Source organism: Panthera uncia, chromosome D2, assembly GCF_023721935.1.
Source record: "Panthera uncia isolate 11264 chromosome D2, Puncia_PCG_1.0, whole genome shotgun sequence".
NCBI classification, from domain to species: Eukaryota; Metazoa; Chordata; class Mammalia; order Carnivora; family Felidae; genus Panthera; species Panthera uncia.
In genome coordinates this window covers 50,971,533-51,115,711 of record NC_064818.1, presented here as the reverse complement: position 1 = coordinate 51,115,711, position 144,179 = coordinate 50,971,533, and the positions used below count along the sequence as shown (strand labels likewise).

At 40.2% G+C, this 144,179-nt stretch overlaps 3 protein-coding genes and 3 long non-coding RNA genes across 7 annotated transcripts in view; 3 read left to right on the top strand and 3 right to left on the bottom strand.

Annotated features, from left to right (window-relative positions):
- EXOC6 (exocyst complex component 6) overlaps positions 1-24,617 on the bottom strand; it is a 302,754-nt gene extending 278,137 nt beyond the window's left edge. The window contains exon 1 of the mRNA XM_049646393.1: positions 24,476-24,617. Coding sequence (XP_049502350.1) covers positions 24,476-24,534 — 59 coding nt within the window. The 5' untranslated portion in view covers positions 24,535-24,617. The remainder of the gene's footprint in view (positions 1-24,475) is intronic.
- Positions 16,618-21,499, top strand: LOC125933389 (uncharacterized). The gene is made up of 2 exons (XR_007460942.1): positions 16,618-16,805; positions 16,909-21,499. It is a non-coding gene; the product is annotated as an uncharacterized LOC125933389 (long non-coding RNA).
- A 21,252-nt stretch (positions 24,618-45,869) lies between the features above and the next one.
- On the top strand, positions 45,870-54,571 carry LOC125933390 (uncharacterized). Its single transcript, XR_007460943.1, has 2 exons — positions 45,870-51,559; positions 52,382-54,571. It is a non-coding gene; the product is annotated as an uncharacterized LOC125933390 (long non-coding RNA).
- A 12,809-nt stretch (positions 54,572-67,380) lies between these two features.
- Positions 67,381-77,938, bottom strand: HHEX (hematopoietically expressed homeobox). The gene is made up of 4 exons (XM_049646403.1): positions 77,505-77,938; positions 75,177-75,355; positions 74,918-74,968; positions 67,381-73,117 (listed from the first exon to the last, which is right to left on the bottom strand). Exons 1-4 carry the CDS (start codon positions 77,866-77,868, stop codon positions 72,899-72,901), a joined length of 813 nt encoding a protein of 270 aa, XP_049502360.1. The 5' UTR covers positions 77,869-77,938; the 3' UTR covers positions 67,381-72,898.
- Positions 77,939-89,363: 11,425 nt separating this feature from the next.
- LOC125933388 (uncharacterized) lies at positions 89,364-119,056 on the top strand. The gene is made up of 3 exons (XR_007460941.1): positions 89,364-89,498; positions 89,611-89,698; positions 118,598-119,056. It is a non-coding gene; the product is annotated as an uncharacterized LOC125933388 (long non-coding RNA).
- KIF11 (kinesin family member 11) lies at positions 97,856-143,189 on the bottom strand. 2 transcript variants are annotated; one of them, XM_049646380.1, is made up of 22 exons: positions 142,845-143,189; positions 136,474-136,606; positions 136,129-136,226; positions 135,951-136,029; positions 134,183-134,368; positions 133,943-134,067; positions 130,467-130,557; positions 129,040-129,282; positions 127,062-127,157; positions 125,364-125,452; positions 121,430-121,517; positions 119,608-119,796; positions 118,516-118,723; positions 117,365-117,537; positions 114,941-115,066; positions 114,278-114,436; positions 111,758-111,864; positions 107,248-107,527; positions 103,595-103,817; positions 102,625-102,776; positions 101,202-101,318; positions 97,856-99,279 (listed from the first exon to the last, which is right to left on the bottom strand). In XM_049646380.1, the coding sequence occupies exons 1-22, from the start codon at positions 142,919-142,921 to the stop codon at positions 99,148-99,150; spliced, it is 3,171 nt and encodes a 1,056-aa protein (XP_049502337.1). In that variant the 5' UTR covers positions 142,922-143,189; the 3' UTR covers positions 97,856-99,147. The 2 variants fall into 2 exon arrangements, with proteins under 2 accessions (XP_049502337.1, XP_049502339.1); XM_049646382.1 differs by lacking the exon at positions 142,845-143,189 and having other exon boundaries at positions 135,989-136,029; positions 136,474-137,021.
- Positions 143,190-144,179: the final 990 nt, after the last annotated feature.

Here is a 144,179-nt window from a genome sequence, read left to right as displayed (position 1 = left end):
CTTCCCCTCCTTATTTTTTTAATGTTTTTTTTTTGTTTGTTTCTGAGAAAAAGAGACAGACGGACAGACAAAGCACTAGCAGGGGAGGGTCAGAGAAAGAGAGGGAGACACAAAATCCAAAGCAGGCGCCAGGCCCCAAGCTGTCAGCACAGAGCCCGACATGGTGCTCGAACCCACAAGCTGTGAGATCATAACCTGAGCTGAAATCAGACACCCAACCAACTGAGCCACCCAGAAGCCCTTCCTTCTTCTTCTTTTAAGTGGATCTGCACTATGTTTACAAAAAAAGCAATCAGTATTCTAAAAAGTAAAAGTGAACAGGAATAGAGTTGGGTCAACGCACAGAATCTTTGCCAGGATGCACCATAGATACGACTTTAACAACCCTTATTTAGCAACATAAATGCTTTGTGAAGGGAAAACACCAGTTGTAAAGAAAATGGCATGCAAGCAGTAGCAGTAAAGAGGATAATGGACAAGGCACTGAGAGGGCGACCTGGAAAGGTTGCACAGGTTTTGGTTTGTGAGTCACAAGACCTTAGTTCTTGTTCTGGTTCAAGCACTTATGCTTCGTGTGACCTTGGATAATCTCATTGTCGCCTTGGATACGTCACTGAGCCTTTCTGAGCACCAAGTCCGATACTGCAATATATTCCCATTTATTTCTTTTAAGTATATTTGTTTATTTTTGAGAGAGAGAGAGAGAGATCATGTGCCCACAAGTAGGGGAGGGGCAGAGAGAGAGAGGGAAAGAGAGAATCCCAAGCAGGCTCCACACTGTCAGCGCAGTGCTGACACAGGGTTCAATTTCATGAATGGTGAGATCATGACCTGAGCCAAAATCAACAGTCAGACCCCTAACCAACTGAGTTAGTTACCTAAGTGCCCCCACAACATATTCCTATTTCTCATGAAAAAGTAGGCATATGTGTTTTTAGGTAAAATATCATGATATTTAAATTCAGGGAATGCATCCAAAATATTCTCAACACTTATAGGCTAAACAGAGCATATCTGAAGTCATATTCATCCTTGGGGGCTTACCACATGGTGACCAACATCATTCACATACTCCATCAGTGGACAAAGTTGGACCTAATGGAAGCTTTCCAGTAGTCTGCTGGAGCCAGCTCCTACAGACTAACAAGAGCCAGTTATATGATTCAATGACATCACGTTGGTGGCTAAGGTCACATACTGACACCATGGGAATCAGAAAATGCTACAGATAAGCCCCCTGCCTCCCATCATAACTAAAGCATTTACTATAATACTACTGTAGCTACCTGTCCCAGCTGATCCTAGGGTTACTGTATTGTATGTCAGAGCCAGAAGAGATCTAAGATATCCTGCAGGAAATGAAAAGCTAATCAATCTGGCTAAGGCAAAAAGGCAGAAATTTAATTGAAAGAAGGATTGAACTACCAAACCTTAGGGAAACCAGAAATGTGGCCCTCTGATTAGGACAAGAAAAGACATAGGACTGTTTGCCACCCAGAATCCCTCTCTCTCCATCACTAGTGTTGGCCTCTCCCTGGGTGTTAGCTTTTTTTCTCTCTTTCAGCTTTTCCTCTGTGGCAAGATCAAGGCTAGGGGTAGCAAAGAGAAGCACTTGCTCTGGAAGAGCACAGATCTGCCACTGGTACCTTCTTCTTCTGGGCTGAGGGAGTCCCACACCAGCAGCTTAGGTAGGAAACATAGGCTTGGTTTCAGCCCTCGCTGGTTTCCACCTGGGTGCCTGGGCATAGTGCACAAATTGCACAACTATACACAATGGCCTCATATGAACACATTCTCCAAAAGTGGAACTTTTCAATAAGCTTTAGCTAAGATGTTGATGTAATGATGTTTAGAGTGTGATGAAAATACAATAGGGAAGGAAGCGTTAGTTTGTTCAAAACAGAGCTGACACGGCGCCTGGGTGGCTCAGTCGGTTAAGTGTCAGACTTCAGCTCAGGTCATGATCTCACAGTTCGTGGGTTCAAGCCCCATGTCAGGCTCTGTGCTGATAGCTCAGAGCCCAGAGACTGTGTCAGATTCTGTGTCTCCAGCTCTCTCTGCCCCTCGCCCTCTCTCTCTCTCAAAAATAAATAAACATTAAAAATTTTAAGTAATAAAAAAATAGAGCTGATAGTTACACTTGGAAATCCAAGAGAAGGAGGCTCCCCTCGCCCTCCACCATTTTATAAAACTTTGTATTTGAGGATAATTTTAGATCTAAGAAAAATTACAAAGTCAGAGTTCCCACCCCAAGAAATGAAATGACGAGAGGAACTGCTTTTGTAACCTTATTGAAACTTCCAAAAGTATAAACATACAATTCCACTTTCTATTTAGTCCATTAGGAAAAAAAATAAAGGGAGGGGGTGTGAAGGCTGGGTTTAAAGTGCAGAATCTTGTGCTAAATTTATTCAAAATTTGTTTTGAAATAGTCACCAAGTGGTTACTTCCCCATACTTATCTCCATATAGTATCTTATATTGAAAATAAAGCCAAAGGAAGGAAAAGACTATTAGTAATTATGACAAGGGCAGTTCGTTCATTACCTTCATTCATTTGACAAGATGTCCACAATTTTTGATATGCCTCAAGCATATTAAGATAGAGGGCATAGAGTGATGTGGAAGATAAGCACCATCCTTACTCTAACGGAGCTTCTAGTTTAATGGAGACAGGCAAATACAAAGGTCTAGGGTACACAGGAAAGGAACACAAATTTGTGACATAGAATGACTGGGTAGGACCTGAGACAAACCAAAAAAATGTACTAAATAAAGTTCTTCAAGTTTAATTTTAAGAAAAGCAAAAAATATCTATGTGGGCCATGGAATACATCTGTAGGTACATTAGGCTCACACACCATTTGAAACATTAAATGAATTGCAAAAATAATTATGTAAGTGGAAGTAAAGACTATCTTTTTAAGTCTATGATGCCGTGAGGAAGTGCAGTAATGGCTTCTGACCAATTCCTGAAGAAATTACATTTTCTCAGAGATGTAAAAGATTAGTAGAAGTTAGGCAGTAAGGATTGGGGAAAGAAGATTTAAGATAAATGTAACAGTAGAGGAGATAGGATATTTGAAGTTTTGATACGATTGAAGGCCAGAGAATAAGGGGAAAAAGTCAAGAGATGAGCTGAAGAAGTTTCAGGGGCCAGATAATGACAGATTGCATAGGCTGTATTGAGAATTTCCAACTTTACTCTAAAACTAATCAATATTCATTAAAGGATTATAAACAAGGGAGTGATGTGTTCTTGCATGTATAGTTACAAGACTACTCTGGTTGGAATGTCTGGTTGGAATTGATTGGAGAGAGAGGTCAAGATTGGATGTGGTTGGAACAGTCAGGATGCTAATGCAGCAGTTCAGGTGAGATGTGCTGGACTTGAACCAAGGGGTTAATGGTCAAAATGGAGAGATTTTTTTTTTAATGTTTATTTATTTCTGAGACAGAGAGAGACAGAGCATGAGCGGGAGAGGGGCAGAGAGAGAGGGAGACACAGAATCCAAAGCAGACTCCACGCTCTGAGCTGTCAGCACAGAGCCCGATGTGGGGCTCAAACCCACAAATTGTGAGATCATGACCTGAGCTGAAGTCGGTCACTCAACCGACTGAGCCACCCAGGCGCCCTGGAGAGATTTTTTTTTTTTTTAATGCTTATTTATTTATTTTTGAGAGACAGAGAGATATATAGCCAGCAGAGGAGGGGCAGAGAGAGAGGGAGACAGAATCCCAAGCAGTCACCCCACCATCAGTGCAGAGCCCCACATGGGGCTCAAACTCACAAACTGTGAGACCATGACCTGAGCCGAAACCCAGAGTTGGATGCTCAACCAACTGAGTCACCCAGGCACCCCAAAATGGAGAGACATTTTATCATTTGGGATTAGGAATAGCTGGGACAGAAAACTCCAAATTACAGTGGCTTGGACAGACAGATGTTTATGTCCGTCTCATATAACTGAAGTCTACACATAGTCAACCTAGAATTAGATTGGTGGCTCCACAATTTCCAAAGGACCAGATTCCCTCTATCTTGTTTCTCAACATGTGACTTCCACTGCCTAGTCCAAGATGGCTGCTCTGACTCCAATCATACTGTTTGCATTCCAGCCTACATGAATGAGAAAGGAAAAAAAAAAAGGTATGTCCCCTCCCCTTAAGAGCATTTTTAGAAATGAAGCATGACACTTTTAGTTACAATTCATTGGAAAGAACTCACATGGGTTGCAAGGAGTGTTGGGAAATAAAATGGTTACTCTAGAGACTACAGATCCAGCTGAAAATCAAGAGTTCTATGACCCAGGATGAAAGGAACAACAAACATTTGGGAATAGACAACATCTTCTGAAATAGAAGTAGACGAAGTTGAGATATGTTTTAGAGATAAAATTAACAGGATTTAATGATCAATTTAACCGGGGGGGGGGGGGGTGAGAAAAAGAGAAGAAACAAACCTGATTTCCATTATTCTGTCATAATCAACTGGATAAGTGGTATTGCTTTTCTGGAAATGGAGAAATGAAAAAAGTAACAGATTTGAGACAAGGAATAAGAATTAACTGCTGGGAACACGTCCATCTAGCTGGCAAAATTATAAGGGAAACAACTTATCAGTGTTCTTGTATACCCTTTCAGGGATGTTGTATGCCCATAGATGTTCTATGCCATACAGGCATGTGTGTGTACATCTGTGACCTGGGTGTGTACACACACATGTGCACAACACACACTTTTTTTTTTTTTACAAAAATGATAGTTTTCGGGGCGCCTGGGTGGCGCAGTCGGTTAAGCGTCCGACTTCAGCCAGGTCACGATCTCGCGGTCCGTGAGTTCGAGCCCCGCGTCAGGCTCTGGGCTGATGGCTCGGAGCCTGGAGCCTGTTTCCGATTCTGTGTCTCCCTCTCTCTCTGCCCCTCCCCCGTTCATGCTCTGTCTCTCTCTGTCCCAAAAATAAATAAAAAACGTTGGGAAAAAAAAAAAAATTAAAAAAAAAAAAATGATAGTTTTCAATTATACCATTACACACCTTGAATTTTTCACTATGTGTGCCAACAACATAGATTTATCATATTTTTGGCATTTGTCTTTCAAATCATGCAAGAAATTAAAAGTAGAGTTACAAATTAAAATGCAATAATATTGGCTTTTTATTTGCTTGTGTAATTACATTTACCCAAGATTTTTATTTCTTTGTATGGCCGAAAGTTGGACCTGAGAACTCCCTTTAACATTTCTTGTAGGGCAGGTCTATTCTTTTTTTTTTTTTTTTATGTTTATTTATTTTTTATTTATTTATTTATTTATTTTAACATTTATTATTTTTGAGACAGAGAGAGACAGAGCATGAACGGGGGAGGGTCAGAGAGAGAGAGACACAGAATCCGAAACAGGCTCCAGGCTCCAAGCTGTCAGCACAGAGCCCGTCGCCGGCTCAACTCACAAACTGCGAGATCATGACCTGAGCCGAAGTTGGACACTCAACCGACTGAGCCACTCAGGCGCCCCAGGGCAGGTCTATTCTTAACAAACTCCCTCCGCTTTTATTTATCTGGTAATGTCTTAATTTCTCCTTCATTCTTGAAGGATAGTTTAGCCAGATATAGACTCTTGATTTTCCCCAGCACTTTAAATATTGCCTACTGCCTAAGAAATTGGCTGTTAGTGTTATTAAGAATCCCTTGAAGGGGCGCCTGGGTGGCTCAGTCGGTTAAGCGTCTGACTTCGGCTCAGGTCATGATCTCACGCTCCGTGAGTTCGAGCCCCGTGTCGGGCTCTGTGCTGACAGCTCAGAGCCTGGAGCCTGTTTCAGATTCTGTGTCTCCCTCTCTCTGACCCTCCCCTGTTCATGCTCTGTCTCTCTCTGTCTCAAAAAAAAAATAAATAAACGTTAAAAAAAAAAAAATTAAAAAAAAAAAAAGAATCCCTTGAACATAATGAGTTTCTTTTACTGTTTTCCGAGATTCTGTCTTTGTTTCAGCAGTTTAATTATAATGTGTCTCAGTATGAATTTCTTTGAGTTTACCATACTTGGAGTTTGTTGAGCTTCCTGGACATATAGAGTCATCAAACTGGAAAGTGTTTGGTCGCTATTACTTTAAGTAATCTCTCTGCCCCTTTCTCTGTCTTCTCCTTCTGGGACTCCCAAAACATATATGTTGGTTGGCTTGATTGTACCACAGGTACCTTGGGTTCTGTTTACTTTTCTTTTTTTTTGTTCTTTCTGCTTCTCAGTATATATAATTTCAATTGTCCTATCATTAAGTTCATTTATTTGTTTCTTCTCTCTGCTCAATCTGCTACTGAATACCTCCAGTGAATTTTTTATTTCAGTTACTGTACTTTTCAACTCCAGAATTTCTATTTGGCTCCTCTTTATAGCTTGTATTTCTTTATTGATATTTTCATTGTATTCATACATTATTTTTCTGATTTCTTTTAGCTCTTTGAGCATATTTAAGACTGTTAATTTTGGGATGCCTGGGTGGCTCAGTCGGTTAAGCGTCCAACTTCAGTTCAGGTCATGGTCTCATGGTTCATGAGTTTGAGCCCCGCATCAGGCTCTCCATTGACAGCTCAGAGCCTGGAGACTGCTTCAGATTCTGTGTCTCCCTCTTTCTCTGTCCCTCCCCTACTCATGCTATCTCTCTCTCTTTCTCAAAAATAAATAAACATTAAATTTTTTAAAAATCCTTTGTCTAATAATTCTAATATCTGGTCTTCTGTCAATTTATTTTTATCTCTTAAGTAGACCATACTTTGCTGTATCTTTGTATAATTTTGTGATTTTTTTCATAGAACATTGTACATTTGAATATTATAATATGATAATTCCGGAAATCAGATTTTCCTCCTTCTCCAGTGTTTACTGTTCTGGATTGTTGAGGACCACTGCTGTCCATTTGTCTGTGATTTTTCCAAACTATTTTTGTAGAGACTGTATTCTTTATTGTATATGGTCACTGAAGTCTCTGTTCCTTACCTGCATTCAGCTAGTCCTTCAAAATAGATTTCCTTGGAGTGCCTGGGTAACTCAGTCAGTTAAGCCTCCAACTTAGGTTCAGGTCCTCATCTCATGATTTGTGGGTTCAAGCCCCACACTGACAGCTCAGAGCCTGGAGCCTGCTTCAGATTCTGTGCCTCCCTCTCTCTCTGCCCCTCCCTCCCAAATAAACATTAAAAATTTTTTTAAAAAGAAAGAAAGAAAGATTTCCTTGATGCCAAGAGTTTAAAAACCAAACAAACAAAAAATAACAATCTCTCACATTCTTTGCAGATTGGCTATGTTGGGGCATTCTTTAATGCTTAGGCAGGCTACTTACAACACTGCCTTAGCCTTCACCTGCTACTTGCAACAAACCTAAAGATCATCCAGAGTTGAAAGCTAGGGTCTTCCTGGGTCTTTTCTGAGGATGTGTCTTGTCTCGGGCACGTGCGTGGCTTTCTAAATTCCCCAGTATGTACACAGGCTTTTCTGAATAACCTAAGTTTCAAAAAAAAATCTCTCCCAGCTTACCTCCCAAGTCTTAGGCAGTCTATTGTATGTCTCAACTTTAATCTTTTTGCCCCAAGAAGCTGCAGGGTGGTTGTTGTTGTTTTGATTTGTTTGTTTGTTTTTAATACCTTACAATGTCTGTGCTATGTCCACCATTTTTCTGTCCTGAGTAATCTCTGAGTTAGATGAAACACAGACATACCTTGTGTTAATTAGTCCTTCGGGTAGCCTTCAGAGTAGAGCAGACAAACACAATGACTTGCTAATAAGGTGTGCTCTGCTCTCTCTAGAACCAAGGCCAAGGTTCCACACTGGGAACTCAAGTTGCTATCTTCAAGACTGTCACTTTACTAGGGAGGTGTGAGGCAAGGGCAAGGGCAAGGGCAAGGAAAAATGCCACAGAGATTTCCTATCCCTTTTAGGTTCTTTTTCTTGATTCAACGTTTGCTTCATTGCTCTAAATTTTTTACTATTTTCCAGAGTTCTGACAAAGTTGGTTTTACCAGTTTCTGATATTTTTTTATATTTCTGTGGAGGGATGGGTGTTTGGAGTTGCCTACACCATGCCAATGATATCACCTTTTGGTAAGCTTTTTAATTCTGAGATAATTTCAGACTTAAATAAAAAAAGTTGCAAAAGTAGTAAAAAAAAAAAAAAAAAAAAGAATTCCTACACTGTTCCTATAGCTTTCCCAAATGTTAACATCTTTTATGACAAAAAAAAAAAAAAAAAAATCAAAACCATGAAATTAGTATTGATACAATACTATTAGCAAGTAGGGGGTGCCTGGATGGCTCAGTAGGTTAAGGCTCTGACTCTCAATTTCTGCTCAGGTCATGATCTCACAGTTCACGGGACTGAGCCCCACATCAGGCTCCAAGCTGATAGCACGGAGCCTGCTTAGGATTCTCTCTCTCCTTCTCTCTCTCTCTCTCTCTCTCTCTCTCTCTCTCTGTGCCCCTCCCCTGCTCATGCACAGGGTGTGTGCTTGCTCTTTCTCTCAAAATAAATAAATAAACAAACATTAATTTATTTAATAAATTATTCAAAAGTATTCAAATGCTTCCAATTATCTTACTAATGATCTTTTTTTGGGTCCAGGATGGAATCCAGATCATTCATTTCATGTAGTTTTCATGTCTCCTAAATTTCCCCAATTTGGAAGAATTCCTATCTTTCTTTGTCTTTCATGACCTTGATATTTTTGAAGGGCACCATCTAGTCATTTAAAGAATGTCTCTCAATCATATTTCCTAGTGGTTAAATTCAGGTGTATATTTTTTAAAAGAATACCACATAAGTAATACCGTACCCTTCTTGTTGCATCCTATCAGGAAGCATATGATGTTTATATTGCAGAGATAGTTTAGAGAGTTCTCAGCCTGTTTCCCCTAATGTCAACATCTTACATAAACATGGCATCTTCATTAAAACTACAAAATTAACATTGGTTATGAACAGTACTATTAACTATAGACATTACTTGGATCATCAGTTTTTCCACTGTCCTTTTTCCGTTACAGGACCCAATTCAGAACCTCACATTGCATTTAGAGGTAGCTCCTTTTTTATGTGATTACTCTCCCACTAACTCATAGCACAGAAGTCTCACCCCTTCCCTCTCTACATTAGAACCTCAATTCACTGATAATATGGTTACCAATGGCTACCAAGTTTCACTTCTCACATCTCCCCACCACAAGAGAGGAACTGCCCATATTGTCTGTGGTTCACATTAAAAAATCCTAAAGAAGGATTTTGATTGGACTGACTTGTGACAAATGGCTTCTACTAGAAAAATCAGATATGGCTGAGAAAGGAGTGTCTCATAATATAACATGGCTACTGAGGGCCTACGCTAAGGGAGTAAAGCTATTCCGGGAGAAGGGAAATCATTGTAAACTGGGCAGTGACCTCAGTTGATAGAAACCGATTAGCCCATTCACCTCATTTCACAGATGAAGAAACTGAAATCTGAAGAAATAAGTAACTTTCCAATGGCCCAGAGCTAGTCCTTAGCAAAATGAAGGCTAAACCTAGGCCTCCTAATTCCCAGTCCTAGACATTTGCCTCTATGTCCCTAGAACTACCATGATTGTGGAACTAATCCCAGGAATTAAAGAATCTGAAATTAGAAGCAACCTCAAAGTTTATCTAGCTTGTACTGATGTATGAATTTCCCAGTGTAACCAAGCTAACTTCAGAGTAATGGAAGCTATTCCTGTTTATTTTCCTCTAATATTGGGATTTCAAAATAAATTCACATTCAGCAGTTAGGATGCAAACTGTTGGGTGAGGCAGGAGAGGGGAGGAGAAGGATACCCTCAGCAGGTTTGTTAAACAACCTAGACTAAAATCATATAATACAACACCACACAGAATGTAAAAGAGAATAAAGAGATCTGCATGTGTGTTGACACAGGGAGCTGTTTCACAAGTCCTAAGTGGAAAACCAAATTCAAGTAAAAGGTGTGACTAGTGTAAATGTATTTATGTGGGAGACGCCACACTGTTAACAGTCTTTATCAATAGTAGGTGGGATTACAGAATATTTTTTATTTTCTTCATTATACTTTCCTATCATTTGAATTATTAAACAAGTATGAACTGAAGATATTATACTGAGTGAAAGAAGTCAGACACAAAAGATCACAGCTATATGAATCCATTTGTATGAAATGTCCAGAATAAGCAAGTCCATAGAGACAGAAAGCAGATTAGTGACTGTCAGGGGCTGGTGTGAGGGAGGAAACGCAAATAAATTGCTTACCTTTGTTATGTCAGTTCATCTATAAAATAAAAAGAGTTGAAGCGGCTGGGTCTCTAAAATCTACTGAGGCTCTACCATTATGATTCTAGACACATTCAACTTTTATTCATTCTCTTGTAATTCAGGCTGACTGCATAAGCTATTTTTCTGACATCATATCACTGACTACTATTAAGAGGGAAGAAGAGGAGGGGCGCCTGGATGGCTCATCAGTTAAGTGTCCAACTCCTGATATCAGCTCAGGTCCTGATCTTGCAGTCATGAGATTGAGCCTCATGTCAGGCTCTCCACACTGAGCATGGAGTCTGCTTGGGATTCTCTCTTCCTCTCCCCTGCTCACTCTCTCTCTCGAAATAAATAAATAAACATTAAAAAAAAAAAAAGAGGAAAGAAGAGGTAAACCACTACTTTCAAAGATCACAAATGTATAGATTCATCTAAGTCCAATAATGAATGTCAAATGATTACAGAAAGGAGCAAGAAAGTCAGACGAGTAAAAGGTAATGGTCATAGGTAACATGTATTGAGTATCTTCCATGGGCCAGGCACTGTGCTAAATGCCTTATGAATTTTATTCATAGTTTCACAGGCAGTCCTTAGAAGAAAACTGAAATTCCAAAAGGGTAAGTAACTTTCCCAAGGATACACAACTAGTAACAGGCAAAGTGGTGTTGAAACTCAGGCCTATTAATACTCCAAAGTCCGTGTTCCTTCCACTTACTCATGCTGTTTTCCAAAAAGAAAAAGGACTCAAGGAAAATGAGCTGGTGCCAAAGGCAAGGAAATGCAAAAGCAAACAGGAAAGAAAAGACAAAGAAAAATGAAAAGGAAATGATCAGTAAAAATCCAGGATTATCCCGATGCTTGAGAGTGGATCCTCTGTAGGCCAATATTCATGCTGATCCTCTGGGACACCTTCTGTATAATTATGATAAACTTTTCTTTTACCATAATCAGCTAAAAAAAAAAAAAAAAACTTCAGTAAGTTTAAAGATTCTTGTAACTATATTTCCATGAAGGAAAGTCTAAAAATCACTGGATTGAATATTATTGATTGGATATTATTTTGTCCTTTCCTTTTAACAAAGAAAGAGCTAAAGAGAAAAAGAAGTAGCTTCCAAAATAGATAAAGGAGGGGTAAATAAAAATAATCAGAATCAGTTGAAAGAATATGTAATATTTGGAGGAAAAATATTTAAAGTAAACAAATGTACAAATAACTAAGATAAAGAATCAAAGAGTTAGGTAAAATTACTATCAAGTAATTTTAAAGAAGTGAGGGAGAAGTAGAGACCAACTGTGGTTTTCCCAGCATGAGAAGCTGCTTGATAAAGGGCATTTAAAATCTGCGGAACAAGGGGCAAAGCATGTCCCAGACTTTGATTTGCAAAGGACACCAGACCACTTGCTGGTAAAAGTCATTTAGCAAAAATCAGGGAACAGCCAGTGGACAAACTGGCTGATGAGTCTGCAGGGAATGATTATTTCATTATGGAACCAAAGAAGGAAATGGAAAAGAGAAGGTGGTCAACCCTCCAAGAATGGCAGATTTGACCACCAGCCAGAGGAAAAATACTTCAGAAATAAGGTACTTTCTCTGAGTGAACCAGTTTTCAAATTAAACTTATCAGGTAAGGAAGGAAGTCCTCAAATAAAGGAAAGAGAAAGAACAAATAGCATGCATAAAACCAGAGTCAGAAAAGACCACTACATGTGATTTCATTTCTTGAGGCAGCCCAATCAACGAACTACCAGGTCTGAAATCTAAACCAAAGGACTGCTCATCAAGCTGGCTGCCTTTAGGGCTACGCCTGGAGCCTTGCCATCCATATTGGAAAGGAAGAAGTAAAATTATCTGTATCCACAAACAACATGATCACATATGTAGAAAAGACTGAGGAATCTACAAAAAAATCTAGTAAAACTAATAGCAAAGTCACAGGACACAAAGTCAACATACAAAAATCAATTATGTTTCTAAACATTTTTTTTGTTTTGTTTTTTAATTTGAGAAAGAGAGAGAGTGCAGGGGAGGGCAAAGAGAGAGGGAGAGAGAGAATCTTAAGCAGGTTTCACACTCAGCACAGCGCCCAACATGGGGCTTGATCCAGTGGCCCTGGGATCATGACTTGAGCTGAAATCAAGAGTCGACGCTCAATCAACTAAGCCACCCAGGCACCCCCAATTATATTTTTATATACAAGCAACAAAAAACTGGAAATGAAATTTTTTTAGGTCTATGTACAACAGCATGCAAAAACATAAAATGGGGATACATTTAAATAACAGCTGTGTAGGATTCTCTAAGGTTAAAAGTGAAAGTGAATACTTTTAGCCTAATAAGCACTCAGCTATCACAGTAACTATTGTGATGCAGGGAACAGGATTAAGAGGGAAGAAGAGGGGACTGACTTTTGTTTGAATTTTCATTTTGGGGTTGTCAAGTTGAGAAATTAGAACAGATCAAGGCAGAAGGATAAAGATGAGCTAAGTGATTCTGGAACTCAGCCTTCCATGTCCATAACCTCAGTTTAATAAAAATCAAGAGTTTTGGTATCCAGAACATACCACTGAGACTCTGGGAGTAGAAAAGGTGAACCTGAGGACGTATCTTAGTCCGATTAAAATATAATTTTCTTGGGGCACCTGAGTGGCTCAGTCAGTTGAGGTCCGACTTAGGCTCAGGTCATGATCTCCTGGTTCATGAGTTTGAACCCTGCATCAGGCTCGCTGCTGTCAGCATAGAGTCCACTTCGGATCCTCTGTCACCCTGTCCTTTTGCCTCTCCCCTGCTCATGTGCACACGCATGCTCTCTCTCTCTCTAAAAACTGAATAAGCATTTTTTTAAGTTTATTTGTTTACTTTGAGAGAGAGGAGGAGAACACAAGGAGGGAAGGGGCAGAGAAAGAAGGAGAGACAGAATCCCAAGCAGGTTCTGCTGTCAGCACGCAGCCCAATGTAGGGCTCGAACCCACAAACTGTATGATCATGACCTGAACCGAAATCAAGAGTCAGATGCTTAACCAACTGAGCCACTCAGGTGCCCCAAAGATTTATTTTTAAAAGAAGGTAATTTTCATCTCACAAAGATGTAATTAAGATCAGATTTCTCTTTCCTCTGAGACCACTGACTTACAAGAAATAAGTAAAGCAAAAATAAGCTATAACTACTACTTCCCATTGTCTCTCTGCCCAGTAGGGAGAAGAGGGAGGTCCCTACTCCAAAAGTAGTGAAGGAGGTTGTAGCTTCCCATCCCTTCAGTCAGAACTCAGCACCCATTTAAAAGGGTAGGTATTGTTATAGCCACCTGTGGGCCCCTCATCCCCTCTGGAGAGGTCCAGAAATTCTGCCAGAAGATCGCAACTGGCCTAACAGTGGCTTCACAGACCAGGTAAAGTCCAACCACCTCTTGCTGCCCAGAGGAGAAAGCCATGTGCTATTCTGCTTTGGGGGTTTAAGCAGGATATTATGACTTACTGAGAGTGGCCAGATATTAAGGAGCTGGTCTGCCCATGCTCAAGTCATACACTGATCCTTTAAAGATTCACCATTCAAAGCCAAAGATAATCTTGTATTTCAGGTATTGAGCATTCACGTATTTAGGTATTCAGAATTTGTGCCTACATTCAAATTGTTGCACTATAATCAAATTGCATCTGCCTGATTCAACTAATTCAGGAGATGGCATGGAGACTAATCTCATTAAAAATGGCAGATGTTGGGGCACTGGGGGGCTCAGTCATTAAGCGTCTGACTTCCAGTCAGGTCATGATCTCACAGGTGGTGAATTCGAGCCCATTGGGCTCTGCGCTGCTGGTGCAGAACCTGCTTGGGATTCTCTGTTCCCCTCTCTGCCCTTCCTCCACTTGCATGCACACACTTTCTCTCTCTCTCAAAATAAATAAATATATTCTTTTTAATGGCAGATGCATGGGTATCATAGCCTGAAAAGGGGCATGTGACTCAATCCCGGCCAGTCGGACCTGGGTAGGGGCAGATATCTGCAGGCAAGCTAGTTGGAAGTTTTCCTTAATGATCAAAAACGAAGCTTGAGAATTGGGGATAGGTGAGCCTTTTTTGGACCTGTGGAGATAGCTGTCTACAATGTGATGACCGGAACTATGGCAGCCATTTCGAAACCACAAAAGCACAAGCTGAGTAAAACATAGCAGCAGAAGTATCTGCGCCCAAGACTGCTAAGCCACTGCCCAACTCGGGAATACCTTATCTTTAGATATCATATTCTAGAATAATAAACAATAAATACAAGTAAGCATTCTGAAAACATCCTAACTGCTGCACAGATCAATAAGAAAAAGACAACTCATCGGGGCACCTGGGTGGCTCAGTCGGTTGAGCATCTGACTTCCGCTCAGGTCATGATCTCACGGTTCGTGGGTTCGAGCCCCACCATCGGGCTCTGTGCTGACAGCTCAGAGCCTGGAGCCTGTTTCAGATTCTGTGTCTCCCTCTCTCTCTGCCCCTCCCCGACTCGCGCTCTGTCTCCGTCTCAAAAATAAACAAACATTAAAAAAAGAAAAAGACAACTCAACAGAAAATTGGATAAAGGATACAAACAGAAAACTCTCATAAGAGGAAATATGGATAGTCAAAAAAACATTCTAAAAGATGTTCAACATTGCTAATAATAAAAGCAACACCAATGAACAAGTTTTTTGCCCAGTAGACTTACAAAATTTAGTAATACTAGAGTTGGTAAGTATTTGAGGAAACAGGCCTTCTCAGATTTCTTAGCAGATCGCAAACTGGTCCACTGATACACAATTTAACATAGTTTATGAAACTTTGAAATGTGCATCCCCTTCAACCCAACAATTCTACAGAAATACTCACACATGCACACAAAGATGTTTGTACGAGGATGTTCAGTATTGCACTGCTTGTTAAGCCAAAGAAAAAAATCTTAAATAGTGCAAGGTCCATGAGGAATCGAGTAAATATAGTCCACTCTACTGTGGAATAGCCACAGTCATACAAAATAATGAAGTAAATCTGTCTATGCTGGCATTTCAATCTATTCAAGATATACTGTTAAGGAAAACACACAAATTACAGAAGAGTAGGTATGCATCCCATTCTCATTTTTTGTGTGTGAAGTAAAAAATGCTTTTATATGCACTGAAATAAATCTGAGACAGTATATAACAAAGAATTATCACTAGGAGGTTAATATGAAGCCCTTCAATTTTAAATTTGACATATTTCTGTGTTTAGGAGCTTGTGGGGGGGGGGGGGGGTGTGTGTGCACGCACGTGTGTATGCATGTATTGCTTTTGCAATTAGAAAAAAAATGTATTTTAATATAATCAACCAAAAGAAAGACCTGGTTTTCCACTAGCATTCACTACTGTTCCAAGAGAGTTGTAGGCAAATGTCTCAAGTCTTCCCAGAGCCCAAGATGCTAGATTCCAGCCTGGGAATCTGTCTCTTGTGCAGAGCTTGAGGGTGACATGAGACTGGCCCTCCGGTCACGAAGGGGAGCTCCAAGAGACAGCATCCAAGGACAAAAGCTAAAGAGATAGCCAAAGAGCTCACCCCATGGGGCCAGGCAGAGAGGCAAAATCCACTGGATGAGAACCTCTGACACCAAGCCAAAGCCAGCTGGCACTGAATGGAAGGTGTTTGTGGCTCTGAAGTGATCTGAACAGCTGAGGTGGAGTGTGGCTCACAGGGCATCTGCCACCTCAGAAGCCGGAAGGGAGGAAACCATCAAGGTAGGGAGCCATCAGTGAATAACCAGAGTATAAAGAAGCAATAAAGCATTATGCTTGTTTCAATTTCCTATTTAGAATGGTTTCAGACTTTCAAAAAGGAAAAGAAAAAACATTTACCTTCTTAAATTATAAAGTTTTTTAGGTGTAATTTAATTTCTTTCCAGTCATAGGTCTGTGAAAATTTGCATACTGCCATGATGCAAATAATTTTTTTTTTTTTTCAGAGCACCTCATTATACTCCACTGGCTTGGAAGGATTTTATAAAATCAAGCCTATCCCTCTTCCTTTGACATATAATTTTGGTAAATGATCACCATAGCAGACAGTTGCTGCAAGATGGTACCCCCAACTCCCAAAACATTCGTCTGGGAGGAAGAAGTTCCCTTCCCCATTTCTATCCCCCGAAAGCTGTTCGTCTGAGCCCTCTAGGGCAGGCAGCCATCGCCCAGTGCAGCAGAGCAGGGTGAGAAGTCCTTTTTAGGCAAGATATTAAAAGGAGTTGGCTGAGCAGATCTAAAACCCTTGGTCAACAGGGCGGGGCCAGCCCCGGGGCAGAAGTATTACTTCACAGTTGCATCGGCTTCCTGTGGCTGCCAATAGAGGCGGCATCTGGCAGCCAGCCCACCGCAGAGAAGAGGGAACTCCGCAGAGAAGAAACTAGCAACGAGGCCCCAAAGGTGGAAGTGCAGCCTGAGAAACTTGAGCCGGCCCGGGACTGTGCCGGCCTTGCCACTCACTCTGCAGGGTGTGGCGTGCAGGACCCCTCCGGCTTCACAAGACCGATCTGCCTCCTGTGGTGAGCTCATTCCATATGCACTTTTCACACACCATTTCATCCCTATCATTTATTCCATATCATAAGGCTATTAGGCAGGTGCTGTAATTTTTCCATTTTTCAGACAGAGAAACGGAAGCCCAAAGAGGTGAAATAACTTGCCCCAGGACGCACAAGCAGGAAACAGAGGAGCCAGGATTCAAACCCCCTGTGTGGCCATCCCTGGAGCCCAGACTCTGACCGCAGCCACTTCAGCTTTCAAGTGAAAATCAAGATGATGAGGTAAAGGTTAGTGCTGCCTCCAACTGACACTGGGGATTGGAGCAATCTTGTCTCCTCCCTTGTAGGTAATATTTTGGGTTTCCTTCCTTGCACACAGCCAGGCAAATGACTGCAATTCTAAAAAGAGATAAATATAAAAACAAGAAGTGAAACACTACAGACACCTGAAACCCGACCATTTCTGCAAGCTCGAGCTAGCAGAGTCGCCTCGCAACAGAAATAGTTCTGTCCTGTTTAGATAGGCTTTGTTTTGCTACATGGCTGCATATGCAGTGAAGTGATATCAAGTCCTGAGGGTCCACTCCTTTGATGAGTTAAACACACAAAGGCCTACATTTTGATGTAATCTGATAGCATGTAGTTAAGTCCTAGACAAAGTGCAACTGTGAGGAAGTGATAAACCCAACTTCCTGCACAAAGCCGCCTGAGATAACACTTTCCATGGACTGGAGAAAAAAAGAGAGAGAGAGAGAGAGAGAGAGAGAGACATGATTGCTACAGAATTTTAAAAGAACTATTCCATTCTTAATAAATAAACCCTTCTCCATGGGGCTCCAGCAACAGCTAAATAAAACGGACTGCAGTCAGGTGACTATGTAGTATTTCCACATATGACTTAATTCTCACTTTTATTCATAGACAGTGTCAATCACTGGAGATTCACTTGATTTTTTTCTCTTAAGAGTACTCTAGTTCAAACTCGAAATCTCAGGTATCTTCTTGGCCAGAACATCCCTGCAGTTGACCAAGAACTCGAATTGAGGGAATTGAGTTTGCATTAACTGGCTTAATGGTGTTCCCACTGAGTCATTAAAGAGGTTGAATCAGTCTGAATAAACACACATTGGAAGAGTTGTCAGATTATGGAAGGACCAATAACTATTTCCACAATGCCAAAACAAGGTCAGTCATGGTTTCACTAAGGGTTCTCAAGAATCATGTCCTATCTAAACAACCAATAAGGGCTGACTGTGCTGGGAATTTTCTGTGAATACATTTACTCCTTTACTAATATAGCAAATATTGTAGAGATTTTTAGCTCACAATATTCCCCAAAGAGCACCTACTATGTGCTAGGAAATACAATAGCAAACACAGAAAGAAACAGCCCCTTCCCTCAAAGACTAGTTAGGAAGATGAATAGTAAAGTAAACATAGAAATATGTGTAAATCACAAATTTTATTGAGTGCTTTGACGAGAAAGGACAGGGTGGCCTGATTTTGGTTTTGGATGAGGTGATCACTTCCCTGATGATGTGATATTTAGGCCTGAATCATTCAAGCAGACCAAGAGGGAGGGAAGACAGTTTCGGCAGAGAAAACAGGCCATATCAAGGCCTTGAGTTGGCAAACAGCATGGTGCCTTCAGAAGCTAAAGGAAGGCCATGTGTCCAGAATAAATTAAATAAGGAGAGAGAGAGAGTCTGATATAATCCTGGAAAGCACAGAGGAGCCAGATCAGGCAAGGGCCTTGCAGGCCATGTAAAGAAGTTTGGCTTTATCGTGAGCATACTGGGGATTATTCCAGAAAACACTGCTGAACCTCTAATAGTGTTTTGTTTGTACATTGTTTACTAGGCAAGGCTCTCAGAGAAATGAAGCAGCCCTAACATTCTTTGGGGAATATTGTGAGATAAAAATCTCTACAAGTAATCTGGAGCATTAAAGGTATTCCCCTCAGTTCAGCCAGTTCAGCCAAGCCACAAACTGGGAGGGGGGAAAAATCAGAATGATAAAAAAATTTAACGAACCATGTCATTTTATTATTTTGATATGATTATAGAGTCACATGGTTGTACATATACACTCGCCATATGGACAAATCCTCTTGTTTCACAAAAGAAACTAAGGCCCAGAAATAGACTTTGGAGATGCCTTTGCTGCAGTCATTGGGATGGGAAAGTGAATGTCCTGCTGCTGAGAATATCACAATGGATCTGAAAAACTGGGCTTCCAACATGTAAAACCAGCTTCAAGTTTTCTTTCATTAGGGCTTCTTAATGTGTTGGTTTTATTCCACAATCAAGTGATGCTTTAAATCTTTCAGGCACAGGTTAATAAAAGTCATTTTTTCCTCTTGTGTCTATTTCCAAGCCCTGACCCATGTTTCTGAGAACCTACTCTGCGTAAACCCCACTGGCTACCTGGCCCTCAACTGATGGGTTTTGAAGCACGGAGTATGATTAGAGATTTGCTTTTGATTCTGAGGCTCGTGACAAGGGATCCTGGCCCTGAAGCTAGGGAATTTGCTGGTTTGAGATTGAATCAAGTTCTTAAAAAAAAGGATTGACACTTCAGGGCCAACCAGACATTGCCTTTGCTATTCTGATGACTTTCGACTTGGGGCTGAGTGGATTCCTGCTATGTAGTAGCATTTTGACCTCAGTACAGTTTCATTTAGTTGACCTCAGAGAAAATCCTCTACCTCTCTGGGCCTCTACTTCTCTTCAGATGATGCCTAAGACACTTACATGTCCAACATTCTATATGTTGGCAAGACAAATAAAAAAAGTTTAGAATCTTGACAGAAAATGTCCTTAGCACCTCACTTCCTATAATAGAATGGAAGGAAGGAAGGAAGGAAGGAAGGAAGGAAGGAAGGAAGGAAGGACAGAAGAAGACTGGGGTTGGAGGAGAGAGAAGGAGGGAGGGAGAGAAGGTAAAAAGGAAGGAAAAGAAGGAAGAAGTCATTAGTGAACAAAACTAAGGAAGGAAAAAAGGCAAAAGCTGTGCTTTCCATACCACTCTGCAACCTTAACAGAAATAGATTGGGCTTGAGTTGTGAATAAGTTATTGTTTATTTAGCCATCAAAACACAGCCCAGTGGAGTATACTTAAGCATCCTTTGCAGATTAAGATTCTGGATACCTATGCGTCAGCAACTTCTGTTTAAGAAAACAAATGAAGTTTCAGGAAAAAAATTGTTAGAGAAGAGTTATGCTTTTTTTTTTTTTGAAATATTTCAGGGTTGCCTGGGTGGCTCAGCCTGTTAAGGACCAGACTTCAGTTCAGGTCATGATCTCACAGTTTGTGAGTTCCAGCCCCGCATATGGCTCTCTGCTATCAGTGCGGAGCCCGCTTTGAATCCTCTGTCTCCCTCTCTCTCTGCTCCTCCCTTGCTCTCTCTCTCTCTCAAATAAACAAATATTTTTCTTAAAAAGAAAAATAAATAAATTTGAAATGCCTTATATTGCAAAGATTTTGTAAATCATTGACATCTACGGAAATCACTTAGCCCAGAGGCTAGCACTTAGTAAGTACTCAGTAAATGTTATTTAATGCTATAATTCATACTACAGAGAACCAGAAAACTTGAAATCCAGACCTCTGAACGGATAGCTATGTGATTTAAGCAGGTGTCTCTGCCTCTCTAAGTCTGTTTTCCAAATCTGAAAGAAGAATGGATTGGATTCAATTGAATGAGGTGGCATACAGAGCTTCTCCAGCTGCTATTCTCCAAGTCCATTTCAATTGTGTTAGGGCCCCCATGTTTGAATTGAACATTAATATTTTAATGAAAATAATTTCTTTCTCACACCGTATTGTAAAGCACCTGCATAACTTTGCAGAGCATTTCTCTTTCCTTCCCTAAGCAGATTCTGGAGCACTAAAATTAAAGAGAAGTAAAGGGGATTAACATTTCCCTAAAAGGACCAATTGGAAGGGCAACTTCAGGGCACTAGTTAAAATGTCAGTCCCCTTAATAAATGTCCAGTTAGGGAGTCTGGTCCTAGTACTGCATTGTAGTATTTAGAGGACTGTGAGAGTGGGGTCAAGCTCTGTTGGCTCTTAACTCCATCACAACATCTGCTCAAGACTCAGGACTTCCTAAAACTGGATTTTAAACACCCCTAAGAGACTGCCATTTCCCTGAGGGTTTCTCTTCAAGTAAAAATGTTTTTGCCTCCCAAATTGAGTCAACACATCTGTTCCTACCTATCTTAAAAGCTTCATCAATTCAATAATTGTCCAAAAGGAAGAGGGAAAAAAAAAAGCTATTGTGTGATGAAAACTTTTGGCAAATCTTATGAAAACACATTCTTAAAACATCTCTCATTTCTGAGAAACAAAGTAAAATGTATGAATTGTGTTTTGTTTCATGACGAACAAAATGATTCATTGCTACAATGAGGTATTTTGACCATATCTACATAAAACAAGTATGAACATTCAATTGAAAAAATAAAAATAACTCAATTAGAAAAATAAACTTTGAGTACCTCCTCTCTAAACGGCACTGAACTTGGCCTCAAAAAACTAGGCAGGTTGTCATGCTCAAGTTTAAGTTATTTAGGTGTTAGCTGTAGCTTCTATGCACTGAGAAGTTTCTTTACAGCTACTTCTCTGTGCTAACACAGTAGCCTCCAGCCACATGTGGCTACTGAGTGCTTGAAATGTGGCTGGTTAAATTGAGATGTTTTATAAGAGTAAAATACACACTAGATTTAGAAGATTTAGGGCAAAAAGAGAATGTAAAATGTCTCATTAATAATTTTACATCAATTATATATTAAAATGACACTATTTTGAATATGTTGGGTTAAAAATATTTTATTCACTTAGGGGCCCCTTGGTAACTCAGTGGGTTAAGCATCTGACTTTGACTCAGGTTATGATCTCACAGTTTGTGTGTTCGAGCCCCACGTCAGGCTCTGTGCTGGTGGTGCAGAGCCTGCTGGGATTCTCTCTCTCTCTCTCTCTCTCTCTCTCTCTCTCTGCCCTTTCCCACTTTCATTCTCTCTTGCTCTCAAAATAAATAAACTTAATAAAATATATGTACATATATACATATATGTATAATTGTGTGTGTGTATGTATATATATATATGTATGTGTATATGTGTGTGTATATATATACACATATGTATATGTATGTGTATATGTGTGTATATGTGTATATATATATATATATATATATATATACACATATACACACACAATTCACTTAAATTCATCTGTTTCTTTTCACCTTTTTAACATACCTATTAGAAAAATCTAAAATCTCAGGCGCCTGGGTGGCTCAGTCAGTTAAACGTCCAACTCTTGATTTCAGCTGACATCATGATCTCTCGGTTCATGAGTTCAAATCCCACATCCCTCCGTGCTGACAGCACAGAGCGTGCTTGGGATTCTCTTTCTCTCCTTCTCTCTCTCTCTCTCTCTCTCTGCTGCTCCCCAGCTCACACGCACGCGGGCACTCCCTCTCAAAATAAATAAATGAACTTTAAAAATATGAAAACAATTCTTAAAGTATATAATGAAAAAATACTCACCCTCACTTATAATTAAAGAAATATAATTAAGACAAAGTAAGGCAAGTATTTAAAAGTTTCATAATACCTACTGTTGATGTTGATGAAGGGAAACAGCATTTTCATATGCTATTTGTGGGAGTATTAATTGGTACAAGCTCTTTAAAGGGCAACTCAGCAATAGCTATCAAAATTTACAGTGTACGTACCCTTTTTTCCATTTCAGGAATTTTACCCTCGGTTATACTGATACATTGATGCAAATCTTGTGATAGCAAAAGACTGCAAATGATCTAAAGGTCCATAAATAGGAAACTGGCTAAATGTTTTGGTATATTCATACACTGGAATACTCTATTGCCAGTAAAAAATGATGATGGTCTCGATATTATTATTAGTAGTATTAAGAATTATAATATTAAGAAATATTAAATGTAAAAGCACAGTGCAGGAATTTGTTATTTACTCAGAATTATTTGAGATTATATTTTCTGCCAACAAAATGGAAGTCTAAAATAATCATTAAATTGAATTATAGAAAAAAGTTATATTTTTTCTTCATCAGCTGAACTGGGGAGACTAAACATTTATACTTACTACATTTGTGTTTACAGAGGTCCTTCTGGAATCAGGACAGATTGAAGAGGACTAGGACTAGAAGATATCTTATGTAAGGGCAGGGCACATGATAGACACTCAGTAAAGGCTTGTTGTCATTATTAGTCATAGTAACTCAAGCTAAAAGAGATGCAAACTATACAAAGCTAGTGATGGCAGAAAAAAAAAAGAGGAGAGAACCACGTGATAGCTAGAGAAAAAGTAGAGCTGGTGACTCATAGTGGGTAGGAGCTAGTAAACTGGAGCAAGCCTTCAGGATAATATCCAAAGTGGCGGGAGGAGCCAGGTGGATGAAGGAGCCCATCTCTGAGTCAAGACGTTTAGGAGAATGTGCAGCTTTGAGGAAAAGATAAATTCACTTTGGGACTTATAAATTTAGACAGCCTTGTGAATCTCCAAATATATCCGCTGGGTAACTGGATCCATCTCTCCAGGATTCAGTGGGAGAGGATTAAGTTAGAGTATCTATCTTCTATGATGAAAATGGAAATAAGAGATGAAGATGAAACAGAGATGAGAGATGGGTTAAAGATGAAAGATGGTGATGGAGAGGAGAGAGGAGAGCTAGGGATGAAGAAGAAGGATGGTGATGAAGATGAATGTGAAAGGAGAGATGAGAGATGGAGACCAAGATGAGAGGCAGAGATGGAGATGAGAGTTGGAGATGGAGATGAGAGCTGGAGATGGAGATGAGAGCTGGAGATGGAGATGAGAGTTGGAGATGGAGATGAGAGTTGGAGGTGGAGATGAGAGTTGGAGGTGGAGATGAGAGATGGAGATGAGAGATGGAGATGAGAGATGAGAGACGGAGATGGAGATGAGAGATGGAGGTGAAGATGAGAGACGAGAGATGGAGGTGGAGACGAGAGATGGAGAAGTAGGAGGCTGGGGAAGGGAAAAGGGAAGATAGAGATATTGGAGATGGACATAGAAATGAGGAGACAGAGACAGAGAAAGACAGAGAATCCCAGCAGCTCATATGTTGTGTGAATGGCCAGGCAACTTCTCAAAATGGCCCAACCACTTGTTGGCGGGACACCGCAGACTACATTTAACTTGAGTGAAGCCTCAAATGGCCATTCCATAGTGTGGGTGCTTGCCTTAGTGGCACTATTTCTCAGGGCTAGTAAATTCAAGTTTGGAAGAGAGAATAATCATTCTTTTCACAAATCTTTACTAAGCACCCCCCCCCCAGACACTGTACTAGGTGCTGAAGTTAATAGTGGTTGTAGTGATTGCAAATTATATCTACAAATTGTTTTACAATTATCTCCTCAAATGATAAAGCTATGAATGTGGGCCTCTTCCCTTGAATGTGGGACAAATTTAGTGACTTGATTTTAACAAACAAAATGTTACACTATGACTTCTGAGACTAGGTCATAAAAAGCAATGTGGCTTCCTCCTTGATCTCTCTTGGATCACTCATTCTTGGGAAAACCAGCTACCAAGACATGAGGACACTGGAGCGGCCCTATGGAAAGGTCCATGTGGTGAGGAACTGAAGCCTTCCACCATCAGCCATGTAAGGGAACCAACCTGGAAGGGGATCCTCCAGTTTCAGTAAAGCCTTTAGATGACTGCAACCGCAGAAACATTTTGACTGCAACTTCATAAGAGATCCCAAGCCACAGCCACCTAGTCAAGCTGCTCCCAAATTCCTGATCACAGAATCTGTAAGATAATAAATACCTATTGTTGCTTTAAGCCAGGAAGTTCTGGGGTAATTTGTTACCTAGCAATAGAAAAAGTGGTAGACAAGACAAACATGGTCCCTTCCCTCATTCTGGGAGCTGGTAATAACCTATTATTGCACAAATGTAGAAGCAACGTGAGTCAAATCATGCCAGCAAACCTGTACAAATGTTATAATGTTCCATCAACATGGAGTGTGAAAAGGAGATTTGTTATATTGTTATATTAGTGTGACCAGGATATCAATTTGGAGTCTGCTTTGTCACCCAAAGGGACAGCGTGTCTTCATGACATGATCATTGTAGAGATGGTGGCAAATGATGGTGGGCTCTAGGGCTGTTAGATCTAGTGGATTCAGGTCAGAGAAAGTGCAATGGCAAACCAACCCCCATGCAAACCATGGTAAATGGAGAGCAGAGGCCAAGAGCCTCACCGAGAAAACTAGTCTACATCACCCCAGCCTCCTACTAGGTCTTCCTGCCTCTAGTATCGATACTTTCCAGTGCACCTCACATGGGAAACCAGAAGATTCTTCTTCAATCGCTGCTTCATTACGTAGCCTTCTCCTCTACACACACACAAATCTTAGCTAGGTTCCCACTCCTACAGGTAAAGTATCTCAGCATGGCATTTACGGCTCTCCTCAGTCTGGCTCCAGCTCACCTTTTCATGATTCCCCTATTTATACCCCATCTTTAGATAAACTGAAAATCCTGAAGTTCTCCCAATGTGTCTTCATTTTCAGGCTTCAAACCTTTTGTCAAGTCATTCTCTCAACCTGGAAGCCCATTCCACCCCTCATCCACCTCACTGTATGCTAGCTATCCAACAAAGATGTTCTTAAATGCTTCTCCATGAAATAGTCTCTGATCCCTTTAGCTCATAGAGTATTTCCCTCTTCTGGATGCATCATTAATGGAATTGGTAGGATATAAGTCCTTTTCTGTCTACACTATAATCACACACATATATATTACACACATATGTGTGTAGCTCATCACCTCTACCAAGCTTCTTATAAGCTTCATCTTTGTATCAACTTGGTCCTAAGCTTCCTCTTTTTACCCTCTCCTCTCTCCTTAAATGATCCATGACATATAACTTCATCCATCATCTATATACTAGATATCTCCAGCCCTGACCTCTTGTCTGTGTTACAGACCTCTACTTATACCTGCTACGTAACATACTCTCATGGGTGTCTCAAGGCTCTTCACAGTCATCATGATCAGTGGAAACTCATAGTGCCCCCACCCAACTCAGGACTCCTCCATGTTTCCTTTCTCAGTAAATGCCATCCAACACCCAACCAGCCATCCAATTCTGCAAGCCAGAATCTAGGGGTCCTCTTTGAACTCTCCCAACTGTCAACCTCTGTGTCTAATCCATCACTAGGTCTTATTGATCTTACCTTCTAAATAGTTTTCAAATCCCAAACTTTCCTCCATCTCCACTGACACCCCCTGAATCCAAGCTATCATCAGTCCTCACCTTGTCCACCATCTTCTATCTAGTATCCTAACCAGCCTCCCCACATCAACTCTAGCCTCACAACTCCAATCCATTCTAGGTCATATGAATAGAATGGCATTTGGGTTTTAAAACTCAAATCTGTCCAGGTCATTGCTAAAGGTTTAAAGCCTTCAATGACTTTCCATTGTTCTTAAGACAAACATCCAAATCCTTAATATAAACTAACCACTGGACCCTCCATCATCTGGCCCATTTACCTCTCCAGCCTAATTTTGTGTTCAGTATTTCAGTCACAGGGGACTACTTTCAGTTCCTCAAAAGTGCTCCGCTCTCTACAGCCTTTACACATGCTGTTTCTTCTCATTCCATCTACCACTTTTGCCTAATAAAACTCCTGTTCATCCTTCTTTTTTATTATTATTTTTTTTTTATTTTAGAAAGAGAAAAAGAGCACACAGGCGGGGGAGGGGGCAGAGAAAAAGAGAGAGAGAATCTTTAAGCAGGCTCCACACTCAGCTCAGTGCAGAGCTGGACTCAGGGCTCAGCCACACAACCATGAGATCAAGACCTGAGACGAAATCGAGTCGGACGTTCAACCACCTGAGCCACCCAGGTGCCCCTCCTGTTCATCCTTCTAATCTTAGCTCAGACCTCAGCTCCTCAGAGAAACCTCCCCAGCCAGATCTGGTCCCTCATTTACATGTTCTCATTGTTCCCTGTATTTCCTTTATTGTATTTATATTGCTTATAATTACATATTTTTTTTTATTATTTGAGGGCAGAAATCATACTTGTTTTATTCTTTTACATTTTATCTCCAGTACATAAAGAGTATAGGAGCTACTCAACCAAATTTGCTTTAAAAACATTAAAGGAAGACATGAAGCAAGGAAGTAAAAAATTCAAGTAATCACTGACAAAATCTAGATAGACCAAAGTTCATCAAAATATGTCTATGGACATATGTATTTCATTGCCAATATCTTGAATATACATTAAGTTTTCTTGAAACCTAAATTTTCATATTTTTCTCTATTTTATATTTGTATCAATTAGCATTTTACATGGCTGAAAATAACTGACCGCAGTTAAACAAACAGAGTTTTCATTTTTCTCTCCTAATAGAAGGTTTGAAGTAGGGCTAAAACAACTGGCAAAAGTCGTCAGCAAGGGTGCCTGAGTAGCTCAGTCGGTTAAGCATCCAACTTTGGCTAGGTCATGATCTCACGGTTGGTGGGTTTGAGCCCGACAGCTCAGAGCCTGGAACCACCTTTGGATTCTGTGTCTCCCTGTCTCTCTGCCCATCTCCCGCTTGCTCTCTCTTTCTCTCTCTCTCTCTTTCTCTCTCAAAAATAAAAAATAAAAATAAAACGAAGTCAGCAAAATCACAGGCTCTTCTAACTTCTTTCTCTGCCACTCTTAGAGCCCAACTTTCTTCCTCAGCATTAAAAGCTAGGCTGTTGCCCCTCCAATATGCTATTCATACTCCAGGCAGAAAAAGGGGAAAGATAAAGGGCAAAATGTGTGTGTCAACTGGACTCATCTCTCTTTATCAAGAAAACAAAAAATGGCTTTCCTGGAAGCCCCACACAGGAAACTTTTACCTATATCTCAACCCCAGACTGGGGTTGTGGCCACTCTACCTACAAATGAGTTGGGGAAGGTATATGTTCTTAAACAGACATACTGTCTGACACACAACTGTAAGTATAATAATGAGGAATAAGGGGATACTGGAGATAGGAAGGCCACCCAAGAGTGTCTGTCACACTCTGCCACAAACAATCAGACTAACTGGATTCCAAGGCTTGGACTCAATCTCAGAAGCCTAGACGAAAGTGATCTTTTTCAAGTTGAAATTTTGAGAAAAGAAATTCAGGCTCTGCATATATGCTGCTAAGCTTGTATGGATGAAAAATGAAAAATTCTATCAAATACGTAGTTGTTTTATCTATGTAATACTAAATCTATCTGCTTAACCGAACACCTGGAATAATCTTTCCTCCTTAAAATGCTATTCTTACCACTGTATATTCTTTTTTTGAGAGAGACACAGCATGCACAAGTGGGAGAGGGAGAAAGAGAATTGCCCTTGTATGTTCTTAATTAAAAAATTAACTTTGAAGAAGTTAAGTCACTATCAAAACTTAAGCCTGCAATTAAAGCCTGCTGCCATTATGCAGTTTCATTCACACCTTTCATGCGGATATTTAGGTTCTGAGGGAGCAAATGAGACTCTCCACATATCCATTAAATGAAAAGTGTAGAATAAGCATGTAGCCAATTCAGCTGTAGTTAAGACCTAAGAAATCAGAAGGCTAAGTAAGAAGAATGAAGAATGCAAGGGATTTACAGGGGCACCTGGGCGGCTCAGTTGGCGAAGCATCCAACTCTTGATCTCGGCTCAGGTCATGGTCTCATGGTTCATGAGACTGAGCTCTGCATCAGGCTCTGCGCTGACAGTGTGGAGCCTGCTTGGGATTCTCTCTCTCCCTCTCTCTTTGCCCCTCCCCCACTTGCATGTGCACAGTCTCTCTCAAAATAAATAAATAAATTTTAAAAAGAAAGAATGCAAGGGATTGATAGAGTTATTGAGCCCATTCTAGACAGAGTTTAGAATGAGAAAAGCAGAGTGATCTGTGGGGAGAGGTTTCCTCAACAGGGAAATGATGTTTGGTAACTCAGACGCAAGGACAGATGAAGTATGGAACATAAGCAACAAGAATATAACAAACAGGATATGCTTACTATGTGAAGGAATCTCTTTTTCAGTTAGTATCACTGCCTTTAATTAGTTCAATTCAACAAACATTTATTGACCATCACCTACGTGCCAGAAATTCTGGGAAAGGCTGGTATTCTTCCTTGCCCTGTTGGGCAAGAAAAAAAATATTATTGCTAGATGGAATTTTGGAGGGCAGATATTTCTAATTTCCCACTTTAAAGATAAGAATATTGGGACACCTGGGTGGCTCAGTCAGTCGAGTGTCAGACTCAACTGTGGCTCAGGTCATGATCTCACTGGTTAGGAGATCAAGCCCTGAGTTGGGCCCGAAGTGACAGCATGGAGCCTGCTTGGGATTCTTTCTCCTTCTCTCTCCATCCCGTCCTTACTTGCATGTGTACATGCACATGCTCTCTCTCTCAAAATAAATAGATAAATAAGGTTTTTTTAAATAATCAAAAATAAATTAAATTAAATTAAATAACCAAATAGGGGCTCCTGGATGGTTCAGTCAGTTGAGTGTCCAACTTTGGCTCAGGTCATGATCTCATGGTTCATGAGTTCAAGCCCCATATGGGGCTCGCTGCTGTCAGCACATAGCCTGCTTTGGATCCTCTGTCCCCCTCTCTCTCTGCCCTTCCCCTGCTCATGCTCTCTCTCAAAAATAAATAAACATTAAAAATAAGATAAAATAAAATAAGATAAAATAAAATAAATAAAATAAAATAAAATAAAATAAAATAAAATAAAATAAAACAAATATAAGAATACTAAAGTCCAGGGGCAGCTGGGTGCCTCACCCTACTTCAGCTCATGCTGTCGAAGATCGTTGGTTCAAGCCGTGCATCAGGCTCTGTGCTTTCTGCACAGAGCCCACTTCGGATCCTCTGTCTCCCTCTCTCTCTGCAACTCCCTCACTAGCTCTCTCTCTCTCTCTCAAAAATAAATAAACATTAAATAAAAGAATATGAGGGTCCAGAAAAATTAAATGACTCCCTATCATCACCATTTAGTCAACAGAAAGCCACGGCTAAATCTAGGGTCTTCAGAGTCTCACCCAAACAAAATCCTTAAGACCTAGAGAGAGGTAATCTTCATGTCAGGACAACTTCTCACTTTCAAAGACAATGGGGTTTTGTTGTTGCTACTGTTTTATTTCTTTCTTACAAATAATTTACCACTTTCAAAGGCATGCCATTCAAAACTTCTCCCTCATTCTCAAAGTTGCCAGGCTATTTTTCTTCATCGTCATCAAGCATATTCAGCAAGCTTGGGTGAACCTACCCAATGCTGACCACACTTCTCTCCCCCCTTCCTTCTCTCCCACACCATTTCCTCTGTCTTCCCTCCCTACCCTTCAGCACCTCCATGCACACCCGTTACGTTGATCTACACTTGTTAATTAGTGGTTTCAAGATGCTCTGATGTTATATCAGAGGCTATGTCTCCCAACTACTTTTGAGAGCTCCAGAAAAACAAACTCAAGGTTTGGAATGAGAAGAACCTGGATTACAACTGGAGCTCTGCCATTTACTGTGTAGCCTTTGGTAAACTGTTTAACATCATTAAGCCTCAGGCTCTTTGTGTGTTTAATGAGGAAAACCATACCTAATTCATAAGGATGATGCAAGTATTTCATGAGATAATGCCCCACAAGCACTGAATCGTATGAAGCTACACACTGGTATAAAATCAGGGCTCAATACATGTTATCACTTTTTTATTTGTTCCCACCCTCCCCTCTCTCCAAGGAATGCCTAACCTGTGTCATTGGTCAGACTTAGGTTCAAATCTTAGCTCTCTCACTGACCAGCTATACAACAGTGAGTGATTCTCATGACCTCTCTGAGCCTCCTAGAACAAAGTCTGGCTTGGTGGGCCATATCCAATATTTTCTGACTGAATAAGCTACAGATTCCTTATAAATAACACAGAGATAATAAGCCTCACCTCACATGATTGTTGGATGAGCTAAATGAGATCATGTAAAGCAAAGTATCTGCCATGTTCCCTTCTTCAGCTTAATTGATGAACTGATTACCTTGGAAGGGGATGGATTCATTGGATGCTAGATCAAGAGTCTTTAATTCACGTGATCTATTATTATTTACCTATATTTCTTTATTTGTTTCCCTCAATAGTTCTTGGGGGAGGGTATGGTAAGGACACATAATACCTCTCTTCATCTGAATTATAGGTCAACTGAGAAATAAGACAAAGGACAATCAGATAAGGTTCAAAGTATCCCCTCTATGAAGCCGATATGGAAACTGGATTTATGTGAAGCAAGAGGCCCCCTTGCACCGAACCTGTTAGGCTGCCTTACCTACTCAGGAGCACTGGACCACCATGGGCCTCCCCACCCTCACCCCAGAGTGGAGACCTGCTCCTGGAGGAGTAGATCAAAGTGTATAGTCTCTACAGGCAGACTGCAACCCAAAGAAAGAATGAGAGAAAGAAGATATGCCCTCGCAGGCTCCTTTCCTCTCCCATTCAAGTAACTCACTCCATCTCCCCAGGGGAGCAGTGAAAATGGGGCAGAGGCCAAGAGTAATTGGGGAAAATCTCTTGTCCTGGAAAATAAAAAGTCAGCAAGAAGCATTCCAGGCATCTGCCACCTAACAAACTCTATATGCAAAATGGGTTGCATAGGCCTCCTCAGTCCCTCTGCCCTACCGCAAGAATTCGAGGGTACCTGGAATAGAGGTGAAGCGCCCAGCCTGGAGGCAGGCTGCCTAGTTTTGAATCCAGGCTCTGTCACTTACTAGTTCTGTTTCCTCTAGCAAGTTATGTACTCTTCCTGGGCCTCCATCTGGTCATCTATAAAGTGCAGGAATTGACAGGATGGCTGTGAGGATTAGATGAAAGGTCTATGAAGCGCCCCAAACACGAAGGGATAAGAGCAAAACAAGTGAAGTTATTATTACTGGTGAGTTTCTTATAAAAGCTGTAGGCTCCTTAGAGTAAAAGGTGAAATAAAATACCATGCCACTCAAGAATTGCAAGCCAACTATCGAATAGATCTCCCACAAACCCAAAGCAAAAAATAATTACAGTCAACTCCCGATCATACTTGTGATCTTAGGACCATGAAAACCATCTCCCAGTGACATTACCTCCTGCCCCAACTTCCCTCTTCATTCTGTTAAACCAAAGTCTCTTTGATCCCTTCCAAATTGAATTACACACAACTTTCTTGTCTTAGTCCTTTTAAATTACAGTCCTCCCTTATGGACATCTGTGAGGAGACTGTCAAAGAGAAAAATCCTATGAGATTTTGTATATTCTTAGGTCAGAGTTCTGGCTGAGGTTGGCAGAGATAAAAGGTGTTGGTTTGGGGTTTGTGACGTAAGTGTGAGTCGTAGTTGCACTAAAAAAGAGTGGTCAGTTGGCTGCACTAGCCAAGAAGGATTCCTGGGAATCAGTCATACACGAGGAGGGCAGTGGGTATTCAAGGAAGGAAAGCTGAGAAAGATTCTAAATTGGAAGAGACTGGAAATATTTTACAGAAGTCTGAAATTTGTGTGGTGGGTGCTCTGGTCAGGACAAAGACCACAAAGCTGACTGAATAGATCTCTTCTCCTAAAACAGAAAAGCATACAATGGTGGTTATATGTGTAGTTTTGGAGTCAAATAGACCAGGGTTTAAGCCCCATTTTTACCCACTTCTTTGTTACATGACCTTGAGTAACTAACTCAAATATCAGTGTCCCTATGTATAAAACTGAGATAATAGCACCCACCTTAGGAGACTATGAAGAGAATTAAACAAAAGCAATGTGTATAAAATTCTCAGTACAGGGCCCTGCACATATCTGTGTCCACTAAAGTTGTTAATACTATCATACACAATAGAAAAAAACAGGTAAGGGGCTAATATCCAAAATATATAAAGAACTCCTACAACTCAATAACAAAGAGACAATCAATTTAAAAATAAGCAGGGGAACTAAATAAGCTTTTTTCCCAAAGAAGACATCCAAATGCCCAATAACTGCTTGAAAAATGCTCACCATCACTAATATTCAGGGAAATGTAAATCAAAACCAGCATGAGAGATCACGTCACGCCTGTTAGAAAGGTTATCATCAAGGAGACAAGAGATAACAAGTGTTGGCGAGGATGTGGAGAAAAGGAAGCCTTGTGCATGGTTTGTGGGAACGTAACTTGGTAACAGCCACTGTGGAAAACAGGATGGAGGTTCCTCAAAAAATTAAAAATAGAACTACTATGTGATCTAGCAATTCCAATTCTGGGTGTATAGCCAAAGGAAACAAAAATGGTATTGAAGAGTTACACGCAGTGCTATTCACAATAGCCAACGTATGGAAATAGCCCAAGTATCTGCCAGAAGATGAATGGATAAAGAAGATGTGGTGCCTATACACACTGGAATATTATTCAGCCATGAGAAAGAAGGAACTCCTGCCATTTGTGACAATATGGCTGCACCTTGAGGACACTGTGAGGTAAGTCAGAAATACTGTATGGTATCACATGTCTGTGGAATTTAAACGAGCCACGCTCATGAAAACAGAGTATACAGTGGTTGTGACGAGTGCCTGAGGGATGGGGAAATAGTTAAGATGTTGTTTAAGGGTACAAACCTGCAGCTAGTAAATTAGTCCTGGAGATCTAATGTACAGTATGGTGATTATAGAGAACAGTACTGTATTAGAAGTATCACACTTGCTAAGAGACTAGATCTTTTTTAAAAGTTTGTTTATTTTTTTGTTTATTTATTTATTTTGAGAGAGAGAGAGAGAGAGTGTGTGTGTGTGTATGTGTGTGTATGCAAGTGAGCAAGGAAGGGGCAGAGAGAGAGACAGGATCCCAAGCAGGCTTCCCATTGTCAGCACGGAGCCCCACATGGCCTGATCCCAGGAACCGTGAGATCATGACCTGAGCTGAAATCAAGAGTCAGGTGCTTAACCGACTGAGTCACCCAGGTGCCCTCCTAAGAGATTGGATCTTAATTATTCTCACCACAAAAAAAATAATAATTATATGATATCATAGAGGTTTTAGCTAACACTACAATGGCAAATATATTGCAATATATAAATATATCAGATTAACATGTATATCTTAAATTTATACAATGTTACATACATATCAATTAAATCTCAAGTTTTTAAATGGAAAACCTCTGGGTTAATTCATAGACAGTTTTGTAATTATTATTTTCTTCCTCATTATGATGAGATTATCCACTTAACTTTAGAAATTAAATATAAGAGGGGAGTCTGGGTGGCTCAGTCAGTTAAGCATCTGACTTCAGCTCAGGTCATGATCTTATGGTTTGTGGGTTCAAGCCTCACATTGGGCTCTGTGCTAACAGCCCAGAGCCTGGAGCCTGCTTCAGATTCTATGTCTCCCTCTCTCTCTGCCCCACCCCCACTTGCACTCTGTCTCTCTCTGTCTCAAAAATGAATAAACATTTAAAAAATTAAAAAGAAAGGAAGGAAGGAAGGAAGGAAGGAAGGAAGGAAGGAAGGAAGGAAGTGTAAGAAATGAACCAAGGGGCTCCTGGGTGGCTCAGTCAGTTGAGTCTTGATTTCAGGCCAGGTCATGATGCCAGGGTGTGAGATCGAGCCCTGCATCCATCTCCATGCTGAGCATGAACCCTGCTTAAGATTCTCTCTCTCTCCTTCTGCCCCTCTCCTTTGCTCAAGCGCTGTCTCTTGCTCTAAAATTAAAAATTAAAAGAAAAAGAAATGAACCAATAATTGAAACTATTACCAATTCTTTCCATTATTTCCAGTTACATGCTGGCAGGAAGCTTCTTGTTTTCTTTTTTGCAAGTAATCTCTACCTCTGACATGAGGCTCAAACTCAGGACCCTGAGATCCAGAATCACATGCTCTACTGACTGAGCCAGCCAGGCATCCCTGGCAGGAAGTTTCTTAAATCACAATATATACCCTATAAATCTTATGCTTTTAACCACTATGCATTTTTCCTATATTGAATCAATACTTGCATTCTTACTGCCATCAAAACTTCAACGCCTTTGGGTGATAATCGTATGTCAATGGAGGTTCATCAATTCTAACAAATGGACCACTCAGGTGGGGGATGTTGATACTGAGGGAAACCATGCATGTGTGGGGGCAGAAGGTATACATATGGGAAGTCTCTGTACCTTCAGTTCAATTTTGCTGTGAACCTAAAACTGCTCTAAGAAGTAATGTCTATTCAAAAACAAAAAAAAAGGGGCACCTGGGTAGCTCAGTCGGTTAAGTGATGACTCTTGATTTCAGCTCAGGTCATGATCTCACAGTTGGTGGGTTCGAGCCCTGAGCCAGTCCGGCTCTGTTCTGATAGCATAGAGCCTGCCTGGGATTCTTTCCCTCTCTCTCTCTGCCCCTCCTTGGCTCACAAGTGTGTGCTTGCTCTCTCTCTCACTCTCTGTCTCTAAATAAATATTTTTTAAAAATAAAAACAAGAACAAAAACCTGAAGTTGTTTCAAATTCCATCAAGTGAGTCAATGGGAGACATGCCCAGGACAAATCTCCTGAAATCTCTTAAAACTTCAATTTGGCACAACAGTTTTAACTCTCCCTTCCCATTCTTTTCTCAGCTCTACCAACAGGGCCACCTTGGGCTTATGTGATGCCTCTGTGGGTCTGCAGTGGGAAGGATGGGAGAAGAAGAAGGCACCCTTCTTTAGGGATGTATAGCCTCAGGCCAGAGTCTCATCTTGGCAAGTGGGGCTCGGGCTGGATTCAGCTCCAACTGGCCTCCTCAATCAAGTGTCTTTGTGCAGGACACTAACTGCATAACAGTACACAGCAGCCCTATTTAGCCATTGGAATAATTTTGAATTCTGTATCTTATCCTTCCTCTGCCCAATCAGAAATGAAAGCAGTATTTCTTCGGGTAGTCATGAGCAGAGGAAAAGAAAAAAGTAAATGAGGGTCCCGCAGAAAAGACTGAACAGTGCCATTAACTCTTGAGAACCCTTAGCATTAAGATGCTTCATCTTAACGTTGGAGGACCTGGACTTGACTCTGCTCCACAAAAGCAAAGGAAGGACAGTATTTTTTTTTCTCACTATTATTTTCCCAGCCCTCAAAACAGTGCTTGGTAAATAAAAAAGGATTCAATAGGGGCGCCTGGGTGGCGCAGTCGGTTAAGCGTCCGACTTCAGCCAGGTCACGATCTCGCGGTCCGTGAGTTCGAGCCCCGCGTCAGGCTCTGGGCTGATGGCTCTGGGCTGATGGCTCTGGGCTGATGGCTCGGAGCCTGGAGCCTGTTTCCGATTCTGTGTCTCCCTCTCTCTCTGCCCCTCCCCCGTTCATGCTCTGTCTCTCTCTGTCCCAAAAATAAATAAAAAACGTTGAAAAAAAAAATTAAAAAAAATAAAAAAATAAAAAAAAGGATTCAATAAATATTTATTGGCTGAGTTGATGTTTTTATAGGGATACGATAAAGCCAACTGCTGTGCTCCTTTCATAGACATGAGAATAATTCCCTTACAGCTTAGGCACAATAAAAATGCTTCAAACATTTTAAAAGTCTGTAGGAATCAAGAAGGAAGGCAGGTGGGACAGACATATACTTGATGAAGCCTGCAGCAAGCAGTTTACTAGTTGAGAATCTGGGCTTTGGAGTCAGAGACTGGATTCTAACCCCAGCTTTTCCATCCATTGAGTTGGGGACACTGCACAAAGTGATCTTAACTGTCTCAGTTTCCTCATCTCTAAAATGGGGATAATAATGCTCAGTTAGCAGGATTGTTAAGAGGATTAAATAATACTACACATTAGAAACATCTAATACAGTTACCAGCACATAGTAAACACTCAGTAAATGACAGCTATCATTAATGTTTCTGCATCTTCAGAAGGCTACGAAAAAAGTAAAGTAAAAAAGGGTAAAACTGTGCAAACATGGCAAAACCTTGACAGCTGGTGAATCTAGGTGATGCGTAAAGGGGTTCGATGCATTGGTGCTACTTTTATGTACATTTGAGATTTTCTACAAATTTCTTAAAGTTAAAAAGCAGAAAATACACAAAGACACAATTGCCTCCCACTACCAAATATTCAGTCAAGACAGCATTTATTCCCTCAGTAAATCAAACACCATGTGCAGGATATCCCATGCCACCTGTATGGGATGCTGGAGTCCCTGCCCTCAGAGAGCTTAGAGTCTAGTTGGAGACAGACATTAAGCACGTAGTCACATAAATAAATACATAACCACAAGTTAAGAAAATGCTTCACAGGAAATGATGGGGCTGTGGAGAGGTTATAGACGGACGAAGTTGACAGAAGGAAGTCAGGAAGGCCCCTCTGAGGAAGTTATATGTAAACAAAGACCTGAGTTGCTTAGCTGGATAAAGGAAGGAGTTAGCACTCAGGTGGTGATGCCACCATGGGCATACGTCCCAAGGAGGAAAGGCCAGTGTGGCTGGAGCACAACGCAAGGAAAAATGTGGTTTGAGGTGGGGACTAGACAGCTGGACAGGGCTTTGGAGGCCCTGTTGGAGCTTTGGGTCTTGGTCCTCTGTGTATTAGGAAACCTCAAAAGGGACTGACAGAGAGCCGTCCAGTCACTCAGTAGCACTTGCTGCCTCTGGGGACGGGAACTCGGAGATTAGATAAGAGACACTGAAGAGAGGGGCGCCTGGGTGGCTCAGTCGGTTGAGCTTCTGACTTCACCTCAGGTCATGATCTCATGGTCTGTGAGTTCGAGCCCCGCGTTGGGCTCTGTGCTGACAGCTCGGAGCCTGGAGCCTGTTTCGGATTCTGTGTCTCCCTCTCTCTGACCCTCCCCTGTTCATGCTCTGTCTCTCTCTGCCTCAAAAATAAATAAACGTTAAAAAAAAATTTTTTTTTAAAAAAAGAGAGACATTGAATAGAAACAATGTCCACTATATATGCTCTTCTGTACTGTTGATGGTTTTCTATTAAAAATAAATCAAGCCATCAACTTAAGAGGAAAAATATCCCCCGCCCTCAAAGGAGAAAGTATCTAAATCACACATGAACACACACAACATTAGGTTACACAGCAACAGAGGCGAAGACAGGCCACAGGCCGACAACAGATTTCAGCCCACACAAAAGCTTTCCCAATGATTGTTTGATTTCAGCTTTCCGCGCATTTTCCAGCGGTGCAGCCCTTCAGAAGCCCCAGGCAGGGTGGTTCCCAGACAGAACCCTGTAGTTTTGAGAGCCCTTTAAGGCTGTGGCTCACAGAGCACTACCCAGGAGAGAGTACCAGGAGAGCGTATTCAGGCAGGCACAGCATGGTTGACTGGCTCCTGGGTGGTTTTCAAAAGCCCTTGAGAGTCCTTGCTCCAGGCTCAGGGAGGGCGTTTAGAGCAAAGTAGAGATGATACTTATGGTCAGTGGTCAAAGAGGGGCCTCCTGGTGCCCTGTCTATAGGAACTGACATGCCGCTCTTTGCAAAACGTAAGAGCTTGTTAAAGCAGTCAGACAGCAGCTGATACACAGTTCATTTTGTGAACGCTGGCCTTCACCGTGGCCTCTCCTTTCCTCCCTCCTTCTCATCCTGTCCAACCAATCATCTGATTACAGTTCTCTTGAAGATAGTCTTTGTGACCTGCAAGAGTATGGTTCACAATTTACAAACAGTGGATTTTGCTACGCAGTGGCATTGCCAGTTATATTTTTCTTTCTTGTTTTTAATTTTTCTCCAATAAACATGCTTACTTTTATAGTACACAAGGGCATGTGGAAACCTCCTCTGATGTTTGCATTTAACTTTGCCACCAAGTCACTGGAAACTACTGCTACCTCCTGGTGCTTTTGTATTAGAAATACAAAGTGAACAAAAACAGGGTTTTTAGGACAGGTCCAGGGATAGGTCCTGCCAAGGCTCTGGGCTGATGTCCATACTTTTTTTTCCCCTCCCACATTCCTCAAGGATCAAAGGTTCAACGTATTTCTCGATTCCCCAGCCCTACATTCCCCACACCCACCCTATTCTCCTAACACCTGCAAGCTGGGGCACCCTCTTGAACCATATTCTTCACTTCAGCTGCCTTTATAAATGAACTTTCTAAACTTAGGAAAGCAATACTCCACACCGCTAAGCAGAGGCAGTTTCACTAAGACAGATGGAAACAAAGAAATGGGACCACACTCACTTGAAGATTTGCATAGGCCCAGACACTGAAAGCTGGGGCCTCTAGAATTCAACCAAGTTGTTCTGACGACTCCTGAAAAGTCACCTCTCCTCTTGGTCCACAGCCCCATTCAGTGATCCTCTACCCATTTAGGACGGAAGCTGAATGAATAAGGGCTAAGTGCCCACCCCAGGGTCAGATTGCCTGGGTTCAAATCCACATGCTACCAGTTCAGCTCTGGAGACCGGAACAAATCACTTCACTAAACTTCTATTTCCTCATCTGTAAAATGTGGGTGACATCTGAATTAAATACGATAATGGGTGTGATGCCGAGCAAGCATTGAATAGATGTGAGCTTTTTTCTTTCACTATATTCGCTGTGTTGTACTTTTCATCTCCATGACTGATTTATTTTATAACTGGAAGGTTGTATCTCTTAACATCCTTTATCCATTTCACCCATGTCTCCAGTCACCTCCCCTCTGGCAACCACCAGTTAGTATTTAAGAGTCTGTTTGGTTCTTTTGTTTGTTTATTCATTTGTTTTGTTTTTTAGATTTCACATATAAATGAAATCCTATAGTATTTTTCTTTCTCGGGTTGATTTATTTCATTTATTCATTTATTATCCTCTAAGTCCATCCATGTTGTTACAAACGGCAAGATCTCATTGTTTACTACTAATATTCCATCGTATACGTATGCCACATCCTCTTTACCCATTCATCCGTGGATGGACGCTTGGGTTGCTTCCATATCATGGCTATTATGAATTATGCTGCATAAATATAGAGGTGCATATATCTTTTCAAATTAGTGTTTTCATTTTCTTTGAGTAAATACACAGTAGCGAAATTACTGGATCACATGTTATTGCTATTTTTATTTTTTTGAGGAAACTCCATACTATTCTCCACAGTGGTTGTACCAGTTTGCACTCCCACTGACAGTGCACAAGGGGCTCCCTTTTCTCCACATCCTCGCCAATACTTATTATTTCTTGGGGCGTCTGGGGGACTCAGTCGGTTGAGCATTCGACTTTGGCTCAGGTCATGATTTGCGGTTTGTGAGTCTGAGCCCCGCATCAGGCTTTGTGCTGACACCTCAGAGCCTGGAGCCTGCTTCGGATTCTGTGTCTCCTTCTCTGCCCCTTCCCTGCTCATGCTCTGTGTCTCTCTCTCAAAAAATAAAATAAAACGTTAATAACATGAATTAAAAAGTACTTATTTCTTATCTTTTTAGTACTAGCCATTCTGACAGGTGTGAGGTGATATCACCGTGTGGTTTTGATTTATATTTCCCTGATGATGAGTGATGTTGAGCATCTTTTCATGTGTCTCCTGGCCATCTGTATGTCTTCTTTGGGTCTATTAGGGTCCTCTGTCCATGGACGTGAGCTCCTTTAAATTTCAGCAATTCTGCCACTTCTTCTTGCTGCCTCCCACCCCATTTAAATTGATATTATTTAGACACTTTTTAAAAATATTTATTTATTTATTTATTTATTTATTTATTTATTTATTTATTTTGAGAGAGAAAGAGGGTGACTGGGGAGGGGCAGAGACAGAGGGAGAGAATCCCAAGCAGGCTCCAGACTCAGCATGGAGCCCAACACAGGGCTCTATCTCATGACCTCAAGATCACGACCTGAGCCGATATCAAGAGTTGGATGCTCAACCAACTGAGCCACCCAGGCGCACCTAGACATTTATTTTAAATTAAAGAACATTCATTTGGGGTGCCTGGGTGGCTCAGTTGGTTAAGCATCCGACTTCCACTCAGGTCATGATCTCGTAGTTTGTGGGTTCAAGCCCTGCGTCGGGCTCTGTGCTGACAGCTCAGAGCCTGGAGCCTACTTCAGATTCTGTGTCTCCCTCTCTCTCTGCCCCTCCCCTGCTCATGCTCTGTCTCTCTCTGTCTCTCAAAAATAAATAAATGTAAAAAAAAAAATTTTTAAGAACATTCATTTTTATTTCTGAATAATTTGAGGACTTTTGTCTAGACTGCCTCTGAGGTGTCACAAACCTAAGGGAGAAAGAATTCCCTTTAGCAAGCTGTTATCAATCAATTGTTTAGTACAGTGTTCTGTGTGTGGAAGAAGGAAGAGCAGGAGAAGAAGACAGTGTGGACTGAAGGTCTCTACATAGAAAGATCAGAGGAAGGAGCCATCCAGGTGAGAAAGGGCCCTTTGGAAGAACTAAATGTTTTGCTTTGTCTTCAATAATATAGAGTGGAGTCGGGGAGCCTGGGTGGCTCAGTTGGTTAACCAACCGACTTCAGCTCAGGTCATGATCTCACAGTTTGTGAGTTTGAGTCCCACATCAGGCTCTGTGCTGACAGCCCAGAGCCTGGAGCCTGCTTCGGATTTTGTGTCTCCCCTCTCTCTATACCTCCCCTGCTCACGCTCTGTGTCTCTCTGTCTCTCAATAATAAACATTTAAAAAAAACTATAAAAAAATAGTAATATGGAGTGGTGTCAGCAGAGTCATAATAGGTTATTTGAGATTTCAGAACTATACATCTAGAATAGTAGTTCTCAAATGAGGGCAATTTTGCCCCCCAGGAAACACCCGGCAATGTCTGAAGATCTTGTTGGTTGCCGCAAAAGGGATCAGGGACGGCTACTGGCATCTACTAGGTAGAGGCTACACATCCTACAAGACACGGGACAGCTCCCTGAAATAAACAATTATCTAATTCAAAACATCAGTAGTGCCAAGGTTGAGAAACCTGATCTAAATCTCCACTTTTTTGAGAGAAAGGCATACTTACCTTTCTTTTCCTTTAAAAGATAAGTCCTCATTGAAGTCATTATCAGTGTTTTCAAATAGTGTTTTCAAATATTTTTATCCCTGACAATATGACAATGTCTTTAGGTTCAGCTAATAACAGCACCTGCCTTTCCTTTCACTGCTTCCGGGGCTCATCCTCCTTACTTTATGCCCTCACTCTATAAACACTTCCTTCATTTTAAGAAAGGAATCAAACTGCAGGAAAGCACTAGCCACATATGTTAATGATTACGTGATATCACAATAAAATTCTAGGCCTGGTAGCCTTCTCATCAATGCGTCTTTAGATTAAGTCAAGACACTTCACCAGACTGGGCTGCTGTCCAAGCAGATTAAATTAGAAGAGCTTGTAACACACTACAAACACACACACACACACACACACACACAACTTATCAACATGATTAATCAGAAAGAGTTTTACCGGCTGTTTGTTAATGCGTTTCACCAATCAAACAACTGAGGAATGTGACTGCTGGCTGTTGACCCTGGGAACCCAACACCACTATGCTGTGTTAAATTGATAAATTAGTTTAAAAGAATGTTTACCTCCCTTTACTGTATGACTCTCTGCTTGGCGTCCTTTTATGAGAGGATGAACCTGGCTTCTAGGAGTCTAATGTCTTCGCCTTAATCTACTACGGCAAAGAAGGGCTCACACAAAGAAACTGAGCTTACTATGAGTGTACTACCCAATACTCTGGAGGACCTGGCCACTCCAAAGCCCCTTCAGAGCTAAAGGCCATATCCCTTCTCAGAAGCTCCCCCCTCTACACGTATCAACAAAGGGAGAAAAACAAAGGTCTCTTCAGGAAGCCATGAGCCTCTCCGGTGGGAACATTAGGACATGCCCTCCAATCACATTGTTTTTCCAAACTACTTGACTTTGGTAGCTAACTCAGGTTTGAGATGTACCATGCAAACACAAATGGCATTCCAGACAATCAACCATCACTGACCAGGAATTTAAGTAAAACAATCACTTACTGGCATTGGCAAGAGCCAGTGAATGCAGGCAGCAAGGGCAAAGGGGGTGACTTAAGAGTGGAGTGTTTGAAAGGAGCTGGCACTGGGGTCAGACCTAATGTCTTAATGGCTAAGAACAATTGCTACTGCTTATTGAGGTCCTATTATGACCATTGTGCAAGGCACTCTCTCTCCATTGGATCATTTAATCCTTGCCAGTGTTTTTATACTTCCTTGATTTGCAGATGAGGAAATGAAGGCTCTGAAAGACTGCACTGTCAGCCTTCCTTGAAAGTATTTGGAGGCAGGGCTTAGGAGAATTTGCTTCTGTGCAGACTTGAACGAGTGACGGGTTAGGTAAGGGACAGGGCCCAAATGACTCGTGCAAGAGCCCTGGAGAGAATGTAAGACACCCAAAAGTAACAAAGGAGGGGATACCTTGGGCATTCGAGGGAAAGCCAGGATAGAATCAGGTAGTCTGATTAGACCATCTGCAAGGGTCCAGAGCTCCAAAGTGTGGAATACAACTACTTGTGATATAAGGAATTGCAATAGGCATTAAATAACAATAAGTCACATAAAAAGAAGGATGTTAGCTTTTTCAGTTCAAGATTGGTTGTGTGGATTTAAATCAAAGGGGGAACAATCTGATTGTGGTACTAATATGTTTTTAAGTGGCTACTTCCTTTAAAAAAAAAAAAAAGAGGGGTACCTGGGTGGCTCAGTCAGTTAAGCATCTGACTTCAGCTCAGGTCATGATCTCGCATTTCGTGAGTTCAAGCCCCACATCGGGCTCTGTGCTGACAGCTCAGAGCCTGGAGCCTGCTTCAGATTCTGTGTCTCCCCTCTCTCTGCCCCTCCCCTGCTTGTGCTCTCTCTTTGTCTCTCAAAAAATGAATAAACGTTAAAGAAAAAAATTTTTTTTAAAAAAGACAAAAACTGAGCCTCCTGGATGGCTCAGTTGGTAGAGTGTACTACTCTCGATCTCGGGGTTGTGAATTCAAACTCCATGTTGGGTGTAGAGATTACTTAAAAAAATTAAATCTTAAGAAGAGAGAGAGAAAACAGGTCTTAGACTGAGATTCTTTTTTTTTTTTTTTGAGGGGGGGAACAGAGAAGGGAGGAGAGAGAGAGAGAGAGAGAGAGAGAGAGAGAGAAAGAGAAAATCCCAAGCAGGCTCCACTCTGTCAGCGCAGAGCCCAACATGGGGCTCAAACTCACAAACTGTGAGATCATGACCTGAGCCAAAATCAAGAGTCAGACACTTAACCAACTGAGCCACCCAGGCATCCCTGTATTATATTTATTTTTATAGTTACTTTCCATTTAGGTCAAGTGGTACTGGTTTCCTACTTATGGTAATAAGTTAAAGTTCTCTCTGACAATGATTTTATTTTAGAAGTGACTTGATGTAAAGAAAAGAAAAGAAAAGAAAAGAAAAGAAAAGAAAAGAAAAGAAAAGAAACTGGTTAAATGATAGGAAGGGTGACACGCAGGTAAGGTGTGTGACAAAACTGGTTAAATGATAGGAAGGGTGACACACAGGTAAGGGTGACAAAAAGGTAAGAGACTGGTCTGGGAATGACTGCGTTTTAGGTAACACTGCAGATACACAAGATATATTTTATGTTTGGTGTAGAATTAAGACCAAGGAAATCAAAGAAGTCATCTGGAGGACTGAAGGAAGAAGAGAGATTGAGCATCAGATTAGACATTCACAGGGAGGAAAGAAACAAAAGAAAGTCCCACTTAGAATTTGTGTTTGTTTGCATAATATTCTGAAAAGCAATTTAGCAAAAAGTTCGCTTTGTCTAAGGCTATACAATGACTAGTTAAAAAGGGGAAACTTGGGGCGCCTGGGTGGCTCAGTCAGTTAAGCCTGGAACTTCAGCTCAGGTCACGATCTCATGGTTTGTGAGTTTCAGCCCCGCATTGGGCTCTATGCTGACAGCTCAGACCCTGGAGCCTGCTTTGGACTCTGCGTCTCCCTCTCTCTCTGCCCCTTGCCTGCTCTCCCTCTCTCAAAAAGAAATAAACATTAAAAAAAAAAAAAAAAAAGGGAAAACTCTCCCAATAAACTGGTTATTTTGTTTACTTAAAGGCAACTAATTAACAGCAGCAGGCACACAGGCATGCACATATGCACGCATGCACGTATGCACGCGTGCACCTAGGTGCCTGAGGTGAGTAGCTATTTGGGCATCACTTTGAATTACTCTGTGCAGGAACAGAATACCATAACATGGAGACAAAATTGATCTTTTCCCTGCAGCCAGGGAGCAGCTTTGCACGTGGTGGAGTTTGAGAGGTAGCATGCAACCTGCATCCTCCAAAAGAACCTCCGCACCAGCCTCCCCATTCACAGGCTCAGATCTGATACACATGCTATTTGGTTTATAAGTAGAAGCAGGAATTGAAATTAAGTCACCATCAGCTGTTCATACCTCAGATCAAACCAGTCCATGATGAGACCAGGACCCCTGGAAAAATGAGTCAAGTCCTTGAAGAGAGGCCTTGGGTCACTGACGAACTTGAGAGGGAGTATAGATCTCAAAGGAGAGAGGGGGTGCCATCACACAGCAGGAGGGCCACTGAAGGCCATTTTGCCAGCTTCCCTATTTTGATCAGGGTCATGCCAGCTGGGATTAACATGAACCAATCATATTGGCATTTGCAAATGACAGTTTGGTTTGTTATTGTTGTTAAATATTTCAAAAGTACAGGAAACTGAAGGAATATTCTGGCAGCCATTTCTTTATTCATCACCCAGATTGCATACATATGAACATTTTTTAGCCTAATTCCATGAGCCATCTTTTTTGGAAGTGTGTTTCCTCAAGGGGCTCTGGGGTAAATCATGTAGTGGACAAGACCTTAGATATCGTCCTGGGCAATCCCATTCTACAAATGAGGCGGGGGGGGGGGGGGGGAAGAAGGCCAGGAGTGGTCTAGTGACTCACCCAAAGTCTGGTATCTGTACACAGCCAAGCCCTCCCCAGCGCTCCCCACTCCATCAGCTGCCCACAGGTCTCCAGCAGTGTACCTGCACCTCCCTCTGCCTCTTCAGAATCCCTAGACCCTTCCCAAAAGCTAGCTACTCTTTCTTTTTTCTTTCATTTCCTTTTTTTTTTTTTTTTCTAAGTCTGATGAAGATATACTGGCCTCCTCCTAGAAAGACTCTTTAGAATAGGACTAGCTCCTAATACACGGATAGAAGAGCCATCACACTTCTTTACAAGTCATAACAATGACAATAATGACAATAACTAATATTTACTCAATGCTCACTCTGTGCTGAGCCTTCTACCAAATGCTCTGTGGGCACTGTCTATTTAATCGTCACATGAATATGCTGGGGTCATCACCATGATTCCCACTTTCAAGATGAGATAACCAAGACTTTGAAATGTTAAGACTCATCCATAGACACTGCTGGAAAGATCTGGGACACCACATACTGCTGAGCCCACTGGGGCATGGTAGAGCTGATGTGCTTCACCAACTAGACCTCTCTAACATCCTCTGTCTCCCCATGACCTGAACCAACGGGATCCCCAAGCCTGGCTGTGCACAAGAAGTCCCTATGGAGTTTGTCAAAAATAAGATGCTCAGGGCCAGTGTTCACCTACTGAATCAGAGTGTTCTAGTCCACAGCCCACAAATCTGTCTTAAAACAACCTCCTTGGGTGCTGTTCATGGATACTGGGCCTGGGAACCCCTGTTTAAGGCTGTTGACTTTTTCCGGTGGCTAGAGCCAACGAGTCTAAGCTTTGAGGCCTCCTGCCCTTCTCTTGCCTTCCAAGTGGGCTGCTTCTGTAGTTCTATGAGAGCAAGGGTGCTGTGTTGGGGCTAGAGTCTTGTAAGATGCCTGGTTGCTTAAGAAAATTCAGACTTCTGGGGCACCTGGGTGGCCCAGTCGGTTAAACATCTGACTCTTGATTTTGGCTCAGATCATGATCCCACAGGTTAGTGGAATCGAGCCCCGCGTCAGGCTATGTGCTGACAGCGTGGAGCCTGCTTGGGATTCTTAGATCATGGTTTTGTTAGGGGCAGATAGAAAGCTGATAAACAATCCATTTGTTCTATTACAGTAGCTCCTAGCCACACCACTGGAGTTAAGCCTCCATGCTCATTTCCTTGGGGTAAGATCTCTCTCTACCCCTCCCCCCCACTCACTCTCTCTCTCTCTCTCTCTCAAAATAAATAAATAAATGTTAAAAAAAAATGAAAGAAAGAAAAGAAAAGAAAAGAAAAGAAAAGAAAATTCAGACTTCTTGGCCCTCCTGCCCAGAGGGAGAGTTGTTATATACAAGTAGAGGCCAGGTGGTCAGGAGACGGGGGAAGACACAGCTACTGCCAGCTGCCCCAGCCTCTCCTTTCTGAGAAGTCACTCAGACCCCTGTCAGGCAGCTGTCCTCCTGCCAGGAGAGAGACATTCTTCCATGTATGGCCATCAAGATTCTAGTCAGTTGGTGAGTCAAGTCCCCAACAGCTTGGTCAATATTATTGAACTGACTTCACAGCATCCCAGGGAAGGCAGAGCCAAGGAAGGTGAGCCAGAGGAGGGGCTGAGAGTCTGCCTGGTCATTTGATAGATGTGAAACTGAGGCCCAGAAGGGGAGAGAGAAGGGAAGTATCTGTATTTTGACCCCTATTTATCTATAAGAAAATTCAGGCTCAAAGAGATGTTGAGAGGCTTACCCTGAATCAAATAGTGTTAAGTAGGCAAGTAGGTTATTTAGTTAGAATGGCCTTCAGGTTTACCGAATGAGCTTTCTGTACTACGTGAACATCTCTTTCTCTCTCTGTTTCTCTGGTACCTAATCAGTATGATTAGGTAGCTCTGGAAAATACGACACCTGTGTCAGTGGGTACAGAATTATTTGGGAAGTCATTCTCACCAAGCATTACACATATTGCCTACACTTCGTCTTTACATATCCACGTCCAGAACTGGGATTGAAGAACACACTGCTGGGTCCAAGCACATGTTGAATCCGGGGCTTGCCAAAGCCTGGGTTTCTGACTCATTTCTCTTTCCATAATCATATCCAACTGATCATTATTAAATGGTTCTTCAGCTTTGTCAGTTCCACCATTACTCAATCCACCCCCTTTTTCAAAATATATTTTTTAAATTTTTTTAAGAGAGACAGAGCACGAGCAGGGGAGAGGGGCAGAGGGAGAGGGAGAGAAAGAGAGAGAGAGACAGAAAGACAGAGAGAGAATCTTAAGCAGGCTCCACATTTAGCACAAAGCCCAAGAAAGGGCTTGATCCCATGCCCCTGGGATCATGACCTAAGCCAAAATCAAGAGTCAGATGCTCAACTGACTGAGCCACCCAGGTGGCCCTTAAAATATATTTTAAAATTATAGACAAATCAAGTGCCACATAGTTTCTTGCCTATGTTGTAAAATCTCCAGTTTTCAGGAAAATAACAGCCAATATTCATCGAGCATTTCCTATATACCAGGCACTATTCCAAGCATTATACGTGCCTTCTATTACTGAACTTTTGCAACAACCTTTTGACGTAGGTACTATTATTATCCCTAGTTTATACAGCAAGGAATCTGAAACTCAGAGAAGGTCTGTAACTTACCTAAGGTCCTACAGCTGGGATTCAAATCTGGGCAGACTTCCTCTAGGACCTGCCCCTTTCACTGTAGTGTCTCTCATACTTCTGGAAATAAGATTTGAGATATTGAGAACCATCTACCTTATTAAAATGTCAATGAACATTTATTGGGTGCCTTTGGTAAGGAAAGTCCTATAGTATTTACAAAGGTGATTTAAGAGATAGCCCTTCCTCTTACAGTGAGTCAAGCAGGTATTCAGTTAATATAATAAAAGGCAGACTGTCCTAAAGACCACACTGGAGGCAGAGATAAAGCGTGATAAAAACACATGAAAAGGATAGTCAATAAGCAGGCAATCAACAAGGACTTCCTGGAGGAGGTGGCCTAAGTAATTTCCTTAAATGACAAATAAGGCACTACTAGTAGAGATGGGGGAGTACAGTCCCCATCTGCCAGGCAGTGTGGTATAATGAGTGGGCTCCAATCCAGATGTCATCACTTACTAGCTATGCAGCTTCATCTGTGAGCCCTGCGCTCCTCATTTGTAGTCACATGGACCCTTCAGAGCCATGCTGATTGTGGTGGGCATAATGCATATGAAAATCTAGAACATCACACAGGAGGGGCTCACTGATGTGCTGTTCCCTTTTAAGTTCACTGAGTCATTTCAGAACGCAGTGCTCTGGGGCCGCCGTCCAACAAAGCCTGGTCTGTGTTCCTCTGAGAAAGCACTCTCGTCAAAGCTCTGCTTCAGTCAAATATTCAAAAGCAGACCACTTCAACTCACAACAGGGTTTGTAAAGGAAATGAGCATGGAGGCTTAACTCCAGTGGTGTGGCTAGGAGCTACTGTAATAGAACAAATGGATTGTTTATCAGCTTTCTATCTGCCCCTAACAAAACCATGTGAAATGAGGCATTAAACTCCGGGTTTTTTAAAAAGATGACAAACACTGGCTAATTTACTGGAGTAGAACATAGGGAGTCAAATGTTTAGTTTTGCATTAAATCTATATCTAGCATTTTCATTAAAAGGGGCAAAATGTAGACTTTATTGATGCTTCAGTGCCCATTTCAGATTAATGCCTAACATTTAAAACTGTGCGTGAAATTGCAAATGTATCAGCAAACACACAAGAAGGACCAGACTAAGTGCTGTGTGCTTATTCATAGCCAGCCATTTCTGCGGCGGCCCATGTGTTATTACAGGGGTTATTTGCCCACACTTGCCTAGGCTGTGAATAGTTAATATCCCTGATTGCTTAGTTAAATATCTTTTTAGACTGAGAGAGAGGACAGGGAAGGAATAGGGATCATATAATTTTTGTGTAATGAACAATTAAGTCATGATACCCTTCTTGATTTATAGTTGATATTTCCAGGGTAATTAGAGTTGTATCCTTCTGGAAAAAAAAAGCTGTTAGCTTCCTTAATCGTCATTCATGGCCACACTTTAGCTGAAGTAGCTAAGGAATAAAAAGGACTAAAGACCTTAGATTAAAAATAATTATTTTTCAAACAGAATCTAATTTATGCCACCACCAAAACAATAAGATGAAATTCTCCCCCATTATGAGATGAGAACATTTTTTAATAATAAGTCTTGACTCAGATATGTCTTAAATGAGGTTATCCAAATGGCTGGGGAGAAACTCTGTAATAGAAGTTATCTTCTATATCTTCACTACATAGAGTAATAAGAGATAAATGCTATATAAATGAAAAGTGATACAGTTCAGAATTAGGAAACAGGCTGGTGTGATTTGTATGGAAGTAGGCTTTGGAGTCAGACTCCTTGGCTTCGAATCCCAGATCTGGTCCTTGCTAGCAATTACTAACTGGCAGACCCCACCTGAATATGCAGTGGAGGGGGGTTAAGTTCTTCAAAGGGAGGGAGGTGGTGTCCCAAGATGAGAAACAAAAAGGATACAAGGAGATGGAAACAACAGATGTCTAGGCTACTTCAAGAATGATAATGTAACTGAGGGTTGGAGGGCAGGGACCAAAGGCCCACTCTCAAATCCACAGGACAGACAAGGGCTCAGAAGCTAAAGAATTTAAAGTAGAAGCTGAGGATTCACTTCAAACTTACATGAGGTGATGGTCCACAGAACAGGCTCACATCCAGCCTCACTATACAACAGCAGCACCATACTGGGGATGTTCCCCAAGCACCTCAGACAGTGACGACTAGCCATGAGAGCAAGCTATATAAACACAGTGTCCAGGACGAGATTGACGATTGGTTTCAGAGAAAGAGGTGGGATGGGCCAGAGCAGAGAACCCATGGAATGATCTACGGACCTCCAAACGCTTTATTTTGACCTTGTGTTTAATCTTGTGTCTCATTCATTCAGGTATTCTCATAGCATACAAGATTAGACACTAACTACTGAGTGCCTCGGTACCACCCAGCACCCCCAACCGATCTGCAGGAGGATTTGCTTCTAGGAATACACACAGGGATTCAGATACTATCTCGAGGGATCTCTGCTTTCTGTTTGGGTTCCAGGTTCCCAGAGAATAAACCATCAATATCTAGGCCTCTATTTTCCAAACAGAATTCAAAGAATAGTAATTCTAGTGGAAATAATGGGTGCTACACAAGAGGGGTTCTATGATCAAACACATTTTTTAAGCGATTTCTACACCCAACATGAGGCTCAAACTCACAACGTCGAGATCAAGAGTCGGGTGCTCTACAGACTGAGCCAGCCAGGTGCCCCTAAACAAATCTTAAAGACACCCTCTTAAAGTTACATTTATGTCTCTATTCTGCAAGACTTCTCAGAGCCTTTAAGAGGATAATGTTCCAGGGTGTCTGGGTGGCTCAGTCAGTTAAGCATTTGACTCTTGATTTCAGCTCAGGTGGTGGTCTCATGGTTCATGGGTTCAAGCCCCACATCAAACTCTGTGCTGACAGTGCACAGCCTGCTTGGGATTCTCTCTCTGCCCTGCCCCCGCTTGTGCGTGCACCCTCGCTTGTGCATTCTCTCTCGCGCGCTCAAAATAAGTAAATAAACTTAAGAAGAAAGAAAGAAAGAAAGAAAGAAAGAAAGAAAGAAAGAAAGCCTCAAGGGAATGCTGCTCCCACACTAGTAACAAGAAAAAATATGGATAATCTACAAAACTCTCACTTTGTTGAGCCCATCAGAGAACTGAGCTGTAAAGCAACCAGAGAACTGAATTCTAAATGATGATAAGCCCTTCTGAGCCGAGACACAAGACACACCAACTATTTCTCTTCTGGCAAAGAATAAGAAGAATAGGCAATTACCACAGAACTGGGTAAGAAGAAAAATTCTTAAAGGCTGAATATAAGCTAGCATAACAGCTTAAAAGCCCTAAGCACACCAGACACAAGAGGGATCCCTAGCTGCTTGCCATCTCTTTTCCATTGGCCTCTCCTGGGTACCCATGAGAAAGACTGTAAGCAGGCAGTAGACCTGAGAGATCTTTTCTCTTGAGGATACAGTCCCACAGCACCTGCCACGGTTTGAGTGTAGAGCCTCAACTGGAGAAGCCCTTTCATACCCTGAGTCCTGTATGAGGACAAGACGGGGAGGGGTGTCTGCCCCTGATACTGGGGCAAGAGACACACTTGTGCCTGGGATCCAGCTCTGACACAAAACAGAGGTCTGCTGCTGCTGTGTGAGGGACAGAAAACTCTGGTGGGCCCAAGAGCCCCAACCAATTCAAAGCAAAGTTGAGTTTAGCTGGGAAAGATAACAGGAAATCATAGTGGTTATTAGGGTGGGTAATGAAATCAGACAGACCTGGCTTGGGATACAGGATCCACCACCTAATAGCTATGTGACCTGACGTACATTATCCAAAGTCAGTCAGCCTTAGTTTTCTTATGTAAAATAAGCAGGAGAGTAACATATCTTCCCCAGAAAATTGCTGGGAAAACTGGAGTCATGTAAGACACAGCACAGTCTCTGGTACATAGGAAGCAATCGATAAAGGGTGGTTGTCGCTTTAATCACAGCAGTTATTAGAAACTGATAAAGAGCAGTTAAGAATTAGTCTGCTAAGACTGCCATAACAAAATATCATATAGCCTGGGTGGCCTAAACAACAAAAATGTATTTTCTTTCAATTCTGGAGGCCAAGAGTCTGAGATGAGGGTGCCAGCATGGTTGGGTTCCAGTGAGAGCTATGTTCCTGATCTACAGATGACCAACCACCTTCTCACCGAGTCCTCACATGGCTGAGAGGGCAGACAGACAGAGACGTCTGATGGCCCTTCTTACCGGGTCAGTAATCCATCATGGGGGTCCTACTCTCAAGGCCTAATCTAAACCTAATTATCTCCCAAAGGTCCCCAGCTCAGAATACCATTAGTGGTTAGGGCTTCAAAATACAAATTTGAGGAGGCAACACAATTCTGTCCCTAGCAAGTTACAAAGAGCACTTTCCCAATTTAGTAAAAATTAGTTGTTTTTACCTGACAATTTTTTGGTTCCCCTTTTTTCCTGTTAATATTTGCCTAGTTTTCTTCTAGGAATTCACTTACCCACTTTCAATTCATGTGTGTTTCAGGTGGGGCTGACTCCTCCCATCCCTACCTTTAGGGGTGGGGACATGAGCAAGGCCTGGCCAACAATCATATTCCACATCTAGGCTAAACTAATCAGTTCAGAGATAAACACGTGTCAGCCAAGACAGTTCAATGAGAGAAAGTCCTGGAACTTTTTAATGTAACTACTGGGAAAGAGAAACTCTTCTAGCTCCTGAAGCTGCTAAGGCCGGAGTTGCTAACTGTGAAGAGAGACCCTGCCTGAGATGGAAACCTCTGCGTTCTGAGGAAGGAAGACCTGAAAGATGGTGATGGGGTCCTAAAGACATTGTCTGAGTGCTGGACCATCAAGTAATTTAACTGAACTAACATCTCTATAACATTAAGTGAACCTAAGATGCCTGGGTGGCTCAGTCAGTTAAGCATCTAACTTTGGCTCAGATTCATGATCTCACTGTTCGTGAGTTCGAGCCCTACATCCAGCTCTCTGCTGTCAACATGGAACTTGCATCAGATGCTCTATCTCCCTCTCTCTGCATCCGCCCGTGCCTCTCAAAATAAGTAGATATTTTAATAAATAAATGAACCCAAGCATTTTTCTCTCAAACCAGCTTGCTGTTTGACCAAATTTAATGTTTATTGTTTCAAAATTACATCAAGAGAAAATCTTTGTCACCTTGTAATAGGCAGAGTTCTTAGATACAACATCTAAAGCATGAGCCATTAAAGAAAAAATTGATAAGTTGGACTTCATCAAAATTTTTAAGTTCTGTTCTATGAAAAACACTGTTAAGAGAATGAAAAGACAAGCTACAGACTGGGAGAAAATATTTGCAAATCACATATCTGACAAAGGATTTATATCTAGAATATATAAAGAACTTCCAAAACTCAATAAAAAAAAACTAAAAAAATGGAGGAAAGACTTGAACAGACACTTTACTAAAGAAGATATACAGATGGTCAACAAGTACATGACAAGATTTTCAACGTTATTAGTCATTACAGAAATGCATATTCAAGCCACAATGAGACACTATCTCACACCTATTAGTATGGCTTTAAAAAAAAACACACAAAACCTGACAATTAGGGCACCTGGGTGGCTCAGTCTGTTGAGCATCCGACTCTTGAATTCAGCTCAGATCATGATCACAGGGTTGTGGGATCAAGCCCTGTGCTGGGCTTCATGCTAAACATGGAGCCTGCTTAAGATTCTCTCTCTCTATCCCTCTGCCCCTCTCCCCTGCTTGCCTGTGTGCTCTCTCTCGCTCTCTCGCTCTAAAATAACTTTAAAAAACTGGTAATAATAAGCGCTGATAAGAATCAAGAGCAACTGGGGAGGTGCCTGTGAAGCTCAGTTGGTTAAGCATCCAACTCTTGATTTCAACTCAGGTCATGATCTCACAGTTCTGAGATTGAACCCTGCTATAGGGCTCTGTGCTGACAGTATGAACCCCCTTGGGATTCTCTCTCCCTCTGTCTCTGTCCCTCCCCTGCTCACGTTCTCTATCTCAAAATAAATAAATAAACATTAAAAACAAACTGGGAGCAACTGGAACTGTCATATACTGCAGGTGGGAATGTAATATGGTACAGCCACTGCAGTGGATTAAGTAAGTGTCCCCCCCAAATTCATGTCCACTCTGAACCTCATTATGTGACCTTATTTGGAACTAGGGTCTTTGCAGATATAATTAATTAAGATAAGGTCAGTTGGTTAGGGAGGGCCCTAAATCCAGTGACTGGTGTCCTCAAAAGAAGAGGAAGGACACAAAGAGACACATGAGAGATGATGTGAAGACTGAGAAAGAGATTGAAGTAATGCAGCTGCAAGCCAAGGAATGCCAAGGCTGGCTAGGAGCCGTCAAGGTAAGAAGAGGCAAAGAAGGGTTCTCCCCTAGAGCCTTCAAAGAGACCATAATCCTTGGGGCACCTGGGTGGCTCAGTTGGCTAAGCGTCCAACTTCAGCTCAAGTCATGATCTTGTAGTTCATGAGTTCAAGCCTCAAGTTGGGCTCTGTGCAGACAGCTCAGAGCCTGGAGCCTGCTTCAGATTCTGTGTCTCCCTCTCTCTCTCTCTCTCTGCCCCTCTCCTGCTTGTGCTCTGCCTCTCTTTCTCTCAAAAATAAATAAACATTAAAAATAAAGAGAGCATAACCCTGTCAACACCTTGACTCGGGACTTCTAACCTCCACACTGTGAGGGAATAGACTGCTATTATTTTAAGCCTTCAAATTTGTGTTAATTTGTGACTGTCGCTCTAAGAAACCGAAAAACAGGTTGGCAGTTTCTCAAAATTAAACCTGCCTTTATCCTGTAACTCAGAAATCCCACTCCTACAATATCTACCCAAGAGAAACAAAAACTTATATCCATAAAAACTTTTACAGGAATTGTTTACAGCAGCTTTATTTGTAATCACCAAAAACCGGAAATAATCCAAATGTCCTTCAAACGGTGAATGGGTAAATACACAGGCACAGGCATACTACGGAACGCCATTCAGCAATAAAAGAACTATCTCTAAACATAAGAACACAGATAAATCTCAAATGTATTATATGAAGTAAAAAAAAGCCACGGTCAGAAGGCCTACACTCTATAACTATTTATAGGACATTCTAGAAAATACAAAACTATAGGGTCTGAGAGCAAATTGGTTATCAGGGTTTGGGGGTCAAAAGAGGGGCTGCCTACAGGGGGCAGCATGAAGAGGGAGTTTGAGTGACAGAAATGTTCTTTATCCCAAGGGTGATGATGGTTATACACCTCTATGCATTCGTTAAACCCATAGAAGTTTACACAGCAAAGAGTGAATTTCACTGAATGTAATATATAAAAATAAACAAATAAAACTACATTTAAGATATAGGAGCAGCTTGCCAATATAATACGTTTGTGTCTTTGCTTTTTAAAGTCATGCATGGGGCACCTGGGTGGCTCAGTCGGTTGAGCTTCCGACTTCGGCTCAGGTCATGATCTCATGGTCTGTGAGTTTGAGCCCCGTGTCGGGCTCTGTGCTGACAGCTCAGAGTCTGGAGCCTGCTTCAGATTCTGTGTCTCCCTCTCTCTCTGACCCTCCCCTGTTCATGCTCTGTCTCTCTCTGCCTCAAAAATAAATAAACGTTAAAAAAATTTTTTTAAATAAACAAATAAATAAATAAAGTCATGCATGCTTATGATGGCAAGATCTTCATTTGCATAATTATTTGATACACCTAAGGTCACTGAAATTTCTTTCAACACTTTAGTTGAAAACATTATCAAGCACCACGCATACATACTCAGTAGCTTCCTGTCCACTGAAGGAAACTAATAGGAGTTCACAGTATTGACAACATGGAGGGCTTCAACAGGAACCACTTTTGAACTGTTGTGATAATAAATCAGATTTGTGTAATTTTCTCAAAATAGAAAATAACCTCAAAACATCCATTTGAAAAAATATGATCACAAAAAGAGGAAGGTAGAGGAGGATGCAAAACCGTCTGAACAGTAACAAACCTTAGAAAAATTAAGTACTAAATGTGAAAGGAAAAAATGGGTTTCAGTATATCTATTTACCAGATCAACCCGACCATGGGTTACCAATTGAGAAATGTTCACTAGTATGGATTTCTAACCTTTTACCTAAAAGAAAACAATGTTATTAAGCCCCAGTGGTCCCTCATCTTTGACAGAGACAGTGTATATAATTCTTAAGAAAGCAGGCTCGGGGGGGGGGGGGGGGGGGGTTAGATAACCTTAGTTTTAATCTTAGATCTACTACCAGATTTGTAACCTTAGCCAAATCACTTAACCTGTAAAACGTGAATATTCATATCTATATTACAGAGTTGTCACATGAATCATATGACAAAATGTGTGCTGAAGTTTATAGCAGTATCTGGAAGGTAATAACCCCTCAGCCAAAACAATCTTGAAAAAGAAGAACAAAGTTGGAAGACTCACATGTTGTAATTTCAAAACTTACCACAAAGCTACAGTAACCAAAAGAGTACAGTATTAGCGTAAGGATCAACATCTAGACCAATGGAATAGAATTGAGAGTCCAGAAACGAACCCATACATCTATGGCCAAGTGTTCTTCGACAGAAGTGCCAAGATCATTAGGTAGGGAAAGAAGAATCTCTTCAACAAATGGTGCTGAGACAATAGGATATCTGCCTGCAAAAGAATGATGCTGAACCCCTACCTCATACCATATACAAAAATAAACTCAAACTGTATCAGCAATCCAGATATAAGAGCTAAAATCATAAAATTCTTAGAAGAAAACACAGGGGGTAAATCTTTATGACCATGGATTTGGCAGTGGGTTCTTAGATATGACACCACAAGCCTGAGAAACAACAATAAAAAAAATATATAGATAGGCTGAACTTCATCAAAATTTAAAACTTTTGTGTGTCCAAGGACATCATCGAGAAAGTGAAAAGACAACCTACAGTATGGAAAAAATAACTGCAAATCATATATCTGATAAGGGTCAAGTAAATTATATTATTAGCTTATCCAGAATATGTAAAGAACTCTGACAACTCAACAACAACCCAATTTAAGACAAACAACCCAATTTAAGAATGGACAAAAAGACCTGAATAGACATTTCTCCAAAGAAGATATACAAATTGCAAATAAGGACATGGAAAAAATGTTCGACATCATTAGCCACTAGAGAAATGCAAATCAAAACCACAATGAAATAGCACTCACATTGTCAAAGATGACTATAATAAACACACACACACACACACACACACACACACACACACACAAACAAAAACATAAAATAACAAGGGTTGGCAAGGATGGAGAAATTAGAATCCTCATACTTTGCTGGTGGGAATGTAAAATGGTGCAGCTGCTATGAAAAACAGTTTGGCAGTTTCTCAAGTTATTAAATACAGAATTACTATATGATCCAGCAATTCCACTCCTAGACACACACCAAAAAGAACTGAAGACAGGTACTCAAATACTTATACACACATGTTCATAGCAGCACTATTCACAATAGCCAAAAGGTGGAACCGATCCAAGTATCTATTAACTGACAGATGAAGAAACAAATTGTATATACATACCATGGAACATTATTCAGCCACAAAAAGGAATGATGTACTGATACATGCTACAACATGGATGAGCCTCAAAAACATTCAGCTAATGTTTTAGAAGCTAGACAAAAAAAAAAAAAAGACCACACTTTGTATTATTCCATTTATGTGAAATATCCAGAATAGGTAAATCCATAGAGACAGGAAGCAAATTGGTGGTTTTCAGGAACTGATCAAAAGAGGGAATGGGAAGTGCCTGCTTAACAGGTTCAGGGTTTTATTTTGGAAAAACAAAAATGCTTAGAAACAGAATAAAGGTGGTGGTTACACCACTGTGATTGCACTAAATGCTACTGAATTGTTTATTTTTAAATGGTTAACTTTAGGGGCGCCCGGGTGGCTCAGTTGGTTAAGCATTCATCTCTTGGTTTCAGCTCAGGATTCGTGGGATTGAGCCCTGCATCCGGCTCTGTGCTAACAGCACAGAGCCTGCTTGGGATTCTTTCTCTCTCCCTCTCTCTCTGCCCCTCCCCCACCCAGGCTTTCTCTCTCAAAATAATAAAATAAAACTTAAAAAAATTAAAATGGTTATTAACTTTATGCTATATAAATTTCACCTCAATAAATAAAAATTTTATTGAGTATAAATTATACCTAGAAAATATTTACTTTTTCTGTGAACATCAATAAAGATTTGAAAAAATGGAAAAACATAAGCCTCCAATAAATTCTCTATTGTTTTAATCTAAGATTTTGCCTAATACATACACTGAACTAGTATAATTTAAAATATAGATGGACTGGAGGGCAGGGCACATGCTCCTCCATGTCAGATGATTCAGACAGCAAAACACTTAGAGCTTCTCAAATTGCTTCTCAGATTGGGTACTTTGTACATTCTGAGCCCTTTCATCTGTGGTACAAAAGTCATGAATGGGAAGACCCAGATACGGTAGAATCTAATGTAAAAGCTAGCTCTTTTATTTTATTTTTATTTTAGAGAAAGAGCACGTGGGGGAAAAGGGCAGAAGGAGACAAGAGAATCTTAAGCAGGCTCTAAGCTCAGTGCGGAGAGCCTGATACACAGTTGGATCCCAAAACCCTGAGATGATGACCTGAGCCGAAATCAAGAGTCAGACGCTCAACCGACTGAGCCACCAGGCTCCCAACGGCCCCGTTCTCTATTCACAAAGCTAGCCCACACCTCAGAAGGAGAGAGTTGATTATCTGTAAGGATGAGCAGGAGCTCTCATCCTTGTGCTGCTGAAAGCAAACTCTAGTTCTCAAACTCAGCTACAGATATATGAAATACAAAAACCAAATTGTAAGAACATTATACTTCATCCAAAAACCAACATATTTTTAGACATTTAATATAGTAAAAGGGCCAAAAACAATTACTGAACAAATGGGATACTTGGTTAGATATTTCACAGAAAAATTTTATTTGGTTCCTCACTTCATACTGTGGGGCAAAAGAAATTAAGAGTTAAATGTAGAGAGAAGGAGCATCGGAGAGAAGGGAGAGTCTTAGGAAGAGTTTTCTTAAGTCAGGTAAATGCTCATTGCTCTCTCAATGAGGAAAGACTTTCTAAGCTTAAGAGAAATAAAGGAAATCATCGCTACATTTGACTACATAAAATTTCTCACATAAAAATTATAAGCACCTTTTTTAGAAACTAAGAAATATTTCTGTAATAAATAAAACAAAAAGTCATGTCCTCCAACATAAAGAATTCAAATAAATCCATATGAAAAGGACTGAGGCATGAAATGTAATATGCTAAAGAAGAAAAAGAAATAGATAAAATAATTCAATTTTTGATTAAAAAAATTAAACATAAAATTAAAATATATCATTCCACTCCTAGACCATTAAGAAAGATTAGATAGATAAGCTGCCTCACTGGTGAAGGTGGGGTGAAATGAGGCTTGTTCTCTCCTGACATAAACTAGTAGAACTTTCCCAGGAAATAATTTTACAATAGTTATCAATAATATTCATCCTTTTGGCTCAATGAATTGTTTTCTATGAATGTACTCTAGAAGGAATGAAACTGAAATGGAGGTAAACTGTGCTCATTTTAGAAAAGTTACAACAACAAAACAATGTCATACAAGCCAACGATAAAAGAATTAAGCAATTATGGCGTCATTACGTAAGAATACATTATGTAATCATTAACATGGTATTTATAAAAGAAAGTATTTATTTATATGAAATGTTTTAAGGGGCGCCTGGCTGGCTCAGTTGGTAGAGCATGCAACTCTTGATCTTGGGGTCATCAGTTCAAGCCCCACATTGGGCATAGAGCTCAATAAAAACCCAAATAAATAATTTTAAACACAGATAACAAAATTGCATGTTCAATATACTCTTAATTATGATAAACCATAGGGAGTGAATTGGCCATATCTATCTAGGTACATACACCTTGATCCAGCAATTCCAATTCCAGGAATTTTTCCTAGATATGCTAGAGCAGAAATGATGTGTATACATGATATTTATCAAAGCATTGTTTGTAATACCAAAAGGCTGCAAACAACCTAAATGTACATTAAATGAGTTAGGATTCAGACATAAAAGGGAATACAATCCAGCAGGGTGGGGGAGGAGGAAGAGGAGGAGGAGAAGGAAGGAAAGAAAGAGGGGGAGGGAGGGGAGGCAGGGGAGGGGAGGGGAGGGGAGGGGAGGGGAGGGGAGGAGAGGAGAGGAGAGGAGAGGAGAGGAGAGGAGAGGAGAGGAGAAGCAAGGCAGAAGGGGAGCTCTATCCATACTGATATGGGAAGGCCTTCAAAATCTGGGGCGCTGGGGCACCTTGGTGGCTCAGCTGGTTGAACGTCCAACTTTGGTTCAGGTCATGATCTCATGGTTTTAGCCCCGCATCGGACTCCATGCTGTTGTGTGGAGGCTGCTTGGGATTCTCACTCTCTCTATCTCTCTGACCCTGTTTGTACTTTTTCTCTCTCTCAAAACAAATAAATTTTTTTAAAAGCTTTTTTAATTAACCCATCATTGTTTAAAAAAAAATCCATTGCTAAGTGAAAAAGGCAAGATAGAGAAAAGAATGTGTAGTACGTTATGATTTGTATTGAAGCAAAAGAGAAGGAGTTCATTATAAATGTCCTGGCATATATGTAGATCATCACTGGAAGACTACCAAGGAAATCACTAAGAGATTGCCTCTAATGGTGAACTATATGGCTGAGGTAGGGAGAGAAGGATAGGAGGGACACATATTTTTTACTCTATTACCCTCTGTACTATTTATAACTATTCAAAAATAATTTTAAGATGGAAAAAGTCATAATTTAAAATTATTATACATATAAACATGTGGAGAAAACAAAACAGGAAATATCCTAAACTTTCTATACAATTTAACCCCTATATTGGTGGGATTATAGGTGATTACTGTTTTCTTCTATAGACATAATTTTTCAAATATTTCACATTGAGGATATACGGCTTTCATAACCAAGACAGATAGATAAACAGACTCATACAAAAAGATCAGGTCCCAGTGCAGTCCACTTATTTAATCTGTAGGTAACTGAAACAGCCCTTATCTACAAGGCAGATAATAGAAAACAAACTGTTGTAATTATAGTAATGAAAACAGAAAACAAAATTGAATAACCACTACTCTTAGATGATGGTAAAAGAGGTCTGTGAAGATTCCAAGGCACTTTTGGGTACCTTCCCTAATTTTCACTTCAAGAATTATCATTTTTCTTTTCCTTTAAGAGGTATTTTCAATGATCTAATCATACACTCAACTTTACTTGGAGGACTTTTTTTAGCTCCAAATAAAACAAAACAAAGAGAAAAAGGAGTGGAGGAAGGAAGAGCAGGGTCAAAGAAGCAAGAGGAGGAAGGAAGACAGCTGGCCAACCACAGACCTGCATAAGGTGGGCAGAATGACCCAAGTGAAACCAGGTGAGATGGACACAGGCACAGCCTAGGAAAGAGAGAGATGGCAGCTCTGGGTATGGGATGCTAGATAACTTCATTTGCTTGGGATACATTATTTTTTTTAATGTTTATTTATTTATTTATTTATTTATTTATTTATTTATTTTTAATGTTTTATTTTTGAGGCAGAGAGAGACGAAGCATGAACAGGGGAGGGTCAGAGAGAGAGGGAGACACAGAATCTGAAGCAGGCTCCAGGCTCTGAGCTGTCATCACAGAGCCCGACGCGGGGCTCGAACTCACGGACCGTGAGATCATGACCTGAGCCGAAGTCGGACGCTTAACCGACTGAGCCACCCAGGCACCCCAATGTTTTTATTTTTGAGAGAGTGAACGTGAAAGAGAGAGAGGTAAAGACAGGGGGACAGATGACCCAAAGCAGGCCCTGTGCTAACAGTGGAGAGCCCAGTGTGGGGCTCAAGCTCACAAACCGTGAGATCATGACCTGAGCCCAACTTGGATGCTTAACTGAGCCACCCATGCACCCCCCAGACACTTTGATTATTGTTCTTTTTTTTTTTTTTTTTTTTAGTTTTTTTTTTTTTTTTTTGAAAAAGACAGAGACAGCACAACAGGGGGAGGGGCAAAGAGAGAAGGAGGAAGAGGGAGGTTCTTAAGCAGACTCCTTGCTGTCAGTGCAGAGCTAGACATGGGCTCGAACTCACAAAACTGTGAGATCATGACCTCTGCTGAAACCAAGAGTCCGACACTTAACCAACTGAGCCACCCAAGCGCCCCTGATTATTGTTCTAACCACACTATGTTGTGGGATGAAGTGGGCACAAGAGGCCAAAGATGAAAACGAGGAAAGAAGAGAGCATTCATTGGTGGGGCAATTCTAAAATCAGGGCTGCCTTAGCTGGTTATTTATAACTTTGGAATGTCCATGTGTCATTAAATATTTTGCTGTGGACTGTTTGGTTAAGAGCTTTTATAAAGCCTAACTCAGGAACTGAAATGGAATGGAGCCATGATATAGCAAAAAAAAAATCATACTTGTACTCGCAATAGAAATAGGTTTCTCTTGGGGCGCCTGGGTGGCTCAGTTGGTTAAGCGGTCAACTTCGGCTCAGGTCATGATCTCGTGGTCCGTGAGTTCGAGCCCCACATCGGGCTCTGTGCTGACAGCTCAGAGCCTGGAGCCTGTTTCGGATTCTGTGTCTCCCTCTCTCTGACCCTCCCCTGTTCATGCTCTGTCTCTCTCTGTCTCAAAAATAAATAAAAAAAAAAAAAACATTAAAAAAATTTTTAAAAAGAAATAGGTTTCTCTTTATTTTTTAAAATTTTTAAATATTTGTTTATTTACTTATTTATTTATTTATTTATTTATTTATTTATTTTTGAGACAGAGAGAGTACGCATACAAGCAGGGGAGGGACAGAAGAGTGAGAGAGAGAGAGAATCCCAAGCAGGCTCCATACTCAGCACAGAGCCCTACCTGGGGTTTGATCTCACTACCATGAGATCATGACCCAAGCCCAGATGTAAGAGTCAGATGCTCAACTGACTGAGCCACCCAGGCGCCCCTAGGTTTGTCTTTAAATATTGGAAATCCAAAGTACGTTTTTGACTCTGATCTTTAAAGTCATGCTGTGTCTTATTCAAATTTATATCCCCCATGCCTCTTACAGTCCCTGGCACATAGTAGGTACTCAATAAATGTTTGTTGAGTGAATGGTTGAATTAATTTAATAATTTGATGGAAGGATTGTAATCAACATTTGAGTTCATTTAAATACTCTATTATTTGGATGGACAGCCTGGGTATTACTAGGAATGCTTTACCTGAGAACACTTCCCTGGGGTGAGCTGTTACAAGCTTTAATAGACACTGGGCCTTGACTCAACCCTAGAACTGACGGCAAGTAGAAAGGCAACCCAGCTCAGGAATTTGCCAGAGGGCCCACAAAATGAGAGATCCCTTCTACCCCTCATCACCTCAAATGCATAATCACTGAAATTTAGGAGATTAATATGTTCTTTAGAAAGATACAGAACAGGTGTGCCTAGGTGACTGAGTCGGTTGAGCGTCAGACTCTTGATTTTTGGCTCAGGTCATGATCTCACTGTCAAGAGTTGGAGCCCAGGGTTGCGGTGTGGAGCTTGCTTAAGATTCTCTCTCGCCCTCTCCTTCTGCCCCTCCCCCACTCACACAAGCTAAACATGGCTGAGCCACCCAGGTGCCCCTAGAATAATTTTTTTTAATTTAATCTTCCTGAATGTAAAAATTAGGTAGTAGTTTAGCTACTAATATTCCCAGTTCTCCTGATATGTGATGGGCTATAGTCACTTGTTTCTTGACAATGCGCCCTGGTCTTTCTGCCTTTTCTCCTTCTGTGCACCTAGGAGTTGCACAGTTGTAATTCTTTGAATTACATATGGATCATGCCTTTTGAACAGTAAGTGCCTGGTTATAATATGTGAACAGTGATATTGTTTTTAAATGTGTAAATTTTGCAAAACAGTTTTTATGTTCAGATGTATTATTTACAGTAGCATGAAAATTCATACAATGAACTACGACACAGCAGTTGGAATGAATGAATAACATCACACAATAACATGGATGAATTTTACCAACAAAAAAGTAAACTAGAGAAGCCAGAGACAGAAGAGAGCACAACGGTAGGATTTTATTTATATAAAGTTCAAAAATCAGCGAATGAACCTATGCTGTTTAGAATCAGGGGCGCCTGGGTGGTTCAGTCGGTTAAGCACCTGACTTCAGCTCAGGTCATGATCTTGCGGTTTGTGAGTTCGAGCCCTGAGTTGGGCTCACCGCTGTCAGCACAGAGCCCACTTCAGAGTCTCTCTCTCTCTCTCTCTCTCTCTCTCTCTCTCTCTCCAAAATAAATAAACATAAAAAAATAAAAAAAAGAATCAGCATGGTGGTTTTCCTTGGAGCAGCCATGGGGACAGTGACCCAGTGACTGGAGATCCAGTAGGTCTGTTCCATGCTATCATATGGATTCCAGTTACATGAAGTATTCATTTTGTGAGCCATACACCCATGATTGTGAACTTTGTTTTATGTAATTATAGTTTAACAAGAAGCTTCCTTAAAAATAAAAATAAGAATAAAATGACACCATTTTAAAAAACAATTTCATTTGTTAAAAATACATATTTTATAAACACGACACTTCAAAAAACTTTCTGAAAAGGAAACACCACACAAATGTAGATAGGTTTTAGTGTCTCATGTTCCAACAGGACGGATAATACTGAATAATGGCTAAGATTCGGGACAATATATTCAAGAAACTGCAGGCTTAAATTCCCTGGTTACCACTAGCATTGTGCTTTTCTTAATGCCTGAAATGACATCTAAATAAGGGGCAGCTGCCTCGGGCAAAATGGCATTTGGGTGATTTCAAAGACCTTAATGATGTCAGGTAATTGCCTGAGGAAGCTAAAAATTTTACCTTCAATTAACTAATCAACAGCACCATACATCATCATGACTATCTCACTGCCTTCCACCTACATACTATCGGGTCAATATATGGGAGGCAGGTGTCTAAGAAACCACTTCCTCTGGACGTCTGAACCTGCACTCAGGGGCCATTTTTTAAACATTTATTGAATTAGTCTGGTCTAATTTACAATGAATGGAAAGTCTGTAGTAATGCAGATTCCATAAGCAGCTAAGGAAGGCTAAAACTTTGAACCAGAGTGTGAAGCAAACACATTTTATGTTCCTTCTACAATTGTTTCTTTGCAATTCAAGGAATACTTTAAGAGATCACTGAAAACGTTTGGGTTTTCCTGCTTCCATTTGCTAAGTGGATGGTGTCAATAAAAACAGTAGTAATAACCACAAATGGTGTCATTTTTCAATAAAATGGGTACATTTTAAATAAAACTCTTGATTGAAATTGAGAAGTGTGAATTTGAAATTGAACAAAATTGCCAAATCTGAAGGGAAAAAGAACCAATATAAACCCACAAAAGCACTTCCTCTTAATATTCATGTCAGTAAGAAGAGGGGAAGAACATCTTCTTTTAGTGCTTGTAGCCTTAAATAGACCTCCTGTCCCCTGCCCCCACCCCACCCTTACCCAAGCCCAGCAGACTCTTCCTCACTTGCAGCCCCTACTATGCTTTCTGCTGTGCTCCTGGAACCATCCAGGAAAAACTGTGTTTCCGTGGCCAACGAATAGGAAATATAACAAGAGTTATATGATACATGGTTTTAGCTCTCATTCCGTAGTAAAACATTTATTAAAAGCTTACCACATGTCCAACATAGTGCTCGATGCAACGGACACCATAGTAAGCCGCTGCACTGCTTATATATTCAGAAGCTTGTGGAACATTCATCAGTGACTCAGAGAAGAATAAATGTAATGATACTAAACATTACATATAATAGGAACACTAAACAACATGGACCAGTGGCAGCCTCTTTTTTACCACCTTGAAAAGTATAAAGCATATTTTATAATGCTCATTTCCTCAGAAAACTGGAATAGTGCTCCAGCTTATTGGTTTCCTAGTGTAACAGAATAATGTACCACACAGACAGAAACTGCCTATCTCCTATACTGTATGGTAACCCCTTCCGAATTTAATGCTAGACTTAAATTAAGGCAAAAAGATTACATAAAATGAACAGAAAACCCCAATGCTCCTCTTATAGCTAGAATTATACCCTGCTTGACACATTCTCAAGAGCACAAGAGATTAAACAAGGAAGTTCACATTACAACATTGACTAGTAGAGTAATTGAGGTTTGGGACTTAACTTTTTAGTGACAGTTTCCTTATCTGGAAAATGGGCAAATAACAGTATCTACCTCACAGAATTTTTGTGAGGATTAAATGATAAAAATTATGTGAAGGACTTATATAATGTTAAAATGTTAATACATAGGAAATGTTCAATATGTGTTCATTCGTTCATTTAATGTATTACTTGTGGAGTATGTATGATGTGTCAGGCTGGAGATATATATGTAGCAGTAGACAAAACACAAATATTCCTACCCTCATGGCATTAACATTTCAATGAGGAGAAATAAATAATAAATAAGAAGATTACATTCAATTATAATAGGTGAAATAGAGAAAAGCAAATTGTGGGAGGGGAATAGGGAAGACGGGTTGTGATTTTAAATAGAATGGCTAGGGAAGTCCCACCCTAGCGAGGTGAGGGAGACTGCCAGGAGGATGGCTATCTGGGAGAAGAGAATTCTAGAGAGAGGAAACTGCAAACCTAAAAGCGAAGAGCTCTATGTGACTGTAGGGAGAGAATACCAGTCCATAATCCCTTCTCCAAAATTCTGGAAACAAAACCCTCTGAAGATTCTAGTCATACTTCTTCCCTGCCTTCTTTCACCTCCACATCAACCAACGTGACCATGTCTCTCCCTGGAACAGCATTCCATCTCCTCTTCTCTGCCAGGAGCCCCTGCAGGGCTCTGCCATGACACTTTGTGCCTGTACCTCATAGCAGTCACCTCCATCACACCCCAGTGCTATTAAGTGCTTGACTCCTACAGGGACAACTATTATTACTCTTCTATTATTGCTTATCCTGGTCCAACAAGAATGAAAAAAAAAAAAAAAAAAAAAAAAGCTAAAGAACTGTCCTTAGAGGGATGAGGGCAGGATATTAAGACTCCAACAATAACATCTTCCTCAAAGGTAGGATCTCCACCTGAAAGCTGAGCATTTCTATATGTTTGAAGAAAATCTTGGCTGTAATTGTGACATATAAAGAATTTTTATTCTTTTTTTAAATGTTTTTCAAATTTATTTTGAGAGTGAGAGACATACATAGCACAAGCGGGAGAGGGGCAGAGAGAGAGGGAGACAGAATCAGAAGCAGGCTCCAGGCTCTAAGCTGTCAGTAGAGCCCAATGCTGGGCTCGAACCCGTGAACTGAGAGATCATGACCTGAGCCAAAGTCGGATGCTCAACCAACTGAGCCACCCAGGCCCACAAGAATTTTTTATTCTTAATGGGGAAATAAAATGAATAAGGAAGTAAAATCCTGGGGGGCAGGCGGGTAGATGGAGTGGAGAAGGGAAAGGAATAAACAGAGAGGGAAGGAAGGATGAAGGGCATAATTAAACTATAAAAGAAAAATATAAACAAGTTTCACAGAGACAAACTCAATAGGTATTTCTCTTCCTGTAAGTATTTTGGGGAGTGCAGGGTACCGTGAACTTTTTCCTGTAGTTGTATTTGGAAAGTGATGAGATTTTTAAATATTTAAGATTTTGAATGATACCAAACTTCCCTTTCAAATTAGAAAAAAAAAATCTAATGGTTAGAAAATATGCCTTAAAAAATTGTTTTTAACGAGAAGCTGTCTCATTGGCTTTCATCTGGAAAATCGTTTGAAATTGGCAGTGACTTTTTTTTTTCCTTTTTTTTTTTTTTTTTTTTTTTTGAGCAGCTACACGTTAAAATGTTCAGTCACCTCGAAAACCTCGAGGCAACTGCCGGATGTTCCAAAGTCAAGATCCTCCACAGACAGGAAATGCCTCTGCCAGCTCCAAGGTCACCTCCCGGCAGCCCTCTCCATTGTCTGCACAGATTTGTGTACATCCGACTGAAAGCCAATCAAAGAGCCACCTTAAAAGAAGGGAGTCAGTGAGGGCTTTCTAGTTTTTCTAGCTAACACTTAGTGCCCATTCTGTACCACGTATAACGCTCCCTCTCAGGTGAGCTGCCCACCTCTCTAGGAACTGGGGCTGAGAATTCACATTTCCCAAGGTCCCCAACCAGCAAGAGACGTAGGAGACCTGTCAGCCATACTTCCAGCCCTGCTCTTATCCACCATGGTATAATTTCTGCAATAGGTGTCTCCACAGCCAGATCTGAAGGGGTAGCTGCTGTTCGGAGGACCTTGGATCGATTTTGGTGGGTGGTAGGAATCTCCAAAGTGCCTGTCATTTGGATTCAACAACAATACCAAAAAATGTCTCAAGGGACTGAAATTCGATTAGACAAGTACAGAGTCCAGCTGGAATCTCATGAAACCCCAAGCGACGAAAAGGAAATGTTGGTATAACATCTGATTATTTTTACAAGATACCAAACTCCTAACCATTTAGAAGCATCCTGGGTAACTTTTGGTTCTCCACCTTCTGTCCCGTGTTAGGAGTCACAAAAGCCTCACCTCCAATCACAGATTTAAAGGATCATTGATATTCGATTTTAAAGAAAAATCGAAAGAGTGAGCTTCTGAGTTCATGTCATCTTCCACAAGGCAGTATAACTGGAATGGGAATTTTGGTAAAGACAGTCTGTCCCCAACAAAATGCACTTCCCCCAAGTCTGAATACATTTTCTTGAATCTCTACCCTGTCTCCATTAAGTAAAATGAATATTCACAGCAATGAAACCACCACCAAAAAAAAAAAAGTTGTCAGAAATGTTGAAAGAGAATAGGTACTTTCACTATCAGAGATGGTTTCCTCTTTTCCCACAAGATGTTTTATCAGCTTTCACCCTGAGAAAACCATAAAAAGTAAGAAAAAGTAACCTTATGCAATAGTTCTCTAAATAAAATACTACACAGCAGGCTAGTCATCCCTAAAAGGGATGTTGTTTAAAGAGTCAAAGTACATCATCCAACAAAATCAATATCCTATTAAGTTAGAAAGGGTTCTGAATATCAAAGACCGACGAACTGAATAACTTAAAGTATAAGTACATGACCCAGGGGATTAATCACACACTGTCATGGTGAAATTAGGGCAATTCTTCCAATCATTAACGTTTTGCTTACAAAAATGTGGTTTTCTGTTTGTCTTTCTGCTAAATGATAACCGTTTTCAGTTGAATCTCCTGATAAAAAGAGTTAAAAACAAGACAGGAGTTGTGCTGTAAAGGTCATACATGCTGCTTCAACATGAAATAGCCAAAAGACAAACAAATGAAAAATGCCTGGATTGTAGGAAGAATTTGTAAATATTCATTGGCAATCTACAATGGGGCATTTTGAAAACACGTAATGCCAACCTGTGTCCTGAGAACACTGTATTTCTCCCAGTGAACATGCTCTTGATTCTTAAGAATATGTCTAGATTCAGGAGCACCTGGGTGGCTCAGTCAGTTCAGCATTCAACTTTAGGTCAGGTCATGATCTCACAGTTCATGGGTTCGGCCCCCATATCAGGCTCTCTGCTGGCAGCACAGAGCCTGCTTGGGATTCTCTCTCTCTCTCTCTCTCTCTCTCTCTCTCTCTCTCTCTCTCAAAAATAAATAAGAATTTTTTTAAAAAGAATATGTTTAGATTCAGAACGTGAGTAACTTGATGAGGGTTGGGAATAGCTTTAAACTGGAAAACATCCTGGTTTCAAGAACTGTCTACTTTAAAACAAGATTTCACCCTTCAACTTTTCTAGTGCCAATCAATACATAAGCCTGTATTTCTCTGCTTGATCATCATGATACAGTTATTCCCAAAAATAAACATTAACCAGAGGTTATCTCCGGGAGTGAAACACACACGAACTGATTTCAGGATTGCTTTAATACCATATTAGGCCCACAAGCCTCCCATTTTCCAAAACTCTGATACTGACAGTCCCTTTTTCAAATGAGACTGATTACGATCCTTGAACCTGACATGTAACCGTCAGGCAGGGTCTGGGAGTTGGGAGCCTGCAGCTGATGGGAAGGGAGACCCTCCAATTAGAGGTCAACTTTGGACCCCAACATTGAGAAGACACAGAGAACAGGGGGAACAATAAAGAGCTTGAAGTGAGTTGGTAACTGGGGGGTTGGAAAGGATCACGTGGATCAATTAGACCATCTTCATTCCACAGATGAGAGAACTGAGGCCAAGAACTAAAATTCCAACCCAAATTATTAAATTTCCAGGCCAATTCACACCTCTCTGCTTAAGGAACTGGTACTAATTTTCTCAGAAATGTAAATTCACAGGCAATTCCAGGAGCCTTCCTGAAATCTAAGGAGGGAGAATGTGACAACTCGCTAAAAGCAATGACCTTTTCACTCTGTCTTCACCTGAGTGCTCATGTCTAGGGAACCAGAGCCCTGGTCAGCCATGCCAGGGGTGGAGTCATTCCTTCAGGAGCCCTCAGGAGGCACCCAACTCCACAAACAACTAGAGGCCTCCATGAAGGCCCAGGCTAGAAGGAAGAGGTTTCTGGGCCTCTCCCCCAACAGGCCTCTCATAATTTTCCTGGAATGTCAGAGACCTGATGGCTCAGGTAGGCAAGCAACTGTATGCAATCCCCGGGCTAGTCAGAAACCTCAGGCCACCCTTCCTCTCAGCCCCACACCCACCCTTACCTGGGCGCTTCCATTCCCCCATCTCACAGTACCCATTCCTCGGCCCTTTGGCCTCCCCTCAGCCATTAGCCTCTTGCTCCCACCGGCCTAGACAAGGCCCTTCTTTCTCCTTCCTCCCTCTCAGCCATCCCCACCTTCTGCTCTCACCCCGACAGAAGTTACTGGAAGGGAAGCAAGTGAGAAAGGAGTGAGGGGGTATAGGTATAAGGGCCCCACCTGCTTCTACACCTTGGAACAGTGGTTCTCAAAACTCAGGGACTCCGACCAACAGCTTTGACACCACCTGAGCCCTTGTTGAAGTGCAAATCCCGCTCCCACCCAGACCTGCCAAATTAGAAACTCTGTCAACGACGGGCCGGCAATGAGTATCAAGAAGTCTGCAGGCGCTTCTGAAGCTCGCTGAAGCTTGAGACCCGAAGTCTCGGCGCAAACTACCTCCCTGCTCTTGCCCGCCAGGCCCTCCCTCCCCCTCCGCGGACCCCCCTTACCCCGGCTCGGCCGCCTCGGGATGACGCAGTGTTGACTCACGCGGGTCAAGGACGGTGGCCCGGGCCAGGCTGGGAGCCGAGGCGAATCAATGGGGTTCGGCGGCCCCGCGCTCAGCCGCGCGGCCGACCTCGGCCCTCGCTCTTCCCGCCACCCGGCACGCCGGGGTTTCCCACCTGCAGCGCTCGGGGGTCCGCGGGCGGGAGCCTCCCCCTGCGGCGACGCACGCACACCGAGCCCCTCCCCCCGCCCTCTCCCTTCCTTGGGGAAAGGCCCAAATATGTTTCCAGGAGCCCACCCACCCGCTGCCTCGCGCAGCCCCGCGCCCAGCCCCGCGAGGCGCTTGCGTTTGTTTCCCTGGAAGTAAGAGAGGTCCGACTAGATCAGTCGTCCCACCGATGGGTTTATTTTATACACAAGTTACTCATTTAAAAACAACAACAACAACAACAACAACACCACCACCGTTTTGGCCTTTTTTTTTTACAGCGAAAAAATTATATACACACACATTATAAACACTGTTTGATATAAAACACAATATCTACAGTCTACTTACAGTTAATCAACTTGCTACTTCTAGTTCGTCTGTGATTAATTTTAGTCACCGACGAGTCAGTTTGTCTGCTTGATTTGTACTGTACTATTCCTTTAACACCTTGGTCATATAGGTACTTAGTGACAGTGCAAAACAAGCATTTAAGATTCTTATCAACTATTTCTCTTTGACAAAAAGAACACACACATCTCAGAGACAGAAGCTCTGAGATCACTTTGGATTTAAGGCAGCAGTATAAGAATGTAATATAAAAGTAAAGAACATTTTCTTTAAAAATATTCCAAAGCTGCCTGAAATGTGGGCCCCTTTTCCAAGGCATACCTCTGGATCTGGGATGCCCTTCTGCTTTTCCATTAAGTAGGATGTAGATACAGATTGTAGAAACGTCATTCAAGAAGATCTTATTAAAATCTTTAAAGTTATAACTTAAAAATTTAACAAAAAATTCAAAAATTACTTTTTATAAATAGAAAAAACAATTTCCTTTTTAAAAAGGGGGTGAATCTAAGCAGTGAAGAGTCCCTTCATCATTCAACCTAAAATCAGTATATAAACCATTTACGTCAAAATTAAGGTTTCAGTGTAAGTTTGCTGTTTAGCCAGTGCACCAAATATTTTAGGTTTCCAGAATACCAGAAAATTGATTCCCTTTCTCAGAGTTTTCCAGTATCGCCTATGGAGATTCTCTGTAGCAAATGTTATTCCCAAATCCAGTTTTCCGAACATGCCAATGTCGACGGTCATCATCCAGCATTAAAATAGCCTTTATCGCCCTCAATGTCCACTTCCTGATCAGAATCCTCTGAAATCTCTGACTCAAGGTCTTCCTGGGAGGCAGGGGAGGGCGAACACTGAGAGCTATCTAGAACACCTTTATTCTGCTCACTGGTCAAGTCTTGCCTTTGGTCACAAGGATTGTCCAAACTTTCCAGTTCTTCTTTTTTATTGCTTTGAGGGTTTTCCTGGATGAAAGGAATGAAAGTGAAATTGGTAGGCTCGTGAAATATGGAGGCATAAGAGACGCAGATCAGAATGTGTTTTCATTCTTTATCGTCTTTAAAATTTTTAGTTTATCTCTTGCTTTCAGCTATAATCTTTTTATTCAGAAAACACATATTTGTGCTTCTGTCTCACTTTAGAATAAAAGTGCCTGTCACATCAGAGAAAGATCATGCTCTTGTGAGAAAAGAACAAGCAGTCACAAATACAACTAAATGGGTTGTGTCAAATGAACACTTAGCTCCAGCCCAGACTCATGGTCTCAAGGTTCTAAGAGTTTAAGGGAGAAGGGAAATCAGATTACTACAGATACACACTATCTTCATTCTTCAAGTATTTTTAAACCTTGCCAATTAACAGGGTCTCTCAGCCATTTAAAAACTATGAATGCTATGTAGTGAATTCAGGAGAAAGTTTCAAAATCATTAGATTGAATCCTTTTTCCTCCATTTTCTGGACTAAATTTATAAACTTATAAATGATACGGAGCAACTTACAAAATCATGGCAAAGGTAAAAATGCAAAACTGAGAGAATGTTGCCAACTGCAAAGGGAGACAATTCACTGCAATTTACTTAAAACCTGGAGAAAATTTCTGGAATATATATTCCCACATATTACATAGGAACCGCTGTTTTAAAAATTCCTGGTAAACTGCAGTCAAATCTTTGACCAAGAACCAAATAAGTGAGTGAATTCTTAATACTGTTTGTCTAAAATAGACATAAACACTACAAAGAAATATTATGATATATTGCTATGGTTTTTTTTAAGCAAGACTATAGAATAATATATTCACCAGGCTTGCAACTAAGTAACAAATAGATGCACAGGGTCAGAGATTGAGAGGGAATCTGCAAATTTTTAAATCATGTTAGAATAATGAAATTATGGGATATTTTCTGTTTCAAAGTGTTGTGACACCATCTGATTTTTAATGAAAAAGTTATGACTGCTAAATTTAAAAATGCACACTGCTTTCAATTTCCCCACTCGTATTACTTGTTTCAAAAATATTTTATTTATTCTAAACTGTACATACACTGACAAATGAACAATACAGCAATTGTCAGATAACTATGGAGAAGACCTGCAGATTAGAACATCAAAAACAAATCTTTAGCTTTAAGTCAATAGAGGTTTTTCAAAAACTGAATTAGCCTTTACTTTTTATCGCATATTGCGTAACAAGGTCATTGGAAAAAAAAGACTGTTAGTAAGTTTCAGCTTGTATATTCTCTTACATGTCTTATATTCATTTTAAGAGCTGGCATTAGGTGGGAAATAATTTTAAACTCTTTGATATTTAATTCTTCTAAAAACAGTGCAAACAAGACTGAAAGGTGTTTATTTCCTTATATTTACCCTTGAGCTCTGCCTGGTTTTATTATGGCTGTGTAAATAAAAGAAACAATTTTCTCCCAAAGATAACTGCTTAAGTCATTTACTGTCAATTACTTTATCTTTCCTGCGTTAATTAGATAAACAACATATGGGGTTTATAAAACAATTAGCCCGGAGTTTTACTAGCCAGTGTGTGAAAACCCAGCATAATTGATATAGGAACTGCATTAGGTGCTTTTAGCATTACTGCCACCTGAGCAACTCATCCTGAATTTCAGCAAGACTATTTGCCTTTTTAATCAAGGTGAAGAGGTTAAACAGTCTCTCAAATGACTTTTGCATACAACCCATAACAGGCTTCGCATTGAGATAACATGATAAAAATATTTATTTCCATAGAAACACAACCATGTCGATACCTGTTTTAGTCTTCTCCATTTAGCGCGACGATTCTGGAACCAGGTTTTGACCTACAGGAAAGACAGAAAGAAAACTTGCCACGAACCCAAGGCGCCTGGGGGGGTAATGGAGAAGCTGATCCGCGGCTGTCGAGCAGATCAGCGCTCCTGGCGTTAGATAGCGCGATGAGACCCGCCAGAGCGCAAGGTGGCTGGAAGTCTGTCTTCCGCCCGCGACCCCCGGACCAGGAATCGGCCCCGAGCCCACAGGCGCGCTCACCTGTCTCTCGCTGAGCTGCAGCATCTTGGCCAGACGCTTCCTCTCCGGCGGAGAGAGGTATTTCTGGGTCTCAAACTTCTTCTCCAACTCGATGGTCTGGTCGTTGGAGAACCTCACCTGGCCACCTTTCCTTTTATGCAGAGGCCTCTGCAAGAAAGGGCTCCAGAGCAGAGGTTTGCCTAGGGGAAGCGAGAGAGCCAGAGAGCCTAGGGTTAGTGGGTGACAGCCCTGGAGTGGCCAGGCCCTGGGAGTGACAAAGGGGAGTAGGGGACGCAGGAGGACACTCAACCAGACATGTTCACATATGCCCACCCACCCAAGGACCCAATACGTGCCCACCAAGACACATACATACCCAGAGACAGAAACACGCAAAGTCACACACACATACGCTGTATATGCATGCAGACGACCCTTGTACACTCACAGACACAAACGGCCATCACACCCATAGCTGGATTCAAGCACAAATCTTTTGACCCCCAAAAGAACACCCACTATAAATTGGGCTTAAAAATAAACCCTCTTGAACGAGTCGCTCTCGAATTTATACACAACTCTTCTCACTTCTAGGCCCTCTCACTTGGTGAGCCGCACTTTCCAAATACCCAGAGTCTGTCTGTGTTGGGAAGGAACCGGGCTGTTACACTACCCAAGGCGTTCCGGCCCGGGGCCGCGGGCAGGAGCCTGCTTGGGAAGCCCTCGGGCCAGGCGCCGACTCTAGGCCGTTCCTGGAGCTTCCAATCCTAGCTCCAGGGCGCAGCGGCCTCCTCTGATTTCACACCCGGCGGCGGGGGCGGCCAGTTAAAGCTACCCCGTGGGCTATGGCAACATTTCCGTCAATGTGTTTCCTGTTGGTCTATCTCGAAAAACCCTTTGCTTCCTCCTGCGCGGTCCCAGCAGTAACCCAAGGAAACCCAGGGCGCGCTCTGTGAAAACGTTCACCCCAGGCCGTGCCCGGCTGAGGGTCCCGCTCTGGCCCCAGCAGGCGAAGACAGTCACGCCGGGGTCACCGCCCGCACCAAACCCTCGAGGCTGGAATCAAAAATACAGTAAAATATTTTTTTAAGTAAAGAACTAAAATATAATCCCCTCCAAGTCTGTCTAACGATGAGAAAGGAGGGTGGAGAGCTGTGCTAGATGCCGCTTCATAAACATGAGGTCATTAAAATGTTAATTAATGAAAATGCTAGTCTGTCTCTAGGGTCCCTACAGAAGCTGCCAATAGCTGAGAGTAAATTTAAAACCCTGGTGGCCCAAGGCAAGGACCCCTCTTTCTTTATTTCCCCCTGGGCTTCAGATGCCAAAGACGCCAAAGGCCACCCGGAGTGCGGCTCACCGTGGGCTTATTTCTTAGGCCGCGCACTGACGGGGACAAGCCCCGAAAATACCATATGCCCTAGGTGTCCTCACTGCCTTTCCTACTCCAAAGACCTGTCAGTCAGTCCGTCCGTCCGTCCGTCCGTGGGTCTGCAGGCCTGCCCCCAAACACTGAAAGCTGGCATTGTTGGTTTGGTTTTTTTTTTTTTTTTTTTCTTCCAGATTTTGCTTACGTCAGGCTTCAGACTAGTGCAAAACAGCCTCGGGGAAAAAAAAAGGAAGCAACTGGTTATTTTAGCTGCCATAAAGTCACATCCCACACAGAGGAAATGAACAATATCAGAAAAACGGATCCCGGCTATCAGAAGTCGAGTGTTTCCTGAATTTGTCTGTATTGAGGATGTCGATAAAATAATCAGCAGCGTGCACTACTCCGGGGGAAGGGTCTGCTTCATGCAGCCAGGAAAACACTTAACAGCTTCTGAAACCAGATTTACTCCTATCGAGAACTCAAGATTTCCTGTATGAACGGAAAGGGTCAGGCTCTTTCACTGCACAAGCTTGTTGAACCAGGTCCAGCCTCGTAACCACCCGGGCCCGGCAGCTATCCCTGCCCCATAGGGCCCGCCCGGGGCGCCTTGGCACTCCCTTCCCGGTCCCTCCAGCTAAGGGGACCCCACCCCGAGCGACACACGCGCCCCAAGACTGCCTTCGGCCACAAGCCCCCGTGGCAGCGCCAGAGGTCTCGCCCGGGCCCGCGCGCCCCGACGCCTGCAAGGTGCAGGAAAACCAATCTGAGTCATGGTGCGGTCAGCCCGGCCGCGCGCCACTGGGGCCCGCGCCTCCTGTCCCCGCGCGCGCCCGAGAGCCGCTTTTCGATCGCTTTTGCCACAACTTTCTATTGCCTCCCACTCCGCCCCCGCCGCCTCCTGGACGCTGCCACCTGCCGGGTGGCGCCTTCCTCGCCGCCGCCGCGGCTCGGCCCCGCCATGACCCGGGCCGCCTTACCCAGGGGGTCGTGGCGGAACAGGGCGTGCGTGTAGTCGTTCACCGTCCGCGGGAAGGGGTACAGAGGGCCCGCGAAGCCGCTGGATCCGTAGGCGGCGGCCAGCGCGGCAGCGGAGTGGTGCGAGAAGGCGGGGTGGATCGGCGTGGGCTCGTACACCGGGGTCCGGTAGGAGGACACGAGGCTGGTGAAGGAGGAGTTGGGGGACGGCAGCGTGGGGGCGGGGGTGGGCGCGGCGGGCCCGCGGCCCAGGATGTCCTCGATGTAGAACGGCGTCGGGTGCGCCGGCTGCAGCAGCGGCGTGGGCGCGTACAGCGGCACCCCCACGGCACCCGCCGCCGCCGGCCCGGGGTGTGGGTACTGCATGGCTCCGCTGCGCTCCGGCCCCTCGGAGAGCTGGCGGCCCGCGCCGCGGCGCTACATTTATCCGCGCTCCGCGCTCCCGGCGATAGGCTCTGCCGCCCACGGGGTGGGGCCGCGCTCTCTGGCCCCTTCCTGCCGCCCGGCCCTGCGGCCAATGGCGCGGAGCCCCGGGAGCCGCCTCCCGCCCCCACCCTTGGCCCGCCCCCGCCGGCCGAGCTCCCCGCCCCCCGGGACAGGCTCGCTTGCAGCCTTTTAGGACCCTGCGCCCCGGTGCCCGGCTGGCCGCCGCCGTCGCTCGGGGTTCCAGGCACCCTGGTCCGGGAAGCCCTCGAAGGAAGCCCAGGGCCATGTCCGTCGTGGGAAGACACGAGGAAAATAGCGCCTGGAACACACGGACCCAAGTGGTCCCAGCCCCTGCCGGGAGGCAATTCTGCCGAAACTCGGGGAGCACTGGTCCAGGACCGGGCCCAGGGTGACAGGGGCCTGTCCCAGGCACGGAGCAGCTGGACTCGAGCCTGGCAGGCGTAGAGGCCGCTGGCAGAGCCGCGACTTCGCAGGCCTGAGAGTACTGTCCCCGTCGGCGCGCTCGCTGGAATAACGGTGGCACTGGCTGTTGCCCGGGGCGTCTCCGGAGCACGTATTGGGAGAGTGCCCTGAATTCCTGGGGCAGCCCCAAGGACAGAAATCCAGCCCTTAGCTGCGTCCTATTTGGGGTAAGGACGACTAGACTTCAGGGGCTCCGGGCTCGTGGCGGCTCCAGCCCCTTTCATTTGTGGGCCCCCGCACTCAGCCACTTCCGTGAGGACGCTCGCAGAAGCCGCTTCGGGGAGGAATCAAGGGAAGGCCTGGGTCTTACGGCGCCAGGTAGAATTTGTGCAGTCTTCTCCGATCCAGTGGGGTTGCTCTGTGTCCCCTATCCCCGGGTCCTGGGGTCGCAGCTGCGCGCAGCACTGCTTTCCAGTTTTGCACGTGTTTTCTATTGAATCCGTGGCTCTACCCCTTGTGGCCTCGGCTCTGTGCAGCTCCACTCGCCTGCGGGGCAAGGGGGCATTTTCTTGATTGACGCCCTCCTGCGGTCGTCACACCTCGCGGTGAGCAGTTTCTGCTAAGGTCCTCCGTTAATCGTGGAGATGCAGATTGCCCAGCTTTTTCTGTTGAGATTTTTTATTTACATCTTGGAACTATTTTCCGACTACAGCGAGGTGGCAGACGAAGGAAGAGTGGATTGGCGTCTGGTTGAGCCGAGTTCGAGTTTCACTGCGCACATTTCTGTTGAGCAATTAGTGTGTGTCAGCAGTGAACAAGACAGATGTAGTTTCTGTCCTGACGGAGGCGAGAAACAAACTTTAATGCAATGGCTTATGTGTGTGCTAGGAAGGAGAAGTACATAGTGATCTGAAACCTTACAACCGAGGGACATCACCTAGTTGGGGGAGGGGGTGTGTTAAGGGAAGGAGAGTGTTCTCCAAGGAAGTGATGTTTGCAAAGTGAGTAGTTGTCAAAGAACCTAGGGAGGGACGAATATTCCAAGTTGAAGGAGTAGCATGTGAGTGTGGTCAATGAAACTTTAGTCATTTTCCCTGAGCTTTTCTGAAACATTTGGAACTTAGCCTAAAGGCTCCTAATCTTTTGGGGGTGGAGTCATAGGCAACTTTGAGAATCTGATGACAGGCAAAAGCTACAAGCACAGACAGACCCAGTGAGCGTAACATGCTATCATTTGAGTTAAAACATTAGGAGAGGGCAAGGATATTTATCTGTGCCTTTGCTCTAGTATGTGAACTATCTCTGGGAGAATACACAAAAAACTAGTAACATCGGCTGTCTAGGAAGAGAGAGGTGGATTTGAAGGAAGAACATGCTATATACTTGGAATATTGGGAGAACTGAACCATGTGGATGTGTGACCTATTCACAGAATAAGTAGATCCTTGAAGAAATGGCTGATTCTAGGTCTGGGGCAGGAAAAGTACAAGGTAAGCCCAAGGCACCTTGTGCTAGAAACCACAGAAAGGAGACAGACCGCCTTGATGAGTCTCCCATTGGCCAAATTTGGGGTGGTTTAAGCATCAAAAACACATTTTGGATTATAACACATTGAATATAACAGTTCAAAGTATCACTCTCTGTAGTGATACTCAGGGAGAGAGGGATGGTGAATAGTAAAGCTGAAAGGATGCCAGCTAACAAATGTAAAACAAAAAGCTTGATAAAATCAAACGTAATCATTCATTCAAGAAAGAATCATCTTTAGGGATGCCTGGGTGGCCCAGTGGGTTAGATCCACTGTGGATTTCAGCTCAGGTCACAACCTCACAGTTGCTGAGGATCAAGCCCACCTTGAGCTCTAAGCTTGGTGCTGACAGTGTGGCGCCTGCTTGGGACTCTCTCTCTCCCTCTCTGTCTCTCCCCCACTCATGTGCATGCTTGCTCTCTCTCAAATAAACAGAACTTAAAAAAAAAGAAGTATCATCTCTCAAAGTAAATAAATAAAACTAAAAGAAAGAAATATCTTTGGACCAGAGCCATGGAGTGAAACATCATGGAGAATGAGGATTTTTACATCTCAGGGTATCACACCAATTGATTGGATTCTAGATTAAAGGGGGAAAAAGGCTATAAAAGACATTTTGGGAGCAATAGGGAAAAAGCGAAAATGAATTGTACACTAGATGACATTAGTAAATTAATGTTTATTGTGTTATGTGTGATATTGGTATTGTGGGTAAAATACCCTTATTCTTGGGAGGGGCAGGCTAAAGTATTTAGGTGTGAAGGGTCATGACATCTGCAACTTTCAAGTAGTTCAATACACCCAAAACATACATGCACATACACACACATATAGATAAACAGGGTGATAAAGCAAAGTAGAAAGTTCTTCATTGGTGAATTTAGTTGAAGCTTATACTAATGTCCATTGAACTAGTTTCAGCTTCTCTGTAGATTTGAAAGTTTCCAATATAAAACTTTTTAAAGTATGATTTCAGATGTTAAAAAATGAAAGCAGTCTCATTTTTTGAAGGTAAAAATTATTTAAATTGTTTGTTAAGTCTGCATACAAGTTGCCCCTGGAAACTATCCATGGAGGGCTGTTTGAGAATCATCGGTCCCTCTGTGGTCCGTTCGGATGTTGTGCCCATTCCCCCAGTTATTATTCTCACCGCATGGCTTGATGGAGAATTCAGGCAAGTGTGCTCTTCTGTGTACCAAGGACAGAGACAGGATTTGGGGACAAAGAAAGGACAATTATTAGCTGAAGCTCAAGGGTGCCTTCAAAAGTTATGTTTGGGTCTTCAAAGATTGGGACCCCAAAGAACTAACCAGGTAACTGATTATTGTCTACTCACAACATATTTCTCCCTTGTCTTTGTTTTTCTTTTCCTGCCCCTTCCACCCAGCAAGCAATTGAGATGATTACTCTAATTTATGCAATGCCTTTACAGTAAATCGCTAGCCAGCCGTCATTCTCCATCTTCAAAAATTGTATGAGTTTATAGTTTATTCTGTGCGTGACATAGCAGCCAGCCAAAACGATGTAAATCTACAAACCTTCCAAAAATAAATACTAACATGCTAGGAAAATAATCACTGCTATAGGAAGAAGAAGCATCATCCCTTTCTTTGATTTAGCCACAGACCCTGTGAGGTAGATGGAGATCTTAAAAGGCATTGATATAACATTCCAACTCCGCTACATAATGCTCACCAGCAAATTGAAGCACTTAATTCTGTTAAGCTATATAACACTACCTCTTCTAAATCCAGTCGTCAGATCCATGTTCATTTTGCTATGGTTAAAAAAAAAAAAATTACAACCACATTTGTGAATGTCACATTTATTGAACTACATAATTTTTAATATCACTTGTGTAGGTTTTATAGTTTGTTTTATTGTTTTAAAAGTCATTTGGGGCTCTAAAAGAACTAGATTTTTCCGAAGTTGTCCTTATAATTTTTTTTTCACACAGTCAGAACTAATAAAACAAAACTGTTATAGCTATTTAATTCAAAATCTCTTGGAGTTTCAATATTTTTTCTCTGCTGGATACTAAAACCAATAAAGCTACATGAGATTTTAATTATATTCTGAATTAAACAAGACCCTCTCCAAAAATTTGGCACCATTTATTTTAGTCACTGCTATTATAAAAGAGACCAAACTTTGTAGGAAGGGAAGGTGGGTCTCACCTCTAATTTATCTAGTAAAAACTTAGGTAATTCTTTTTTCCAACTTCTTTTGTTTTTAAAAGATATTTAGTAAGTGAATTAAGAGAAATAAACTTTACAAATAAGCAAGTGCAACTTATTTTCAATTATTACACATAGAGGTCAAACTTCAAATTAGCTACAGCTTGAAAGCATCTATGGATTTTATGATAGCAATTTGGTCCCCTTTTTAAGTTTTTTTATTTATTTGGGGGTGGGGGGGAAGAACTGAGAGAGAGGGAGTGAGAGGATCTCCAGCAGATTCCCTGCTATCAGCATGGAACCCAACCATGGGGCTCGATCCCATAAACTGTGAGATTATGACCTGAGCCGAAATCAAGAGTCAGATGCATAACTGACTGAGCCACAATTTGGTTCTATTTTTACTTACACTGAAAGTTTTATTACCTTCAAGTGCTGGGATGACTAAATCATTTATTAAATCACATATCGAATCATTGTATTATTACATTTAATTAAAACTTGACCGTGCTCGCTTCGGCAGCACATATACTAAAAACTTGACAAAATCTAATTACTTAGTGTTTTAAGGCTTTACTAACTTGCAGAATACTAATGTGATTAGATACAAATGTCTCATCTGCATCATGGATGGGATCAGAGCTCTGGAACACATGGGCAGTAATCACCATGATATCGACCCAGTGATGTCTATATTTCACATATTATACCGTACTTAGCACTGTAATGTGGATGTACTGATCAAGAATGGTTTGATGAAGCTTATGCTGTTTATTTGCTCAGTTAAAAAAGTGATGAAGCACTCAATAATAAAATAATAAAAAGATAAACCCGTTTTTTTAAATGCAAAAGATCTGAATAGACATTTCTCCAAAGAAGATATACAAATGGCCAATAAGCACATGAAAAACTATTCTATGTCAGTACTTATCAGGGATATACAAATCAAAACCACAATAAGGTGCTACTTCATACCCATCAGGGTAGCTATAATAATTTTTTTTTAATCAAAAAATAGCAAATGTTGGCAAGGTTGTGGAGATGCAGAATCCTCAGACATTGCTAGGGGAAATGTAAAATGAAGCAGCTCCTTTGGAAAACAATCTGACAGTGTCTGAAAAGTTTATAAATCTTTTATTATTTCTTCTTTTGTGAGAGAGAGAGAGAGAGAGGGGGAGAATCCTAAGCAGGCTCCATGCTCAGTGCAGAGCTCCATGTAATGCTCAATCCCAGGACCCTGGTATCACAACCTGAGCTGAAACCAAGAGCCACCCAAAAAAAAAGTTTAAAAATAAAGTTACCGTATGATCCAGTGATTCCACTCCTAGACACATACCCAAGAAATGAAAATATATGTCTGCACAAAAACTTGTACACAAATGTTCATAGCGGGATTATAATACCCAAAAAGTGGAAACAACCCAAATGTCCATCAACCTACGAATGGGTAAATAAAACATGGTGCATCCTAGCAATGGAATAATATTTGGCAATAAAAATGAATGAAGTACTAGTGATACATGCTGCAACACGGATGACCTTTGTAAACACTTTCCCTGTCATGCGACTTTATTAACTGATATTTTTACCAGTGTTATTGAGAAATGGTTGACATACATCAATTGTATAAGTTTAAGACATATAGCATGATGTTTTGATAAACATATATTGTGAAATGGTTACCACAATAGGTTCAGGGAACATCAATCTTCTCATATAGGTACAATAAAAAGAAAAGAAGAAAATATTCCCCTTGTGATGAAAACTCTTAAGATTTACCCCCTTAATGACTTGCTATATCATACAGTATTGTTAGCTATAGTCATCATGATGTACATTGCATTCCTAGCACCTATTTATTTTATTTTTTAATTTACATGCAAGTTGGTTAGCATATAATGCAATAATGATTTCAGGAGTAGAATCCAGTGATTCATCCCCTACATATAATACCCACTGCTCATCGCAACAAGTGCCCTCCTTAATGCCCCTCGCCCACTGAGCTAATCCCCCCACCGAAAACCCCTCCAGCAATCCTCTGTTTGTTCTCTGTATTTAAGAGTCTCTTATGTTTTGTCCCCCTCCCTTGTTTTATATTATTTTTGCTTCCCTTCCCTTATGTTCATCTGTTTTGTATCTTAAAGTCCTCATATGAGTGAAGCCATATGATATTTGTCTTTCTCTGACTAATTTCTCTTAGCATTATACACTCTAGTTCCAGCGAGTACTTATTTATCTTATAAGTAGGATTTTGTACCTTTTAAACATCTTCCTCCAATTCCCTCTCCCCCCACCCCCTACGTCTGATAGACACAAGTCTGATCTCTTTCTCTTAGGGTTGTTTTTGGGGTTTTTTTGTTTAGATTCAACATGTAAGTGGGATCATGCAATATTTCTCTTTCCTTGTCAGACTTATTTCACTTAGCATAATGCCTCCAAGGTCCACTCATCTTGTCACAAAACTACGATTTCCTTTTTTTTTTTTTTAACATTTGTTTATTTTTGAGAGACAGAGAGAGAGCACAAGCAGGGGAGGGGCAGAGAGAGAGGGAGACACAGAATCTGAAGCAGGCTCCAGGCTCTGAACTGTCAGCACAGAGCCTGGTGCAGGGCTCGAACCCATGAACTGCGAGATCATGACCTGAGCCAAAGTCGGAGGCTTAATCGACTGAGCCACTCAGGCGCCTCTCGATTTCCTTTTTTTTTTTTTGGTAGCTGCATAATATTCCATATATTTATATATTCATCCATTGATGGACACTTAAGTTGTTTCCATGTCTTGGCTATTGTAAATAATGCTGCTAGGAACATCATGAGGGTGCAATCTTTTTCGGTTAGGGTTTTTGTTATCTTTGGATATATCCCAGAAGTGGAATTGCTGGATCATATGGTAGTTCTATTTTAAATTTTTTAAGGATCCTTCATACTGTTTTCCATAGTAGCTGCACCAATCTGCATTCCCACCAATAGTGCACAAGGGTTCCCTTTTCTCCATATTTATGCCAACATTTGTTGTCTCTTCTCTTTTTTATGATGGTCATTCTAACAGGCATGAGGTGATAATCCCACTGTGGTTTTAATTTGCATTCTCCTAATGACTAATGATGTTGAGCACCTTCTCCTGTACTGGTTTTTGAGGGTTTTTTTTTTTTTTAAGTTTATTTATTTATTTTGAGAGAGAGAGTGTGTGGAAGAGGGGTAGAGAGAGGGAGAGAATCTCAAACAGGTTACAGGCTGTCACAACAGAGCTGGACTCAGGGCTTGAACTAATGATCTGCAAGATCATGACCTGAGCTGAAATCAAGAGTCAGACACTTACTGGGGTGTCTGGGGGGCTCAGTTGGTTAAGCATCTGGACTTCAGCTCAGGTGATTATCTCATGGTTCATGGGCTAGAGCCCCACGTTGGGGGTCTGTGCTGAAAGTTCAGAGCCTGGAGCCTGATTTGGACTCTGTCTCCTCTCTCTCTGCCCCTCCCCTGCTCCTCTGTCTCTCTATCTCTCAAAAATAAAAAAACATTAAAAAAAAAAAAGTCAAACACTTAACCAACTAAGCCACCCAGGCACCCCTCATGCACTGTTATCCTTTCATGTATCTTCTTTGTAGAAATGTCTTTTCAGGATCTCTGCTCATTTTTAAAGTGGGTTATTTGTTTCGTTATTGAATTGTATGAATTCTATGTTTTTGATATTAACCCTAATCAGATATATGATTTGCAAACATACTTTTCCCATTCCACAAAGTGTGCTTTCACTTTGTTAATAATTTATTTTGCTTTTTAGTTTGATGTAGTCCCACTTGTTTATTTTTTATTTTGTTTCTTTGCAAACACTTTGCTATGTGAAAGAAGCCAGACACAAACATCCCTGATGAACATAGATGCAAAAATCCTCAACAAAATACCAGCAAACCAAATTCAACAATACATTTAAAATATCATTCACCATGATCAAATACAATTTATTGTAATATATTGCAAACATGGTTCAATATTCGCATATCAACAGGATACATCACTTCAAAAAGAAAAAGGATAAGAATCATATGATCATTTCAATAGATGTAAAAAAAGCATTTGACAAAGAACAACATCCATTCATGACAAAAATTCTCAACAAAGTAGGCTTAGAGGAAACATACCTCAACATAATAAAAGCCTTATATGAAAAACCCACAGCTAACATCATCCTCAATGGGGAAAAACTGAGAGCATTTCCCCTAAGATTAGGAACAAGACAAAGATGTTCACTCTCACCACTTTTATCCAATGTAGTAATGGAAGTCCTAGCCACAGCAATCAGACAAAAACAAAAATAAACTTTTGGGACTACAAAAGCTTCTGCACAGCAAAGGAAATAACAAAACTAAAAAGCAACTTATGGAATGGCTGAAGATATGTTTTTTAAATGTTTATTTGTTTATTTTGAGAGTGCACACAGGTGTGTGAGAGCAGGGGGAGGAGGAGAGAAAAGGAGAGAGAGAATCACAAGCAAGCTCCATGTTGCCGGTACAGAGCCCAACATGGAGCTTGATGTCACAAACCATAAGATCATGACCTGAGCCAAAACCAAGAGTCAGGTGCGTAACCAACTGAGCCACCCAGGTGCCTCTGAGTGAAGATATTTGTAAAATGATGTATCCGGTAAAGATTTAGTATCCAAAATATATAAAGAACTTATAAAACTCAACACCCAAAAACTAAGTAATCCAATTTAAAAATGGGCAGAAGTCGGGGCATCTGAGTGGCTCAGTTGGTTGGGCATCTGACTCCGGCTTAGGTCATGATCTCGTGGTTTATGAGTTTGAGCCCCACATTGGGCTCGCTGCTGTCAGCACAGAGCCTGCTTTGGATTCTCTGTCCCCCTCTCTCTGCCCCTCCCCTGCTCAAGCTCTATCTCAAAAACAAATAAAACATTTTTTTAAAAATTTTAATAAAAAAAAAGAAACCAAACAAATGAGCAAAGGGGAATAAAAAGAGAGAGATAAACCAAGAAATAGACTTTTTGAAAAGAGAGAGAGAAAGCATGAACTGGGGAGGGGCAGAGGGAAAGGAAGAGAGAGAATCCTAAGCAGGCTCCACTTCCAGGGCCAAGCCCGATGTGGGGCTCTATCCCATGACCATGAGATCATGACCTAAGCAGAAATCGTGAGTCAGAGGCTCAACCGATTGAGCCACCCAAAGTGCCCCAAGAAACAGACTTTTAATTATAGAGAACAAACTGATGGTTACCAGAGGGGAGGTGGGGGGGTGGGGGTGATGAGGATTAAAGAGTACACTTATGATGAGCACAGAGTAATGAATAGAATTGTTGAATCACTATATTGTACACCTGAAACTAATATAGCACTGTATGTTAACTATACTGGAATTAAAATTAAAAACTTTAAAAAATTAAAAAAATAGAAAACAAGGAAAAAGCGTTTTCAGAGGGAATGAGGATAAGAGCAGGAATCATAGCAATTGCTATGGAGTTTCCGTGGTGGCAGTAGCTGTGAAATGACAGGAGTCAGAATGAAAAGCAGCATCTTCTATGCACGGTGGCTCGTGGCACTGAGCCATAGTTTGGCACCCTTCTCTTTCATGGTCTTGGGAGCAATGATTGTGGAAAAGAAGCAGAAGGGTGTCACACGTGGAGGTGATAGAAGGCCAGCCACAAAATGAGTATCCTCTCATTGTTTTCTACCTTATTATACCTCCAAGGCTGAAAGTCTAGAACGCTTTTGCTACATTTTGATAGTCCAGCAGATAAATAATAGCTCCATTTTATAGATGAGAAGTAGGCTTAGAGAAGGTAAACAATTTGTACAAAGGCACAGAGCTAATAAACAAAGCAAGGATTTAATCTCAGATATGATTCTTTTTTTTTAATGATTATTTATTTTGATAGAGAGAGAGAACAAGCAGGGGAGGGGCAGAGAGGGAGGGAAAGAGAACTCCAAGCAGGCTCTGCCCTGTCAGCACAGAGCCCGACGTGGAGCTCCATCTCACACGAGATCATGACCTGAGGTGAAATCAAGAGTTGGAGGCTTAACGGACTGAGCCACCTAGGCACCCCTCAGATACGATTCTTTTTTTTTTTCTTTTTTTTTAAGTTGATTTACTTATTTTGAGAGAGAAAGACAGACAGACAGAGCAAGTGCTGAAGAGGCAGAGAGAGAGGGAGAGAGAATCCTAAGCAGACTCTGCACCATCAGTTCGGAGCCCAATGTGGGGCTCAAACTGATGAACCATGAGATCATGATCTGAGCTGAAGTCAGACACTTAACTGACTGAGCCACCCAGGTGCCCCCCCTCAGATATGATTCTTAAACAAGAATTTTCTGTGATAAGCAATGGTAATGTATACGAGTACTATTTTTTTTTCAAGTTTATTTATTTGAGTGGGGGACAAAGAGAGAGGAGAGAGAATGCCAAGCAGGCTCTGGGCTGTCAGCACTGAGTCTCACGTGGAGCTCGATCTCACGAACTCTGAGATCATGACCTGAGCCAAAATCAAGAATCAGATGCTTAACCAACTGAGCCACCCAGGCGCCCCAATAATTGCACTGTTATTTCAAGCTCCATATATTTCAAATATTTCGATTATAGTTTAATTATCAATATTTTATTTTAAAATAAGTCATAGGCACTTCTTACATAAAGGATAGGAAATAGGCTTATTATTTGTCGTTACCAAAAATTCAGGAAAAGATTATTAGGCTTATCGATTCAATTCCCATTGATAAAAAGAAAAATCAGGGTGATTCTAAAAGGGTAGCTTTTGTTTTCACTATCCTAGTTTTGAGTTATCCAACCAAGTGATATATAATTCAGTGAGAAAATAACAAAAGACATTTAAAATTTTTCTTTAATGTTTATTTATTCTTTTTTTTTTTTTTAACGTTTATTTATTTTTGAGACAGAGAGAGACAGAGCATGAACGGGGGAGGGTCAGAGAGAGAGGGAGACACAGAATCGGAAGCAGGCTCCAGGCTCTGAGCCATCAGCACAGAGCCCGATGCGGGGCTTGAACTCACGGACCGTGAGATCGCGACCTGAGCCGAAGTCGGCCGCTTAACCGACTGAGCCACCCAGGCGCCCCAATGTTTATTTATTCTTGAGAAGAGACAGAGTGTGAACAGGGGAGGGGCAGAGAGGGAGACAAAATCTGAAGTAGGTTCCAGCCTCTGAGCTGTCAGCACAGAGCCCAACGTGGGGCTCGAACCCATGAACTGTGAGATCATGACCTGAGCTGAAGTCGGATGCTTAACCAACTGAGGCACCCAGGCGCCCCAACAAAAGACATTTAAAATAATATTTTTAATAGAATATCTATGAAGTGTTTTCATATTTTTCTCTTCTTTCTCTTCCTCTTTGGGAGAAAATGTCCCAAGGGACATCTGCTACGGATACTCCTGCTGACCAAAAGTCACTTACTTCATCAGACAATATGCCAAGCCTAGGTATGGCAACAAGGTTTTAAATTTCCTTCAAAACAAAAGCTTTTGAATAAGGGGCTCAGATTAAACCTAAGGAGATATCAGATTAAATTCTTATTTTCCTCGGTCTCTTCAGGTTCACATTGGGGAAGTATCTTGAAGGCATAGAAGGCGACCAGAAAGACTAGAAAAGACTTTTGGCTGCCAAGGGGCAAAAAGAAATGGTAAGTAAACATACAACAATTTTGTTTAATAAGAATAGAATAGGAACAAAATAAGCACACATTTGAAAAGGAGATCTCGGGGCACCTGGGTGGCTCAGTCGGTTAAGTGGCCGACTTCAGCTTGGGTCATGATTTTGCGGTCTGCGAGTTCGAGCCCCCCGTCGGGCTCTGTGCTGACAGCTCAGAGCCTGGAGCCCGTTTCAGATTCTGTGTCTCCCTCTCTCTGACCCTCCCCCATTCGTGCTCTGTCTCTCTCTGTCTCAAAAATAAATAAACGTTAAAAAAAATTTTTTTTTTTGAAAAGGAAATCTCTCTTGAACTCAGTCCACTATTTGTCTGACACGTTGGACAATGTCAATGCGAGATTACACAGATTCTGCTCCCACCTAAGACATAGAAATCTGTCAAAGAAAAAATGAGATAAACTACACAACTTTTCTTGAGCACATCAGAGAGCTAAGGTCTCAGGGCAGCTGAGTTCTCTCAGGAAAGACAGGACTTCCTAAGGAGAGACAGGGATGAGCAGTAGCTGACCTGTGGTAAAGCCTGTGAGGAGGAGACACCAGATACCATGTAAACATGTAAGAAGAAGTCAGCTAAAAGTTTAAACAAATTGCCAAAGGCTTAATATGAGCCAACAAGAAAGTATAGAATCTCTAGGAAGTGCAGCCACAGTGGGAATTTGCACCCAATAGCCGGGTCTTCACAGACTTTACCAGGTGCTCAAGAGAGTCTGGAGGCTGGGCAGAAGACCAGAGACAGCCTACATCCATGATGCAGGCCCTGGGAAGGGAGGAGCCTTCACTACACGAGAGGCATGGAGCCCAGACCCTTCTTCCTTATAGACAAAAGCCACAGGGAGAAGGGCAGCACCATCCTGGCTCCTAGGGAACAGGTAAAGACCACTGTGATTGAGATAAAGGTGAAAACAAACACAAACAGAAAACATCCACTCCTAGGGGTGGGGCATGACACTCTTCCCTGCAAAGAAAGGGCCAAAGATATGGTCAGAGTTTGGTGACCCCAGGGAGGGACGGGATCACTGAGAAAGCCCAACTCCCCTAAGACATGGGACACAGGGCCTGCTTAGAAGTAAGGCTGGACCTGCCCAACAGAAAACCCTCCTCAACCTCCACCCCAGCCAACAAACCCCAGGAATCAAGGCATAGCATCCTTCCCAAGGCAGAAGGGCAAAAATGTGCTTAGAGACTCTTCCATGGCTCAGGCACACAGGGAAGGCTGAAAGTGGAGAATAGAGCAGAAATATTGAGAAAAGCCCTCCAGCAACTTAGCTCTCTGCCCTCCCCCCATTACAAGTACTGAAAGCCAAAATTCTAGAGAAAATTTTGAAGGCATCCAGAGAAAGAAGACATTAAATGCAGAAAAGCAAAAATAGGAATTACCTACCAGCCCTCTTGTTAGAAACTGCAACCAGAAGACAAAAGAGTGACATCTTTAAAGCGCTGAAAGAAAATAACTATCAACCCAGAAATCTATACCCAATGAAATATCTTTCAAAAATGACAGAACAGAGAATTATTTAGAAACCAAAACCTGACAGAATTCATCACCAGCAGTCCTGTACTATAAGAAATGTTCAAGGAATTTCTTTAAGCAAGAGAAATATATATGGCATTGTAAACAAATGAATGGATTTACAAAAACAAGTGATCTCTGGAAATGGCTAAAATGAAAATAGGAAGACATTCTCTTATTTTTTATCTAAAAGATAAATGACACTCATTTAAAAAAATATAGTAGGAATGCGTTGTAGTTCTATTGCAAATATAAAAATAAAATGGAAACAACCAGAAAAGATGAGAAATAATTGAAAGTATGCTGTTGTTTGGTTCTTAAACTATACTTGCATCAGTATAATGTTTTTGAAAGTAAACTGATTAATTCAAGATGTATATTGCAAACCTTTGGACAACAACTAAACAGAAGTTTAATGGCAATAAAATAGATTCATAACAACATTTAATTAATTCTAAAAGAGGCAGAAAAAGAGGAAAAAGGGACAAAGAACAGAGGAAACAAACAAAACAACCAGCAAGATTATATATTTAAGACCAATAATAAAATTAAATGTAAGCGTTCTAAATAAGCTAATTAAAAGACAGATTGTCAAGGGCATCTGCATGGCTCAGTTGGTGGAGTATCCGACTCTTGATTTAGGTTCAGGTCATGATCCCAGGGTAATGGATGTGAGCGCCACATCAGGCTCCCCACTTTCTTAAGGTGGAAGATCACTAACTCAGACAGGAGCAATGTTAACTATGGTTGCTGCTTATTTTCAACAAATGCCCCCAGGAAAAAGGCTATATTCACTGAGCAAGGTCAGAGTCAGGTCAAATAAAGACAAGTCCTGTGAAGCGGGGGGGGGGGGGGGGTCTCCAGAGAATTGCCAGATAGGTCAAATAATGACAGTTATTTGAGAATGGTGTTTTCAGAAAGCCAAACCTATTCTACGCCAGTCAGTGGCTGCTAGGCTACTGGTTTTCACTATGATCGTGGGACTGTTGGTTTTCAAGGCTAATAAGAAGCTGGGGAGAGTGATGAGAATAGGTCAAGTTAAAATCCCACAAAGCTCATCATTCTAACCAAAATATAGCCTTTAAAAAAATAAAAAATAAATGCTCCTTGGATTATTCCAAGCCTTTAGTTTATTACAAGAATTCTAAAAAATTTTTCTCTTGGGGCGCCTGGGTGGCGCAGTCGGTTAAGCGTCCGACTTCAGCCAGGTCACGATCTCACGGTCCGTGAGTTCGAGCCCCGCTTCAGGCTCTGGGCTGATGGCTCGGAGCCTGGAGCCTGTTTCCGATTCTGTGTCTCCCTCTCTCTCTGCCCCTCCCCCGTTCATGCTCTGTCTCTCTCTGTCTCAAAAATAAATAAAAAACGTTGAAAAAAAAAATTAAAAAAAAAAAAAATTTTCTCTTGACAAATTTTCTCAGTGTCTCCTTGCTTTTATGGAGGACTGTTTTCAGAGGACCTTACTCTACCATTCCCACTGACTTTACTTTATTCATTACTTTGAAGCTGTCATTCCATTGTCTGCTTCCTTTCTTTCTACTGCAAAGTCAGCTGTCAGCCTAATTGTTTTTCCTAGTAATGTCTTTTTTTTTTCTAGTTACTTATAAGACTTTTTCTTTATTGTTGGCTTTTAGCTGTTTGACTATGGTGTACCTAGGCGTGACTTTATATTCACCCTGCTTGAGATTTACAGAGCCTGAGTCATTCTCTCTTCTTCCTTTGGAGGCTCTAATTACATGTATGTTAGATCTTTTCACCATACCGTTTCTTTTGTTTCTGTGCTTTTGTCTCATTATGTCTAGTGTAGCTATTTTCTTCTAAGCCATCATCCACTTTTAAAAACTCCCTTTAGGGGCACCTGTGTGGCTCAGTTGGTTAAGCATCTGACTCTTGGTTTCAGCTCAGGTCATGATCTCACGGTTCATGAGTTCAAGCCCCGCACTGGGCTTCTCACTGGCAATGCAGAGCCTGCTTGGGATTCTTTCTGTCTCTCCTCTCTCTGCCCCTCCCTTCCTCACTCGTGCACATGCGCTCTCACTCTCTCTCTCTCTCTGTCTCTCTCTCAAAATAAACTTAAAAAAAATCACAGAGGCACCTGGGTGGCTTATTCAGTTAAGCTTCCGACTTTGGCTCAGGTCATGATTTCGTGGTTCACAAGTTCAAGCCCTGCATTGGGCTCTGTGCTGACAGCTGAGCCTGGAACCTGCTTCAGGTTCTGTGTCTTCCTCTGTCTCTGCCCCTCCCCCACTCATGTTCTGTCTCTCCCTCAAAAATAAACATTAAAAAAATTAAAACAAATTCAGCAGTCAAAAAGAATGAAATCTTGCCATTTGCAACTATGTGGATGGAACTGGAGGGTATTATGTTAAGCGAAATTAGTCAGCAAAAGACAAATATCATGACTTCACTCATATGAGGACTTTTAAGATACAAAACAGATGAGCATAGGGAAGGGAAGCAAAAATAATATAAAAACAGGGAGGGGGACAAAACATAAAAGACTCTTAAATATAGAGAACAGAGAGTTGCTGGAGGGCTTGTGGAAGGAGGGATAGTCTAAATGGGTAAGGGGCATTAAGGAATCTACTCCTGAAACCATTGTTGCACCATATGCTAACTAACTTGTATGTAAATTAAATAAGGGGCACCTTGGTGGCTTAGTCGGTTGAGCATCTGACTTCAGCTCAGGTCATGATCTCACAGTCTGTGAGTTTGAGCCCCACGTCGGGCTGTGTGCTGACAGCTCGGAGCCTGGAGCCTGCTTCAGATTCTGTGTCTCCCTCTCTCTCTGCCCCTCCCCTGCTCATGCTCTCTCTCTCTCTCAAAAATAAATGAAAACATTAAAAAAAATAAATTAAAAAAAATTTTAAAAAAACAATAAATAAAATTACTTAAAAAAGTACGTATTGTATAACAAAAAAAATTAAAACAAAATTAAAATAGATTGTAACATTTAAGAACTTTTTTTCCCATCTGCTAATTAATTCTACCTACAATATTAATGCCACTATGAATCAATTACCTCTTCTATTTTGAATGGATTTTTAGGCCAAAATCACATACAATGAATCATTTTAAGACTTACTGTTCTCATTTCTCAATATATACAAATATTGAATAATTATATTGAACTATTATATGCCAATTATGTCTCATGAAAAAATGAAAAATTTTAAATAAAGTACATAACTCAGTAGCATTTAATATGTTCACAATATTACACAACGATCACATCTATCTAGTTCCAGTATATTTCCAATATCCCAAAAGAAATCTACATACTTATTAGTCACTCCCATTTCCCCTCTCAATCAGCCTTGGCAATCACCAGTATGTTTCTATGAACTTACCTGTTCTGCATATTTTGTAGAAAAGGAATCATAATCACACAATATATGAACTTCTGCATCTGACTTCTTTCACTATATTTTCAAGGTTTATTCACACAGTATCATGTACTAGTATTTCATTCATTTCCATGGCCAAGTAGTAATCCATTGTATGTATATACCACATTTTGTTTATCCATTCATATGTTGATGGACACATAGGTTGTTTATAACATTTGACTATTGTGATAGTGGTGATATGAACATATATGTACAAGTATTTTAAGTGGATGATTTTTTTATTTTCTCTTGGATAGGTACCTAGAAAGGGAATTATGGGTCATACAGTAATTTTATGTTTAACTTTTTTATTTTTTTTTTTAATTTTTTTTTCAACGTTTTTTTTTAATTTATTTTGGGGACAGAGAGAGACAGAGCATGAACAGGGGAGGGGCAGAGAGAGAGGGAGACATAGAATCGGAAACAGGCTCCAGGCTCCGAGCCATCAGCCCAGAGCCTGATGCGGGGCTCGAACTCACGGACCACGAGATCGTGACCTGGCTGAAGTCGGACGCTCAACCGACTGCGCCACCCAGGCGCCCCTGTTTAACTTTTTTAGATACCATCAAATTATTTTTCTACAATGACTGAACCATTTTACATTCCCACAAGCTATATATGAAGGTTCCCGTTGAACATCTTCACCAATACTTGTTATTTGTTTTTACTATAGCTATCCTTTTGGATGTAAACTGGTATCTTTCTGTGGTTTTGATTTGCATTTCCTTGAAGATGACATACACTTTGATACTTTCAAGATTCTGTATTCAGCTTTAGTTTGAATATATAATGTCTCTCATTGTGAATCTCTTTGAGTTTCTCCTGTTTGAATTTGTTAAGCTTCCTGGATGTACAGATTCAAGTGTTGCAACGAATTTGGGAAGTTTTCAGGCATTATTGCAAGTATTTCTGCCCATTCCCCTCCTCTCCTTCTGGTACTCCCTTTTTGCAAATGTTGGTATGATTCATTGCACTCCACAGGTCTCTTAAGCTTTATTTAGTTTTTCCTTCATTCTTTTTTCTTTCTGCATTTTGGATTAGACAAATTTCAATTAACCTGGGTTCAAGTTCACTGGTTCATCCTACTGCCTCCTCACATCTGCTATTGGAATCCTCCAGTGTTTTGTGTATGTGTATTTTCATTCCAGTTTTAATACTTTTCTGCTCAAAACTTGTGTGGCTCTTTTTTTTTAGTTTCTTTACTTATATTCTGTATTTGTTGAGACATTGTCCTCCTGAATTCCTTTAGCTCTATGAGTGTATTGAGACAGTTCATTTAAAGTCCAATGTTTGTGTTTCATAAGGGATGGTCTGTATTCCTTTCTTCTGTAAATGGGCCATACTTTGTTCCTTTGTATACTTCTTAGCTTTCTGTTAAAAATTTTTTGGTATTATAATGTGGTTCTCTGGAAATGGGAGTCTTCTTGCCTCAGGGTTTTTGTTTGTTGTTGTTTTGTTTGTTTGTTTGTTTGTTTTGTTGTTGTTACAGCTGTGGCTGTAACCGTTTGTTACTTACCTAAACTATTCTCGAGTATCGATTCTTTGACTTCTGTAGTCTCCGAGGTCTCTTTTTGCTTGCATAGTAAGCTGACAGATTTCCTTGAATACCAGTAACCAAGAAATAAATAAAACAAGAAGTAAAAAAAAAAAAAAATTAAGGAAAAGAAAAAAAATCCTTCGAGTCTTTACAGATTGACTGTGTTGGAACACACCTTCAGTGCTTAGCCAGGCCATTTAAAATCTGCCTTAGTTTTCACTATCTGCTTGTGCTGAGCCTGGAGATCAGCCAGCAGTGAAAGCTTAGGGTCTTCTCTAAGCATGTAAGTTGGCCTGGACATGAGTGGCTTTCTCAACTCCCCAGTATACGTAGTCTTTGAAGGCCTAATTTCCCTAAGAAACTCTCTCCTTTTTTTCCCTCTCAGGCTTTACGTGCTCTGTTATTTACCTCAGCTGTCATTTTTTGCCCCAGGTAGCAGCAGGGCATTCATTGGCCTTATATTTTTGAGAAATGCCTGCCACTTTTCCACCCTGAGTTGTGAATTAGATGAAACAAAGGCAAGTGCCTTGCTTCAGTCCTCCAGATTGCCCCAGGCAGAACAATTTTTTGAGAACACGAGGTCCTTTACTCCTTCAGGACCAGTGAACAGGGTCCCCACTCGGAGAATGTGTGTTTGCTGTCTGTCTTCACCAGGGAGCTGGGAAGGGGAATGGAGCAAGAGCAAGTAAAATAACAAAGATTTCCTAGTGTTTTGCCTTTTCTTGATTCAGCATTTGCTTTGTTGCTATAAACCTAGTTCTGACAAAGTTGTTTCTGAATGGTTTTGCCTCAGGAGGAATGAGTCCTTGAAGCTCCCGATTCTGTTTTTGCTGATAGGTTTTTTTTTTTTTTTTGAGTGCTTGATATTGTATATGAAAACCTGTAAAGCTGATTTAAGGCTTGGGATGTTAAAATTCTCTGGTGATCTGGGCGCACTTGGCTAGCTCAGTCAGTGGAGCATGTTACTCTTGATCTCAGGGGTTGTGAGTTAGAGCCCTATGTTGGGTGTGGAGCCTACTTACAGTAAAAAAAAAAAAAAAAATTTAATTTTTAAAAAAATTTTTTAAGTTGAGTCATACGTTGGGTGGCTCAGTTGGTTAAGCATCCAACTTCAGTTCAGGTCATGATCTCACAGTTCTTGGTTTCAAGCCCCACGTCGGGCTCTGTGCTGACACCTCAGAGCCTGGAGCCTGCTTCAGATTCTGTCTCTGTCTCTTTGCCCCTCCCCTACTTGCACTCTAATGTAAAATAAAACATAAAAAAATTCTCTAGTGATTTATTTTTGCTTGTCAGTTGCATTAGCATTCCTAGGTAACTTTAAAATGTCAGAGAATGGATGACTTAAACCTGGACTTCAGGCCCTGTGAGGGCCACTCTGTTTCTCATTAATCCCTTAGAGTACAACTGAAAGCCTAGAATGTTTACCAAGGCCCTTCTTCCTTGGTGGTGCCTGTGTGGAAGTGTATTTTAGGAATTTTAGAACTTGCTGAACTCTGTAAATATAATACATATTAGCTACACTCTATTTTCAAAGTTCTCTGGGTTATAGGCAAGAAATTAAGTGTGGAAAAGACTCAGCACAAATTGGAGCCAACAATTTGTTTGTCAAGTAGAAATGAATGCCTTCTTCATCTTATCGTCAATGGAAGGAGTGAGGTGAAAGAAATAAGTAAGGAAATAAATAATAGGGCAAGCAAGTTAATGTAGAAACCAAATTTATTGATGGATTTACTGAGGGCAGATTATTTTCTTAGATATTATCCATAGGTTATGTTGACATCTGATTTTGCAGAGAAATTGTATCATTATTTTTATTAAGATAATTAACACTTCTGAAGGTAAATTTAGTTCCTTGAAGTAGCACGTTTTCTAATCTCTAATAGGGCTTGGCTTTACTTAGCTATCACAATCAAATCTCTCTAAAGTTATGCACTTAAGTTGATGTGGTCACCAAATGTTTTCTTTGTGTATATTCCTTCTTCTACTGTGCTGATTCTTCATGCTGAAAAATGTCCACTTCCAGAAATTTGGCTGCTAGATCAAAACTGTCAGGACCCATCTAAGGGTTAAGATTTCAGTAAAGAAAAATATACATATACATATTTTATTATATACAAAGAACAAAGTTTCAGATGAAGGTAAACAAGAGGATAGAAATTATCATCATAATTAATAGCTTCAAAAAGCCCTTTTAAATCACTGGGACCTCTGCCCAAGATACAGGCCACATAGCCATTAGTCAGAGCTCTTGGTAGTTCTCCCATAAAAGTAATCTATATTCTGGAGAAGCTGGCTTCTTACAAACTCTGTGGGGGCTAATGTGTTAAGGCCTCATAAAGAAAGGAGTGCTTCTTCATCTAGGGGGAAACAGACTAAAAATATTGAAGGAAGGAATGCTTCTAGGGTTATGTTCATTGTTGATAGTAACTTTAGGCAGAGCCACAGAAAAGTGTTAAAGACTTCTAGATAAAATTCAGGCTATCTCATAATAAGAATAGATACCATTTTGTAGCTCTACAGATGGTTTGGTCGCAAATGAAAAAGGAGAAAATGAGCTGAGAATGCAGACTGGAAAAGTCTAGGGAAGGAAGCAAGCAGATACAGACATAATTCCATCGTATCAGGAAAAGAACGGAGATGGTCCTTCCCAAGACCAAGTTGGCGGTATTCACCTACATAAATTCAAGCCTAGAAGAACACTGCAACTTTTATATATGTGCTGCCTAGCGATATACCAGAAAGGGCTATTTTATATCAAAAGCTAAAAATACACATTTACTGAATGCAAGTCTCAAATAAAACCCAACTTAATGTACAGTGAACTACAAGAATGACAGAAAAATGGGCAGACATATTAAAGTCAACTAAATTTACAGTATTGCCTTGATATTTTCCATTCGTTTTTCATCTATACATAAGGCTCAAGTTCTGGAGTTATAGGTTTTATTTTTCATTTTTCTTAAAAATAAAATGACCAATCCTCAAGTTAACTAAAGATTTATCTGGGCTCGTAGAGGTAATCTGCTCCTTGTAACAGAATGCTCTGTAGTTTCTTCCACTTTAGACCTCTCCACTGAATTAATGCCCCTGTTTTCTTTGTCTTTTCCATGTGATTTTTTATGCTGTGAATATTAAGGGAAGAAATTAAGTCAATAAAGTAACATTTTACTTTACATATTACAGATATGTTATTACATAACATAATACATATCAGTTCCACTCTATTTTCAAAGTTCTCTGGGTTATAGGCAAGAAATTAAGTGTGGAAAAGACTCAGCACAAATTGGAGCGAACAATTTGTTTGTCAAGTAGAAGCGAATGCCTTCTTCATCTTACCATCAATGGAAGGAGTGAGGTGAAAGAAATATTAATTTTCTGCATGATTTTCCAAGACAAAATTATAGATTTTACTATAGGGCAGTGGTTCTCATCGGGGAGCAATTTTACTCCCCAGAGTACATTTAGTAATATCTGGAGACATTTCTGGTTGTTAAAATTGTAAGGTGCTACTGGCTTCCAGTGCGGAGAAGCCAGGGATGCTGTGAAACGTCCTGTAATAACAAGACAGTCCACCACGACAAAGGATTATCCAGCTCGAAATGTCAACAGAGCTGCTATTGATAAATCCTGCTCTAGGAAAATGAAGATTTGATATCATGCAACAACAGGCAATTCTATTTTAAGCAGAGAATCTGATATATGGCTACCTTGAGGTGTTTTTTTAAGCTGTATTTTACCTTTTCTTTTAAACATTTCATATTTCTCACTTGGGAATTGTATTTCATTGGAATTCTCATACTTGCCCATAGAGAGCTTTAAGAGACCAATGACATCCATTGCAGACCCAGTCATCTATGCTGAGACAAATCATACATCAACTTTAGAATTTCAAACCCAGAAAATTTCCCCACATGAGACTGCTATCAGGGAAAACATAATTTTCAGACTTCAGCTGAAGGTCTAAAATCCAACCCCAAATCTTTTCTGGTACTGTAGGGACTTCCCTGCCACAGCTGAACCACTGAGCCTCGCCTTCAAAATATCATGAACGGTAGTAATGAAAGGATTTCCAACCAGAGATTAAGTAGTCACTAAGGTTCTCTTTTCTTAAGTTTCCTTCTTTCCTTAACTTTATAAGACAGAAGAGAGGGCTGAAAAAGGGAAAGAAATATATTTAGAGTTCTCTAACAGTAAAGCAAAAGGTAGGAAGGATTTGGGGATAAAATTACCTTGAGGCAGACATAGAGGAACTGAACAGAATCTAAGCTAGAAGTTTTAACCAGCTTACATGGGGGATGGAGAATTTTTAGACCTTGGTGGGAAGACCCCTGCAAGTCTATTAGATACAAGCACATACATTTATCACAAGCAGCATTTCAACTGTAAAATGTAGACATCAATGTCTTATGTGGGAAAATCCCTCCTTTACAGACTGCGTCTAGGCTCATGTCTTCAAAACAAAGGGAAAAGTACTGGGCAGTTTATAGTGCCATGCTCCCAACAGTGTTGAAAAGGGGTTAGGAAAGGTTACAGGACTTAAGTGAGCAAGATCAAGGCAGGTGAGGGGCTCAGAAAACATGGGGGAATCCTTAACAAGAGAAAAGCCTCAGGTAGGAGAACTAAAATAACGTGAGAGGCCTTCAGTCTCTCAGTCTCTTAAACCTCTTGGCCTTCAGAGTCTGAGTATGGGCAGAGATAGGCTCCAGGACGTCCATGTCAAAGGTGGAGGGAAGAGAGAAATGACTGCTCTTTATATCCATCTGAGAATGTAGGAAGTGGAAAGGGGATAAATACAATAGCTAAAGAGTACTATCTGGGGATGGAATGAAGTCAAACTTTGCCTCCATTTATCCCATAGAAAACCCCTGACCAATTATCAGATTTGTGTAAATAATTTAAATCAGAAAAGTTAACAAGCTATCCCAAAGGAATGACAAAATATTTTTCGGTTTCACCCACCAAGAGTAGCACTTTCCTTCACACTGTACAGCCACTGACTTACATCAGATGTGGAAGGATTATCTGACAGGATATAATCAGGTACCTGGAAAAATGGAATCCCACCACTTGATGAACAATCCACGCTAGCATCTATAGATGGCTCTTGACTTGGAGGTTCTTCTATTGAGTGCCCTAGAACTGACTTTTCTTCATCCAGGTCCTAAAATAAGAAGGTAGACTAGTGATTAAGTCCAAGGACTTAAAAATCTTCACAAAAGTAAATGCAGTTTTCTTCTTTGAAAATAACGCAACATCCATTGCATAAAAGTTAAACCTCAACAAAATTCGTAGAAAGTCTAAAAAATAATGAAAATAATCCCAAATGTTTTCTCACAGAGAAGTACTTATAATAGTGTTAAAAGTAGTAATCTCACGGGGCGCCTGGGTGGCGCAGTCGGTTAAGCGTCCGACTTCAGCCAGGTCACGATCTCGCGGTCTGTGAGTTCGAGCCCCGCGTCAGGCTCTGGGCTGATGGCTCGGAGCCTGGAGCCTGTTTCCGATTCTGTGTCTCCCTCTCTCTCTGCCCCTCCCCCGTTCATGCTCTGTCTCTCTCTGTCCCAAAAATAAATAAAAACGTTGAAAAAAAAAAAATTAAAAAAAAAAAAAAAAAGTAGTAATCTCAGAATAATGGGATTACAGTTTAATTTTTAGTTTATATGTTACTTTATGACTTCCCAACTTGTCTATAATTACTATAGTTAAGGGGTGCCTAGGTGGCTCAGTGGGTTAAGCGTCCAACTCTTTTTTTTTTTTTAAGCTATTTATTTATTTGAGAGAGACTGTACAAGTAGGGGAAGGCAGAGACGGCGGGGGAAAGAGAGAGAGAATCTCAAGCAGGCTCTGCACCCTCAGCACAGAGCCCGATGCAGGGCTCCAACCCATGGGCCCTGAGATCATGACCTCAGCTGACACCAAGAATCAGATGCTTAACCAACTTGAGCCACCCAGGCACCCCTTGAGCACGGAGCCTGCTTAAGATTCTCTCTCTCCTTCTCCCTCTGCCCCTCCCCTGCTCACTCACGAGCATGCTCTCTCTCTCTTAAAAAAAATTAGTAACAATAATTACTAGAGTTAAGAGCACAGATTGTGGAGCTCTTGTAGGTTCTAATTCCAACTCCACACTGACGTAGGACAAGATACTTCTTAAGTTTCCTCACCTATAAAATGTGGATAGTACTAGCATCTACTTCAAAGGACTACTTAGAGAATTAACTGAGTATATATATTTAGGTAAAGTGCTTAGAACAGGCTGTCACATAATAAGCACAAATATCGGTTGTTATTATTATTATGACTTTAATAATTTTAAAATGCCCAGATTAAAAGAAACAGACTGAAGGGTCAGATGACTACCATTAATGAGACAGGGTAGGATTTAAGGGCAAAGAATAAAATTCTTCACATGAAGTTGATAACAAAAGGAGTTTATGCGAGAGATCTAATATTAGGAATGCTTTAAATTTTACCTGACTGATCTCTTCCTTGTTGTTTTCTGAACAGTTTAGCATCATTAACAGCTCAGGTTGCTTCCTTTTCAACTGATCAAGGAGCTGTTCACGTGGTTCAGTTCTCACCAGGGTTGATGGGTATAAGTAATTTTTCCTCTGTGGTGTCGTACCTTTAGCAGATTATATAAACGGGAAAAGAACTGAAGTGTGGGATTTGAAGAAGATTTTTTTAATGCTAAAATGTATACTTCCAAATGAGTCTTATCTTCCAAAGATATAGCCACTACCCTACACGGGATGGCCGCGTGGGTGTGTGTGTTTATGTGTATGTATACATGTATATAATACTCCAAATTATGTTATGTATATAGCTTTGAAGTATAATTTCATACCATGAAACCTACTCAATGATTAATAAATTGACAGGGTCCACAACCCTCAATGCAATGCAAATAATGACTCAATTCTCATACTATTAAATAGTCTGTTATACTTTCTTCCCTAAATCATGATAGCCTACACTGATCTTTGCCATCTGACCTCTCAAAATGGTGATTCCTAAATGCCAAAAGTCCATGACAAAATAAGAGGTACACATAAGAAAATGCACAATGTGGTATGGTTTTTCCACTAAACTAAATTTATTTAATTACATTCCTCAATTTTTGGTATTAAAATGCCCTGATACAAAACAGTGCTAGATAGATGGTTGCTGGTTTTCATTTGCTTTTAAAATGTCTTCTCTTAACAAAGCCAGTTCCCTAAATGTTTGTAAAATTTTATTGAATTGGGATGCCCAAATTTCTACAAGTACATGTCACTTGTATCGTGACACCTAATCTTGATTAAAGCTATTTTAGGGTCCCAATTTTTCCATTTGAGTTGCCTATCAGGCAACAGCAGGACCTGCTTCTTATGAACATCTGGCACAGTACAAGGTTGACTTCAACTTTAAAAATTTGAACCATTCTATTTCCCTTTAAATTACCTGTTGGGATATCCAATTTCAGATCCTGTTGTAGAAAGCAATTAAGCTTAGTCAAACCAATTTTTATGGTTTCATTAAATTCTAGACTTTGTGCCATTAATTTTTCTTCATCAGTAGTTATCTGATCAAAAAACATATTACGCTGGTTCTCATTAGCTGCTTTATGTTCATTTAATTTTTCAGTAATCTCTGAACTTGAAGCCTCACAACCTTGGTTTACAACCTGTAAATGATGCAAATGAGCTTTCATTATTAAAATCGAAGTCAAATATTTTATTCAATATATTATTTCCTCTTACTTTGAAATTTTCCACAGTAAAGTTTTAAAAACACATGAAAAAGTAGAGAAAATAGTATAATTAACCCCCTTGTATTGACTACCCAATCTCAGTGTTTATCCATACATGGGGTATAGCTCAAACAAGATTAACCACTTCCTCTTCATCTTCCCATAGAATTATTCTAAAGCAAATCCTGTATGATTTCATTCATTTACTTCAGCATACATCTCTAAGAGTTCAGAGTTTTTTTAAGACCACTCTCATATCTAAAAAAATTTAACATTGATTTCTTTATATCAAATGTCTAGTCAGCGTGCAAATTTCACAAATTGTCTGAAACGATTTTCACAATTCATTTGTTTGAATCAGAATTTATCATTAGATTTGGTTGATATGCCTTTAAGTAGGTGATATATAATTTATCACCCAAACTGAGATGCTCTTCAGAGTGAAAAGGGCTACTCTTAGTTATAATTACGTCCAAACAACTGATGTCAACAAGGACTATTCCAGGCAAATTGGACTTAAGATCCTTTAGTCTTAATTCTCTTTTGATATAGGAGATCTTTCTTCATACTTTTCCCTTTGAAAAGTTTTTCTTCTTCAAAAAACTAGGTCTTTGCTCTGCTATCTCAAATTCTGGATCTGGTCAATTGCCATCTCTACACTGTATTTTCATATGTTTATCTATACTCTGTATTTTCTACAAAGTAGTGAGATCCAAAGGTTTGATGTAAATCAGGTTTAATTGTTTGGCAAGAATATTTTGTTGGTGATGCTGAAAGCACATAATGCCTAGTTGTGTCTCTCATGTGAAGATTAATCAGTTGAGGTACCTGGCTGGCTTAGGTAGTAGAGCATGTGGCTCTTGATCTCGAGGTCATGAATTCAAGCCCCACAGTGGGAGTAGAGTTAACTTAAAAAAAATAAATTCTAGGGGCACCTGGGTGGCTCAGTCGGTTAAGTGTCTGACTTCGGCTCAGGTCATGATCTCGCAGTTTGTGAGTTCGAGCCCTGTGTCGAGCTCTGTGCTGACAGCTCGGAGCCTGGAGCCTGCTTCGGATTCTGTGTCTCCTTCTCTCTCTGCCCCTCCCCCACTTGTGTTCTGTCTCTATCAAAAATAAGTAAATGTAAAAAAAAATATTGGGGGGGGGGGGCGCCTGGGTGGCTCAGTCGGTTAGCGTCTGACTTTGGCTCAGGTCATGATCTCGTGGTTTGCGAGTTCAAGCCCCGCGTCGGACTATGTGCTGACAGCTCAGAGCCTAGAGCCTCTTCAGATTCTGTGTCTCCCTCTCTCTCTGCCCCTCCCCTGCTCATGCTCTGTCTCTCTCTGTCTCAAAAATAAATAAAATATTAAAAATAAATAAATAAAAATAAAAAATTTTTTTAATAAAATAAAATAAAAAAATAAATTCTAAGAAAAGATTAACCGAGGGGCGGCTTGATGGCTCAGCTGGCTAAGCATCCGACTTTGGCTCAGGTCAAGATCTCATGGTTCGTGGGTTTGAGTCCTGCACTGGGCTATGTGCTGACAGCTTGGAGTCTGGGGCCTGCTTCAGATTCTGTGTCTCCCTCTCTTTCTGCCCCTCCCCTACTTGTTCTCTCTCTCTCTCTCTCTCTCTCTCTCAAAAATAAATAAATAAACATCAAAAGAAAGATTAATTGGTTAAAAAAAAAGATTTATCCGTGAGTTTGAATGTGGTCACCCTATTAATTATAAAGTTCTCCTGGGGCTCCTGGGTGGCTCAGTCGGTTAGGCGTCTGACTTCGGCTCAGGTCATGATCTCGCAGTTTGTGGGTTCAAGCTCTGCATCAGGCTCCATGCTGACAGCTCAGAGCCTGGAGCCTGCTTTGGATTCTGTCTCTCCCTCGCCCTCTGCCTCTTCCTGACTCGTGCTCTGTCTCTCTCTCTCTCAAAAATAAACATTAAAAAAATAAAGTTCTCCTCTCCATCAGTTTGCATCAAAAGGTATAAGCAGTCATTAATGTCCACAAGAGTTATCTCACTAGAATTACAAAATGGTGATTTTCCAATTCTGTCATTTCTTCTGCATTTTATTAGCTGGGATTCTTCTATGAAACCCTTTTCTTCATCCACTACCCTGCTAAACCAAGATAGAATTCTTTTCGGAAAGAGAGATGGATGCTCAACTCTTTCCCTTTATTTACCAGTTTTCAAAATAATGCACTGCTTCCCTAGCATGATCCAAAGGAGACCCAAGAAATTTGTATGAATTCACAAGCCTTAATATATTTAATGTATTTTAATCTATTATAGCAATTATTCTTTTTGATACACAAACTGTACCATCTTTAAACAAAGAAGTGTCATCAGGTAGACTCCTATCTCTTTTTGATACAACCCCACTAATCTTGAATAGCTCTCTTACTTTCTAGTATGACAGGATTTCTAGGCTTATCTGGTATATTTCTGGTTTCAAATCTGAACTCACCTATTTCTCCATTAGCCCTGATTCCTCTTGGTAAAAGTAGCTTATAAAGCTTAAAATACTTACATCCTTTTACCCAGTTTCTGAGAATATTAGTAAAATCCTTTTATGACACAGAAAGAAAAACCAAGCCACAAAGGGCTCATGTAAGTATTAGGATCAAGCAAACACACAAACCTATCAAGTATCCTTTGAACAATCAAAACAGTATCTTAAAGCAATAACAGGTTTGAATTGCATATCCAAATAGAGTGCCCTTAACTGAAGAAACCAATAAGTCAAAAACCAAGGATAGATACAAGACAGATCAGATACATGTTAAATAATTTCAAGCTCTGGGGGACATGATACTAGATCTTGTATAAGCATACCAACTATTTATGCTTAAAATTTTAATTCATTATTTTAATTTTTTTTAATGTTTTTATTTATTTTTTGAGGGGGGGGAAGGGCAGAGAGAGGGGGCAGGGAGAGAAGATTCGAAGCCGGCTCTGTGCTGACAGCAGAGAGCCCAGTGTGGGGCTTGAACTCACAAACCGTGAGATCATGACCTGAGCCGAAGTCAGATTCTTAACTTATGAGCCACCCAGGCACCCTAACCATTCATTATTTTAAAATATCATCTGGGGGAGTCTGGGTGGCTCAGTTGGTTAAATACCCAACTCTTGGTTTCAACTCAGGTCATTATCTCAGTTTGTGGGTCTGAGCCCCACATCGGGCTATGCACTACTGGTGCAGGGACTGTTTGGGGTTCTCTATCTCTCTCCCTCTCTGTCCCTCCCCCGTGCACACCCTCTATCAAAATAAACCTTAAAAAAATAAAAATAAAATATCTGTTTTCAATCCAATTTTATCCAAGAGTATTTAATTTCCTGATTATCACTATTCTCTCCAAAGTAAGTTCCAATTACAAAGTTATTACCTCCAGTAAGTTCTGAAGTTCTTCTTTCCTTATATTTAAGCAAGATACCCACTGTTCAGAAAAAGAAAGTGTGCTTTTGTTCAGAGCCTCACATCTCTGTTCAGTCTCTTGAGATACTAGTTCCAGGCTGCTATTAAGTTTATCACAGTGTTTCACAGACTCTTCAACCAGTTTTGTACCTTCTTGGTTAAAATGTCTGAGTTCCTGTGATAAGCCATCACAATCAGCACAAAATTGTGTATTATATGAGGTTGTTTTGCTGATTATATCCTTAGATTTCCTATAGAAAAAGAGAATAACATTGTTAAAAATGGAAAATTAAGACTCAAAAGATATATAACTTACCCAAGATCACACAGTTCAAAAATGGCATATCTGAACCCAGGCAGTCTGGCTCCAGAGCCCATGTTCTTAATTAATTTTCTATATTGAAAATGGATGCTTTAGGTGGTGTCTTTTCATAGCAGATTGATGTATCTGCCATTAAGTGACCTTTGGAAATGTCTCTTTTCTCATAAAACCCTTCCCAGCTCTCCTCCAGATATAATGCTTTACTTTGTACCTCTTAGAGTGATGACTATACTAAAAATAAAATCTATCTATGTGTTTCATTCCTCCTAATAGATTATGTTATCTAAGGGCATCACCTACAGACTCTAGTCTAATCCCTAAAGTGTCCACAATCAGTCTAGCACTCTGTTCTTAAGCAGTTTTGCCTTGCCTATGACATTAAATACATCATAAAAATTATAAATGTTACCAAACAAAGTCAACGATAAGGCTTTTAATAATTAAGAAGATTATATGGGATGTGACAAACTATACACCTGGCACACACAAGTACACTGCAATATAACCTTGGTGTAAAACTAAAGTCCTCTTACAGGACTACAGAGATAAACTTTGGTGAATGAAAGTTACCCTCTATTACCACTAGGTGGTACACCATGTGAGGAAACCAAATGAGGGAGTAACTATTTTGTTTTTTTTTTTTATTTTTATTTATTTTTTTATTTTTTAATATATGAAATTTACTGTCAAATTGGTTTCCATACAACACCCAGTGCTCATCCCAAAAGGTGCCCTCCTCAATACCCATCACCCACCCTGCCCTCCCTCCCACCCCCCATCAACCCTCAGTTTGTTCTCAGTTTTTAACAGTCTCTTATGCTTTGGCTCTCAGGGAGTAACTATTTTGAAAACCAAAGTTCAACTATAGGTTAAATGGAAATGATTGAAAAAGGAAACGAAATTCAAGTAAGAGGCTGGAGACCATCAACACAAATCTAGTCCTTCAAGCAATCACAACCTGGTAGGAAGATGAAATTTATTCATAAGTGACCATAATCCATGATAAATACCAAAGGCACTGAGTGGGTCTCAAACTTCAGGATACATAAACCTCACCTAGATTCCTGGGCCCTACTCCTGGCTGATTCTTTTACATGGTTCCTGGACCACACTTTAAAAAACATTTTGAATAAATATCAGGAAGACAGGAAAAATGGCTTGCATAGGCCTTAAAGAGTATATCATAGTTTCCTTCCCATTTCAATCCTACTCTAGTATTCCCTTCAGAGCTATGGAAGAAGCCAGAAGTCCTGAAGTTTAGAGACTAGGAATTAAAAGTAGGGAAACTTTCTAGATCTAGAATCTAGAAAGAAGAATTCAGAATGGGACATGATATAAGGAATAGGATCATCAACAGAACTGGAAGACACATGACAGGAGTTAGGTAGTAAAACAGGTGATAGCTAGAATTCTAGAGCAGCACTGTTCAACAGAATATAATGTGAGCCACGTAAGTTAACATAATGTAGCCACATTAAAAAAGAAAATAGGGAACTGGGGAACGCCTAGGTGGCTCAGTTGGTTAAGCACCAACTCCTGATCTCAGCTGGGGTCTTGATCTCAGGGTGGTGAGTTCAAGCCCTGCACTGGGCTCCATGCTGGGTGTATAGCCTACTAAAAAAAAAAAAAAAAAGATAAAGCAATCAGCATAACAGTGTACTGGGTGTATATAGCATATACAGAAGCAAAATATATGAAAACAATGAATATGAGATGAGGAGAAATTGGGAATGTATCCTATAAGGTCCTTTGATTACACCTGAAACAGTAAATTACATGAAGATGGATTAACATTACTTAAAAATGTGTATCATTAATCTTAGAAAAACTAATTAAAAAGGTAATTTTAAAAGTGTAAATGATAAGTCAATGGAAGAGATACAATGAAAATGTAAAAATCCTCAACTTAAATTTGGAAAGGAATAAAAGGAAACAAAGCACAAATGACGCAACAAAAAGAAACCAGCAATATGGTAGATTTTAATTCAACTATATCAATACTTCAAATGCGAATGGCCTAAACACACCAGTTAAAGGTGATACATTGTTAAATGTGATGAAAAAGCAATACCCAATTATGCGTTATCTCCAAGAAATCCACTTTAAATCTAAAGACTTAGCCCAAAAGTAAAGGGATTAGAGATACATTATATGCAAATAGTAATAAAAGGAAAGCTAAGTACTAATATGTTCCAGACAAAGTAGACTTCAGAACAAGGAAGATGACCAGGGATAAAAGGGGATATTATATAATGATAAAGTGGTCAATTCTCCAAGACATATCAACCTTAAATGTGTATGCAACTAACAACAGAACATCACATATGTGCAGCAAAAACTGATAAAACTGATGAGAAATAAACAAATCTAAAATTGTAGTCAGAGATTTCAACACCCTCTCTTAGTAATTGATAGAATAGGCAGAAACTCAGTAAGGATACGGATGACTCAAAAAATACTATCAATCAACTTGACCTAACTGACCTGTATAGAACACTTCATCCATCAAAAGCAGAACAAATTTTTCTCATATGGGTAGCACCAAATGAAGCATATCAGAGTAACACTGCAAGAACATCAAAAATAAAATTGTCATTGGAACCAGAGCTCACAAAAATGGGCCAGGACCTTCACACTAAACCTAAACAGAGTAAATGCCTGCTAAAAAAGATGGCTTAAATAGGATTCTGAATCTCCTAACATAAACCAAAAATGTTCAAGATACAATCAAAACCATTCTGGAAAATCACAACTTGAATGAGAAAAGACAACAGGTGCCAACACTGAGATATGAGATAATTCAGATGTTGGAATAATCTGTTAAGGATTTTACAGCAGCCTTACAAAAATGTTTCAATGAGCAACTAAAACTCTTTTGGAGAAAAAAAAAGAATTAAAATCTAGGCAAAGAAAAGAAGAGATTAAAAAAGAAGCAAATGAAAATTTTAAAACTGAAAACTCTAATAACTGAAATGAAACACCTCACTGAATGGGTTCAACAATAGGTTAAAGATGACAGAGGAGGGGCACCTGGGTGGCTCAGTCGGTTGGGCCTCCGACTTCAGCTCAGGTCACGATCTCGCAGTCCGTGGGTTCGAGCCCCGCGTCGGGCTCTGGGCTGATGGCTCGGGGCCTGGGGCCTGCTTCCGATTCTGTGTCTCCCTCTCTCTCTAACCCCTCCCCCGTTCATGCTCTGTGTCTCTCTGTCTCAAAAATAAATAAATGTTAAAAAAAAAAATTAAAAAAAAAAAAGATGACAGAGGAACATGAAGACAGTTCATAAAATTTACTCAATCTGAACAACAAAGAAAATATCTATAGCCTCAGAGACCTATGAGACCATAATAAAAGATCTAACATGTGTGTCACCAAACTCCTAGAAGCAGAGGAGAAAGAATATGGAGCTGAAAATGTTCAAATTTCCACAATTGGTGAAAGACATAAGGGTATACAGATTTAAGAAGCTGAGAAAATCCAGACAGGATAAACTCAAAGAAATATATAATCAAACTTCCAAAGACTAAAGATAAGGAAAACTATCTTGAAAACAGCTACGAGGAAATCACAACTGTGTTGTTCTTGACAACTACAACTAGTCCTGAAGGCCAATCCCAACTGAGGGACACCGTACTAAACAAATATTCTACCCTGTTGAAAAAAGGTTATAGACAAAGACTAAGGAACTACTCAGACTAAAGGAAATATGACAATCAAATGCAATGTGTGATCCTAGATTAAATCCTGGAGCAGAAGGAAAATCTTTTTCTTTTCCTACAAAGAACATCAGTGAGACAATTGGCAGAATTTGAATTAGGTCTGTATATTAGGTAATAGGAATTACTGATACTAATTTTCTGCTTTAGAAAATTGTGTTACGGTTATATAAGAGAATGTCCTTATTTTTAGGAATACAGACTGAAGTATTTAGGGGACAGTGAGCATCATGGCTGCAAACTATGCATAGCTAGTTCAGAAAAGATCTCTCTATATACAATATCAGAGGGAGGTGGGGAAGAGAGAGAGGGAATGAGAATGAGAAAGCAAACAATAAAATGTTAGAAATGAGAAACTGGGTTGATAAGATCTGTACTGTTTGAAGCCTTCTATTCTGAAATAATTTTAGGCAGAGAAGAGATAAAGAGAATTAAAAACTGCTTACTGTTTTGTATTTTCTTGGACACTACTAAGTGGTTTCTGGATGTTTTCACACTTTTCCTCCAAGGCACAGAATCTCTCTGCCCAAAGACTGATTAGCTTGTCAAGTTCCTGTAAGAAAGGTGTGGGAGAGGAAGAGGTTGAAGTTACGACACCTGAACTTTTCTTCCATACTACATGGAAGTATTTTTCCCATAGGTGAGAATTATACAAATTCCTGACAAGAGATCTTTAATTCCATCTCTCACCCATAGAGGAAAGCAGCAGAAGTGATATTAAAAGGATACTATTAAAGGGATTTTTCAAAAAGTAAATAATCAGCAAACTTTGCTATTTTAACTATTAATTCGTAGCAAGTTACCTTCAGTGTACCTCAGAACTAAGCAAACACACCAAGATGTCACATTATGTTATGAGAAGCACTTTGACAGATATACAGTACCCAGTTGCTTCTAAACTGATAACACTACTAGAAGGGAAAAGTAATGCTGATCATCTAATGGGTCAAGCAGTCCAAAAATAGTGTTAATTACTGAAGCTGAAATATTTTACAGAATCTGGCCGGATCATATTCATAAAGTGTAATTTTACCTTTTCTCATACCTGGCATCTTTAAAAGCGAGCTCTCTTATAAGGCACACAACATGACAGGGACTGAAATATACAATATGAAGAAGCTACACTAAAGACCCAGAAAGAGCTGAACATGCGCCCAGCAATCTTATTCACTGTTCGGTCCATTAGTTGGCCAACATCTCTAAATAACACATCAGCTGACAGCACATACCCAATACTGATTATGAATGAAGTCTGTCAGTATTTGTATTAGTCTCAAAGTAGAGGAAAATGCAAATATATCAGAATTATCTGCATGTAAATAGGTGTTCAGAGTTTTACATAATTGTTGTTAGTGCTAACCTCAAGTTCTAGAATACCTGAGAAATAGCTCACTTAGTAAACTTAACTTCCTTAAAGCCAGAGAAGTCAAACCATTCATGCTAAAATACTTTTCGGATCATAGGTATTTTGTTTCTGTTTAAACCATTGCATATTAATTTTAAACATTTCAAAACAGCTAATATATAAAAAGCTGATGTACCTTAGAACATAAGCCTAAAAAGTTAGACAAGTTGATGCAGAGATAATGAGAAACTGCTGCAATTTCAAATTGCAAGACTGTGTTCTAGAAACACACAGAAGAGCCACTCAAAAGTGGATGCCTTTCAGGGGCACCTGGGTGGCTCAGTTGGTTAAGCAGCTGACTCTTGATTTTGGCTCAGGTCATGATCAGGTTCATGGGTTTGAGCCTGGTGTTGGGTTCTGCTCTGACAGCGTGGAGCCTGCTTGGGATTCTCTCTCCCACTCTCTCTCCGTCCCTACCCACTCACATTCTGTCAAAATAAATAAACTTAAAAAAGAAAAAAAAAAAGGTAGATGCCTTTCAGGTACTACAATCACCACTACCACTATCAGAGGACCTAAATACTTTACATGCTTTCAAGCCCTCGGTTTCCTCATTAGAAAACTAGGCTAATAACAGAACCTGTATCTGTACTGAATAAACACATAGTGAGTGGCTCAATAAATGTTAACTATTACTTTCACTAATTTCTGACATTAATCCTTTCTCCAAAAAGTTTCATGTTTATCAATCAGGGAAACGAATAATCTTACTTTGAAGTTGCTTTAACTCTTGCCTAAAAATCTTGGATGTGTTTCTTTTCTCCTTTTGGATGACATGGATATGAATTTCCTCTCCCTCACTTTCCAAAGAAAAGGAAACCATTACTACTCACTAAGTCATATCAATAGTTTTATTGACCAAAGAGTTCTGTCTTGTAATAACTGGCCTCATTTAATAAAACTTTCCACACTCATTACTCGGGCCTCAGGAATATCAGGAGTTGTTTTCCATGTATCTCATCTTCAGAGATTATGACTTCCTTGGTTTGGAGGTTTGCTTTTGGTTTAAAACCTCATGAACTGAAGAACAGTTTACATGGAAGAAGGTTAAGTCATGAATTATATTTATAATTAATCAATAAAAAGAACTGTATTTACAATTCAAATGTCTGACATCAATGAGACAGAAATAGCAAGATACAGCACAGCATAACTTATGAAAAAGAATAACCATCCATGTTACCATAGAAAAAAACAATTTATCGGGTTTGCTACAGACACATGTTCACTGCAAATATTATAACCATTTCCTTCTAATTGTACCCCCAAATGTATGTTTCTATAGTTTCATCTTTCATCTTGGTGTGATAAAGGGATTGTCTTATTTGTTCTACTGTGCTTTCGTATAGGGTTCTAAATGTAGCAAATCCTGAAATACTAACTGATCAAGAAAAGTATTCTTAATTATTTTGTATTAACTATTGTTATAAGCAAGAGCGGCTATGGTATTTTCAGATTTCTTAAATTAGTTCTACAGCATTCAGATTACATAACAAGGATTATCAAGTTAAAGATTATAAAACTTCCTTTTTATGCTCCCCAAATCACCTAAATGAGATACCTGTGAATGGATTTTTTTTATTGTCTTCAGGTCTTCAGTTAAGTTTTCACATAGCTTCTGTGATTCAGCCAAGGATGAAATCGTATTTTCTTGTAGTTCATGTAGACTGTTACACAGCATACTGAGAAAGCCATCCATTTCCTTTTTCTGATCTTCTATCTTTGAAGGAAAAAGTTAGTTTCTTTTAGTTAAAATTTTTTTTGTTTTAGTTTGTCTTTTTTGGAACACATACGAAATAGAAAAGGTAGAAAACAGTATGCAGAGAGAAGTCTTTCCTCTCTAGCCCCTGGAACCTCAATGCCACTCTTACCTCCAAGAGATGACTGCTAAACACTTTCAGCGATATTTTATCCGTATTTAGGCAGATGTGTATACATAGGCATGTATACATGAATATGCATGTCTTCTTTACCCACCCATGATAGCATGCTATACATGCTACTATGTAAACAAATATTTATCCTGAAGATCATTCTCTCTTTTTTTTTAGCCATGTGATGTGATCATATCAATGGCAGCGAGCATCCTATCTCTTCTCTCCTCCAGATTCCAACTCACAACCCATGGCTTTTGCATTGTAGACAAGTGTGGCCACAGACACATGGAATTTCTTTCTTAAACAACAATTTGATTTTGAGAAATTAAGAACATAACATTTGCTACCTTACTAGCCACTGTCAATGAAGTCTTGAAAATATGCTTCAGTTGACTGTTGATTTTCAGTATAGACACCACAGTGGGGGATAAAGTTGTTTCCAGTGAACTTAGAAGGTCAGTCTTAAGTACATCCTGGTTTTAAAAATAAACAAGTCTTTTAAAAAAATATTTTCACTTTCATAAACCTGAGTGGTTAATGATAGTATCTTAAATACTTTGTTAACACATGCAGAATAAAATTCTAACTTTCCATTGTCTAATCTTTATAGCCTACAGAGCCTATTTGTTTCTAGAGTTTATATTCACCGTAAGTTACTTATTCCTACCTATAGTAATTAAGAAAATAGTCATGTAGCATACAATAGATTCTTAACAGTCTAACGCAATAGAGGTCCAAAGAATTCAAAAGAGGGGAAAATGACCATCCTTTTCTAAGGATTTCAGCATTGCAAATAAAGAATTTTTTTTTTTTAAAAAAAGCAAATACAGGGCGCCTGGGTGGCTCAGTCGGTTAAGCGGCCGACTTCGGCTCAGGTCATGATCTTGCAGTCCGTGAGTTCGAGCCCCGCGTCGGGCTCAGTGCTGACAGCTCAGAGCCTGGAGCCTGTTTCAGATTCTGTGTCTCCCTCTCTCTGACCCTCCCCCGTTCATGCTCTGTCTCTCTCTGTCTCAAAAATAAATAAACGTTAAAAAAAAATTTTTTTTTTAAATAAAAAAAAATTAAAAAAAGCAAATACATTTTAACAAAATAAATTTCAAATAAGCTTAGGTTACTAGTCAAAAAAGCAGAGACCAAATAGCCTTCAAAGGCAGGCTTTCAGCTGGAGGTATTTAATTAACTTTGAAGACTTGGTGACTTACATGCTATCATATCTGAAGAACTCATTAAAGTTCTTGTTCTTGTCAAGGTATATGGAAAGTTGAGAATATACCATAGACTGAGGATTTTTACAAAAAGGAAAAAAAATCCCCTTTTACAAAAAGGAACCTAAGTTCCCTTCACTTGGGCAGGGTGAGGAGCTATAATAGAAATAATTAGTGAATACTTAAAAAAAAAAAAAAAAGGCTACTGGTATTTTTTTGGAAAGAAAAGCTATCACACTCATTCCAACTCATTCTGCAGGAGCAGCCGTCATCTCTGTTGACTCAAGCAATGCTTACAAAGTCATATATAACGTGGTAGGAAGACATCAATACACAGTCTTAGCATTTAGTTCATGAATCAATTTCCCAAAAGTTAGTACCAACTGAGCATCTATTAACTTTGTCAAATTGGGTGAATGAAGAAATATATCAAATAGTGTCATATAAGCACTGAATCTAGGCAGAGTGTCAGCTAACATTTGTAATTATTTACTTGGAAAATGTTCAACAAATATGGTTAGACTCCATTTAATAAATTAATAATGAAGAGAAAGCTATTATCACTACACTGTAAATTATATAATAAGTCTTAGGTGATTTATTTAGTAGCTTAAACACCTAGGAAATTCACTAATTGGCAGCAATTGGAAATGCAGATTAATTGCATTCTCCATCCCACATCTGAAATAAAAGGAGAATGTCAAGAGTAGATTAATTCTGGTTTCCTTTTGAATATCATATTTTAATTTCGTTTATGTTTCTTTAATCTTTTTAGTACTGGTTAAATTTGGAAGATGTTGATTAAAGCATTTCCTCTGATTTAAAATAATAATAATAAGGTTAGACTCTAAAAGGGAGGCAGAGAGCCTGCACCAAGAAGAAAACCAAGTAAGTGATATGGCCAAGAACTTCATACGTAAATCATACAATTACAAAATAAAGAGTATTATTCAAATCAGCTATGAAAGAGGTAATACTAAGTGTAATTAGATGAGTGGCTTCTATAGAACTACAAAAAAGAATCTTACAGTTAAGGCCCAGAAAGGCTTGATCACACAGATCTGATCCCATAAGTTGTCATATATGTTCCTAGAATTCTAGGGGCTGTTTTTCTTGCACTTTTCTGTATTAGTGTAGTTTTAAATTAACCATCTTCTATCCCCTCTGGTTGGGTCAGTTGTAACATCAGCACGACCACTGCAGAACCCTTGAGGAAAGGATGACTTACCAATTTCTGAGCCAACTAACAACCCATGGGTCCCTTGAATTCATCTGGTGCTAAACCTGCCCTCTCTAGTTACTGGGCATATTAACTCCCGCTCTTAATGTTACAAGATATAAGTGAAAAAAGTCTTAAAGGTTGGTTATATGCATTTGGAAATTAATCTTTCTGGGAGAAAAAAAAAAAAAAACGGTCTTTATATTGTCTTTAAAAATATAAACCTACTCTTAAAGTGCTATGTTTATCACCATTTCTGATAAAGCTTAAAATGAAAGAGCAGTTAGCATTGTTTTTGAAGACTTTGCGAAGTAACCCTTCAAAAATAATTTAAGAGATTTACTAACAATCAATGTTTGAAGTACAGTTTTACTTTCTGCTGCTAATGATTGTTCTTTTAATATCATATTAGAAATCTGAGAAACATGTGTAGACACATTTTCTGGAACAGATGTGAGCGATCCCAGTGCTGTTGTAGTAATTGTGTCTAATGCAGAGACACTGGAAGACAGCAGGTTACCTACACCAAAAAGAAAAAAGATACAAACTTTGACATAAATATATTGATACAGTTAGAACCACTTCAAAGAGGTTTCTAAACTTACATACTTGCTGTGGAAATTTGTAGTAACAAATAAGCTTAAAATAAATGGTTCACTACCTAAGCTAGGAAATCTAATCAAATAGAAATTATATATGTTCTACAGTACTCTGCAAGCACTCGATATGCTTGTCAGTGTAGCAGAGCCATCACTATAGTTCACAGTAAGCCAAGAATTATTCTGATCTCTAGCTATAGGTAATCATAGTACTACAGTAAGTGGAAGAGGTTATAAAAGAGAAACTACAAATCGGTAAGCCAAACTTAGAGTGGTTGGCTTAGAGTGACTAGACTCTAAGTGACTTTTACAAATTTTTACATTTCTGTATCTCATGAATTTTCTATAGTGAAGATAATATTTTCATATAAAATAAACTAATACTTAGGAGTTTTTTCCTAAATGAAGATAGCAACAATGGGTATGGTTAAAACTTACTTTATAAAAAGCAGACAAAAACAACAACTAAGACTTGTTTTAATTCCAAGGCGGGAAAAGCACTGTTCCCTAGTTTGAGCAGCCAGTGTGTGCACTGGAGGGACTACTGACATGGTCACCCCAGTTTCTTATGATAGTAAATGATCAGTTTTGAAACTAGTTTCACGCTAATCACACAAAGACTAGAATAATCAGAAATGCTTGAACTTGGGGTGCCTGGGTGGCTCTGTCAGTTAAGCGTCCTACTTCAGCTCAGGACATGATCTTGCAGTTTCTGAGTTTGAGCCCCGCATCGGGCTCTGTGCTGACAGCACGAAGCCTGGAGCCTGCTTCTAATTCTGTGTCTCCCTCTCTCTCTGTCCCGCCCCCTGCTCACACTCTGTCTCTCTCTCTCTCTCTCCCTCTCTCAAAAGTAAATAAACATTTTTTTAAAACATTTAAAAAAAAATGCTTAAACTTACCAAACAAAGTCTTGTGAACTTCTAGCATGACCTTTTGTTTTGAGCTGCTATCCTTAATTAATTCTTCCATTCTGTTAAACAGACCATTCAGGTTTTTGCCAAAAACATCCTGAGCTTCTGCATTGTGCTGATCAATTGCCTTCTTACGATCCAGTTTTGAATGGAGACCAGATACATCTTTTGTAGTTTCTTCAACTGTGGTAAGCAACTACATACGATTTTTAAAAATAAATGTTGATTAAGATGGGTATCACAAAAGCAGACTACTGAAAATATCTGTGCTACATACAGATTTCTCCTGACAAGAATTAGTAAATTTTGAGGCGTATGGGTGGCTCAGTCAGTTAAGCATCCAACTCTTGATTTCAGCTCAGGTCATGATCCCATGGTTAGTGGGAACGAGACCTGTGTCGGGCTCCACACTGACAGCAAAGAGCCTGCTTGGGATTCTCTCTTTCTCTCTCTCTCTCTTTCTCTCTGCCCTTCCCCAGCTGGTACTCTCTCTCTCTCAAAATAAATAAACTTAAAAAAAAAAAAAGAACTCAGTAAGTTTTAGACATTTGTATCAGAATACATTTTCAATTCACACTAATTTATCCAGTTGCCCAAGAATTTCCCCTCACCTAGCAACCTAGGCAAGGAAAAGGGATTTTGCCAACCTAATACAGTAATTATGCTCCCTCACAATTTTTTTTCTATTATGTGTTACTATTTCCTCTAACGTGCACCTAATAAAAAATTAAATACTTTCAACATCTCCCATCATTAGAAGGTGCCAAATTCTTTATGACTGATTAGTTTCAATCATGACCAAAGGGAAAAGTATCACCTCATTATTCTAAATGTCTTCAAAGTATATTAAAATCATTCTCTATTTGCAAAACTTCAGGAATGTTTTTTTGTTAAGTCAGCAACTCTAGTGAGGAAAATTCAGATGAAATAATAAAACAGTGTTCTTTAAATTGACAGAAATGTCACTTGGAGTGAATAAATAGTGAATAAATAGCATAATTAATGCTTAAGCAAACAAAGTCACTTCTACCCATTCTCTAATTTCTTGAACACAAGTATAAATCAAAACAAAGGACAAACCCTGCTGGCAGCATCATGAAGTTTCTCCTCAGTACTTTCCAAAGCTGATGTAATATACTCTTCTTCAACAAGTTGTAATTTCGTTTCTTGTAAATGTTTTTGAGTGGTTTCAAGTTCCTGTGTCTTATTTTGCAGGTCAGATTTACACTGGTCAAGTTCATTTTTATTATCCATAAACAACTCTGTAACCTAAATAGAACATATTAAACATTTTTTTAAGAATTACACAATGCTTAACTGGTTGGTGAGATACCTGGCTAGTTCATAATATAATGTAAGAAGAACTAAACAAATTATTTCCATGCAAAGTTGTGACAAGTTGTAACAAGCTAACAGGTAGGTTAACACATTTTATAAGATATCTTGTTTCTGCCTGTAAATTCATTAAAAACCATGAGATGAAATAATAGGTCTAGAGTAGTGGTGTTAGTTCTTCAGGTTCCTTCCAGCACTGACAGTGTGAGGGGTGGCACAGAATGGTCAGGTCTGTCCACCTTAGTTATTCAACATCTAGTTTCTTCTAGTATCTGCATCCCTCATCTGATAAACACAGTAATGAAAATGTCTCCGTCTTCACTATTTACCTCTTATAATAAAACCTCACAATTCAGTTAATTTCTTATAATGCTGCATTAACATAAGTGGCAAACAGCTTCTTCATCATTGATGACAGTAAAATGATGATACAACTGACAAAGAGTCAGCAAGAAAAAAAAATATCTTAAAGAATAAAGACAAGGGGGTACCTGGCTGGCTCAGCAGGTAGGGTATGTGACTCTTGATCTCAGGGTCATGAGGTCAAGCCCAACATTGGGCATGTAGCCTACTTTAAAAAAAAAGAAAGAGGGCACCTGGGTAGCTGTTGGTTGGGCATCCAACTCCTGCTTTTGGCTCAGGTCATGAATCTCACAGTCATGGGATCGAGCCCACATCACTTAGTGTGGAGCCTGTTTGGGATTCTCTCTCTCCTTCTCTCTGCCCCTCCACTGCGCACACATCTCCTCTCTCTCTCTCTCTCTCTCTCTCTCTCTCTCTCTCTCTTTCTCTCTCTCTCAAAATAATTAATTAACTAGTTAAAGAAAAAAAAGAAAGAAAAAATGTGGCTTGTCTCAACTGAGATATACAGATGAAGCACACAAAGGATTTCAAAGACAGTACAAATTAAAAGAATGTAAAGGAAAAAAGGGGAGTGGGCATCTGGCTGGCTCTGTCAGTAAAGCATGTGACTCTTGATCTTGGGGTTTCAGGGTTGTTAAGTTCAAGCCCCACATTGGGTGAAGAGATTACTTAAAGACAAAAAACCTTGGCGGGGGGGGGGGGGGTGGTCTCAGTCAGTTAAGCATCTGCCTCTTGATTTTGGCTCAGGTCATGGTCTCATGGTTCATGGGTTTGAGCCCCTCAGCAGGACGAAGTCCACTTGGGATTCTTTGTCTCCCTCTCTCTGCCCCTCCTCCGCTCACGTGCACTCTCTCACTCAAAAATAAATGAACACTAAAAAAGTAAAAATAAAAAATCTTGGGGCACCTGGATAGCTCAGTCAGGTGAACATCTGACTCTTTCCTGACTCTTGATCTTGGCTCAGGTCACGATCCCAGGGTCATGGGATTGAGCCCCCATTGGGCTCTGCGCTGGGCATGGAGCCTGCTTGAGATCCTCTCTTTCTCCCTCTCCCTCTGTCCCTCCCCTACTTGTGCACACATGTACTCTTTCAAAAAAAAATCTTAAAAAAAGAAAGAAAAAAGTAAAAATATCAGGTCCTTCACATTCTGAAATTTTAATATGTGCTTCCCATGTAACATTCAATACCGTTTTAAATGCTTACCCTACTTAGCTCCTCCTCAACGGCACCAATTTTTTCAATCAATTCTACAATCTGTTCTTCTTGAACAGTTAGTTTTCCACTCATGGCTCTAAAATAAAGTTTAATATAAGTTTAGCAAATAATATTTTTTCTTAATCCCTCTAAAATGTATTTTAACACAATTGTGGCAGTTCTACATCATCTCTACCATTTATCATTATGATAACGATGCCTAAGTGTCAATAAGCAATAAATATGAATTACAAAACACAAATGGATTCCTTGTCCTTGTTTCATAAAAGGGCTGTTCTTCTTGTGATCTCCATTTTGAAAATGAGAATCCCTACCTATGAGGGAAAAAAGCATGTGTGTATATAAAATTTGAGATGCTACAAAGCTGACAAAGGACTATAACTCACATAAAGTACAGGTGGGGGCAGGGGGATACAACATAAGTGGCTGCTATCAGGAATATGGCGTATAAATAGGACCCACAGAATCCAAGAAAGGCTTGGGGCTTGAAGGCATCAGGTGTCACCGGAGGAAGGGATGAGATAAGGGGCAAAAACTGGAGAAGTGAATTAAAGTATATGTACAGAACAATTATACCTTTTGCCTCTTGCACACAAACCCCAGTATACACCCCAACACCCACCACCATCACACCACCACATAAATCTTCATGAGATGGAAGGGTTATCCTCTAGAACACAGTTCCCCCGCCTCAGCACTATTGACATTTTGAATCAGATGATTCTGGTTCACTTTAATGGGTCTCTGATTTCTTCAGCATTAGCAAGTTTCAGAAGTGAATGCTATCTTTGTAGCCTCGTTCCTTCATAACTACCAACAATTTTCTATTCCACACTGTGCTTAAGTGACAAAGATACTTTTGTGAATGTGAATTTCCTCACATTATTAGCTAACGATATTGGTGATTAAAGAAAAGGCTAGAACTGATATATAAGAGGAGAGTTAATTCTGACAGTCTTTCCATTAACTATGTTAGTTCTTTATTGGAAATAGCTCTTTAATGTGAATGAGATATTTGAAATGCTTTCCTTATACTGAATGTACATGAGGTAATGCAACATTATTTCATGGATGATATAGTTTTGACATAGTGTTAAAAGATCCATTAAATAAAGCATTATCCTATTTTATTTTATTTTTTTTTTTTTAATTTTTTTTTTCAACGTTTTTTATTTATTTTTTTGGGACAGAGAGAGACACAGCATGAACGGGGGAGGGGCAGAGAGAGAGGGAGACACAGAATCGGAAACAGGCTCCAGGCTCCGAGCCATCAGCCCAGAGCCCGACGCGGGGCTCGAACTCACGGACCGCGAGATCGTGACCTGGCTGAAGTCAGACGCTTAACCGACTGCGCCACCCAGGCGCCCCAGCATTATCCTATTTTAAATGTTGGCTTCAGCTTTCGTAATCCTCCTCTGACTTACAGTGTAGTAATTCCAAAAGCATTTTCAGAAGGAATATTGTTTCAGATTATGCCTCATGTTTATTGAGAGCAAATACTATCTTTTTAATCATGGGACTGACAAACTAAAAGTTTATTTATTATTTATAATTTTATAACTAAAGTTATTTCTTAATCTAAAATACATCAAAGTGATGGTCAACAGAAGGTAAGCAAATTAGACAGTCTATAATGTCCAGTGTTTGACCACTAACAGCAGAAGATCCTACATGAGCAAATCATGACAAAACCACTTATTCACTGGTTGCCTACTAAGCACCCATCTCTAGCATCCACGTTTCCTTTGGGAAAGGACCCTCTCTTGACTGTGCAGCACCCAAGCTGTGTGGAGGGAATGTGACTCCATTCCCAGATCCAAGGACTAAGCGTGACTGGCTCAAGACAATCGGGGAAATTCAACTCCTTTGACAGCTGTTGGTTCAGATATGGATACAACTCAGAACTAATCTAACCAATAAGTGATGTTCCTCCAGTTTTGATGGTTATAGGCCAGGTAGCCTGTCACCCACACAAGACCTGAATGAGAGCAGCAGCCGCTCTGCTGACCATCATCCTTGATGAAGAGCCAGGCTTAGGAGAAAGCCACCACTTAGGACAGGAGTGAGGACAGACAGAAAGGATCCTTGAGCTACTGGATTAAATAACCTTGAAGCTCATTCTACCCCTTGCTGTTTTAAGACAGTTTAAGCTGGGCTTTCTAACCAAAAGCACTGTGATGCCAACTTTAAAATATAAAAAGTGGTTACTGAATAAGAACTAATATGTAAAAAATATAAAGTGGTAGAAATAGAGACACCCATAAAGTAAACAATTGAAAAATAAAATACTATAGTATGTACAATAGAGAAGTATACCTGAAAACCAGATAAACAGGAAAAAAAAGAATAAAAAATAACAAGTTTAAGAACTAAGTGTAAATTTGGAAAAGATTTTTGGAAAAATGTTTTGCCAAGTAGGTATAGGATATGAAAGAACCAAATATGGGGCATCTGGGTGGCTCAGTCAGTTAAGCATCCGACTTCGGCTCAGGTCATGATCTCATGGCTCATGAATACAAGCTCTGCATCAGGGTCTGTGCTGACAGCTCAAAGCATAGAGCCTGCTTTGGATTCTGTGTCTCCCTCTCTCTTTGCTCCTCCATGGCTCATGCACGTACGCTCTCTCTCAACAAATAAACATTAAAAAAATGTTTTTTAATTAAAAATTAAAAATAAAAAAAGAACTACACAAAACTAAGGTAACATAGAAAGAATAAAAGAATACCGTTTAATAGCCTGTGATATCCATACAATGCAAATTTGAGTATTCGTAATGTATGAGCCAATCAAGAAGACATAGTGCATTATGACAACTAAGAATACTATGGAAGAAAATGAGTTTAATTAAATGATTTATATGCTATCACAATGATCACATAATGTAACCATACATGTATTACGTGAAAAAAAAAGTTGTGTAAAAGATTATACCAAGATGCTTTGCATTATCAATTAGCCCTAAATACCTTTTATCATTAATTTTTGAAAAATGCCCTGTGAGAGGCACCTGGGTGGCTCAGTTGGTTAATCGTCCAACTTCTGCTCAAGTCATGATCTTGTGGTTCACAAACTCGAGCCCCACATCAGGCTCTGAGCTGACAGCTCACAGCCTGGAGCCTGCTTCAGATTCTGTGTCTCCCTCTCTCTATCCCCTCCCCTGCTTGTTTCTCTCTCTCTCTCTCTCTCTCTCTCTCTCTCTCTCAAATAAATAAACATTAAAAAAAGCTTTAAAAAAAACAATGCCCTGTGAAAATCACCCTCCTTAACACCTTCAAGGATATAAGCTATCAGGAATTTTCAACTTAAAATTCTTAGCATCCCACTTGCCTTCTGCTCCTTGTTTAACCTGTTGTTGTTATTGTTTCTAAATAAAGTTTCAGTAGATTTCCTTTGAACTATTCCAGGGCTTTAAAAACTGAACAGATTAGTGGTTGCCAGAGGTTAGGGACTACTGGGGAAAAAAGATGGGTACGACTACAAAGAGGCAGCAAGAGGGAGATCTTTATAATGGTGGGATACGCCGTATCTTAATTGTAGAACTACATGAATCCACAAATGAGACAAGATGGCATTGAATTAAACACGTACTTTGCACCAATGTCAATTTCCCAGTTTTGACATTTTACTAAAGTTAAGCAAGAGGTACTGAATGGGGGAAACACAGTGAAAAATATATGGGACCTCTCTGTATTTTTCTTACCACTTCATGTGAATCTATAATTCTTTAAAAATTAAAGTTACATAAAAAATGTTTAAACTTATCTGATAACTACTTGTTAATGTCAATAGAAAAAGAAGCATTTACAGGAGGCACTAGATTTAAAGATTTTAGTTAACGTCCCATAAGTGAATTTTACTTCAAACACATTGTTACCAGAAAATTATTACTCTTGGAAATTAATTTCTATAGCCAAGGCCTTACCTAAAATTTTCTTCAGAAATGTATACCCCATTTTTCTCACGGGCTGCAGCAAGATCTCGTTTCAGACGCTCTATCTCTTCCGTATATTCCTACACAAGAAGAATGTTGTAGGTGTCAATTTAGCATATAACTCTTTTCTCATTCAGTTTGGGGAGGATATATATATGTGTATTTCATGTTTTATTTATATATATACAAATAAAACATGAAATTAGCCCTTTTATGTTCCTTTTTAAATGTTTATTTATTATTTATTCTTTCTGTATTATTTCTCTCAATTATCTCAATAAAAACTTCAATAAAAAAAAAAAAAAACCACTACTGGATCGCTTGGGTGGCTCAATTAAGTGTCCAGCTCTTGATTTTGGTCATGATCTCACCATTTGGGAATTCGAGCCCCTAGGTGGGGCTCTGCAGTGACAGCACAGAGCCTGCTTGGGATTCTCTTTCTCCGCCCCTTTCCCCCTCAAAAATAAAGAAGTAAACTTAAAAATAATAAACAAATACATATGTACATACTACCAGGAAAAGGAACACCAGCCAAAGTGGGAGGAAATATTTAAAAATCATCTCAAAAAGGGCTTGTATCTAAAAGGTATGAACTACTCTTTACCACTTAATGAGAAGAACACCAACTAAAAATTGGGCAAAGAATATGGATAGACTTTTCATGAAAAAAGATATACAAATGGATAATAAAGTTGTGAGAAGATACTCATTATCATTATTCATTAGGGAAATGCTAATCAAAACCACACTGAGGTACAATTATACAGTTATTAGAATGGCTAACATTAGGAAGATGGACTATAACAAAGTGTCGGAGAGGATGTGGAGAAACTGCAACCCTCATAGATTGGCTGCTGGGGAAATTGAAAGTGGAACAGCCACTTTGGAAAACAGTTTCTTGAAGAGTTAAAAATAAATTTACTGTGCAACACAGAAATTAAACTGCTAGGTATCTACCTAAGAGGACTGAAAACACATCAACACAAAGACTTGTACACTAACGTTCAGAGCAGCATCACTGGAAATAATCCAAATGTCCACTGGCTGGTGAATGGATAAACAAAATGTGTTGTTATCCACTTAATGGAATACTATTCAGCAGTAGAAAGACTCTACTGACACACGCTACAACACAGATAAAGCCCAAATGTTATGGCAAGTGAAAGAAGCCAGATACAAAAGACCAAATATTGTATGATTCCGTTTAGAAAAATGTCCGGAAAGAGCAAATCTATAGACAAAAAGTAGATCAGTGGTTGACTGTTTGCAAAGGGGCAAAGGGGAACTTTATAGTGATAGAAATTTCCTAAAACTAGATTGTAGTGATGTTGCACAACTCTATAAATGTACTAAAAATCACTGAATTGTAGGCTTACAATGGAGGAGTACTATGGAAATTACACCCTAATATCTGGTAATTATATCACATTAATGTATGGTGATTATACCCTAAAGCTATAAATAAATAAATTTCATAAATGTACATAATTGCAAATTTTGCTGACTTGATAGAGGTGGAAAAGTCAGTATATTAGCGTTAGAAAAAACATATTAGGTAGTTCATTAAAATCATTAGATGAAAAGCCTTACCATAGGCAATTTAACAAATCTTTTAACAATCATCTATTTCAAGTCCTTATTTTCACATTTGCCAAATAAGATTACTTACTCCACAAAAATCACAATTACCTTAATAAGAGCTCTTTTGGTGAGTTTCTGGTTAACTTCAGGCTTATTTAGTATGTTCTTTGCTCTATGAGCATATTCCAATGTACTCAGAGTTTCCTGTGAAGAAAAGAAAGTACCAACTACTAAAGATATTATGAGAATAATGTAGTTCTGTTATCTAAAATGTACTATAAAATAACTTACAAGAAATAATTTATGGGTATATCTAATCTAAACATCTATACACTAGAACCACTATACCCAATCTTTACAAAGAAGTTGTTCAAAACACCCTTTTTCCCCTTTTTTCCAATTTTCAGGGTCTTCAACTTTAAAATAATTTGACCTAATAATTTTTTTTAATTTTTTTTTAATGTTTATTTATTTTTGAGAGAGACAGAGTGTAAGCAGGAGAGGGACAGAGAGAGAGGGAGACACAAAATCTGAAGCAGGTTCCAGGCTTTGAGCTGTCAGCACAGAACCCAATGCGGGGCTTGAACTCACAAACTGTGAGATCATGACCTGAGCTGAAGTTGGATGCTTAACTGACAGAGCCACCCAGGCACCCCTGACCTATTCATTTTTTATGTTAGTTTTCACACTCAATGAATTCCATCATCTGATGAATAAACAAAATGTCCTATATCCATACAATGGAATATTACTCATCTACAAAAAGGAATGAAGCATTGATACATGCTACCAACATGGATGAACACTGAAAACATTATGCTAAGTATAAGAAGCCAGTCACAAAAGAAAACTTATTGCAGGATTCCTAAATGGAATGAAATGTCCAGACTAGGCAAATCTATAGATTAAAAAAGTAGGTTAGTACTGAGGTAGGGCTGGGAGTGAGAGCAAATGGGAAGTGATTACTAATGGATTACAAATGGATTTCTTTCTGGGGTAATAAAAATGTTCTAAAATTGGAATGTGGTGATGACTGCAGGGTTCCGCAAACATATTAAAGTCACTGAACTATATACTTTTAATGAGTGAATTGTATGGTATGTGAATTTTATCTCAGTAAAGAGGTTTATTTTTAAATGAAAAGGGAGGGGCACCTGGGTGGCTCAGTCAGTTGAGTGTCTGACTTCCGCTCAGGTCATGATCTCACAGTTTGTGGGTTCAAGCACTGCATCGGGCTCTCTGCCATCATCGCAGAGCCTGCTTCAGATCCTCTGTCTCCTCTCTCTGTGCCCTCTTTCTCAAAAGTAAATCAATATTAAGATAAATAAATAAAAAATAAATAAAATGAAAGGGGAGTTAGAGACCTCTAAAAGCTTTTCTAACTCCATTCAAAGGAAGTGGCCACAATATAAAATAAAAGATTTCACCATCTTTGTTGCTTCTCTTGGTTTTACCACCTATTCCCACACATCCAACCCCATCTTTGCTGCCCTCTTAAGTAGCTTCTACAACACTAGCATTCACTTAACACACTTTTAAGTCCTCAGTTCAATCTCCATATCCCATATAACCCATCTACTGCTAATGACCATAGCAATTTCTTTGAAGACTGTGTGAGAAAAGCCATTAAGTAATTGTTTTCTTTTTTAAGATTAAAAACTCTGCCAGGAGGGGCACCTGGGTGGCTCAGTCAGTTAAGTGTCTGACTTTGGCTTAGGTCATGATCTCGCAGTTCGTGAGTTTGAGCCCTGTATTGGGCTCTGTGCTGACAGTTCAGAGCCTAGAGCCTGCTTCAGATTGTGTGTCTCCCTTTCTCTCTGCCCCTCCCCTCCGTGTGATCTGTCTCTCTATCTCTCAAAAATAAATAAACATAAAAAAAAAAAAATTAAAAAGAAAAGAAACTATGCCAGAAAAGAGGAAGACAGTTTTTTCAGTGGCATCCTCCTCTATGTGCACGTGTGTGATACCCAGATTCTTTTTACTCTCGCATAGAATGAATGAAGCCAATTAATGAACTTTTAAACTATGTGATAGCTAAATAAGAATTACACTTACTACACTTACAGATACCTTTCAAAGGGCTTACCTCAAGATTGAGGGATGCAGGAGAAATCGTTGCAATTATAGATGTTCTTGTACGCCCCCCAAGGGAATCCTGGAGGATTCTAGTTAATTTAGATTCTCGATAAGGAACATGAGGTGTTCTTTCTACAAGAGCAGTAATAACCCTTCCCAAAGTCAACAGGGACTGATTGATATTTCCAGCTTCCCGAGCTCTCTTGTCAACTGCTCCAGAACGGCCAATGTTCTCACTTCCCGCAAGATCAACCTTGAATTTCAAAAATAAAAGTAAGTTGTCAGTTCCACTGGATTTGGACACAAAGACTTTCATTCTTATATATATTAAATAGCCAACAAAATAATTTTTCTATAATTAACAACCCACTACAAAACTAATAACCTGGTGACTACAAATATATTATCTAGAAATATAAAATTTCAAGCTGCTCTATGAGGTAGTCAAAAATGAAACAGTTGAAAAAAACTACCATATGATCCAGCAATGCCATTACTATGTATATTATCCAAAGGAAATGAAATCAGTATCTCAAAGAGATATCTGCACTCCCATGTTCAATGCATTATTCACAATAGTCAAGATAGGAAAATAATCAGCGTCCATTGATGAATGGAGAAGATATGGTGTACATATATATATACACACACACAATGGAATATATTATTCAGTCATGAGAAAGACTGTGCAACATGTGCAACATGTGCAACAACATGGATTAACCTAGAGAACATAATACAAAGTGAAATAAGCCAGGGAAGGACAAAGACTGCATGATCGTATTTATATGTAGAATCCGGGAGAAAAAAAAGAAAGTTCACTGAAACAGAGAGTAGAATGATGGTTACCAGAGCAGGAAAGTGGGGGAGAAGGAGATGCTGGTCAAAGGGTACAAGCCTTAAGTCATAAGATGAATTCAAGTTCTGGGGATATGATGTACACTACGATCACTACAGTTAATAACACTATACTGGGGCACCTGGGTGGCTCAGTCAATTAGGCATCCGACTTTGGCTAACGTCATGATCTCCCAGTTCTTGAGTTCGAGCCCCACATTAGGCTCTGTGCAGACAGCTCAGAGCCTGGAGCCTGCTTTGGATTCTGTGTCTCCCTCTCTCTCTGCCCTCCCCCACTTGCACTCCCTCTCTCTCAAAAATAAATAAACATTAAAATACAATTTAAATATAATAATACTATATTGAAATTTACTAAGAGAGTAGACCTAAGCATTCTCACCACCAAAAAAAAAAAAGTATGTGAGGTGAAGGATATGATAATTAACCTGATTATGGTAATCATTTCACAAAGCATACATATATCAAATCATCACATTGTATACTTAAATATATAATCTTATTTGTCAACTATTCCTCAACAAAGCTGGAGAAAAAAAAAGAAAAGAAAGAAACAGCAGTGGTATTAAGGTAGATGCTTACCAAGTTCAACTTTCCAATTTTAACAAGCTCCTCTCCATCAATTGTAGTTTCTTTCATATGTATTGTAACAGAGAAAACTGAGTGGGAACGACTAGAAAACAAGATCAGGTTGCCCAATCATTATAATGTAAAATATTATTTGCTTTCTATAAAATACTGAAAACAGCAAAGAAAGACCAAAATCCACAAGATAGAGAAAGATAGTATCAGACAGGAGATATTAATAAGGTTTTGGAAGATGGAGGGGAGATAAAACAATGCTTAGGTTTTTGCCTTCTTGTACCTGCTGTCTGCAGAGGAGACGCCAATAAGAGACTACCTGTAAACACCCTAATAGACTCGGGAACTAGAATCCTCAGACCTCTAAAAGCTGGATATGGAGTAGGATTGAGATATTTGCCTGGGACGTCAGAGGAAAAGGCTTGCAATTAATCTTCCTATTTATAAGAACCTCTTGAAATATGTCATTACCATAAATTCAAACACCACCACACAAGCCATAGATTACTTGCTTTAAATTACTTGCCTGTTGTAAAAATACATTGTTCTGCTTTGAGACTGCCATCAGAAATAGTTAACACCCTCTCTTGAGAAGCAGAAATGGTAAATAGCAGTGATTACCAAAACACTACAAGATAATCATCAGTAGACCATAAACTGTTCCAATGTCTATCTTATGCTGTGTACTCACATTCAGCTTATATCTGAAGGATACAAAAGTTATATAGACAACCTAGACATCTTTCCTTCTTGTATCAATGCCACTTGGTGAACATCATTATGTTTGTTTATGTCACTCATGGGTGGTAGGGAATATGGTAATTTTCAATTTTCTTATTTGTACTTTGCATGCTACTTGGAAAATTTTTAAGTATCATATTTTATTATTTAAAATTACAGAAAAGGGGAAGGACATGGAAAAAATATAAGCAAACTATAGATCTGAATTACAATATACATTTCACATTTTTCTACTATTATTTACCCATTCCTAATCCAAGAGTATGGAATTAATGCAATTAAGCATAGAAGTCAACTCTGATTCTAGATAACTGAATTGTTTTCCTTCACTTTACCACATACATTCATAAAGAAATTTTTACTTTAGGGGCGCCTGGGTGGCTCAGTCGGTTGGGCGGCCGACTTCGGCTCAGGTCATGATCTTGCGGTCCGTGAGTTCGAGCCCCGCATCCGGCTGTGTGCTGACAGCTCAGAGCCTGGAGCCTGTTTCAGATTCTGTGTCTCCCTCTCTCTGACCCTCCCCCGTTCATGCTCTGTCTCTCTCTGTCTCAAAAATAAATATGTTGGGGCGCCTGGGTGGCGCAGTCGGTTGAGCGTCCGACTTCAGCCAGGTCACGATCTCGCGGTCCGTGAGTTCGAGCCCCGCGTCAGGCTCTGGGCTGATGGCTCGGAGCCTGGAGCCTGTTTCCGATTCTGTGTCTCCCTCTCTCTCTGCCCCTCCCCCGTTCATGCTTTGTCTCTCTCTGTCCCAAAAATAAATAAAAAACATTGAAAAAAAAAAATTAAAATTAAAAAAAAATAAATATGTTAAAAAAAAAAAATTTTTTTAAAGAAATTTTTACTCCAGTCTACATACATAAAAAGGAGTCCTAAATTACACAAATTTATGAAAAATAGGAATTTATATCAAAGAAAGGTATTTAGAGAAAAGAAATATTACCTAGTCTTAAACTCATTCCTCCAAATTCTATATAATTTTTTTAAATGGAAAGTTGTTATAGGAAAACTTAATTAAAATTATAAAATCAGGGACACCTGGCTGGCTCAGTCAGTAGAGCATGCGACTCTTGATCTCGGGGCTGTAAATTCGAGCCCCATGTGTGGTAGAGATTACTTAAACTTTTTTTTTTTCTTTTTTTTTTTGAGAGAGTTCAGGTGCGAGGAGGGCTGAAACTTGAACCATGAGATCGTGACCTGAGCCAAAGACAAAAACTCAACCAACTGCGCCACCCAGGCGCCCCTAATAAGTACATTTTTTTAAGAGTTGTAGAAATTTCGGGGCGCCTGGGTGGCGCAGTCGGTTAAGCGTCCGACTTCAGCCAGGTCACGATCTCGCGGTCCGTGAGTTCGAGCCCCGCGTCAGGCTCTGGGCTGATGGCTCGGAGCCTGGAGCCTGTTTCCGATTCTGTGTCTCCCTCTCTCTCTGCCCCTCCCCCGTTCATGCTCTGTCTCTCTCTGTTCCAGAAATAAATAAAAAGAGTTGTAGAAATTTCTAATTACAAGGGAGCAAAGAAATAAGAGATCTAGTTTTTTGGGTTTTTTTTAAGTTTTATTTATTTAATCTTTATACCCAACGTGGGGCTCGAACTCATGACTCTAAGATCAAGCACAGCACATTCTCCTGACTAAGCCAGCCAAGTGCCCTGAGATCTAGTTCTAATAATCATTTTGTAGGTCAGGGAAAGTGATAGATAAGTTCACTTATTTACCTGAAGTCACATGTTTGGTTAACTGCAGAACTAGACCTAAACACAAATATCTAACTTCCAATCCATAGCTCCTGTAATTACACTCTGATGCTTCCTTCAAAGACCAGCAGAAAAAGAAATCATCTGACTCAGTAAACTGCTTTTCTAGAATTTGGGATTTATCCTATAAGGGGCGCTATCAATATGCCCCTTTGTACCCCAGAAAGCCAGTGTTAGTGATCATATATTCCTACATTAAAATGAAGTCATCTGAAAAAAGTTTAAATCATGTTGCACAATCTAAATATATATAATTTTTATCAATCATACTACAATAAAGCTGGGGAAAAATTAAATGAAATTATCTTTCTTCTAATCCTTATTTAAACCAAGTGCTTTCATGGGGCACTTGGGTGGCTCAGCCGGGTAAGCGTCCAACTTCAACTCAGGTCATGAGCTCATGGTTTTTGAGTTCAAGCCCCATGTCAGGCTCTGTTCTGACAGCTCAGAGAGAGCCTGGAGCCTGCTTCAGACTCTGTGTCTCCCTCTCTCTCTGCCCCTCCCCTGGCTTATGCTCTTTCTCTCTCTCTCAAGAATAAAGAAACATTTAAAAATCACAAACAAACAAACAACAACAAAAAAAACAGGTGCTTTCAAACTTTGTTCTAGGTATCCATTGGGGCCCCAGAAAAGTGCTCAGGGAAAACCTTCATGAGGCTAAGGAGGTAAGCCTCTAAGCATCCCACCCCCACATCAACTACAGCAGCCACATTATCAGCAGTTAATCAAGGCTTCCATGTACGATTTCATTCGAGAAAAAATAATCTAAAAAGTTTAAAACTTCTGCTCTAATATCAACTTCTCTTTGTTCTCCTTTCAACATTCTTCCAATACTGGTGTTCCCCTATAAATCTCAAGTCAATTACTAAAGCATGAAATCTAGCATATAATCTAGCTGTGTGACTCACATACCATGACTCACCCCAATTTGACTTCCCCCGTGAAAAAGAAAACGGAGCAGTGGGGAGAAGACAATGGTTTTCTTACCTAGAGTATGCATTCATCAAAGTTGCTGCAGTTGTCCTTTTTGCTGCCCCCTTCTCCAAAATTTGATAGACTTCATCCTTGTTGTGCACTGTAATTTCTTCTAAACCTTTGATTATCACCCCCCTCTGACCAAAAATGAAAAGAGCATCCATCAGATTGGTAAAATATATATATATTCTGGCTTCTCAAAGCATCACACATTAAAATCTGGATACATTCCATTCTCAAAGACTGAGTTACCTTGTTACGGGGATCATCAAACATCTGTAGTCTCTCAGAAACATCAGAAGATGGATTAAGGAGATCAAAAAGTTCTTCATTATAGATTTCCAACAGAGACACTTTGACTGAAAATTCAGTACCATTATCAGTAAGTTTCTCAAAAATTTGATGCAGAGTACGTGGAATTATGCCAGCCAAGGGATCCTGAAACCATAATATTAATAAGGATTAAAATAAGGGAAGAATGCCATCCATTTACTATGGCGGTTAAAACACATATGGTAAGGGCCTCCTTCATGATATATTTAAACACAAATATGCTAAAACCAGTTTATTTATTTATATTTTTATGTCAATCCCTTTTCATCAAACTTTATTATAAATTGTATAAATTGTTCATTAGTTGTATAATCTAAATTCCACTAAAACAAGTTTAAAAAAGAAACGAACTGAGTATTAGAGAAGCAAAGTCATTTATAAGAATTTATTCAACAGTAGCTATTCTTCTTCATACCTTCCACAAATCTGTCCTACCTATCAGCCACTTCATGCCATAGAAACCAACCAAACTAAGCTACTTATAAAACCAAGTTTAGTAATTCTAACTTTTCTCATGAGAACATAATACTACCATCTTAACAGAAAAGTGGCCCGTGTAACAGTGTATTCCCTAACTCTAACATAAACACGTTTTTAAAATATTTAAGCATCTTTTATAAAACTATTATGAATCTCTAAATTTTGAAACTGTACTTTAAGCCTATTCCTTATTTCCTATGGTTACAATTCCATAACTTCATTATCCATGCTCCAAGTTAATGCCTCAACAGTGTAACCACTAGAAAAAAGGATCAACCTAAATGTTAGTAATTTGGAAACTTAACTTAGTCATTAAACGCACTTAAACAAGGGCGCCTGGGTGGTTTAGTCGGTTAAGCATCCAACTTCAGCTTAGGTCATGATCTCACAGTTTGTGAGTTCAAGGCCCATGTTGGGTTCTCTGCTGTCAGCATGGAGCCTGCTTTGGATCCTCTGTCCCTCTCTCCCTCTGCCCCTTCCCTGCTCTCTCGCTCTCTCTCAAAAATAAGTAAACATTAAAAAAAACCTCACTTAAACACACTTGATGGATATCTTTGTGAAATGTACTATGTGCTTTTTACAGTATCCAAGAATACAGTGATCTTAATTTCTTGAACACTCAAGGTCATCATTGTTAAAGTACCATGCTGCCCCTTGCTATGCTATCTTGATGAGACTCATTCCCACACTGCAAAGTCTTCCCTTGCAAGCCCTACTCACATGCCGCTTTTCCACAATATTCTTTATTTAAAAAAAATTTTTCTTTAATGTTTATTTAGTTTTGAGAGAGAGACACAACACGAGCAGGGGAAGGGCAGAGAGAGAGGAAGTCACAGAATCCAAAGCAGGATCCAGGCTTTGAGCTGTCAGCACAGAGCCTGATGCAGGGCTTGAACTCACAAGCTGTGAGATGATGACCTAAGCTGAAGTTGGATGCTCAACCAACTGAGCCACCCAGGCGCCCCTCCACAATATTCTGCTCCAACTATTCTGTCTTGTCACTTAACTGTGCCATATGTATTGATTCTTTCTCTCCCAATGAGACTATGTTTCTTAAACAAGAACCATACCATATAGTTTATCCTACATTCATGTTTGACATGGTACGCTGATCTTCTCTATTTCAAGAAAGAGGTCTTCAATCATGTTATATTAAGTTATATTTCAGCCATTTTAGAGATAGAAACCTGGTATAAACAGTAAATACCTCCTCCCAAGTGTACTCCTCATTAGGTGACCTCTCACCTTCCATTGTAAAGGTTTTTCCAGTGCCAGTTTGGCCGTATCTGTCAAAAATTTTAAAAGTGTTAAAAAAAAAAAAACACAAAAAACAAATACATGCATCTAAACTTTTTCATCAATTTGGAAAATAGTGTTTCACTCACGCAAAAATAGTGCAATTGTAACCCATAATAACTTCATCCAGAATTGGACAAACAACACTTCGGTAAACATCAATTTGTTTAGTAGACGCTCCAAAAACCTATCCCAAAAAAAAAAAAAAAAAAAAAAAAAAATCAGAGCAATCTTCAGGGAAAAAAATATGTCAAAATTACTCACTTTAAGAATTTTGTTTTTAATAGATTAACTCATTCAGCCCACTAGAAACCATTTGACAGCTCAAAGAGTAACTGAAACTTGGAATTGACACTAGAACCGAGAGGAAATAGTATACGAGGATAATTTTACATTGTAAATACAGGAGTTACAGCATTTAAAGAAGTAGGTACCATATCAAAAGTATATGTTTTCCTTGAGCTCTTGTCGGCCAATCCTCCAGTTCGTACACTAACTTCTTTTCGTACGTGATCACATTCCACTACAGAATGGGCACTAGCTTTCCGCTCTGCCAAATTAAATGGTCTATAAAAAGAAATATACAAAGTTACTGAAAAAACTCTTAGTTTTCAGGTTACAAATGACATTGTCATTAATACCTTAGACAACAACAAAGTGAAGTTTTTTTTTGTTTTTTGTTTTATTTTTTTTTAACGTTTTATTTATTTTGGAGACAGGGAGAGACAGAGCATGAACAGGGGAGGGTCAGAGAGAGGGAGACACAGAATCTGAAACAGGCTCCAGGCTCTGAGCTGTCAGCACAGAGCCCGACGCGGGGCTCGAACTCACGGACCGCGAGATCATGACCTGAGCCGAAGTCGGCCGCCTAACCGACTGAGCCACCCAGGCGCCCCCAAATTGAAGTTTTCTGACTACACTGTTGGTAACAGGGATTACATGGGGTACTACTGAATGATACTGCTAAAGCAGACGGCAGAATTTTAAGTCTTAACCCCCAGAAATAAAAAATCGTTTTTTTAAATTTTCAAAGTTATGTAAAACATTATAATCCTGACAGTTTTTGGAGTAGATGCTAACAGAATTAACTTGTCAAAAATGCCAAACTTATTTTTTAGAATTGTATTTCTACTATTCTTAGAATCTGAGAAAGTTAGGTTATAATGTAGTAGGGAGATTTGTGTTCAAATTACTAACCACATTTGTGTTTGAAATACTAACCTGAGAGTGAACAACTGGCATAAGATAAAAAGTAGATAAAAATAATGACTGGGGTGCTTGGGTGGCTCAGTCAGTTAAGCATCCGACTTCGGCTCAGGTCATGATCTCGGGGTATATGAGTTTGAGCCCCACGTCGGGCTCTGTGCTGACAGCTCAAAGCCTGGAGCCTGCTTCAGATTCTGTGTCTCCCTCTCTCTCTGCCCCTCCCCTGCTCACAATCTGTCTCTCTCTGTCTCTCAGTGATAAAAAACATTAAAAAATTTAAAAAATATAATAATGACTAATACATTGAGTAGTTACTATGTGCCAGATACTCACTATTCTGTCTTTTTTTAATGTTTATTTTTGAGAGAGAGAGAGAGCGAGCGAGCGAGCAAGCATGAGCAGGGGAGGGGCAGAGATGCGTAAGTCAGATGCTTAACCAACAGAGCCACCCAGGTGCCTTGGTACTCACTATTCTAAATGCTTCACATGTGTTAACTCAGTTTGTCCTCACAACACTGTGAGGTCAAGGAGGGAATAGTAACAAAACAAATGGTTATAAAAGAGGTAATGTTTCGAAAGAATATGTAAAGGGTGCTGTCAGAACACAAAGCAAAAATTTAGTGTCTTGATTGGGACAGGGAGGGGTAGGGGAATCATACATAAGTGATAGGAAAGACCCCCAGAGGAAGAAATCTAAGTAAAATTCCTCCTTGGGCTTTCAATAGAGTAAGGATTCTTTTTTTTTTTTTACATTATTATTATTTTTTTTTTAATTTAAATCCAAATTAGTTAGCATATAGCGCAACAATGATTTCAGGTGTAGATTCCTTAATGCCCTTTACCCATTGAGCCCATCCCCCGTCCCACAACCCCTCCAGTAACCCTCTGTTTGTTCTCCATATTTAAGAGTCTCTTATGTTTTGTCCCCTGTTTTTTTTTAAAGCTTATTTATTTTGACAGAGAGAGAGAGAGAGAGAGAGAGAGAGCGTGCGCACGTGCGCATGAGTAGGGGAGGGGCAGAGAGAGGGAGACAGAATCTGAAGCAGGCTCCAGGCAGAGCCCGATGCTGGGCTCGAACTCACGGACCGCAAGATCATGACCTGAGCCAAAGTGGGACGCTCAACCGACGGAGCTACCCAGGTGCCCCTGTCCCCCTCCCTGTTTTTATATTATTTTTTGCTTCCCTTCCCTTATGGTCACCTGTTCTGTGTCTTAAAGTCCTCATATGAGTGACGTCATATATTTGTCTTTCTCTGACTAATTTCACTTGTATAATACCCTCTAGTTCCATCCACGTACTTACAAATGGCAAGATTTCATTCTTTTTGATTGCTGAGTAATACTCCACTGTATGTATGTATGTATGTATGTATGTGTGTGTATATATATATATCACATCTTCTTTATCCATTTAGAGTAAGGATTCTTGATCTTGATTTGTATACAGTGTATACAAATTTCCCATTTGAAAAATGGGGCTGAGTAATAGTACCAAACTCACTGCGCAGGAAAATAAATCCTGTTTAGTTTACCATTTCCCAGTGGCTACCACAATGCTTGGTACATAGCCAGCATCCTAATATCTGTTAAACCACACAGCTTAATAAATGTCACCCTAAGGGGAATAATGGAAGAGCTGAAAAGAACCATAATACATACAGAGGCATCCATCAGATATTTATATACTTAACACACATCTGGACCAAAGAGAGAGATGCACTCTTAACCTGAGTCATTTTTCCCATTCAGTATCACATATTATGAAAGGAAATGCCAAATAGGAAATTATCTTTCCCTTCATCACTAGACAAACTACGTTGCTATTTATTTTAAAAAGGATATCTCAACACCCTTTGGCATGCCCCATCCCTAGCATTTTTTGATGGTCATAAGATCAAATTTGTGATCCTGGGAAATTTAACTCAGCAACTCCCAGATAATATATAGTGATGCTATCAACTGTCAAATGTAATGAAACCTACACAATGCACATAACCCATGGCATGCAGGATTATTAACAGTTCAACAAAACTTGGTCAAAACCAACTTTCTGGTAGGCCAAGAGTATCAACTAGAATGAATTGCTCTCTTGTGGTTAAAGCTCTTTCAATGTCTACCATTCCTAGCATCTCTCAACTAATTTCTTTGCCTGGATGTGTTATTAAGTTAACCAAATGAATACCATTGAGATGTCACAACTGAGCAGTAGATATTCACACATATCACACATTCCTAAAAGTTATCAAAACTCCGAGCAGCTTTAGGGACTATTTGTACTATGATAAATAGTACTGCCAAGCCACCATATTCCTAACCAAACGTCTCTAACTAGAAATTGCTAGGTTCCTGCTGGTGATGCTAACAAACCCATCAATTTGTTGGCCTCACTACAGTTATATTACATTTATTTGTTCATTCTATAAATATTTATCAACTACTTACTATATGATAAAACTGAGGATAGAGAAGTGAACAAAACCAAGTTTCAAAAAAACCCAAAACACTCAAGTTCTTATTCTCAGGGAGCTTTTATCTTAGTGTTATACATAGATAATTTAGATACTGATAAATTAGAAATGAAAGTAAATAAGCCAGACTAAATGGGATTGGAAGTGATGATGGGGGGAAATAGGCAGTTGCTATTACTATTTTTGGATGGTCAGGGAAGGCTTCTCTGATATTTAATGATACTTAAGCAGAATCTAGAAAGTGAGGGAGTCTTACAGCTATTTTGATGGGAAAGCTTTCTAGGCAGAGTGAAATTGCAAAGTCCCTGAGGTAGAGCTTGGTGGATAGATGTTATTTTAAAAATATAGAGGTGGGGGGCACCTGGGTGGCTCAGTTTGTTGAGTATCTGACTTTTGATTTTGACTTAGGTCATGATCTCACGGTTTGTGGGATGAGTCCCATGTCGGGCTCCACACTGATAGGGTGGAGCCTGCTTGGGATTCTCTCTTTCTCCCTCTCTCTCTGCCCCTCCCCTGCTTGTGCATGCTCTCGCTCTCTCTCTCAAGGTAAATAAACTTTAAAAAAAAAAACATTTTTATATATATGAATGATTCATATGGTTCAGATCTAAATTACTAAAGCATTTGTCTAGATTAAAATGCAAGACTGACTTAAATCGTAAAACCTTTATATGACAGTCTTTTTTTTTTTTTTTTTTTTAAGTTTATTTTGAGAGAGACGAGAGTGTGAGCCGGGGGAGAGGCAGAGAGAGATGGGGAGAGAGAGGATGCCAAGCAGGCTCCTCACTGTCAGTGCAGAGCCCACCTTGGGGGCTCAATCCCATGACTGTGAGATCATGACCTCAGCCAAAATCAAGTCAGACACTTAACTGACTGAGCCACCCGGGTCCCCTCTATTGTGTTCTTAATAGAATTTATGCTAACCTGTACACTTATACAAGGGGAAAGAATGTTTTGCATGTGTGTTGTGTGTCTTTGTGTATACATATATCAAAGCCTATTTCCTTATTAAAATTTCTCTATATATGAACCATCAGTTCCTCAACTCCAGAAATTATAGCTTTCTCTTGAGCTGTGTACAGGTAGACTAAAAAATTTTCTTCCTAAAGTTATAATACAAGTAAAGAACATCACTGGGGAGCCTGGGTGGCTCAGTGGGTTAAGTGTCTGAATTCGTTTGGCTCAGGTGAGTTCAAGCCCCCACATTGGGCTCTCTGCTGTCAGCACAGAGCCTGCTGGGGATCCTCTGTCCCCTCTCTCTACCCCTCCCCCCTTACACAAGAGCACATGCACGTGTGAGCCCTCTCTCAAAAATAAACATTAAAAAATTTTTAAAAAGCAAGTAAAGATCATAAAAGGTTATATTCATTGTAATAAAGTAATAAGCCACCTCTTGAAATCTCGCTGACCTCTTAGGTTACAATAAACTGTGCCAATTAAAAATGTAAAACTGAAAAACAAAACAAAACAAAAAAATCAGGGAAGAATATGTGACCAGAGACTACACGTGGTTTGCAAAGCCTAAAATATTCACTATCTGAGCCCTTTACAGAAAAGGTTTAACAACGACAAGGGCCTCGTAAATTGTTTACTAAAGCTTAAGGACATATCCGCACTAGGAAAGATATTTGAAAAAGAAAGCATGAAAAGAAAAACATCCTCATACAAAAATTATTGTAAATAGTCACAATCAAAGGACTTTTCATTAGTGACAAAGTAAAAGAAACCTCTTTTTGGTAAGACTTGAAATGAATGGGGATAATAAATAATGTTTAATTCTTTGGACTGAGGAAGGGGGCTGGAAAGGGAAACAATGGGGCTCAAACTGTAATGATTGGTCTGTTTCTAATATGGGTGATGGATACACAGATGTTTGTTACTTTATTCTCCATAACTTTTATAGGTCTGACATGTTTGGTAACTAACAATAAAAAAGAAAATTAAAGAAAATAAAGCCACGCAGAGAAAGCATTACTGTCGGGCCTTAATAAACGATCAACATAATCTAAAAACCTGCGTTTCTATTATGGGCTGTTAATTTTTTTTTTTCAAATCTACAAAACAAGTAACTATTAAGAGAAGCTCTCAAGTACAGCTGGTAATTGGCCGGACTTAAGGTTACCACCGAATTTCCTCTCTGACACCTAGTTTAGAAAGCCAGCTATTACGGTTGACTTCTACAATTCAAGTCACCAAAGTTGAGAAGGCAATAACTCAAGAAAGTTTGTTGCATACATTTAAAAAAATCACCTTAAAAAAAAAGATTTAGAATACTTTTGGATTTACAGAAAAGTTGCAGACAGAATTTTAAAAACAGCAACAAAAACAGATACACAAAACACACACATACAACAGTAAACTGTGGACGGCTTCTAAAAAGCTGAATAAATCAATCTCTAAGCAACAGTTTATATAACAAGCATGTTCTCTCTCTACTGGCTAATTTCAAAATTGGGAAGTTATTTGGAAATCAATCTGGGGAGAGTTGAACACCTCCACCCGCTCACCCTGAAAAAACTTTCTTCTTTGGTTTAGGGAAGACCAAGCTGCAGTACAATCAGAAAGCTATACTGGCTTAAGCTGTCTCCTTTTAAAAACAGAAACTCACTCTATAACAACCTTTAAATTTTAAATACAGTGGTGTTTCCTTATTTAGTAGGGATGAAGAAAATATTGCATCAAAAATAAAGAGAACAAGTGATCGGTTATGTTTTGAGAGATGATGGAGAGGCCGGTAATCTCAACATCAGGACCATCTGCAAAGTAGGTATACAGTCTTATTTCCAAACTGACAAACTACAAGAAGTGGAATATAAAAGTGACACCTAGATCTCTGATGTCATTAGTTTTTTAAAAACAACATACTTTTCCATGAAGAACGGCGATCAGATTCTCCTGAATTGCAAATCAAACTATAAACTCCAATACGAATATCCTTTCTTCGGAAACAGACACTAATTTACTCCTCACAGCAATCTGGTGTAATTTTATGGAACAGCATTTAGAGGAACTATGAGACAGGCAGGTCTGCACCGCCCAGAAACTACAATCAAAATTCCACTCTCCGGACAGCACAGAAGGGAGCCCAGCAGCAAAGCCCGGCACTCCGAATCCTGCCGGGTTCGCCCTACCTGCATCTCACCACCACCTGGATGTTCTTCCCCTTTTCCTCTTTCTTCTTCGCGGAGGAATTCGGCTGGGACGCCATGACGATCACCGCGGGAAAGTCAAGACCTGGTCGCGTACTCGAGCGCCGTGGGGGCGCGGGAGGGTCCTGCGACCAGCGCGGGCCAGATGCCCACCTCCCCCGCCGGGTACTGGCGTGGCCCGGGGAACCCACGCAAGTAGCTCGGCGTCCCCGCTCTCCACCAGGAGCTCTGACTCGCGGAGGCGTCTGTCCCGCACTAGCACTAGCGGGAGCCTCGGAAACAGCGATGTCGTCTCCGCCCGAAGCCCAGGAAACCAGGCAACGACTCGGCGCCTCAATTTGAAAAAGGAGCCGAGAAGCCGAACCAATAGCAGCGCGGGCGCGCAAGGCACCATGGGACGGGGTGTCGTCACCAGAGCCCCGCCCTTGGGGCGTGGCCCGCGGGAAAGTAAAAAGCTGGTCTGTCCGTGCCCTTCTGGAACTCGTGGTCCGGAGGGAGAGACGCACAAGTAAACAGTGTGACCCTTCAACGCGACCTTGCCCAAGTTACATAAAGTCTCTATAAACCAAGATTTCCAAATCTTCAAAATGGAAGCAATAGCGACCACCTTAGAAGGTAGTGTGAGAATTAATTAGTGCGGGCAAATCCCTTAGACTAGAACATGTAGTATCAGGAAAGCTGGCCACGATTATAATTATTATTAGCGGATGGTAAGACAGTGCTGTGGAAGCACAGGGCAGAGGTCAAATGCGAGCCCTTTTCTCGCATCTAGAGTAGCCTTGAATCTTTCAGACGCCTTTCAGCGTCTAGAGTAGCCTTGAATAATTAGGAAGTGTTAAGAAATAAGGCTACATGGGTAACCAAATTGCGATGAAAAGGGCGTTAAGTGTCATTTTCAGAACTCTGAATGTATCCTTTAACTGATGAGAAATGTCATTGTTAAGTGATTCCAAGCAAAAGGCAGTACCGTACTCGCCCTTTCAGACAACCCTTCCGGAAGGACTGACGCAGGCTCAAGGCGCGCTTCCCTCTACGTGGTGCCGCAGTCCGCGAGCGGCTCAAGGAGGCGCCTGCCGCGGTCAGCCTACAAATCCCAGCAGGCCGCGCTCGCTGGGCCCCGCCCCCGATCGGTAACCTGTGACTTTCGGTAGGCGTCCTACAAGCGTCCTTGCTGTGCTTGAGGAGACTCGACCGCTTCAGGTGTGGCATCCAGGCCTGGGAAAAACTGTCGTGGGCCTGTGCTATAGTCGGCTTAAGGAGCTGCGCTTGTGGGCCACACTTAGCCCACAGGAAACTGGGTATCGTTTTAGCTTTTTA

Coding starts and splice junctions, on each gene's coding strand:
- HHEX (XM_049646403.1), bottom strand. CDS start 77,868: ATGCAGTACCCACACCCCGGGCCGGCGGCGGCGGGTGCCGTGGGGGTG. Junction 75,356..77,504: donor GTTCCGCCACGACCCCCTGG/GTAAGGCGGCCC, acceptor CGCTTCCCCTAG/GCAAACCTCTGCTCTGGAGC. Junction 74,969..75,176: donor TGCAGCTCAGCGAGAGACAG/GTGAGCGCGCCT, acceptor TCTTTCCTGTAG/GTCAAAACCTGGTTCCAGAA.
- KIF11 (XM_049646380.1), bottom strand. CDS start 142,921: ATGGCGTCCCAGCCGAATTCCTCCGCGAAGAAGAAAGAGGAAAAGGGG. Junction 134,068..134,182: donor TTGATGATCCCCGTAACAAG/GTAACTCAGTCT, acceptor ATTTTTGGTCAG/AGGGGGGTGATAATCAAAGG. Junction 115,067..117,364: donor CTGTACTTCAAACATTGATT/GTTAGTAAATCT, acceptor TTTTAAAACCAG/GATGTACTTAAGACTGACCT.